Source organism: Podarcis raffonei, chromosome 8 (genome assembly GCF_027172205.1).
Source record: "Podarcis raffonei isolate rPodRaf1 chromosome 8, rPodRaf1.pri, whole genome shotgun sequence".
Lineage (NCBI taxonomy): Eukaryota > Metazoa > Chordata > Lepidosauria > Squamata > Lacertidae > Podarcis > Podarcis raffonei.
Window position 1 is genome coordinate 25,643,169 of NC_070609.1, and position 121,896 is coordinate 25,765,064.

General features: G+C 45.1%; 4 protein-coding genes and 1 long non-coding RNA gene across 10 annotated transcripts; all 5 read left to right on the plus strand.

Annotated features, from left to right (window-relative positions):
• Positions 1–10,199: 10,199 nt before the first annotated feature.
• LOC128418679 (digestive cysteine proteinase 2-like) lies at positions 10,200–27,212 on the plus strand. Its single transcript, XM_053398640.1, has 11 exons — positions 10,200–10,503; positions 12,215–12,286; positions 13,846–13,938; positions 15,903–16,075; positions 17,587–17,827; positions 18,579–18,780; positions 18,907–19,100; positions 20,045–20,136; positions 22,616–22,777; positions 24,519–24,708; positions 26,132–27,212. The coding sequence occupies exons 1-11, from the start codon at positions 10,461–10,463 to the stop codon at positions 26,317–26,319; spliced, it is 1,650 nt and encodes a 549-aa protein (XP_053254615.1). The 5' UTR covers positions 10,200–10,460; the 3' UTR covers positions 26,320–27,212.
• Positions 27,213–27,283: 71 nt separating this feature from the next.
• Positions 27,284–38,111, plus strand: LOC128418680 (veficolin-1-like). The gene is made up of 9 exons (XM_053398641.1): positions 27,284–27,474; positions 27,566–27,824; positions 29,696–29,836; positions 30,995–31,048; positions 32,889–32,933; positions 34,113–34,246; positions 36,142–36,271; positions 36,556–36,690; positions 37,325–38,111. Exons 2-9 carry the CDS (start codon positions 27,725–27,727, stop codon positions 37,570–37,572), a joined length of 987 nt encoding a protein of 328 aa, XP_053254616.1. The 5' UTR covers positions 27,284–27,474; positions 27,566–27,724; the 3' UTR covers positions 37,573–38,111.
• A 2,210-nt stretch (positions 38,112–40,321) lies between these two features.
• On the plus strand, positions 40,322–62,812 carry FAM76A (family with sequence similarity 76 member A). Of its 2 annotated transcripts, XM_053398642.1 has the most exons (10): positions 40,325–40,471; positions 42,553–42,617; positions 46,418–46,472; positions 47,187–47,339; positions 48,156–48,313; positions 49,803–49,889; positions 50,459–50,590; positions 58,058–58,193; positions 58,938–59,039; positions 60,766–62,812. In XM_053398642.1, the coding sequence occupies exons 1-10, from the start codon at positions 40,391–40,393 to the stop codon at positions 60,850–60,852; spliced, it is 1,056 nt and encodes a 351-aa protein (XP_053254617.1). In that variant the 5' UTR covers positions 40,325–40,390; the 3' UTR covers positions 60,853–62,812. The 2 variants fall into 2 exon arrangements, with proteins under 2 accessions (XP_053254618.1, XP_053254617.1); XM_053398643.1 differs by lacking the exon at positions 50,459–50,590 and having other exon boundaries at positions 40,322–40,471.
• A 3,758-nt stretch (positions 62,813–66,570) lies between these two features.
• On the plus strand, positions 66,571–121,465 carry SESN2 (sestrin 2). 5 transcript variants are annotated; one of them, XM_053398644.1, is made up of 10 exons: positions 66,571–67,238; positions 107,764–107,829; positions 112,498–112,695; positions 114,569–114,751; positions 115,282–115,494; positions 116,144–116,303; positions 116,965–117,080; positions 117,712–117,902; positions 119,291–119,435; positions 120,281–121,465. In XM_053398644.1, exons 1-10 carry the CDS (start codon positions 66,843–66,845, stop codon positions 120,365–120,367), a joined length of 1,755 nt encoding a protein of 584 aa, XP_053254619.1. In that variant the 5' UTR covers positions 66,571–66,842; the 3' UTR covers positions 120,368–121,465. The 5 variants fall into 5 exon arrangements, with proteins under 5 accessions (XP_053254619.1, XP_053254620.1, XP_053254621.1 ...); XM_053398645.1 differs by having other exon boundaries at positions 66,575–67,238; positions 116,144–116,294; XM_053398646.1 differs by lacking the exon at positions 66,571–67,238 and adding an exon at positions 84,824–85,323.
• LOC128418684 (uncharacterized) lies at positions 89,134–93,359 on the plus strand. The gene is made up of 2 exons (XR_008331743.1): positions 89,134–89,826; positions 93,041–93,359. It is a non-coding gene; the product is annotated as an uncharacterized LOC128418684 (long non-coding RNA).
• Positions 121,466–121,896: the final 431 nt, after the last annotated feature.

Genomic DNA, 121,896 nt, shown 5'->3' on the forward strand with positions numbered 1-121,896 from the left:
CCCCCTCTGGTCTGGCTCCCACTTCGGCCTGACATGCCGTCTTCAGTGCCTGCCACGCGACCCAGGGCTTGCTCCCTTGGCCCTCGGCTTCCTCCCGGCCCTTGGCTCCTGCTGAGCTTTCGCACAGACTCCTCAGCACCTGCCAGGCGGCCTGAGCCGATTTAACGCCCTCCAGGTGGGGCAACAGCAAAGCGTCCACACTTGCTTTCAAGAGGCAGAGCTCTCTCTGCTCTCTCTCACTCAGCAGAGCAGTAGCTTGCATGGGTGGGGCCGGCTCCTTCTGGACTGGACTCCAGAGCCCTGTGGCCACAAACCACCCCCTTGCTCCTCTTGACCAGGCCTCCCAGTTGGCCCCATTCAGTCTCTCACCGGGGTAGCTCTCTTGGCTCTGCTGTGCCTGTGCAGCAGCCATTCTTCCTCCCCCCGGGGCTTCAGCGTACTCACAAGTTTGCCAGCAAGCCGGACTCTCGAAGCAGCCGTCCCTCTTGGCTCTTGGCTCCGCTCTCCGGCATCCTCCCACTGCCCTTCCTGGCAGGAGATCACAGCAACTCACCGCTGGCAGCCTTCTCCCTTCTCACACTTGTTAGGAAACACGTAGCTCCATAACCTTTGCGTGTAAATAAAACCCCTGCGTCCAGTCACGCTTCCCTGCGTCGCTCTGCTCGGAAGCTGACCTGGCAGGAGAGCAGAGTAGCAGCGGTCCTGTGTCCGTGTGAGATTAGGGATAAATCAAGTCCAGAGACAGTCCGGTTCTTATCTCTAGAAGCGTTTATTTACAAGCCATAAATCAGTCACACTCCATCGGAACTTGGTGACATTCTCAGCCGTGCTCCAAAAGCACACTCGCAGCCTCTGTGCCAAGCTGCTGCTCAGTCGGAAGTGAGAGCAAGTCTGAAAGCAGAGAGACGCTGTGACTCACTACTCTGCGACAAGCTCCTCCTCCTCCTCCTCCTCCCAGATACAGGACACCACGGAGTTTTGACCCTGTCAGTTCCAAACTCCACAGTATATACTTGCCTGCTCAGACAAAAAAAAATGCCATGATGGCACATTGCCCCTAGGCCTCATGCACACAATTATGTCATAGAGCATGGTTATTAAAAGGGATTCTGTGCTGGTGGAGTTTATTAAGCGTTAAGCTGGCCACTCGACACACCAGTTATTAGTGCTGGGAATAACTGCGTGGAAAGTGTTGCCATGATCAAAGGCGCGCATAATTTTGGTGGCAAATGCTTACTCCAGCCACAGGCCTTCATTAGCCGTCCCTGCCTGGAGCCATTTCGGTGGTTTCGGCAGGGCAGCAAAGGCCTAATCTGGCTTTAAGAGCTACTCTCGCCCTATAGCTAGCCCTGAGAAAGATTAGTTCTGTGAGGGTGTCAGGTTTTAGGGATCTCTCAACACCCTCAGAGGACTGTAATTCATGAGGTGGGGGCTATGAAATCCTATGTAACACTTTTCATAGACCACTTTTCCTCAAAGGAGGTCAAGGTGGCATGTGTGGTTCTTCCCTGCTCTCCATTTTGATCCTCGCAACAACCTTGTGAGGTAGGTTAGGTTGAGTGGCAATGACTGGCCCAAGATCATACAGTGAGTTTTATGACTGAGTGGGGATTGAACCCCTTTATGGCAGTATTCCGACCCCTCCCCCCAACCACAAACCCATTGTAAAGGAAAGGCCCTGTATTCGACACCGTTTTAAAGATAAAGGACCATTAAGAAGGGAGAACAAGAGCATTTTTTGGAAATTCCCCATCAGCTGTTTTTATTTATTTGGTTGATTGCACTTTACGCAAAATACCTCGAAGCGATTTCACAGATCAAACAAACAATTAAAAGCAATCTCATATATAAAAACAACTTCAAATGCAGTGCAGATATCTGCTGACAGCAAACAGTGTTAGAAACTCAGATATATAAGCTAGGTGCCAAATGGCTCCTTAAACCAGGGTTACAGCTGCCAAAGTGGAATGGCTAGTTGCCATTTTGGGGCCAAATGTATTTTTCAATATAACTTCTTGGTTCCTGAAATTCATTCTGATTGTGAAGATAAAATATAATGGGGAGAATTCTACATGATGCGTTGCTAGTGTTTCAAAACAGTCAAGATCCAGGGATCCCCAGGCATGCGCCTCCAGATGGTGGAGACATCAGGTGCCATCCTGGCAGCCGGGCATCTTCACTTGGTCACAAGTGGCCGATAGCCAGGTGCAAAATGCAAATTTTGAATGCTGCTGAGGAGGCACACAGGGCACCTGGTCACTGCGTTGCTCTGATAAAATGTTATTTCTATTACAAATTTAATAAGATTTCATATAAATTTCATATAAACCAGCATTTGAAAAAAATTATGTTAAGTCTGTGCCCCCTTTTTTGTCGTCTTTTTGATGATGCACTTCTCTTTTCACCCTAACCAGGCAAACTGGTGAATTCTGGGCTCACCTAGTGTGGTGGTTGTGGGAACACAGCCAGCAGTTGCTAAGCAACTACAGTATAAGGAAAGCATCTGAAACAACCAACACTTCTCTGGACAAAAATGAAAAGAGTGCTCCGGCACAGAGCTTTAAACTGTAAGGTGTGCCTGGAAAGCGTGAAGGAAAGGTAGGTATAGCTAAACCCCGGATCTTTACTGCTGAATCAGAGCAAACGTCACAGACTGACATCTGTTTTCCACAGACTGACATCTGCTCTGATTCAGCCTTACTCCAGAACAACAAAAAATGGATTAGCTGCATTTTAAAGCCCTACCCCTCTTCCCATGTGAATCGAGAGAGGAATAGGCCATGGATAGTCGTTGATGCTCTCTGGACATGTTCAGAGGCACTATCGTTATTACTTCACATGGGCTGGTTGATGCATTCCATTCCCTGGCATTCCTGGGACCTGGCAATGCTCCATGGCAGGGGTAAGCAACCTCCTCCTCCCCACCCCTGGAAGGGTTGCATTCCATCTGTAATAATCTTGCACATGCCACTCCACACACCCCTATTGCCCATTTCTGTCTCTCTGGAGAGGGCGGGTGCGTGTTATGGTGATGAGTGACCTTAACTTTTTTTCTCTCTCCCTGCCACCCGCATGAAATTAGATCTAGGGCTCCTCAGAATCCTGGAGCACAGATTGCCCACCTGGTTCTATGCCATGGTGGGGCCAAAAGAGAGAGAGCTCAGCCAGAATCGATCCCCCATTTTGCCCTCTTGTATGTTTTGTAAGCAACAGAAATTCCCTGGGGCATCTCTGCCAGCCAGTACAGGCCTCATATCATCCTTTAGCTACCTAATCCAATGCCAGGCACCTGGAAATACAGTACTCTCTCTGTCCCTGCATGGAAGGAACAATCTTCTCCTTCTGAGTCTTCATGGGAACTTGCCCCTGAGACAAGGGAGGAAGAGAGATTGCCTAAAGCCTTGGCAAAAGCTGGCTGTGAAATCGCTTCTGCGCTCAGCACTTTTTTAATGTTGCCAGGCAGGCAGGAACCCAGGGACACAGAGCAAGGGGTGGATTGGGGCTCCTGGCACACAGCAGACAGTGGCAAGGCTGTCCAACATGGAGACTGTGCAAGAGTGCAGCCTTTCCTCATCCCAGAGGATCAGGGCAGGGGTGGGTCTGCTATGAAACTAATGAAGCTTAAGCTTCAGGGCCTCTAATCCTGGAGGGGCCTCAGAACTTGACTTTGGTCCACATTGTTTCAAATTTTTGGGTCACATGACTCAATTATAATTTTAAAAAATAACTGCAGCATTCCTAAAAGCGTATGGTCTGCCTTGCAGAATGAATCTCTGGCAACATGCCTTCCCATTGGCCACATTGGGCGGATCCCTCACCAAGAGCTCTTGAAGCTGTCCAGTTGTGTAGCTGAAGAAACAGCAGCCAAGGGAATGGTTATTCACAAAAGCTTAGAAAAACAACTTTTTGGACATCAGAACAGCCTTCAGACAGGCTTCAGAGGTGCATATATTAAACAGTCTACATTTGTCAGGAAGGGTCAAGGAGCACTGGATTTCACTGAAATTCAGAGGCAAACCACACACCCTCTGGGTGGGAAAACAATTATTTTGAAGACGAGAATGGTATGCTGTTGCCACCTAGTGATCAAATCTGTGTATAGCACCTCTGTAGCTCAGCAGAAGGAATGGAAAATGTGTGTAGTTTGTCGCATTGAACTTCTCCGCTGGCAAAAGACATGTAGGGCAGTGGGGGAATCGGTATTGCCAGATGCATTTGCTGTGCATGGGATTTGAACAAGAACTATACCAGCTCCAGAGTAGAAAGCTGGAATGTATAGCACAAAGTGAGGAAAGCACCATTTCCCCATCTGGATGACTAGGTCTCTGCCAGATCCATTCTGTTTTGTTTTCAAAGGAAGGGCTCATCCACACTTCTGCTTGTCCTGTGCCTTGAAAGCATGGGTCCAAACAGTTTTGCCTTTGCCCCACTGCTTTCCCCCGGAAAACCTGCTCTTTAGCACTAAATCGGAACAAATGGCAATCCACGGAAAACCAGATTGCTGTTTGTTCCAGTTTAGCGCTAAAGAGTGGGAAGAAGTGGAGGGGGAAACAGAGGTGTGGATAAGTCCTAAGTTTCTTTTTGCAAAGCATATTTGTATGTAATTTTTCACTCTTACATGCGTTTTTATGCACCCTTTACCCTAGCATATGCATTTCTCTGAAAACTGCAGTACATGAATTCCAACTGCAGTGTGAATTCCAAAGGGGCGGGTGGGTTTCGGCTCTTGTAGTCTTTCAAAAAAAGACTACAATTCACAATTCACTATGCATGGCTTGAAATGCAAACTGAATTGAATTTTTCCCCTTCTCTGACAGAACTCCAAATACTGAGTGGGCAGCCCACCTGTCAAATTTGGCCTGCAAGGCGTAGGGAAGACTGGCCCTATGAGTTTCCCCACTGCTGCACTACAGAACGGCCCCCCTATCACTGCTCCTTTAAGGTCTGTGGTGTCAAGGGGGAGCAGGGGGGCAGTGTCTCTTCCCCACCCAAGTAAAACAATAGAAATACTTAACTAACTGACCAATCACGTCAGTTCTTCCCCCTAACAAAAGTCTTACCCCCTCTTACAAAACTCCTGGCAACACCCATGATAAGAACATAAGAAGAGCCTGCTGGATCAGTCCCATGGCTTATCCAGACCAGCATCTTGTTCTCACATTGGCCAACCAGATGTCTGTGGGGAAACACGCAAGCAGGATTGGAGCACAAACGCACTCTCCCCTGCTGTGGTTCCCAGGAACTGGAATTGGAATAACCATCATGGCTGGTAGCCTCTGATAGCCCTCTCCTCCATAATGCTGATTCCAAGCTCACTTCAGGTCCCTGAATGACGTCTCCCTGCAGTTTCAAATAAAAGTTTAAAAGCATGAGAGACAAGATTGAAACCTGTGGGATCCCCTAGGTGAGAGGGTTGGACATGGAATACAATTGCAGTACAGTGTTACCTTGGTTTGCGAACTTAATCCATTCCGGAAGTCCGTTCTTAAACCAAAGCGTTCTTAAACCAAGGCACACTTTCCCATAGCAGCGGGGGACTAAGTTTACAAATGGAACACACTCAACAGGAAGCGAAACATGTTCTGCTTCCAAGGCAAAGTTCACAAACCAAAACACCTACTTCCAGGTTTGCAGCATTGTTTATCCAAGTTGTTCATAAACTAAGCTGTTCTTAAACCAAGATACCACTGTAAATACATGAAGCTTATTCACTGGGTAGCTCTGAGTGAGAGGATTAACTTAGTTTACAAGCACTGTTCAATCAAACCAGTGCTGTGCTGCTCTGCTTTTTACACTGTGGGGGGGGGTTACGAATAGCAATTTTACCACCTTTTTTCGAGCACCCACCCTACACCCAAGAGGCACACAGGGAGAGTTTTCCTGTTCAAAACCTGCTTTGTCTCCTCCCCAGGGCCAGCCTGACCAAGACATTTTGCCACTGGAGATGAACAGAAAATGGCACCCACAAGAATCATAGTTTATTAAGGGTGTGTGTGTGTGTGTGTGTGTGTGTGCGTGTGTGTAAAACACAAGGAAAAGTCACACCCCTCCTTTGCCTTCTGCCTCCTATGCAGCCCCACCTGCAACAAGTGGTGTTAGGAGCTGTGGTAGCAGCAGGCAAACCCATTGTCCAGCTCTGGGTAGAGACAATGCTAAGGGCTAGCACAGGCAAGCCAGTGGCTGAGGATGGCAGGAGGGGTGGCGGCTGGGGCCTGTGTACCCCATCTGTGCCTCCTCCACCCTGTGGTAGCCTCTGTGGCGAAGCCATGGCCGCAGCAACTGGGGGTGCCGTCAGACCTAAGGCCTGCCCATGCGGGTGGCAGCAAGATCCTTGCTGTGCTACCCCCAAAGTTCCTTCAGAAATGGGTGACAATGTGCTGCAAAGCAAATTCAGCAAGGGAGACCGGAATTCAAGAAAATATTTATCCCTCCACTCCATATGGGGCATATCTCAGAATGAGAGGAACTGAAAAATGTTTACATAGCTTGCAGATAATATCTGTTCTCCAGCCCACGTACAGCTCATCCCCCAGACAATGCAATGCTGGAATGATGTTATTATGGCTATGAGATAAGGCCTTGTCGGTGCCTACAGTTTTAGGGTGACGTAAGCTTCGCTTTTGGCCCAGTGTGACTTCATTCCATTATTTGACCTTCACGGACACTTCTGAACGTTCTCTTCTTTTCCAATGACAGCTGTGCTTGATGCATCTGAGCAAAATAAAGGTAAAATGCAAAGTTTGCAGCAGTATTTGTCCCTTCCAGAGACTATCACTTGTGGCATGGTGCCAGGAAAGAAAGCTTAGCGCTCTAGTAATTTGTTTTATTTGTTCTAATTCACTATTACATTTGTGAGTTGCTCTACATACACAAAATGTGTCAAAACCATTTAACAAGATAAACAAGAGAACTTAAAGACCACCTTCATCTCTACACACCCTCTTGGATGTGGAGACCAGCAGAGGGGGCCCTCTTGGTAGTTCTTATGCCCTCAGAGGTTGTAGGGTTGGTGGCTTGGGAGAGGGTCTTCCTGGTAGAGACCCCTAAGTTGTGGAACTTCCTCCCCACTGAGGCACATCAGGCTCCTTCATCATACAGCTGCTGGTGAATGCTGAAAATGCATCTCTTTAGTCTGGCTTGAGACGCTTGAGGTGTTTATTCTTCCCAAACTTTTCATCCCAAATCCACCATTGTGTTTTAATATGTTACGGTTTTAATTTTTTTGATTTTTTAATAATAAGGCTAATCATGATACAGGATTTGCTTCTTTCATTTTTTTATATTTATGAGCTGGGTAAAATTTAATCTGTTTTAATTTTGAAATTATGATATATATTTTTAAAGTATTCAAAATGGCTTGTTTTTTTTTTAAAAGAAAGCATCAAGTAACTCTTGACCAAACAAGGCAAACTGTCCTGAGTGCATAACAAAACATTACGCGCTAATACAGAATCTGGTTCAAAGGACTGGCTTTGCTGTTTGTGTTATGACTTCCAAAAGAACATGCCGACACAAGGAAGGAGGAGGACAGATTACTTTCTGACCTTGGGTAAGAAACCAGCTGGATTTTGAGCAAGATGAATGAGACGTGTCGACATAGGAATGAAAGCTCAATATATTATATTTTCTTGTGTTGCTACTTAAGAATGCAGAAGATCCCTGCTGGATCAGGTGAAGGTTCTATCTGGGGTTGGGAAGCTATGGCCCTCCAGATACTGTTGGACCCCAACTCCCATCAGCCTGCGCTAGCATGGCCAAGGGCTGGGCCTGATAGGAACTGGAGTCCAACAATATCTAGAGAGTCACATAGTTCCCCCAACCCTGACTTTATGATAGTGGGGATGTAAGTTAAGCCATTTTTGGCTTACAACAGGGAGACAGAGGCTCCTGGTAAGCCCATGAGCAGGTATTCATTTGTCCAATTCCTGTTTAAGGCCATCTAAGAAAAAGGCCATCACTACATCTTGTGGCAACGAGTTCCACAAGTTAGCAATGTGCTGTGTGAAGTTCTTACTTCTCTCTGCCCTGAATCTACTGCCCATTGGCTGTTATGTTCTGCTATGTTCTGTTCTGCTATGGGAGCAGAATAATTTCTCTCTCCCCATATCATTTTAGAAACCTCTATTTTAGATTGCCATATTTCAAAAAGTGAAAATCTGGACACAACCCTAATATACACACACAGGTCATCTTCTTCTTTTTTCTAGGTTAAAAAGCCCTCAACTCTTGAGCATTCCAGTTGCTTTTCTTCCCAGCACTTTCCTAACTTGTCCTTTTTGAGATAGGGTGACCAGATCTTCACATTGCATCCCAAATGTGGCCCAACCAATGACTGGATGACTTACAGTCATCAGGAATCATGGACTCACCTTTTTAATTTCTGTCCATTTCCTGATGACCCCTAGGATAGAAGTTGGCGTTTTCATGCAGCTGCACACTAGATTTTTTATAATGAACATAGTCCACCATGTTCTGCAGCTATCAAATGTTGAGCATCAGTTGAGAAGAGTGGAAGGTGAGAATGGAACACCCTGATTCAGCCTCTTATGGTCTATGCCACAGGCCAGGGGTGAGGAACCTCAAGCCTGGGAGCCAAATGCAGCCCTCCAGTTCTCTCTATCTGGTCCTTGAGACTCTCCCTAGGCCACACCCCCTTTCTCTAGGCCACACCCATCACCAGCCCTACTTCACACCCACCATGAATGATTTTGTCTGGCTGAAATTGATTGATTGCATTTATATCCCACCTTTTCTCCAATGACTTCAAGGCGGTGTCCATAGTTGCCCTCCTCATTTATTCCCCACAACCACCCCGTGATGTGGGCTAGGCTGAGAGGCAGTGACTGGCCCAAGGTCATCCAGGGAGCTTCATGGCTGAGTGGGGAGCTGAATCCTGGTCTCCCAGGTCCTAGTCCAACACTCTAACCATGATGTATCCATGGTGTATCATGCCTCTCAGTTGCCCGGATGGAGGACAGAGGTGGAATCTACACACATATAAAAACGTGAAAATGCTTTTTAAAAAAATGTTCTGAATGTGTATTGAATCTCCCATAGCTCACCATCGCCATCTAGTGTCACATTTGTATAATGCACTTTACATCACACTTAAAGCATTTTATTTGCAGCTGTGTAGCTGAGTCCAGACAGAAGCATGTGGGTGTAGAAATTAGCCTATTGTACAAAGCTTAGATACACGGCTGTTCCTTTACCTCCTTTTCCTTCTGGCCCTGCCAACCAGATATGCAGCCCTCAGAACCCAGACAGGAGTGCAGACCTTGGTCTGAAAAAGCGCCCCCCCCAGTCCCCTATGATAGGGGGTCACAATCCACCATTGAAATGAATGGGGCTTCTGCATGACGCAGCTCAGATTTATTTCCAGGTGGCTTGACTGGTGATGCTCTTTGTGTGACAGACCTGTGAGTGCACATCACAGCCCTCAAGCTACTCTGGGAAGCAGCTGTCTTACTCAGGAGAGTCAACGAATGAGCCGGACTACGGCATGCAATAATAAAAAATAGGCACATGTATCTTGGGATCCAGTTTTGAGTCGCCCCTGTAACAAAAAAGCTTCTTTACTCTTGATGCCAAGTTAACATGGAGGCTCCATACCAAAGCTTTCACATTTGGGCCCGTTTTAATGTTGCAATCTTATGAGTCAGAGTATTTCTGATTACGGCCTGTGAACAAAACTTAAGATAGATAAAGGTCCAGTCGTGGCAGACTCCGGGGTTGCGCCGCTCATCTCGCTTTATTGGCCGAGGGAGCCGGTGTACAGCTTCCAGGTCATGTGGCCAGCATGACTAAGCCGCTTCTGGCAAACCAGAGCAGCACACGGAAACACCATTTACCTTCCCGTCGGAGTGGTACCTATTTATCTACTTGCACTTTGACGTGCTTTCGAACTGCTAGGTTGGCAGGAGCAGGGACCAAGCAACGGGAGCTCACCCCGTCGAGGGGTTTTGAACCACCGACCTTCTGATTGGCAAGTCCTAGGCTCTGTGGTTTAACCCACAGCACCACAGGGCCTAAATGGAGTGATGCTTTCCATACCGAATTCATCTGCCTGGTATAGATTGCTGATGCCCGCCTACCAGACTGAGCTATGGAGACCACCTCTCCTTCTCCATGCTGTTGAAAGAAGTTCAAGGGCTTTGGACTCATATACTACCGCATGTCATCCTAGCTCCGGCCTCCAGATAAATTGCTTTGGCCACCATCCACCATCACGTCAAACAAGCCACAGCCTAGCAGCCTGATTTGCCATTTCCTTATTGGGAGCTGTATAAATAGCCAATAGGAACTGGTGCTTTCTGCAGTGCCATTCAGAAATTCTCCAGGGTTTCTCACCTCACCCTTTGGGAGGGCCAGGCTTCAACTATTGGCTAATTGGCCGCTGCTTAATAAGGCAGCTCCTTGTTAAAGTGGCTCTGAGAAAGAGCATGTGTGGCTGAGCAGCAATGGGGATGCTGCTGATCTTCCTAGTATGGGCTGCTTTTCTTGGTAAGTTTGACTGTCTTGTTTTCTAGGCAGCTACTTTATTTTATTCTACCCTTCTGGGATATTAGGGCTAGAGGACTCTGCATAAGAACCTAGCAGATATAAGATTAATAATAACATTGATGAATCTAGTTGGAGGAGATGGAAAGATGTGCCAATTTCAGTGCTCTCTCTTTCTCTCATTTTTTAAATCTTATATTCAATATTCCACATTTCTGCCATGTTTGTTGGGTGTTCGTTTATTGAAATCCTCATGAAAATTTATCAGTGTTCTAGTGCTAATTTTTCCTAATAAATACATTTTATTAGGCAGCAGCTGCACTTTGGAACTCCCTGCCTGTTGAGATCAAGCAGGCACCTTCTCCGTACTCTTTTTCAGCATCTGCTAAAAATATTCTTGTTTAGACAGTCTGCCCAGATGCTTAGGAAGTTAAGGTTATTTTAATCGGTTTTAGTATTTTAACTTTTGTATGTTTTAAAATACTGTTGTAGACAAAGGATCTCTCCTGTGTTAATTATACCCAGGTGGTTTCTTTAAAGTTAAGTGTTCTTTTACATTGAATTCATTGCATAATGATTATTAGCAAAAACCTTGGAGAGGGTATGGAGCAACTTCCCAAGGAGGAAAGGGCTTAATGTTTGGGGTGGAGAGAGGAGAGTTGGTGATGGACGTATAAAATTATGCATGGTGTGGCAAAAGCAAACAGCAAGAGGTAGTAGCAGTAGTTTTGGACTAGGGCCTTTCAGAGTAAGATTCAGATCCCTGCTCAACTCACTGTGTTCCTGGGAGGATAAAATGGGAAGGGGCTGAACTACATATACCACTTTGCATTTGTTGGAGGAAAGGTGGGATATAGCCATTATAATAAACAAATAAATTGAGAGGCATCTCTGTCTCTCGTTATATTAAATTCCAGAGTCATCCAAGGAATTTTTTTTTTGTCTTCTAAGTTTTTTATTTATATTTTTCAAATTTATACATTTCATTAGTTTCACAATCAATGTAACATTTCAAAATTTGACTTCCTTCCCCTCTTTCTGCAGTTCCTTAAATTTATTTTTTAATAACTTTGGCATATCCAAATTCATTTAATAGGGGGAGATTCAGGACAGCCAAAAAGGAACACAAATCAAAATTGAACTATGGAATTAGCTATCTTAAGGTGCGGTGATGGCCAAGAAATGGGATGGCTTTAAAAGGTGATGAGACAAGTGCATGGAGCCTAAGACTATTAGCAGCTGCTAGCCATGATGGCTGTGGGCTACCTCCAAATGTCTGAGGTGAAATGTCTCTGAATACCAGTTTCTGGGGGACATGAGTCTGATACTGATCCTGCACTCATTTGCTGCTTGTGGGCTTCCCATAAGCATTTGGTTGGCTTACAGGCCGAAGCAACGTTTTGTGTGTTGTTTTTTGAGGAGGCTGGATCCCCTCAATGTTCAGAGGGCAGCACTCTGACTCCTCGCAAGTCACATGCACAATGTCAGGATGTCAAGTTGGGGTCCCTCAGTCCTCCTGAGAAACTGGTGCCTCTGCTGGTTGGCCACACTGAAAACAGGATACTGCTCCTGGTTGGGGCTTTGGTCTGATCCAGCCAGCCTCTTCTTATATTCTTATGATGCACTGAACACAATTTCCTTTGTGGGCAAGTGCCATTCTCTACATTAACCAAATCTGACCTAATCCTTTTGTCGTCTTTGTTTTGCATTTCAGTGGTTGACTGCACACCTCCACACAAACGTCTGCAGGTGCTTCCCAGGTTTGGGGGTGCCTATCATATAACAGGTAATGAACATCTTCACTGCCCTTGGATGCTTCAGGGGGAAATCATTTGTAGAGGCTAGGCAGAGATGAGAGACTGTGTTGGGGGGCAGAGTATGCAACACTTCAGGTGATAATGGAAAGGGATAATTTATTGGTCTTTTCTACACCTCTCCCCTCCCAAATTCTAAAGCAGAGATGGGAAGCCAACGGCATTCCAGATATTGTTGGACTCCTAACTCCCATCACCCTTGGCCATGCTGGCTTGGAGCTGAAGGGAGCTGGAGTCCAGCAACATCTGGAGGGCCACAGGTTCCCCATCCCTGTTTTAAAGAACTGCATATTCCCTTTTAAGAGGTATGCTCACTAGAAGCAGGGCAGAAGATGATCCGCTCCTTAATTTCTGTATTAAAAATGGTTTGTGGCGACAGGAAGCACAGAGCTGGTTTCTGATTAAAGCTTATGCTGACCGATCGCATTCATTAATTGAAGCTTGCAGCCCCAAATGTGGAGAGCGGTGTCCTCAGAATAGGACCATCTGGCAGCATAGAGGCACACCTGGAGAATTTGCAGGCTTAGTGCAAACACAGAAACAAATAAATCTCAAAGCAAGTTGGAACAAAAAAGGCTCTCTTGGGCATCTCTGAAATTACCTTTCGAAAAAATAAGCAGCCATCTATCAGTCACTGCCTTTGTGCGTTAATTCATTACTTTAACTTTTTATCAGCCTTCTGTTCTTTCTAGGTATGATTTGCCAACTGACAGATGTCCACTGGAATAATGTTTATCTCTTTGTATTGCACTCATTTTTCTCAATCTTATGTAAATGCAGCACTCTTGGAGCTAGATTATTTGTGATAAGTACAGTGCCCATATCTCAGAGATGCCTCATTATGGAGGTGGCTCTGTGTGCAGAGGGCGTTTCCTTCCATTTTTATTGCAAGGCTGGGGAACCTCTGGCCCTCCAAATGTTACTACACTACAACTCCCATCACCCCTGACTATTGCTCATGTAATATCCAACCATCTCTGGAGAGTCACTGGTTCCCTACCCTTGGTGTCAGGAGCCGGAGTCAAGGGCGGGTTAGCAATGAAACACCCAGTGTCTGTGAAGTTAACTCTTTATTCAAAGGGCAGGCCTAGTGATCACAGCAACTCTTCCCAGTAGGTCTTGCCCCCAATGAGGCAGTTGCAAGGACTAAAGGTCCCTGCCTTCCCACTGCTCCTTAAGGCTCTTCCCCAGGGTCCTTCCCCAGCAATTTGAGGCTTCTTCATCTTGTCTCTCTTTGCTCTGCCCTCTTCATTCCTTTCCATGTTCTGGGAGACCAGGGAGGAGGGGAGCTGGTCATAGCAAGAGGGGGAGATTCCTTGGCTTCTTCAGCAGCCTGCCCCCACTCCTCTCCAGCCTCCAATTCTGAACTGCTCTCTGCCACAGACTCTTCCTGCTCACTAAACACTGTTACCTCTTCAGCTTCAGACCACCTCCTCCTCCCAGTCTGCTCCCTCTCCACCCTCTGACCACACATCATCATCATCCCTTCTTTACTCTGGCTAAGCAGCTGTTGCCATTTGGCTTCCTTCAGGGATCCTGAAACTGCCTTATGCTGAAATAGAAGAGCCCTTCGAAGCCTGGTTCAATGAGACGGAAGGGAAAAGCCGTATCCAGTATTATCACGGTAAGAGACGTCTGGTATTCACTGGAAGCCCAGTGAAAACATCTGTTTCATTTCTCCCATGAACATAACCATCTGGATTGGGAACAGTTTTAGATGCCTTACACCAGGTCACATTATTTCTCTGTTAAGCCTCATAGTGTTTACTCCAGGGATGGCGGATGAGCCCTCCAGATGTCGCTGGACCACAACTCTGATCATCCTTCCCATCCAAGCTGGGGCTGATGGGGGTTGGAGTCCAATAACATCTGGAGGACCACAGGACCCCCACAATAGGCCTGCTTACTCTGACTGGCAGCAGCTCTCCAGCGTCTCAGGCGGTAGTATTTCCCATTGCCTGCTTTAATACGATGAAAATGGTGGCTTGTATCCAAAGAAGCACTTAAGTCTATGTACACATTATACCTTTAAAAAATAGTCAAAGTACATTCCTTCTCTCAAAGATACCAATAGAGTCCCAACGACAACTGGAGGGCTGCTGGTTCTCCACCCCTCAGTTATATAAACACAAGATAGGAATAATAATAATAGCAGAGACCTGGAATGTGCTTCTTAAGCCACTCCAGAGACTGTCCCAAGGGGAAGATAGTGCTGTGAAGAGGCTATCCCTTCCTTCGAAGCCAAAGAGGTGGTCAATGAGACCTGTTCTATGTCGCTGGAGGTCAGGGTTGGATCCAGTTTTCAGGTGGGCCAAGAGCAACATGCTCTTTCATACATTTGTAGGAGAGGTTACTTGGGTTGGTGGCAGGTGGCAAACAGCACCACAGCCAGCGCAGAGCCGCTTGGGCCCCTCGTTTAAATTTCTCACAATGCCCTGGAGCATTCTGGGAAGTTTAAAATGGTGGCTACAAGTTATCCAGCATATGGGGCACAGGGCAGGCAGCAGGGCAATATCACCTCAGATGTTTGTTTGTTTGTTTGTTTGTCATATTTATTTATATGGCAATTATACCCTACTTTTTCTCCCACAGGAGCCCAGGGCTGGTGTATGGTACATTTGCCCCACATAAAAAGATAATCAAATCCCTGCAAGTAAAATAAAAACAAAGGCTTGGGACATTTGGGAGGAAAAGAAATCTAGGCCCAGCCCACACCTTGTGTGCAAATTTTCAACTTGTATGGGGTTTTATTTTGTGGAATGGATATGGGAAGATTCCCCCCCACAGACACACATGCAGCCTGGAATGGCATAATCCATTTTGCTACCTTGCTCTGCTGCATCTGTAGACCAGGATAGAGTTTTAAAGACTGTGGTTTTGTGTGCGCGTCAAAATGTTTATAACAGTTGCCATTGGTTCCTTCTCTGGAATAAGAGTGGCCCACTGCATCCTTTTTATTTCTGGATCAAGAATAAAGCTGCAGGCTTTCCCCCAGACCTGATCCCTGTCATCTCTGAAATAAATAATCCACCCAGCTGAGGTTGAAGAGCAGACCTCAGATTTATGCAGCATTTGTTGTAAAGGAATACTGTTTCCCAACATGGTGGGCTGGAAATTCTAATGGGGTTGGGAAGCCTGTGGGCTTCAATTTGCTGTTGGACTTGAGCTCCCATTAGCCCCAGCCAGAGTGGTCAATGGACAGGGATGGTGGAAGTTGTAGTCCAACAACATCTGGAGGGCCACAGTTCTTTGATCTAATGCATGGGTAGGCAAACTAAGGCCTGGGGGGCCAGATCCAGCCCAATCCCTTCTAAATCTGGCCCACAGATGGTCTGGGAATCGGCGTATTTTTACATGAGTAGAATGTGTCCTTTTATTTAAAATGCATCTCTGGGTTATTTGTGGGGCATAGGAATTTGTTCATATTTTTTTTCAAAATAAAGTCCAGCCCCCCACAAGGTCTGAGGGACAGTGGACCGGCCCCCTGCTGAAAAAGTTTGCTGACCCCTGATCTAATGAAATAAGAATTAGATGTAGTTTCTGAGGAAGATATTGGTGTAATGAATGCTTCTTTCCTTGCTTCTCCAGGCCAGGTGATCACTTACCAGTTTAGCTTTGTAAAACCTTTTGGGGCCAGCTTCAAGGTAACTCCAGAAACCACAGAAACCGAGGCCAACATTAAGGAGTGCTTCCAGATCAACGGAACATTGGAGAATCCCATTAGGCCTCAAAGTGTCTTTCCTAACCTATCTGAATTCCAGGTGAGTCCCTCAAGCTCCTGCTTCCAATCATCTCAGTTCAGACATCACACCAAACTGTGCATTATGTTAACCGTAGTTATAAGCTCATGCCATGGTTTGAGTTTCCAGACACACGGCAAGTGGACTATGCTTTAGAGTTCCTGATCTGCTTTTCTGTCCCATGCACTCAGTTTTGTCTGTTCACCCCTGTCTCCACGGTGCAACAACTCTTTGCAGAGCAAAATGGTTTGCCAGTGGACTGTGAATTCAGACATAATGGTAAACAACGGTCAGCCCAAAAGTTGGCTTGGCTTGCAAACCTAAGGTTTGATATCCTGATTTGGAAACCCCTCATAAACTACACTTTGAGAACTGGTATGGTTTTAGACATACCGTAACACTATACCATGGTTTGATGTTGTGCCCGAATGCAGCCAATATGCCGTGAAGTGCATTTTGAGGATTTCGAAAGCTGGATTTCAGAGTTGGGGTTGGAAGCTTTATGCACTGTAACTAACTAAGAAACCTAATTTCTTTTAGAGATGAAGAGCTTTAGCCAGCAGTAGCCTTGCTCCTGAACAGAGTCTGGTTGCTGGTGTGCTTTACTCTGTCTTAACTTAAGCTGAGGTATTTTATGCCAGCTTCCCATATATAGACTTGCTCCTTACACCCTTAGAGCAGGGGTGGGCATTTGTTTTTCCTGTTAAGCCTTCATTTCTTCAGGAACAATCTATTGGGAGCTGCATGCTGGTGGAGGGTTGGGCCATAGCAAAAGTGGGCAGGTCACCTCTGCTTTCTCACTTTCTGGCTCCCTCTGCACCATACATTTAAACAGTATCATATAACTTTGAACAGCCCCCTCCAAAATCCTGGAAACATTGGTTTAGGGTGCTGAGAGTTGTTGGGAGATTCCTATTCCCCTCACAGTTCTACAATTCCCCAAGTGGTTTAACATCTTATCCTTTTTCCCAGGAAGCTCTAGTTAAGAGTGCTGTGGGGGGGGGGGCGGAGAGAGAATTGTGGTGAAAAACTAGGAAATGCTACTGAACTACAACTTCCACGGTCCTCTGTGACTGACTATGCTTGCTGGGGCTGGTGAGCAGGACCAGCTTACCCATGAGGTGAGGTGACGTAGTCAGGTTAGGTGGCAGATCTGGCCTCATCTGCTTCCATTTGCTTTCTCCTCCTCCTCCTCCTCCTCCTGCTCCTAGGTGTCCTGCTACCTCCTTTGCCACTACCATGGCCTCTGTGCCTGGCTGTAGTGGAGGGGGAGGAGGAGGAGGCTGGGCGCAGAGGAAGTGTTGATGGTGACAAGGGGGCACAATTTCTGTTTTGCCTGAAGTGCCAAAACGTCCTGGGCTGACATTGCTGATGGAAGTTACAGTTCAGCAACATCTGGAGGGCCAAGGGTTCTCCATGCCTGTTTCAAAAGCTCTTGTTTGCTGCACATCAGTGGTATTTTCGAACCTGCCCTTCCCAGCCTCTCACTGAGAATCTTACTCTTTCCTGCTCTCTCCCACTCCAAACTCCAGACTGTTCTGCAGGAAAACTACAATGGACAGCCCTGCACAGTCCTGGAGAGTACGTCATACTGGGGCAAGAAGAAGAACATCTACAGGTTCTGGGTTGCAGATGCTTCCCCTGAGCCTGTCCCAGTGCACTATGAGATGAGGGGCTTCAACACTCTCCTGGGCTCCCACTACGACAAGTATGAGATAGACTACATCAGCTTTTCCCGCAGATTCCCCTCTGACGTCTTTGATCTCCCTGGTGGTATGTTCAGTGCAGAGCTGTCCTCTTGCATAGAGAGCCTCCTGTTTCTCCTTCTCCTCAACTACAAGGGTGCATGTTGCAGCTGTGGTAGTGTCTAGCGCAGGGATAACCAATGTTGTGCCTTTCAGATACTGGGGACTCCAACTCCTATCATCCCTGACCACTGGCCATGCTGGCTGGGCCTGATGGGAGTTGGAGTCCAATGATGTCCTGAGAGCACCATTTTGTCTAATGCCACTATATATAAATATATATATTTGTTATATTTATTCCCTGCCCTTCATCAGCAGGTTCCAGGGTGGCATACAACAATTTAAAATTCTGATTAAATATGTCAAAACGAATTACAACCACAGGGTGGGTCCTTTAAATGCACATCTCGGGTGTCATCTCAACTTGCCAGCTAACCATGGAGAAGCTATGCCTGTTGAATCTCTGCCTGCTCTGGATTCTATTAAAGGCACTGAGATTCTGTCAGGAAAAACAGCGATATTAGTTTCAGCCCCAAGTACCAAGTACGGTTAACAACTTCCAGATAGCAGTGATGTGGTAGCATTAAAGAAACATCACAGGGCAAACTAAATCAGAATAAATCTGCTGGTATTGTGCTGTTGTTGTGTAAAGAAAATCTTGCAGACTACAGCCACAATAAAATACCAGTCTGGACTGCAGCCCAAAGCAAGCAAATAAGAACTGAAGGGGAATAAACTGTATCTTATTTTGACTTTTGGTCATGCTTTCTGTCTCATAGGTATAAAATGCACACATTGGCCAGGTGTAGGACCGGAGCATAGGATCTTGGCCAATCCCATGCAAGAATTTGTTGGGGGAGCCGGGGAAGTAGGCCGAGACCACGAGCACCTATTCCATCACTACAAGGGGAAATTCAGAAAGACCTACAAGAGTGAGGAGGAGATGGAGCACAGGAAGCACAACTTCATCCACAACATGAGGTACACAAAATGTGGAAGAAAAAATTGTGCAGTTGGAAACTGATAATTTGCAGCTGGAAAATGGGAAAGAGGGAAATCAGATATGCCAGGCATATATATGTGCTTTTCATTATTATTGTTTTCCAGATACGTCCACTCCAAGAACAGGGCCAACCTCTCCTACAAACTGGCTGTGAACCACTTGGCCGATCATACACCAGAGGAGATGGCGGTGATGAGGGGGAGGCTAAAGACCGGTGAACCCAACCAGGGCTGGCCCTTCCCTGCCCAAGGCTATGACAACCTCACCCTGCCAGAGAGTCTGGATTGGCGGCTTTATGGTGATAAAGCCCTCGTTTTGGAATTTAAATTTGGAAAGAATGCTTATAGTAACAGTTCAAGGGGGGGAGGAGTCCAAACTGAAATAGGACATCTGCAAAATTTAATTGCAAAGAATTATCCAATGCAACACTAAGGAAGTAACATTCCCTGTGAAAACCCACTCTTTAAAGCTGAATCAGAGCAAACGTCAATTTGGGTTTTCCGTGGATTGGCGTTTGCTCCGATTGAACTTTAAAGGGTGAGTTTTCACAGGGAAGGTTGTGGAAGAAAATAAAGGGCGCTCAGACATGGAGCTTTAAATGGCGGGTGTGCCTGGAAAAAGCAGGGGAAAGGTTATTATGGATAAGCCCTGAGTGCAATTTTATCCTCTCTATTTGTCCCGTTTATTCCCACACTGTCCCCCTAAATCTGTCCTTTGGGGGTTCCCCCCCAATCCTTTAAAGCAGATGGGGGGGACAAAGCACTTATGAGTGCTGCATTGTATACAAGCCAAAATGTATACAAGATTAAATAGAACACAAGTGTATATTTCAAAAGGATTTCACTAAAGTGAACAAGAAAAGGGAGGGGAAGATAGGACTCTAAAATATATTGAAAGCTTTTGAAAGTAAATTAAATAATAATTTAACTAACATAAACAAACCTGACTTCAAAACAGCATAAAACTGAAATATATTTCAATTAGCCCTACTTTTTTCTCTTCCCCCTTCCCCCTATATTAAATAATGGGAAATAGCAAGTGAGGGGCAAGGCGGTGGGAAGTTTGGCATGGTGGAAATATGCCAGTGGAGCCAATCCTGTGCTCCTGTGTGTGGATTTGCACCATGCCAACTTCATGCAGCAGCGACTTGGGCTTTTTTTAAAAAAAAATTAATATGACATTGTGGTTGAGATCTGTTTCTCTGTAATTTTTGTCCCCATTTCTCTCTGCCTACCAATGAAGGTGCTGTGACCCCAGTCAAAGACCAGGCCGTGTGTGGGTCCTGCTGGAGTTTTGCTACGACAGGAACACTGGAAGGCGCCCTCTTTCTCAAGGTGAGAACCTGGGCGCTTGACTGTGTCTTGAGGCTTCCTTGATTCCTCAGAGCTCTGCACAGCATCTACTTAAAGAACATGGTCTCGCTTCCCCCAAAGAATCCTAGAACTGTAGTTGGCTAAGGGTTCTAGGAATTGTAGCCCTGTGCGAGATAAACTAGAGTTAAACACATCATTATTATTGATTGATTGATTGATTGATTGGTTGAATTTATATACTGCCCTATATCCAGGGGTCTCAGGGCGGTTCACAGAAGAAAATCAAGATATAAAACCGTGTTCAGAAAGTGGTGGTGGGGGATGAGTGTTCAGACCCCTGGGCTCTCACCTGTGGGGTGCCTCAGGGTTCTGTCCTCTCCCCCATGCTTTTCAACATTTACATGCAGCCTCTGGGAGAGATCATCAGGAGGTTTGGGCTGGGTGGTCATCAGTATGCGGATGATACCCAGCTCTACCTCTCTTTTAAATCAATACCAGTGATGGCGGTGAAGGTCCTGTGTGAGTGTCTGGAGGCGGTTGGAGGATGGATGGCGGCTAACAGATTGAGGTTGAATCCTGACAAGACAGAAGTACTGTTTTTGGGGGACAGGAGGCGGGCAGGTGTGGAGGATTCCCTGGTCCTGAATGGGGTAACTGTGCCCCTGAAGGACCAGGTGCGCAGCCTGGGAGTCATTTTGGACTCACAGCTGTCCATGGAGGCACAGGTCAAATCTGTGTCCAGGGCAGCTGTTTACCAGCTCCATCTGGTACGTAGGCTGAGACCCTATCTGCCTGCGGACTGTCTCGCCAGAGTGGTGCATGCTCTGGTTATCTCCCGCTTGGATTACTGCAATGCGCTCTACGTGGGGCTACCTTTGAAGGTGACTCGGAAACTACAACTAATCCAGAATGCAGCAGCTAGACTGGTGACTGGGAGCGGCCGCTGAGACCATATAACACCGGTCTTGAAAGACCTACATTGGCTCCCAGTACGTTTCCGAGCACAATTCAAAGTGTTGGTGCTGACCTTTAAAGCCCTAAACGGCCTCGGTCCAGTATACCTGAAGGAGCGTCTCCACCCCCATCATTCTGCCCGGACGCTGAGGTCTAGCGCCGAGGGCCTTCTGGCGGTTCCCTCATTGCGAGAAGCAAAGCTACAGGGAACCAGGCAGAGGGCCTTCTCGGTAGTGGCGCCCGCCCTGTGGAATGCCCTTCCAGCAGATGTCAAAGAGATAAACAACTACCTGACATTCAGAAGACATCTTAAGGCAGCCCTGTTCAGGGAAGTTTTTAACGTGTGATATTTTACTGTATTTTTGGTTTTTATGGAAGCCGCCCAGAGTGGCTGGGGAGGCCCAGCCAGATGGGCGGGGTATAAATAATAAATTATTATTATTATTATTATTATTATTATTAAAAATAAAAACAACAACCCAATAGCCACACACACCCAGCACATTTTAAAAGGGCATAGGATGTAAATCAGATCAACCAAAGGCCTGGTTAAAGAGGAACGTTTTTGCCCGGCACCTAAAGGTGTATAATGAAGGTACCAGGCGAACTTCCCTGGGGAGAGCATTCCACAGATGTGGAGCCACTGCAGAGAAGGCCTGTTCTCGTGTTGCCACCCTCTGGATCTCCACTTGGTATAGATGTCACTGAAATTGTGAACCTGTTCTGGGACCATACCTCTTCATCCTGGGAAGTATAGTTTAAGGGTGCTGAGGGTTGTTAGAATTTTCCTATTCCTCTCACAGAGTGGCAATTCCCAGAGCTCTCTTGGAAGAGTGGTTGATTTTTAAACTACTCTGGGAACTGTAGCTCTCTGAGGGCAATAGGTGGCACCTAACAACTCCCAGCTCCCTTAACAAGCCAAAGTTCCCAGGATTCTTTGGGAGAAGCCATGACTGCTTAAAGTTGTATGATACCGCTTTACATGTATAATGCAGAATGAGACCTTAGACGTTTTGGTCCCTGGCTTTTCATGCCGTCAGGCTGCAGAGTGGGAGACCAGAAGGGCTATTCCTCAGCCGAGAGACCCGCTGCCTTGGGCATTCCACAGCTGGCCATTGTAACTTTAAAAGCTGCCACCTACGCATGTTTGGTTTCCCCCCCTTCTGCGCCATTCCCTTTTTCTTTGCATGTCATCTCTTTTAAATTTCAGTCCTGAGGGCATGATCTGTCATATTATTGACTTGTAAGCTGCTCTGGAAACCTTTTTGGTGAAAAAGTAGAGTAAAAGAAAAATGGCTTAATGGAGGGCTCCCCCAAACTTCCACTGGTACCATGCCTAGGGTCCAAGCAGTTTTCTGTTTGCCCCACTGGTTTCCCGGGGAATATCTGATCTTTAGGGGCAAACATGAACCTGTGGGGAAACCCGGTGGACACTTGCTCTCTTTCGGTGTGTGGTAAAGATCTGGTTTCCCCGGGGGAAAGTGGTGGGACAAGGGGAATTCTGGATGAGTCCTAACTAAATAAATATCCCATCTTTTCCATACAGACTGGAGTCCTCACTCCACTGTCACAGCAAGTCTTAATCGATTGTTCCTGGGGCTTTGGAAACCATGCCTGTGATGGGGGCGAGGAACGGCATGCCTACGAGTGGATTATGAAGCATGGTGGGATTGCCAGCACAGAGTCCTATGGGCCGTACCAGGGTCAAGTGAGTGCAGACCTGGAGCAACCAGAGGGTGGCATTTCTCTTGGACAAACTTCCAGGAGCCACGTGCCTTACCTTTACATAGCCATGCAAAGGCCAGAGGTTTCTATGCATCCTCCATCTAGGCAAGCAGAAGGCACCATCAGTTTGATGACACATTCCAGCAGGGCAAAAGCACCTGAGCTTGGAGCAAGGGAGAGTCCCAGGGGCCAGACAGAAGGGAACGAGGGCCACATTTGCCCCCCGCCCAGGCCTGAAATTCCCTACCCTTACAATAGTGACGCCCACTGCTTCCTTCTTAAACACTATTGCACCTGAGATAATTTGAAGAGGGGACAGTGGGCTGCTGTCATCAACATCTTTGATCCTTTGAGAAAAAGGAATGTCTCAATAAGACAAATATGTGAATCATCCAGGTATACGCATCAGAGGCAGGGCTGGTTGTGGTTCTCGGCTGGGTGGGCTTGCCAGTGCGTAGGGTGAAAAATTGCCCTCAGGAGTATGGGAATGTTCAGGGAGGCAGGAGAGGATATATTGTTTAATTATATCCTTCCCAACTTGTGTTAACAGGTTCTATAATTTAGCAGAGTAACATTCCCCTTTTTAAACTTGTACAGCAGATACGTCTCTTCCAGGCTTGCATAAGCCTCTAAAATACGTTTCTTGGTAAATTCCCCTTTATTCCCTCATAAAAAGATTAGACACAACAGTCTTGTATAAAAGTATAAAAGAGTTTACTCACACACATTCTGTTCACAGATGGATCCCAGAAGGCAGACTTAGGTTACAAAATATATACACCTGGAATCTATCCCATAAGGAGATAGTTCCTTTGTCCTCTCTTGGCTAGAGCATCTCAGGCTGATAAGATGTTGCTTCTTTGACGAATGGAGTCGGAGAGAGATGTTGCTGCCTCCCCTGTGCTGTTTTGTTACCTGCATAAGTAAGGCCATGCCCACCTCTGTTCACATGTAGAGGAAGTCTGTCCCAGCCCAGGAGGAAACAGGAAGTTCCGACTGGCTGGTCCAGACATCCCCTTTTATGTCCACTCTAGGAATGTTGTATTTGACTCTGTGTTTCACATCCCATGAGGAGTTACTAGGAATCAGCAGTCTTTAAGTTACCCAAAACAGCTCACCAAGGCTTTATTGAAGGATACAAAGCAACAATGCAGCTTCAGAGGGCAGGGCAATTTTTCACCAGGACCACAGCAGGAGAGGAAAGGGTTAAATTCCCTGCTCTGCATTTGTTGCAATACAGGCCTGTCGCCTCCCCTACCAATCAGCTGTTACTTGCATGTTAAGAATACAAGAGGAGCCCTGTGGAATCAGACCAAAAGCAAATCTAGTCCAGCATCCTCTTTCCTAGAGTTTCCAACCAGGCTCCTGTAGGAAGCCCACAAAACAGGGCAGGAGAACAATAGCTCCCTGCAAGATATAAATGATGAATGCAGATGTGCACCAAGTTTGGCTCTTAGATTCCAATGCCCCATATACTTCCAAGCATATTTTTGTGTTCATAAGGGCTAGAACATGGAAGATATGGTTTTCAGGAAGCTGAATGCTGCAACCTGTGGCTTTCCTGCCCTTTTGTGGTGGCGTTCTGCACAAACAGCTCGTCGTGTACCTTGCACAAATTGCAGTCCAAAAGCAGGGAGTGCGCACAGAGTCGCAGGCTTGTATCTGAGGCTGTAATAGCTTTCTTACAGTGAAACTGGGGTGTGTGTCTGCTTTCCCTTTACCAGAATGGCTACTGTCATTACAACCAATCCAAGCTGATTGCAACTCTCTCTGGCTATGTCCGTGTGGCCTCTGAAAACACCACTGCCCTGAAGGCTGCTCTTTACAAGCATGGCCCTGTGGCCGTGAACATTGACGCCTCCCACAAGTCCTTTGCCTTCTACTCCAGTGGCATCTACTATGAGACAAACTGCGGTGAGTCTAATGTCACTCCTTAGTTCAAAGCCTCTATGGTGGGGTGGGAATTTTATGGATGTGTCAACTTTATAGGCAGGTGTCACAATGGAAATTCTCTTGCACCACCAGTCACCATTTAAGGCACAGATGGGGAGCCTGTGGCCCTCCAGGTGTCATTAGACTCCAGCTCCCGCCAGCATGGTCAGTGGTTGGGATGTAGAGGGTTGTGGTCCAACAACATCTGCAGAGCCATAGGGTCATATCTGCTATGGTGCTTAGAGCTGTCAAGTTGGGAGCATCCCAGACCCTGAGACTTCCGAACCCAATTCTGAGATCAGGAGTGGCTCCTGGGGATGTCATGGGGATGGGACTTGGTGATGTCACAGGGCGGGCCCTGGTGATTCTTCCTCTGCACTCCTTCTTACCACTAAGCCCTGGAGATGGAGGTTAATTGGAACAGGGGAGGAGGGAGCTGTGGATGGCAGACTCCTAGAGAGTCCATGCAGTCATTTGCGGCTGACTTCTGCCAGGCTGAAGCTTACAAGCTGCACACATAGTCTTCTTAATGAAAAAATATTTTTTTAAAGGCACTCTTGCCCACCTAAAGAGTCAAGCCCTCTCCCCAGCACCTGGAGTGGGGCAGGCAAACATGGAGACTTCAGGTCAGCTCTGGAGGTCTATCGGCATAAAACCAACAATAAAATGATCTCCTTAAAAACAAGTACAAAATGCATCACAAATCAATCATTAGATCAGTTTAGTGCATTGACATAGCTGGATCACCCATCAGGGAAAGTCTGGGTGAACAGATGAGTTTTAAGCAGGTGCTTAAATGCCAATAATGTAGATAGTTGCTTGCCTGATGTTCACTAGAAGTGCATTCCAGAGGACAGATTTTACCACACTAAAGGCCCTGGAAGAGGGAGGAAAGGATCTGTCAATCTTGGTTCTCTCAGTTCTGCATTTTTTTCCAATCTTAAATTTAGTTGACCACTTTTTGCAGCAACATGAGATTTTATTTTCTTAATTCTTATGAAAATTCATTGTTATTAATATTATTCTTATTATATATTTATACTCAACATTTTATCCTGGCTCAGTTGGCATTTTTGTGCACATTTATCCTAATACAAACAGTTTTATATGCAGTTTTGACTAATGCACACATTTCTGCAAGCAACCTTCCATAATGAATGCATTTTTTAAAAAAACCTTGGTTGGTTGGAGAACTGCATTTCAGAATTCCAGTAAGTGCAAATTTTGAAGGATATCTGCATTTCAAATCACATAATGTTTCAGAAAGCTCAAATTTGATAGATTAGGTTTTAAATGCATACTTCTCTGATTTCTCCTCCACCCCTGGTCTTAGTGTACACAAGGAAAGCTTGGGGAGCTGTGGCACTAGGTAGTGAATTGATTCCTGGTCCCTCTTTTCTTCTAGGAAACCAGAGCATGGAGTTAGACCATGCGGTCCTAGCTGTGGGATATGGGGACCTCGAAGGGGAGAGCTACTGGCTCATCAAGAACTCTTGGTCCACATATTGGGGCAATGATGGCTACATCCTCATGTCGATGAAGGACAACAACTGTGGGGTGGCAACAGCTCCCACCTACCCAGTCCTGGCCTAAGGGGGGAGCACTGGCAAGAAGGATCACGCCAGTCAACGTACAACAGCCCTTATCTGGAGCGACCTCTTCTGAACCACATGTTGTCGAAACACCTAATCTAGAAATTGGGAACCTGGGTTTGGGTGGTGATCATGCCACAACACATTCCTCCAAGTCAAAGTCCTGAACTGGAAGACATTTGTTCACCGACACAGTTCCGCATCTCTATGGCTGCGTACACACCATACATTTAAAACTCATTTAAAGCACATTCCACCTCTACTAAATCCTGGGAACTGTGATTTCCCCTCACAGAGCTATAGTTCCCTTCAGTCTTAACGAGCTACAACTTCAAGGGTTCTTGAGCAGGGAGGTGGAGAGAATTGTGCTTCAAATGTGTATGCAGCCATAATTTAAGACTTCAGTCTGATTCCTGTATTTTTAAAAACATATGTCTCCATATTTACTGATTAGTGTAACCCACACTGTTCAATACTACACCAAACCATATTGCTGTAACAGTCTTTTGACATACTTCCTTTCCCCCCAATCACTGAGCGGCAAGGATATTGGGGGGGGGTATATTTGACCATATATAATTCGGCATGTGAATAAATTATGCGCAGCAGACAAGCATTCATGGCTGGGCTGGAATTATTTACTCTCCTGATGCCTCCTAAGCTATTAACAGAGTGCATATAAAAATACACAACTTATTTAGTGAAATTGAAACATCACAGATGTTTCCTATTGTTGTTCAAACATACACATTTCTCTGCAAGACTATACTCAGGAGAAGCTGCTCCTGTCTGCCTATAACAAAAGCCAGCTCTGCATAGTACGTATTGGCTAGAAGCAGAGAAGTCAAGAATTCATCTCTTTCCCACACACCCCAGCTGCCTTCCTGATGGTTGTGATACTTCATTTCAAAAACTTGGTTTTTTAAATATATGTTTCTTCCTAAGATCTAACTTAATTTATACATGGCATTTTGAAATGAAAAATAGCCTTTTGAGACAGCCCATATAGCAGCTCCAGAGGCAGTTCTTGGGAAATTCCCTAGAGGAAATTCTGAAATACTCGTTTGGTTTATCAAAAAAGCATGACTTTGGCAGAGAGAAAGCAGAAAACAGACATTTCCTGTGGGAATTTTGCTGATAAGAGAGTATTTCACAAGTAAGTGTTTTTAAAGCTATAAGGGTTTCCTTGGAGGGTCCTCAAGTGGTGCAAATTTGCCAACTTACACTTAGTTTTTCCATTGTGATAGGCAGACCCAGGAACACTGATTGATTACGCAACTGGGAGGACTTTGGTATTCTCCGCCTCGTTCCGCCTGCTTGCGCAATGGAAAGCATTTAAGGGACAAAGTAGTCCTAGCTTTAAAAAGTGGCTGGATGAGCACCGGAGGCGGCTGCCAAAGGACAAGATGGCACCCTGGATGAGCCTTTTCTTAACTCAGTTGACCTTCATTGCTGCATCTATAAAGGGAGGCTTGGCAGAGGACCCAGAACCTAGCTGCTGTGCACGTGAGTGTGACTTGGAAGGGGGCAAGAGGTGTTTGTGGAAATGGCAAATGCTCAGCAGCAGCCTTCATTGGGCTCTTCTGTGATGACAGAAGCTGCCTTAAACCAAGACAGACCATTGGTCCATCTAACTCAGTCTTGTTTTCAAAGATGTTCTATGGGGGTTCAGGCAGGGAGTCTCTCCTAGCCACACCTGGAGATGCTGGAGACTGAACCTGGGACCTTTGCATGCAAAGCAGGTGCTGCCCCACTGAGCTACATTCTTTCCTTAGCTGACTTATCTGAGGACTGGTAATGGGGTGATTTCCATCCCCATCAGTCTCTCTGTATAGATAGTACTGTGTTTTGTGTGTAGGTGCACGTGTGTGTGCATGCACACAGCACTGCAAAATGAGTGAGAGTGCAAAGAAACTTTGCTTGGTGGTGGATGGATCAGATTCTTGAGCTGGGGGTTGGCTACCCCTTTACTTCTCCAGAGTGAATAGCCAGCAACCAGTTTTGCTAACATGGTTAAGAATCCTTGTCTCCAGAGCATCTTTAATTCCATTGTTTTGCATGGGCACAGCCCTGATGCTAGAATGCTGCAGGCTGAGGTCTGGCACATCCTTAATTGCCCTGGGTGGGGCTAGCTACAATGCGCTGGCTGTGCCCAGTGAATCACCAGGATCCACCCACTGGGCATATCTAGAAGTGTCCCTAATTTCATCTGTCACACACTGAAGGGTATGATCTTGACAAGGCTTGTTTGACATGTCAGAGTCCATTTGCAGTGGCTTCGCCGAAATTAAAAACAAGAGTGTCTGTCAATTGCTCTGTAGCTTAGGCAGTAGTGTTGTGGTCAGCTGACAAGCTTTTAGGATGGAATTGATGAGCCCTTATAAATAAAAATTATATTATTACCTGTCCTTCACCCTGAGATCCTAGGTTGGGTTGCTACAATTTAAAACACAGCATAGAATCTGAGAATTGTAGGGGTGGAATTCCAAAACCCAGGATGCACAAACAGATAATTCCAGGATATTGTGTCTGAAAGATACCAACACAGTAAACACAAGTGTTTTTCAAGAAAGGAAGTTACCAAAAAAATACAATCATTAAAAGAGGTTGGATCCTGAAAATATGCTTCTCCCATGTGAAAGTTGCCTCTCTAGCATTCCCCCAAAGCTGTGTAGTGAATACAGCTCTGCGGGGAGAGAGTTCTACAACTTGGGGGCTACGACATAGTGCCTTCTCCTGGGCAGCCACCCCTCAGCTTTTGAGGGCGGTGGAACAAGCAAGAGGGGACTCTCTGCTGATCTTAAACACCCGGAGAGGTCTGTAGTGAAGAAGGCGGTCTTTCAGGTATTTGTGGCCTGATTCGTTTAGGGCTTTAAACGCTAGCACCTTGCATTGGTCCTGTAAAACAAAAGCATCTAGCCTGAAAATGAATTTCAGTGCATAGGTACAGCCAGGGAGACCTGCACCTGAATAACAAAGAGATGCTGTATTAGGCAACACCCCTTCACCAGTCCTGCCTTGCACCTTCCTTGAGAGCTTTGGCCTGGCTGAAAAGTGTACTTCAAGATAAGTACCCATTGGCCTGGATCAAGAGGGATCTGTGAACATGTGTACAAAGTAGCTACACTACAAAGGTACAAGTCGCATTCATTGCTCTGCCCACCCCTGAAATGTGGCCCCTAGCAGGTTAACTTGAAGAGAAAGTAGCTCTCAAATTGTGCTGGAGTGTAGGGGCAGTTCTGACCTTGAATGGCTCCTGATCTTGAATGCACAGCATCCTGCCAGGAAACAGAAAACTTGCCTTGTGACCGTCAAGTTCTCAGAAAGCTGTGGCCCTAGAACCCTGTTTGAATCACTGCATCATTTTTGTTTTCCAGAGCTAAAAGGGCTGTCTGAGTGTGGGCCAGACAAGAAATTCTTTTTCCAAGGCCAGCCTGGGACTCCCGGGATCCCTGGCATACCAGGAACAATTGGATCACCTGGAGCTAAGGGAGAGCCTGGCCCTCCGGGGCCCCCTGGTAAGATGACCCCATCAATATCCAGGTGGAGAAGGCCACTCCCCCTTGCATGTCCCAATTCAGTGTTGCTGTTGTTGTCTGCATTTCTATCCCACCTCTTTCTCCAAGGTGCTAAAGGTGACATCCCTATTTCTCCCCCACCTCATTTAATCCCCATATTAACCTTGTGAAATAAATTAGGCTGAGAGGCACTGACTGCCCCCAAGGTCACCCAGTGGGCATGGTGAAATGGGGATTTGAACTCTGGTCGCCCGGGTTCTAGATTGGCACTCCAACCACTAAACCTCACAGATGTAGAACCAGCTGGACTCTTCTGTTGTTTATGCTTAGCACAGTCACCATCAAAAGTAGCACCCCTCAAAAGATGGGGCACACCAGTTAGACTAAACCCTTCTGTAGCGATAATTTCCCCTTTCCAGAATTTCTTGCTTCAAAATGAACTCAGAAGGGCTCATTTACCCTCCTCTGTACGATCTCAGTGTGGGGTTGTTGGGTGGCCAATGCTGTGCCCTCCTGATCTTGTTTGACTCCCAACTCCGATATGCGGGGAGATAATGCATCTCTGCTGGGAGGGGATTCCAACAGTTAGGGAGCCGTGACTGAGAAGGCCCTGCTATGAGTCACTGTGACACGAGCCACAGTTAAAGGTGGAACCAGTGCTTTTTTTCTGGGGGTACACAGGGGTACGCATACCCCTAAACATTTTGTGAATCTAAGTTTGGCCTCATTGAGGGGCAGCATTTCAATAGGAGTAGGAAAATGAGAGTACCCCTAAACATTTTTTTAGAAAACAGCACTGGGTGGAACTATTAGCAGGGCAGATCTCAAAACTAGGACTGGTATATTCCTAGGAGAGGCGCTACTTCAAGTATGCTGGCCCCCAATTAATCTAGGGCTTTTTCATTCCTGCTGATCTTTATATGAGCTACTATTTAAGAACTGATGCCTGAGTTTGCTTTCCACACCCCTCTTCCTCCCTCCCTCCTGTTTTCCTTTTGTGTCGCCTCTTTTAGGGTGTGAGCTGAGCCTGTGAGCAGAGACTGTGTTGTTTTAGCTGATTGTGTGAAAGCTGCTCTGGGAGACTTTTCAACTGAAGAGCAGGTTTAAAATGCTCCACTTAAATACCGTACAGAAATAAAACCCTTCTCTTTCATTCAGGTGAGAAGGGCTCCCCTGGAGAGCATGGAAAAGCTGGACCCAAAGGAGACACAGGTACAAGAGGCATTTCTTCAAATTCTGTGGATAGGATGTTAAGTGTAGGATAGGCCCTGGTTTGTTTTTTTTCTTTACAAAATTGATGGTGGTTGTGTGTGTGCACGCGCCCTTGATTAGGACTGCAGCACAAGGTGGAGAGGGATTTAACCCTTCACCATAACCATGGTTCTAGTCTGCATTGGACTTGCTGTTTTTTTCTTTGGTATAAATGGGAATTTCACTCCCCATGCAGACAGCAAGAACAGGGAGAAAGATCCAGATCAGGACTGTCAAGGGGTTCAAGAACCTTGACAGAACCTGAGAAGAGCCTGTCAGGTCAGGCCAATGGCCCATCTAGTCCAGCGCCCTGTTCTCTCAGTGGCCACCAAGGTGCTTGTGGGAAACCCAGTGGCTTCTGGGAACTGCCATTCAAAAGCATCACTGCTTGGACTGGCCAAGTTATCATCAGCTCAATGCTAGGTTTAAGATAGATTTTTAAAAAGAGAGTTTTGCAGACCAGAGATCACAATTCGAAAGGGATTTATTAGGTTCCAAGGTTAAAATTATTTCTAAAATATACAAATTATTACTTGAGTGGGAGACAAAGGAGGAGTTGGTCAAGTCATCTATGATTAGTTGGGCTAGGGATGTGGGACACAATATTGATTTAAAGTTATGGGAACATCTATGGCCAAACAACTTGAAATTTCCTTCATGCTATACTTTAAAGGAAAACAATCTAAAGATGGTTCACAGGTGGTACCTGGAACCAAATAGGTTGGCAAAGATGTTTAAATCACAGAGTGATAAATGCTGGAAGTGTAAAAAAACACAAAAAAACAGTAGGAACAAGTTACCACATGTGGTGGTCTTACAGTGTGATTAAAGAATATTGGGAAACAATTTATAACGAGCTCAAAAAAAGGTTTACAAGATCCTTCCCTTCCTCCTGGGCATAACAACATCTGAAGCCCCAAAGAATCAAATGAGTCTGTTGCCATATGCTACCACCACTGCTCAGATTTTACTGGCACAAAAGTGGAAAACGGACGCAGCGCCAACAAAAGATGAGTGGCATCACAAATTGTTGGAGTTGGCGGCTATTCTACAAATAGAATAAGAAATAGAGTTGACAAAAAACTTAAGGAAGAATGGAAGTTATATATAGAATATATGAAAAATCATTATAACAAGATAGTTAACCTAGCAGGGTGTGAGTAGTTATAGCAGCGTAAGTTATAACAAGAGGTAAAGAGAAGAAGAGTGAAATATTTAGATAAACAAGAAGACAAGGTGGGGAAAGGATTAGAATTTCTTTTAAAGCCTTCCAGCCCTGTGGTGGTCCCAATCTAAACTGTTCACAGCCCTGCAGTTATTTACTAAAGAAAGTGGGTGCAGCAGGATCCACTAGCACACAAGGACCAATCACGTGCTGAACGTCACATCTTGATTTTAAGATTCTTTTCACATGTGAACTTGTTTTTATATCTGGAACCGTTCTTAATTGTTGTTATTGTTTGTGCTTTTGCTGTGAAATTGCTTTGAGATACCTTATGGGAAGCGATTCATAAATGGCAGTAAATAAATAAATGGGCTCGCATTTGCAGGTGACACTAAGCCAAACCATGGTTTAGCCAAACACATGAATGTGTTGTTTCTCAGGAGAAGATTGTGCCTCCCTGCTCCTTTAAACTCAGCACAGCACAACCGCTAAGGCAAGGTCTGGCTTAGCATGTGGTCTGAAGCCAGGGTTGTGGTTAAACTCTTTCCTTTACTGCATTTGAAGTGAGTGCTAGCTACATGGGACCCTCACGCTGACCTCACTAACCAAAGGCTGTTTGTTTTCCACTCCCTATAGGAGAAGCTTGTGCTTCGGACTGCGGAGGCAGCTCCCAGCAACAAGGTAGAGCCTTTCCTCATCCAAGCCACAGTTATGCCCTATCTGCACAATGCATTTAAAGCAGGATCACACCACCATAAACAGAATCCTGAAACTGTAGTTTGCTCAAGGTGCTGAAAGTTGTTAGGAGACCCCTATTCCCCTCAGAGAGCTACAGTTCCCAGAGTTCCCTGGGAAGATGGGTTTATTGCTATACCACTCTGAGAATTGCAGCTCTGTGAGGGGAACAGGGGCCTCCTAACAACAATAGTCATTGCTGATTGACTTGTCCATACATCTTTCTGGTTGTTTGTTTTGCTATGCTTTCCCAGTGCCACATTGTGGGGGCACTCATGAGCTGAAGCTCAAGAAAACCAGTACAGAAAATAAACCAATACATTCACAGAATTGGTACTGAAAGCAGGATCCTGTTTTACTGCCCTGATCCCATCATGAATGTAAATCACCATTAACTGACAATGCAAAGTATGTAAGGAAGGGCTTTGTGCCCAAGGCTCTGGGAAGCTTAATAGAAAATACTGGGCTGTAGGAACAAATTGTCAGACCTGGGATAAGGCAGCTTCCTACATTCCTAATTTGTGCACAGGCTTTGCATGTGAAAAGTCCCAGGTTCAGTCCCTGACATCTCCAGGTAAGCCTGGAAAAGACTTTTTCCAGAAAAGAGCATATGCTAGTCACTGTACATAGATCAGCCTCCAACAACCTGGTGCCTTTCAAATGTTTTGACTACTGCTCCTGTCATCTCTGATCATACATATGCCATGGTGGCAGAGGCTGATGGGAGTTGGTCCATCTGGTGGGCACCAGGTTGGAGATGGGTGATGTAGAAAATACTAAACTACATGGACCAATGGTTTGATTTGCTTCAAAGAATTCTGGGCACTGTAGTTGACCCCTTGCAGAGTAACAATTGCCAGCAGCCCTTAACAGAAGACAGTGCCCAGAATTATTTGAAGGAAATCATGTGCTTTGAATGTGCTGCAAGGTAGAGTGTGTACGCAGCCTAGGTGTGCATACATGCATGCCTACCCACACAATCCATATAGTGGCAATTAGCCTTTGAGATTACAAGATAGCAGCTATTCACATTTCTTCAGTGGGAGTTAAGCACAAGTCAGTGAGAGGCATCTGCTCATCAGATGGCTTGTCGGCCTGACATAAATCTCCTTGTTTTTTGAGAAGGCCCAAGAGCCAAGAACTGCAAAGAGCTTCTAGACCAGGGCGAGACCCTAAGTGGGTGGTACACCATCTTCCCCACAGCTAAGAAAACACTGGCTGTCTTCTGCGACATGGAGACTGATGGAGGAGGCTGGCTGGTGAGTCTTGCTGCCCCTGTGCAACCTGCCTGATAGCTCTAAAACAGGCATCCCCAAACTCGGCTCTCCAGCTGTTTTGGGACAACTCCCATCATCCCTAGCTAACAGTGGGAGTCAGTGTGGTGTAGTGGTTAAGAGAGGTGGACTCGTAATCTGGTGAACCGGGTTCGCGTCCCCGCTCCTCCACATGCAGCTTCTGGGTGACCTTGGGCTAGTCACACTTCTCTGAAGTCTCTCAGCCTCACTCACCTCACAGGGTGTTTGTTGTGGGGGAGGAAGGGAAAGGAGAATGTTAGCCGCTTTGAGACTCCTTCGGGTAGTGATAAAGCGGGATATCAAATCCAAACTCCTCTTCTTCTTCTAATAGGACCCGTGGTCAAGGATGATGGGAATTGTAGTCCCAAAACAGCTGGTGGGCCGAGTTTGGGGGTGCCTGCTCTAAAACAAGCCCTCCAAATGTTGCTGGACTACAAATATAACGAATATAACGAAATATAGTCATCAACGAATATAACGAAAGTAGTCATCAACAATAAATAGAGCATCTTGATGTACACAAATTGAAACAATCTCCACATAAACCATAAGATCTAAAAAACAAAGATACAAAATATATCAAAAACAGCAACAAACCCCCCACAACAACCCCCCTAAACAATATCTCAGCCCAAGAATCTGTTCTTAGCTTTTTGAAGCTGGAGTCAGTCAGGGCCCCCCTCTCCCAGGCCAAGTGGAAAAGGTCTTCTAGGACTCACAACCAAGGTGGGTCCTGACTGTTGGCTACGCTGGCTGGGGCTGATGGGAATTGGAGTCCAACAACACCTGGAAGGCCACAGAAGGCCCATCCCTGCTCTAGAAAGAAGACTATGGCCATGGTGTTCACACTGTGCCTGAGGAATCTGTCATTTCCATTAGGCACCTAGAACAATTCTGGCAATAGATGCTTGTTAAACATGAACAGCATTAAAACTGTATGGCATCTCACTATACTGAATACAATAAGATGGGTCACTGAGGATTAAACTGGTCTTCTTTCATCACTGGCCAAAAAGATGTTACAGTAAAAGCTGGGTTTTTTGTTGGTACAGTGGTACCTCGGGTTAAGTACTTAATTTGTTCCGGAGGTCCATTCTTAACCTGAAACTGTTCTTAACCTGAAGCACCACTTTAGCTAATGGGGCCTCCCACTGCCGCCGGAGCACAATTTCTGTTCTCATCCTGAAGCAAAGTTCTTAACCCGAGGTACTATTTCTGGGTTAGCGGAGTCTGTAACCTGAAGCGTATGTAACCCGAGATACCACTGTATTGTTATTGTAGTTAAGGGTTGAGTGATTCTGGAGATTAAGCCCATTCCTGTCACGAATGAAGGTCACCAATAGCTGCCCTCCTCCATGTGCATCTACCTTACACTACATAGGAGGTCTACAGAGATATTCATGGATGGAACTCAAATTCCAAACTGTGAGAAGCTCTAGGGTGGGAACAGAAAATCTCCAGCCCAGGGACCGTCGCACATCCCATTCACTGCCTAAGGTGAAATATGAATGTGCCACCATGTCCCTCCCCCTTACCTGAAAAGCTGAAGAGACAAGATCTCTCCTGAAAGCAGCACTACGGCTTCCACCACCAAGGCGGCTGCTTCACCTTGCCTCTTTGCCAGGCTGCCTCTACTCTAGCCTGAAGGCCAAATGTGGCCTTCCGTGCCTCTGCATTTGGCACTCAGAACTGTCCCCGAGCCACACCTACCCACCAGCACTAATAACAATACAAAATGAACACCTGAGGCAGAGACCTTTTCATCCATCTAAAAAGGCTTGTAAAAGAAGGGAAAAAAGGCTTCGTTTGTTTCTGAAAAGTACGGTTTCAAGAGAAAGCTTGGCCTGTCATCTTCCCAGGTGTTCCAGAGAAGACAGGATGGATCAGTAGATTTCTACCGTGGCTGGGAGTCCTACAAGAGGGGGTTTGGGAACCGAGCATCTGAGTTCTGGCTGGGCAACGACAACATCCATGTTCTCACTAGTTCGGGTAAGGCAGTTTTTGTGTTTCCAGTTGATGACTGGCGTATAGAACTTATGTGCCTTAGCATCTCCTGAGAGAAGAACCCATATTTACCAAAAGGTTCCCTTTTGCTACAGGTATTCCTGTCCTCTCTCGACTCTGACAACCCTATCCGGGTGCTTCCAGACTGACTATGGGGTGGGATTCAATCACATCCTAGCAAATTCGGGTTGCATAATAATAGATGATTGGGAGGGCTTGTGCAACAAACCCACTTCATGCTTCCAGTGACTTTTTGTGTTTCTGATTAGGGACACACCAACTGAGGGTTGATGCCGAGGACTTTGCCAAAGTCAAAACTTTTGCCCTGTATACAAGCTTCAAAGTCCTGAGTGAAAATGACAACTACACATTGACCCTGGGCTCTTACTCCAGTGGTGACATGGGTGAGTTACTGGGAGAACCACACTGGGTCTACTCAGCTAGTAAAATGGGCAAGTTCTTTCATCAATGGTCAAACATCTATCACGTTTATGCAAATTATTTTGACCTAGATACCATATTCCACAACAGTTTATCCTCCAGTGCTATGTAAGACTGCATCTAAGCTATTGGTTCTACCTCCGACCCATGTCTCAGTAGTTTTGTGTATATAATCAGAGTCTCTGTCACTCCCTCTTAATAATGAGCTCAGCAAAGGTGGATCGAGGGAAACATGACCGGTTCAGTTGCACGGGGCACAGAGCTTTTGGGGCACTGCAGCAGGCACCATAACTATGAAGTCCAATGGAAGGCAAGAGGTGTAGGGGGCGGATTTTGGTGATCACCAGATGCCTTGAAATGTTAAAAAATAGAAAACTGAGGAGAGGTTGCATTGGCCTGTTACAATTTATTTTACAGTCTCCCAGAGGGAGGCGTGGCTGGCTACCTGGGACCCCGAAATAGAAGCACTCCTGTTACAGAATGAGGATGTACTACAACAATTTGTTGCAGATCCCACCTGTGCCTTGTATAAAAAAGAAGTCTTCCTTATGTATGCCAAGTAAATTCATGACCTGCCTTTACATTCCACCTCCCCAGGAGATTCTTTATCTGTGCACGACAACATGCCATTTTCAACGCGGGACAAAGATAATGACAACAGTGTCTCCAGCTGCGCAGAAGTCTACACGGGTGCATGGTGGTATGGGGACTGTCATCATTCTAACCTCAATGGGCTCTATCTCAAAGGCGAACACAGCTCTTATGCCAATGGCATCAACTGGGCTGCTGGGAAGGGTTATCATTACTCTTATAAATATGTGGACATGAAAATAAGACCAGAGTAGGTAGCGAAGAAAAGATCTAGTGTAGGCTGGGTGCTTTACAGCAGAGGGCCTGGGCACTACTTTAGCTTCAATCTCTCGTGCATTCTCCAATTTTAACCTGTGAGGCAGCCTGAATTAGGAGACATCTCCACAAAGGTGACACCTGACTTATCCTCCTTGCCCCAGTCTTGATCCAATAAGGTTATCCATAAGGACTAGGGGAGCAGGCACCTTCTGTAGCCTTAAGTCAGGGATAGGGAAGGTGTGACTCTCCAGATGTGGTTGGGATTCCAAACTCCCTCCTATCAGCCTCAGCCAGCAGTCAAGGATGGTGGTTGTAGTCTAGTGACAGCTGGAGGGCCATAGTTTCCTCATTCCAGTCCAAACAATCTTTAACTGTAAACAAGCACACATAGTCCTACTTTATATTAGCTCCTGAATCTACCCCTTCGGCAGAACAGCCGTTCCCCATGCATCCAATAGCTGATGTAGGTAGAAGATTTGGATACAAGAACTTGATTTAAAGTAGGCCACGTTACTGAGGATCTTGGTACAAGAAACTACAGTGGTACCTCTGGATACGAACAGGATCCGTTCCGGAGCCCCGTTCGCATCCAGAAGCAAGCGTAACTAGTGATGGCACATCTGCGCACATGCGTGTCGCTTTTCGCCGCTTCTGTGCATGCGCACATCATTTTGAGTGCACATGCGCAAGTGGCGAAACCCGGAAGTAACGCGCTCCGTTACTTCCAGGTTGCCGCGGAGCGCAACTCGAGCGCGCTCAACCCGAAGCGCATTCAACCCGAGGTATGACTGTATACAGATTGTGGTCAATGCACTGACGGCTATTTCTGATAACTCATAGCAGGCCAGCCTGAGGTAGAACTGGTATAGTTGTGTGCTCACACACATATTAACACAGTCTTAATAAGGGCCTATCTCCTATGTTCCTTCACCACTTAACAAATCCAAACTTAAAAGTCATGACTTCATATGGAAAATGAGACATAGAGTCATACCTCTGTATTGCAACCAGCCTGTATCTAGATATCCCCTCCATCCCTAGGCAGGATAGAAGCTGCCTTCAAGAGCTCTTACAGGCTCAACCCTGTCAGTGCAAGGTCCACAAACAATAAATGCTGACTATTTGGCAATTCAGAATGTATATCGCTTCTCAGGTTTGACTTTTGGCTGGAGAATGCCTTAGAATTTTTGCAGCCAGCTTGACAGAAGCAGTTATGGGGAGAGCTGTTGCTTTCGGGGACTGTTGTAGCTCTTAATTATTATTATTATTTGTATTTGTATGAGTATGTTAGCCTGCTGAACCTGTATATGAAAAACAAATTAACAGATTTTAAGCAGACATGGTAAAGTCTCTAGAACTCTCTTTTCAAAGATGATGATTCTTTAGGCTGCCCTTGGTTCTTTAGACTGGCCTTACATAATTTTGTGAGAAAATATTGGTAACAAATCTTGGTGGGCGGGGGGAGCACGGCATTTGATGCAAAATTAGCCGTTGGTAGTTTGGATTTCCATTAACATCCACATACACAACATACCCCGTAGGAAACACCAGAGGGAAAATACACAGATAAATATAATACCCTTATCCATTCCATATCGAAAATGAAAATAAAATTGCCAATAGCATAATGCCATTACACAAATCTATGGAGTAACCACATCTGAAATAATGTGTAGTTCTGGTCACCTCACCTGAAGGAAGGGTATTATGAGAGAGTTGGAAAAGATTCAATAAAGGGGAAAAGATCAAGGAGTGGAGCAACTCTCCCATGAAGAAAGGCTGTGGCGTTTGGGACTTTTTAATTTAGAAAAAAGATGAGCTGTAGGTGACAGAACAGACGCTCAGAAACTGATGCACGGCATGGAGAACTTGCAAGGTGTCCTATGAACCTGAATGTGGAAGGATAAGTACTTTTTTCACGAAGTTAAAACTCTGGAAAACTCGCTCGCCAGAGGAAGCAGTGATGGCCACCAACTTGGGGGTGGCCTTAAAAGAGGATTGAACAAATTCGTGGCAGCCGGGGCTCCTTGCCAGAACGACTATGCTCTGCCGGTCAGAGGCAATGGGGCTTCTGAATGCCTGTTGCTCCTCGAGGCATCTGCGTGGCCACTGCGAGAACAGGACGCAACCCTCTGCAAAGGGGACCATAACAATTAAAAGCCACTTCGTAATCGAAACAACATGTGAAACAAGCATAACAACCTCCACCCCCTCCAAAGCACACACAGATCTCGCGAGAGAACAGAAGACGTGCGGGAACGTAGAAGCAATTGACGGAGATGCAACTATAGAGTCACACGTTGTCTCAATACTTTCTATGCTTCTGATCTAGTTTTGCCACTCAAACTTCCAGTTCGAGTTATATCAGTCCTGTTTTCCTCACAGAGATTCCACGCCGTACTTATGGGCAACACTAGCAAAAGGGAGGGCCCCCAGTTTTTACCACAGCATAACCACGGGAGAACATATTTCATATTGCACGTTACTCTACTGTTTTCTCTGGATATCTCTATGGTTAAGGGTGACCCGAGTTGGCACCGTGACGCCGCTCCCCTTGCGCAACCCCGGACGGAGGCACACCCAGTGACGCAGCTCCGCCCTTCCCTTCCCCGGCTTCTTCCCGCAACAACTCGAGCCCGCCCCGCCCTAAACCTCTGAGTGACGTCTCCGGAGAATCAATGAGCCTCCAGGTACGAACGGAGGCCCCGCCTCCGAAGCGGTGAGTGGCGCCGCCCTCGACCAATGGTGCTGTAGGCAGGCGGGAGCGTCACGTCGGGTTGGGTTAGAGCTGCGCCTGTCAGTGCGGGCGGCGGGATGGCGGCGCTTTATGCTTGCACCAAGTGCCACCAGCGCTTCCCGTTCGAGGCGCTCAGCCAGGGACAGCAGCTCTGCAAGGTCAGGGCCAGGAACGGGCGGGGGCTGAGGGGGCGCGGGCGCCGTGGCGGTTAGGAGCGCGAGCTGTGAGCCGGAATCCCACCCGCCGACCCTTCTCTTCCTCTCCCGTCGGAGCTCAGCTTAGCCGCCTCCTTGGGTGACCTTAGCCAGAACAGCTTCGCTCGGCCTCTAACCTTCTGTCTCTCTCTCTCTGCCTCCCCCCCCCCCGACCCTCCAGTTCATGCTGGAATCAAAACAACACCGGCCTACCTCACAGGGTGGTTGTTGTTGTGGCCGAGGCGTGCTGTAATCGAAGGGCAGCATTACTCGGCATCCCCCCCTTTCCCTCCCTCCCACTGGCCACCACTCCATATTGTAATCAAATGGCCTGCCTCACAGGGTTGCTGTCATCATCCCTGGCAAGCACGGCTGAGTCATGACGTATTCAAAGATCTTTGAACGCTGGGTGAAGGGAATAAGAGAAATCCTGATATAAATCAGGATGCCTTTATATCCCTTGCAACTTTCTGCACAGGAGGTGTAGGTGCCTCTGGATATCCATGCAGTAGCTGTGTGAGGTAGGCTAGGTTTTTGAGTATGGCCCAAGACTGTTCAGGGATCTTTGGGGTGAGTGGTGGGAATTCAAAGTCACGTCTCTGCGGTCCAGTTTCATATAGCTATTATACCACCACTCCGACTCTCTGGGACTGGTTTCTTCTTCTTCTTCAAGAAGTGCTTTGATGAAGACAATAGAAGGGGAAAGGAATAGAGCAAGAAGCCAAGACTTCAGTTATGTGCTCTTACCTGAGAGAAAGCCCCACTAAATGTAGTGGACCTTATTTCTGAGTAAACATGGGTAGGATTGGCCTATAGATTGTAGTAGGTGTTGTTGCTTAGGGAGGTGGTTTGGAAACTGGGTAGGCAGGCGCTTCTTTGTGAGTGTACCCACAAATCCCACTTAACATAGCTTTAGTTATTTCCTGCATACGTCCTTTGTGAAGTCAGAGTGTATTTGTTTATTCCTATTATTTGTATGCTTGTGCCTTGTGTGTTAGCTTCTAATTGGGGTTCATTAAGAAAGATGTGGCCTGTGGCAGTATGTAGTTAGCATGTTTCGTAAGTTATTCTTCAGCCAAACAGCTCCCAGGCAATTGCACAATAAAATCAATATAATCATAAAAGAAATACATTAAAGACCATATAACAGGACAAATGAGTCATATAATAAGATCAGGAATAAAGATGTTGGTGTCTCATCCTAGGTAATATTATTATTAGTTATTAGTTACCCAATTTGTATAACACCCTTCATTCGAAGATCTCAGGGTGGTTCACAACATAAAAAGAAAGAAAACCACAATATGTTATTGTTTTTATTAAATTGTTGTTGTTTTATTAACTTGTTAAGTCATCTAAAAAGGGCATTTCTCAGGCAACTTACAATCAAGTTTAAAAATAATTGGGTTTAAATGTACTGAAAGTAATTACTGACATTTTGCTCTTGTTTGTGTTTTGCACTCTTGCTTATAGTTAAACGCTGCTACTTATCTAATGTGGTATCTAACTACTGTTCCTTTGCTCCAGTATGACTCTCTTCAGTGACTGATTACAATCAAGAGCAACAGTGAAGGACCCCTGATTTTCTTTATGAATACCTATTAACATACTCATTGCTAAAGAGACACTATGTTGTTTTTCTTAGAAGAATTGCAGTTTTCTGTGCCACTAACAAAATACGCAGATGAACTATAAAGAGAGGAGTTTTGACTCTGGAGACGATAACATTGTAAGATGACCCTGCCTGTTGCACTGGCCGTCTTCTCTAGTTGGATGCTGTGTAAAGCAGTAGCCCTATCTAATTGCTTCCTGGGCCAGAATACAAAAATCTGTTGTTTGATAGTTTGCCACTTTGAGTCACCACTCTAGTACCTGCCTTCATTTTCATCATGATGGGATTTCTCTCTTCACCATTCCTTGTCAGTATCTCACTCCTTAAGTTTACGGGATGATACATTAGTGACAACCCGAATGCCTTTTGTATGTTTTTGCCTTTCAATTCAATTACCTAGATGTTAGAACTTTCAAAAATCTTTCTCTTTCAGGAATGTCGGATTGCACACCCCATTGTTAAATGTACTTATTGCAGAACTGAATTCCAGCAAGAGAGGTAAATACTTGTTCAGCCTTTTTACACTGGGTTGTCTGGGTGGGTGGGGGAAAATGGAACTGCTTTCTTTGCGATATCTTAAATTGTGGATTTTCATTGTTTGATTCCAAAACAAAGACTGCCTGTTCTGGTGCTTTCAGCATTTGTTGACTCTCCAACACACTTGAGCTATTGTTTTAAGCATAAGAGTGGTGCTTTGCCAGGTTGAATCAGTCAGGGAGTCTGACTTTCTATCCAATAGTGAAAAATACTCAGCATTATTTTGCTAACTAATTCACACATCAGTTCAGAAATGAACTCTATCAGAGTCTGTTTCCAAGGATTGGAAGGCTTGGGATTGCAAGCTTGGACCATAGAAACATAGGAAGATGCCTTGTGCTGAGTCAGACCATTGGTCCACATAGCCCAGTATTGTCTGCTCTGACTGGCAGCTGCCGCCCAGGATTTTATTTTTTTTTTTTTATTTTTTTTTTTTTATAAATTTTTTTATTGCTTTTTTCCAGAATCTAAATCCATCATCAATAACACAACAAAAGCGGTTTTACAGAAAGAAAAAAAAATTAAACAAGAAAAAATTCATTTTTCGAAGTCTTTTTTTTTTTTTCATCATCCACTGGACTTCCCCATCTCCTCCATCCCTGCATTCTTTATAATAAATATAAACAGCAAATTAATACCTTGTTTCCTGTGTTTTTGTATTTTCATCTAATTATTCACTCTGAAATTAAAACTTTTCTCAATCATTAACTTTGTTTCTATCAACTCCGAATTTCAATACTGAAGCATATTTACCTCAAACCTTAGCAAATTTTTAACATTCATATATCTTATAATGTTTTTGTAAATAGTCCTTAAATTTTTTCCAATCCTCTTCCGCAGCCTCTTCTCCCAGGTCTCGGATTCTGCCAGTCATTTCGGCTAGTTGCATATAGTCCATCAGTTGTGTGTGCCATTCTTCCAGTGTGGGTAGCTCCTGTGCCTTCCAATATTTAGCTATGAGAATTCTTGCTGCAGTCGTTGCATATAGAAAGAAGGTTCTGTCTTTCTTAGGTATCCTCTGGCCCACAATGCCCAAGAGGAAGGCCTCTGGTTTCTTCTGAAAGGTATACTTAAATACCTTTTTCAACTCGTTATAAATCATTTCCCAGAAGGCCTTCACCCTCGGGCATGTCCACCAGAGGTGGTAAAAAGTTCCTTCAGCCTCCTTACATTTCCAACATTTATTATCAGACAAATGGTATATCTTTGCAAGTTTGACTGGGGTCATGTACCACCTGTACATCATTTTCATAATATTTTCCTTTAAGGCACTACATGCCGTAAATTTCATACCGGTGGTCCATAACCTTTCCCAGTCCTCAAACATAATGTTGTATCCAATATCTTGTGCCCATTTTATCATGGCTGATTTAACTGTCTCATCTTGAGTATTCCATTTAAGCAGCAAGTTGTACATTCTTGAAAGCACTTTCGTCTTAGGTTCAAGTAATTCTAGTTCTAATTTTGATTTTTCCACCTGGAAACCAATTTTTTTATCTTTTTTAAAGATCTCTAAAATTTGGGCATAGTGAAACCAGTCTCGCACCTTCCCTTTCAATTTTTCAAAGCTCTGCAACCTCCAAGTGTCACCCACTCTTTCTATTATTTCACAGTATTTTGCCCAGCCACCCCCCATATTAAGTATTTTTGTGGCTTTAGCCTCCATCGGTGATAACCACCTCGGAGTCTTGTTTTCAAATAAGTCCTTGTATTTAGTCCAGACAGAAAACAGAGATTTCCTTACAATATGGTTTTTAAACAACTTATGAGACTTTACCTTGTCGTACCACAAATATGCATGCCACCCAAAAGCATTGTTGAACCCTTCCAGATCTAGGACATCAGTGTTTTCTAGCAAAAACCAATCTTTCAGCCAGCAGAGGGATGCAGCTTCATAATACAACCTTAAGTCCGGCAGGGCAAAACCCCCTCTTTCCTTTGCATCTGTTAATATTTTAAATTTTATTCGGGGCTTTTTGCCCTGCCAGACAAACTTCATAATGTCCCTCTGCCACTTTCCAAAACATTCCACTCTGTCCACGATCTGTAGGGTCTGGAACAGAAACAGCATTTTTGGCAATACATTCATCTTTACTGCTACAATTCTTCCCAACAAGGAAAGTTTCAATCTTGACCAGATTTCTAGATCCTTTTTAATTTCAGACCAACATTTTTCATAATTATCTTTAAACAGATTCAAATTTTTCCCAGTCAAGTTGACCCCCAGGTATTTCACTTTATTAACAACGTTTAGTTCTGTTTCCTTCTGAAACCCATCTATTTCTAAAGGTGTCAAGTTTTTTGCCAAAACCTTAGTTTTTTGTTTGTTTAACTTGAATCCCGCCACCCGACCAAACTCAGAAATTAATTCCAATACTCTTTTTGTGCTGGACACCGGCTCCTGTAATGTCAAAACCAAGTCATCTGCAAAGGCCTTCAGTTTATATTGTTTTCCTCCGACCTGTATTCCTTCCACCTGCTGATCCTTCCTGATCAAATTTAGCAAAACCTCAAGGACAGAAATAAATAGCAAGGGTGATAGGGGGCACCCCTGTCGTGTTCCTTTTTCAATTTTAAACTCTTCTGTCACCACATTGTTTACTATCAATTTAGCCTTTTGTTCTGAATATATTGCATCTATGCCATTTTGGAACGCCCTTCCCACTCCCATCCCTTCCAAATTCTTCTTCATAAATTTCCAAGATATATTGTCAAAGGCCTTCTCCGCGTCTATAAATATCAAAACTGCTTTTGTATTCAAATTTGTCTGTAGAAGTTCCAGAACGTCAACAATGTTCCTAGTATTATCTGACAAATGCCTGCCAGGGAGAAAGCCTGCTTGGTCTTTATGAATAACTCCATTTAAGACTTTTTTCAATCTATTTGCCAAAATGTCAGCAAAAATCTTGTAATCCACGTTTAGGAGTGAGATGGGACGGTAGTTCTTAAGTTGAGTCTTTTCAGATTCCAATTTTGGTATCAAAGTGATGAATGCCTCTTTCCACGATTCTGGTGCCCCCTTCCCTTCCATAATTTGATTACATACCTCCATCAATGGCTGAGTCAGGTATTCCTTCAATATCTTATAGTATTTGGAGGTAAGTCCATCTGGGCCCGGGGATTTGCCTAGTTGCATGTTCTGAATGGCATTTTCGATTTCCTGTTGGGTTATTTTATAATTCAGGTCAGTTTGTTTGTCTTGTGTTAGTTTTTGTAGGCCATAGCTTTTTAAAAATTTATTTATTTCAGTCTCCACTTGGGGTCCTTGGGAAAACAATTTTTTAAAATATCTCTGGAAACACTTTCTAATTTCCTCTGGTTTCTGAATACATTCTCCTTCAACTGCCGCCCAGGATTTTAGACATGGTTCTCTCCCATGGCCTTTTTGGAGATGCCAGGGATTTAATTTAGGACCTTTTTAATGCAAAGTAGAATTGCTATGTAGAATACAATTTGAAATAGCTTTGCACAACTCCAATTGAGTTGAACACTCATGAGCAACCCCTACTATTTTAAACAGGAGACAGCAAATCATTCTGTCCTTCTGCATTTTTATATATTATGCATTTTTTAATTTCTTAAATTAAAATATTCTAGAATTGGATCCAGAACTTAATAGTTACAAATTAACCGTATCATGTAAGGCATAAATGGTATATAATTCAAAAAGCGACAAAGTTACTTCTTTTATAATCTGTAAATGCAGATCATGTTACATCATGTTTTCCTATCTTAATTTAATCTTTTTGTTGTTTTGCTAGCAAAACCAACACAATATGCAAGAAGTGTGCACAGAACGTGAAACTTTATGGGACGGTATGTTTCAGTCTTCTTTCCTTACGCACTGGAAGTTTATCTTAATTCCTATAGTATAGTGAAAAGGTGGGAAATCTATTCCTGCCAGTGGGCCAGATCCTTATCTTCCCACCCCGAGGGCCAAATTTGACAGGCAGGTGGAGCCATCTACCTGTGTGTCAATCACCTGACATCATAGTCACATTGGGTAGCATTGCGCTTTGCAGCCCTGAATGTCAGCTAAACTGAGCAGGATCTAACTCCTGCTTGTCAGCTGATGAGGGGATTGCATCCTGCTGCTATGGCCAGGGGAACTGGTGTGGCAGCCAATGCAAAATCAAGCTCTATCCATCAGGTGACATCATCCTGCACTGCAATGACATCAACTAACTGGGTTTGGTTTGTTGGTTTTTTTAAAAAAAGAACTCAGGAGAATTTGACTCCCTAGTGTGACAAGATTGACATGCAGGCTGGAAATTCCCCATTCCTGCTACGGTGGTTTAAAAGCAGAGGTGGGTGGAACTCTGGCCAGTTTCCAGTGGACCAGCAAGTGGAAGAAAAGGTCACAGCAAGCTTAGGGTAGTTAAATGTATGTAGTGTGTTTTTGGAAACTCATTATGCTTAGTTGAGAGAAAGCAGGGAGGCAACGTTGAGAACACTGGAGCAGGTCTTGGCGATTGCATATATAATTAAAGTGCATCATTAATCTCTTTACAATTTTCTGGTTTTTTACAGCCCAAACCATGCCAGTATTGCAATATAATTGCTGCATTTATTGGTAACAAGTGCCAGCGTTGTACAAACTCCGAGAAGAAGTACGGACCACCACATTCGTGTGAGCAGTGTAAGCAGCAGTGTGCCTTTGACAGGAAAGATGACAGGAAAAAAGTGAGTGCCTATATACATTCAGCATGGAAAGTGAAGAAGCTGTCTGCTATGTGTAGATTCTGAGCACCAAAAGGCCATTTAACACATGATACAGTTAAAAGTATGTCCTACGGATGTTCCAGCTTTGCAGGGGGTTGGACTAGATAACCCTTGCGCCTCTTCCAACTCTAAGATTCTGTGTGCTCATCAGATTGCTCCCTACTGAGTCATCGTTATGACTTTGGTATTGTCATTATTTTGACCATTCCAGGAGGTGGGGTAAGCTTCGAAGCCAACTACTGAACATTAAGTCCCTCGCAATAGGGACTGAGGAACCTCCTCCTCATTGGCTCACTGCATTTCCTTGAAGTTTTTCTGCCTGTTGCAGGTGCCCACTGCCCTGGTGTCTCCTTTGCTCAGTGAGACATGGATTCCACATGGGTTCCTGGCCAACATCTTGAGATCTGGCCGGGCATCCAGCATGAGGAGGAATGAAACTTAAATTCACTGGTTTTAGGGAAAAGATTGCTGTGTGAATTGGCTCGTGTCTTTCCCACCAGTAATACATGGTGCCTTCCAGATGTCAGATACCAACTTCTGTCAGTCCCAGCCAACATGGCCAGTTCCCAGAAAAACCGGGAGTTGTAGTCCAGCAATATCTAGAAGGCACCACATTGGCTACCCTTAAGTTTAAACGGTCATGACTATTTTGTTTCTAAATATGGTCTGTTTCAGAAGAGCTGCTTCTCAGTTCCAATTTGGCTGTTGTGCTTTTCCTTTTGTCTAGGAGAGTGTGATAACATCCTGCCTGTTTTGTCCCTTTTCTCATCTTCCTAGGTGGATGGGAAGCTACTCTGCTGGCTTTGCACACTCTCCTATAAAAGAGTCTTGCAGAAGACCAAAGAGCAACGTAAGCACTTGAGTACCTCTTCCCGGACAAGCCTGCCGGAAAACGAACAGTATGGCCGACTCAGCAGTGGCACCCACTACAACAGGTAATGCACTATCAGTGTAGCTCCCTCGGCAGCTTCACTCTCTGTGTGCACTCCTGTGGCATATGGAGGCATATGCAGCAGAAAAGCAGGCTTGCTTTTTCTGGCCAAAGGATTGTGGCCATCCTACAGAACTTCAGTGGCCTTTTGAACTCTGAGATAGGATGTATACAAACATGCATGGAAACATGCAGGGGTTCTATGAGAAGGCATGGAACGTTGGAAGCTGCCATTGGTCTATCTAGCTCCATATGGTCCACACTGATTGGCAGCAGCTCTCCAGGGTTTCAGGCAGCAGTTTCTCTCAGCCCTAACTGGAGATGGCAAAACTGCCTTCTGCTGCAAAGTGAAGAAAAAAACTGTTTTCCCTGAACTCTGTCTGGGGGGAGAGGATGACACAGAATGTGTCTAATGCACTTCTGTGGTGGGCTGCCTGCTAAAACTGTATGTTTGAATGCTTCCGTAGGGTAAACCAATATGTTCTTGAATATTAGGATATGTTCCTCAAATCATTTATTAAGGGAGCTCTCAATAGCAGGCTGTTACTTTATGGTAAATAAGAAGTATTTGTCTTTTGGTGTGGTTTGCTTTTTCAGAGGACCAAAGTATGCACTAACACATATTGCAGTCCTCTTGCTTTAAAAACAATAATAAACCCAAGCCACCTTTCGGTTTATTTGGGATTTAGAGCAGGGAGGTGATTAGGAGAGAAAGAGCACTTGCCTGTCTATTTGAAAACTATTTTGACATTTAAGCAGGCATGGCCGACGTTTCTTCCCAGCTGTGAGGACTGGAAAATTGCTGCTTTGCTCTGTATTTCTGTACAAGTTGAGGAGCCTGTGCAGCAACTGGGAAGGTGGAAATCTGTAGTGGCTTTGTAATGCACTGCTGCTGTTTAAAGTTTATTTTTTGATGAATTCTGCACCCAGTGCCACATGGGATCACAACATACACATTGCCCTGCTTAAATGTGTCTTGGAAACTGCTTGGCAAGGAAGTGTGTGAGTCAGGGTAGTGTATTGGATACGATCAGGGTGATCTAGGTTTGAATCATTACTCTGCCTTGAGGTTCATTTGGTGATACTGGCCTTCTTTCTCTTTCTCTTACACACACACACACACACACACATCCCATATGTTACCTCACTGGGTTGTTGGGAGGATAAAGTGGGAGGAGGGTGTAATGTACCACTCCCAATAACAAGTGTTGCAGTTTTTTCTACTTTAGTCAGCAAATCCACAGCTTTGGCACATAACTAGTATTAAAATGTGTAGCCACTGAGTATGGTCAGGGTGCCCCCCCCTCTTTTTTTTAACAGGTGCATTAAAGGTCATCTCATGTTTACTTCTGTTTAAGAAACCCTGCTGCTTTATCCACAAAGAGTTCTTTTTTTCAAGGAGCATACTGCAATTATAGAAAACAACCAGAAAACTGACTTGGAATTGCCAAACTTCTTAACAGTGTGTTTTGTTGCTTTGTTTCCTTTTGCAGCCAGAAAACATTATCTACATCTTCTATTCAGAATGAAATCCCAAAGAAAAAGCCCAAGTTTGATGCCATATCAGCCAATGGAGACAGGTGAGCATCTTAAAATTTGGAAGTGCGGGTGGGTGGTCTGATCTGTTTTTAGTTTTAAAAGAAAAAGAATTAGAAAACTTTTCAGCGCTTAGAGACTTAAATGGTGAAGCTTCTCTTCTGGAGCTGCAGGGCTCTTGTGGACCAACTTTATCATTATGGGGAAAACGTTTGGCGATAGGTTGCATTTCTTTTGCATAGTTATATGTGTAGTTTTGGGATTCCAGACTATGCTGTTAAAGTAGGCAGTGCAGAATAGAAATATATTAGAGAAAAGAAAGCTACTGTCAAGCAAGATCATACTTTTAAAAAGAGACCCACTTTATCCCCTTCCTTTGTTTTGGGAGAAGGAAAGCCTCTGCCAATCTCTGAAATCTGTAGCTTCTGTTCTGTGACTGCTGTGTGCAAAAAAATGTGTTGGTTTTCCCCCTGTCCCCAGCAAGTGACGTAGGGTAGGTTAGGGTTTCCCTGACACTTAAAATCTGGAAAGAATGAGGAGGGGGCGGGTGTAGTTAGCATTGACGCTCTTGATGTGCATATTTTCATTCCTCCCTTTCCTCTCTAATTCTCAGCGTTCCTTCCTCTCCCGAGATGCTTTGCCCCCCTATCCAGAGTGCCCCGTCCGTGTTGGTGCAGTGGGCTGCTTCCCAACAGAGTCTCGGTGCCCATGATTGTCCTGTTTCTCAAGGCACTGACATCCTGAAGTGAGATCACCTATCATTTTCTCCCCCACCCGTTTCCTCCCCAACCCTGGGAATTGTCTCATTTTATGGAAGCAATCCATGCTCTTGGATTTCCTCCTAAAGCATATCATTCCAGGAACATGGGCCAGACTGTAGGCCAGGACTTCTAAGTGTGTAGGTAATTCGTTGGCAATTGCTTTATTAACCATCGCTTGAAGGTCTGGTCAAGTTCCATGTTACAACTCTCCTGTCACTCCCTCATTGTCTGTGATGCCTGCATTTAGAAATATCAAGGCATGAAATCCATGTGCGGAGACAATATTGTTCTATACACTAATATCGAACTCCTTATTCTAGTGTGTGTTCTCATAGAGCCAAGGGGACATTATCCACACACAAGAGGGAGATACTGGCAGGATTTGTTTTTTATGTATTTATAGAATTTATATCCTGCCCTCTTCCTCCCAAAGTTGCCCAGGGTGGCAAACAGGTGGTAAAACAATAAAAACATCTCCAGTGTGGATGCAGACAGGGAAAGGTCTCCACTTAAAACGCTTGTTGAAAACAGAAGTTCTTCAGTAGGCCCTGAACAGACAAACCGAGTGGGTGCCTGCCTAATATTTAAGGGGAAGGTATTCCAAAAAGGAGGTGCCATAACGCTAAAGGACCAATTCCTGTATTGTGAGGAAATAGACCTCCTGAGAAGATTATATCCGCAGGAGGCCCTCGCCAAGAGAACTCAGTAATCAATTGGATTTATAAAGAGAATCCTGAACCCAAGCTATGTAGGGCTTTATTCATCAAAACAAGCACCTTGAACTTAGCCCAGTAGCTAATTGGCAGCAAGTGCAAGTCTTTCAAGAGTGAGGTCATGTGTTGGCCATGTCCTGCCCCAGTGAACAGTTGAGCTGCCACATTTTGCACCAGGTGGAGCTTCCGGATCAGCCTCAAGGGCGGCCCCACATAGAGAACATTGCAGTAATTCAGCCTGGAGGTTACTTGAGAGAACCCCAACGCTTGCAAAAGTACAAAAAGCTACCAACAGCCTTTAGTGGAATCTGACAAAAGGGGGGAAGTGTAAAATTTATCAGAACTGCCTGGGAATTCAGTTTAAATAGTTAAAATATATAAGGAGCAGATGTCCTTATAATATGAGTAATATAGTAATACATGCTCAATGGTTTCAATGCTTGATTGACAAAAGCAAGACACATTGGTTATAAGGAATGTATGAGGATCTCCTTTCCAATAGAGTAGATGGTAAGGTGTTAAAGCCAGCTATGGTATTTAGAAATTTCAAAAGTACCGTAATCACTTGTCTAATGTGCCATCATTTTTTTTTTTTAATATTTATTGGCATTTTCAAGAAACACACAACAGACACAAACAAGAAATAAACAAAACAAAAAAAAGAAACACAAAAATACATAATATTCATAACTAAACAAAAAATAGAAAAAACACATAAAGTTTCTGATACTTATTATTCTTAACCTTATTTCTCAGACCTCCTCACACCTCCCCTTCTTGTATTCCAATTTAAATTGTCAGTTCAGCAAATCCTTAACTTATTTCTTTACCTTAACTTAGACATTTGTTCTAACATACTATTGTTTTACTTTACTTCTTTTTTCCATTTCCTCAATTTATTTTTAACAGCCTTATTTTCAATTAATTTAAAAAGAAAAAAACCAATTTTACCCTATTAAAATCACACATCAATACTTATACCCCATTAATTATTCTTAAACCTTTTTCCTAAAGTCGACCAAAATTTCCCTTCCACGATTTACCCAATTTCCTTACCACTAACAAAATATAAAAAGCAAATTATCCTTATGTACCCTTTGGATTCCCAACCTCCACCCACCCTTTTCCCGGTTCCAGTCCCCAACCAATATCCATCAGTCTTTATGTTATTTATTTAGCCTGGAGATCTCACGTCCGAGGCCCTTATATCTCTCTCAGTTCCTTTCTGCCGGTCTCTTTGATAGTCCTTGATGTTAAGCCCCAAGTCTCGGAGGGGCTCCGGCCCAACAGAATCCATGTTGCTTCCAGCCAGTCCTCCATACTTAAAAGCAAAGCCTATGGGGTGCTCCAACTCTTGTTTCAAATTTCTTTCAGATCCAGATGTCCCCAAAGCTCCGGCTTTCACCTTCAACAAATTTGTAATCCTCAGGTCTTCAGATCTCCTCCAAAGGAGATCTCTCCATTTTCCAGACTCCCATTCAGACCAGGCTTTCCACATCCAATTTTTATTGTCCTTTTTTATCATCATGTCAGGCCTCATATTGTAACTCTCCTTTAGCTCCTGCAAATCTCCTGCTCCTCCTTCATTTTCTTCAAAAACAACATATTGCTCCATCATATCTACACTTTCAGTTTCATTTATTTGTTCAGTTGAATAGGCTTCCTGTTTCAAGTCCTTATCAGGCTCAAAACTGTTGTTTACTGTCCAGTGTAGTAGTGATACCTTTGTAGACAAAGCATTGTATTCATCTTGCAAGTTTCCCAAGAGAACGAGTGCTCTGTCCAATTCTGCTTGGATTTTACATACTCCAGCCATTTTTGTGATGTAGTGTCTCTATTACCCCTCTAGGGGGATTTTAGTTCCTTAATGTTCCTTTCAGCTCAAAACCAAAAGTCCAGTTATTTTGTATCAGCCCTCCTTATTTTCAACAAGTTATACCAAGTAAACCAGCAAAAACAGCAGAAACAATGTTCTCTTTTTCCAGCTGACAACTAGCTGACTAACAGCTCACTTGACAGCTGTCAAAATCTTCAATGCAACAGGCTTTCTCATAGGACGTTCCCGGGTCTCAGGGGGGGTGAAATTTCAGCTCCCAAAATTCTTTTTATCCTCCAGTAAATCTTCTTATAGTGTCAAAACCGTGAAGTCAGGATCTTTCATTAAAAAACAAGAAACAGATTCTCTCGACCTTAGCTGCCCAGTCCTTTGCTTTAAATTGTTTACAAAGGGGGGGGGTGGACTTCCTTTTTAGCCCCTTCCCGCTCGTTCCAAATCCAAAATTAGAAATTTTTAAAGTTCCAATCTCCGTATTACTCACGGGTTTATGTTTTAGAGTCCAATCGGTCTTGGAAGAAGTTGGCGCTCTCTGTCAATGGCTTGCGGCTTCACTCCGTAGGCGAGGGAGTACTCTCAGCACCACGCCTCACCCTGCCTCCGTTCCAAAGCCTTTAAAAAGGCTCCGTCGCGGATTGGGGGGGCGCAAATGGTGCCCGCCGAGTCTCTGTGTTCACAGGCATCCGCGCCTGTGATTTTAAGGGTCTCCGCTTCGCCGCAGCGGCCAGACCCAGACGCTACGGAGCCGATTCCCTCCGGAGCTTGGAGGGAATCCGCCATTAAACAATGGCACCAACCCGGAAGTGTCTAATGTGCCATCAAATCTAACACACACCTTAATTTTCACAACGTAATTTGGCCAAAAAAGATGAGCATTGGATTATAATACAATATAAAGATAATCAGCTGGAATGAAGTTTTTGCTACAGTTTCCTGCTGCTGAGTAGCATGGATTTTGAACTTTATCCTTTTGGAGAGCTACATCCCAGATTTGTTGTTTAATCATATCTGTAGCTCCCAAGGTCAGAGCTGAGGGGCTGACACACACAGCTATTGCACTCTCACCTCATTGCGTGTCCTCTCCTCTCCATCCATAAGACAAGATACTGTATTACTGAATCTATATCAAGTTTCAGTGATTAGAGCAGTAAGAATCAAGGCTTGTATATGTATGCTTGATTTAATTCTTATTGCTCTAATAATCACTCTATATTCTGTACACCTAAACCTACTAGACCATGGCATACATGTTATGATTTCTAAACGACTATCTAAGGAAGAGAGTGCAGTTTTTTAGCACAGACCTGCAATTTCTCCTCATTGCCATGGGAGGGCAGGCAGAAACCAGCATAAAGAAATCACAGGTTTATTGTGATCCATAAGAATTGGGATTTGTGAGCAACCTGGCTGGAATTAGTCTTTCAGCCGGGTCTGTTAGGCTCTTGTCACCTGCTATATTCTGGATGGTGTAGCAGTAACCTTTGCAAAAACTGCACAGCAGCACCCAGAGCAGGCATGGGGAACCTCTGGCCCTCTTGAAATTGCTGGACCAGGGGCCAAGGCTGATTCGGTTCAGCAACATCTGAAGGGCCAAAGGTTCCCCACACTTTATCTAGAGGCTCCCAGGTTCCACAGCTCCCATTTCTCATTTCACAGCAAACTTGCACTGTTTGCAACCCGCCAAGCTTATGGCAGCCTGTTACTATACCTCCTGTTTTTGCTGCCTGCCTGGGACTGACAAAGGGTGGGTCGGTGAGTTGTGAAGCTGATGGACTGCATTTTGCATGGTGTGTCTCAAGCTGAAGAGTAATTAGGAAGGTTGACATTTTTGGCAGCGTTGTACAGTTATGCCTGCCTCAATCAAGGCTGTTCAGTATGGAGAGGGGGAAAAAACCTGAAGTTCCAAGGGAGTCCTTGTCTGCCCTGTGATTGCTTTGCCTGACCTCCCTTCGAGGACTCTGGGTCTCAAGTTATTTGGAAATGAGCAATATTACATAAGTGCAGTCTTGTACTGAGTTGCTTGCCTGGTAACCATAGGCAAGCCAAGCATTCCATGTAGGTCAGGAATGAGGAACCTCGGGCATATGGGGTGAACGTGGCCCTGCGGGTATCTCTGTCTGGCCCTCAGGACTCTCCCCAGGCCTTCACCTGCCCAGCTTTCTACTCTTAAGGAGTGGTTTGATTCCTGGCCGAGTTGTGTACGTTGAAGACGGCAAGCAGACACTTCCGCAGTCGTGGGAGTGGCTGTGGTTGTACCTTTCTACAGGCTGGTTCACAATAATGCTTCCCCATGTTAATGTAGGTGTGGCTCCTAGTTCAGATGGAGCGTGCTTGCTTGTGTGTAGGACTTGACTGTGAATGGACCCTTCGAGAAGTTGTTGTTGTTTAGTTGTTTAGTCGTGTCCGACTCTTTGTGACCCCATGGACCAGAGCACGCCAGGCACCTCTGTCCTCCACTACCTCCCGCAGTTTGGTCAAACCTTCGAGAAGAAGTTGTAGATAAAACAATGGTTTCTGAAAATGGGGTATTTCTGGAAAACCTCACCCTCCCACTCTCATTTTAGCTACTTCTTTTTCTGTTCTTTGGCTTCTGTAATGAAAGTGCTGTCAACAGAGTTGAAATACTGTCTCTCTCTTTACTGCCTCCCCCAAGAACTTTCACTGTTTCATAGGGTTCCTCTTTCCATTTGTGTGGTTCTTTCTGTCTCTAGTATTAATATTTAGGTTGCATTAAATGGGTTGTTAAATCTGGACCAAGGCAGTAGTTACACCTGCTGAAATCCATGCAACTTGATAAGTAAGTTTTGATCTTAAGTGGAAATAATGAGTGTGCCTGACTTGGTCTGGATCCACCTTCTGCAGATTTAAGATAATAATAATAATAATAATAATAATAATAATAATAATATATTACTTATACCCCACCCATCTGACTGGGTTGCCCCAGCCACTTTGGGCAGCTTCCAACACAATATTAAAAAATATAAATTTACATCAGGGGTGGCAGTGACTCTTTGCATATCCAAAATTTGCATGGGATAGTAATGCAGTAGCATTTATGGTGTGTTGTGTTCATGTTGGGTTTCAAACCTAACCTGAAAAAGCAGTGATTGTGTTCCTCATGGGGAACATGTTCATGCTGCTGCTGGGAATCTTGGTCTCCTTTATCTCCAAGGGCAAAGAGTGCATCTCCAAATGCACTTGGGGATATATTACTACTCTGACTAAAGTTTGATGAGGACATATCAAGGTACGTTGTTGCCTGCAAGCCATCAGTTGGCCATTCGTGTCTTCACTGCAGATTTAAAGCAGCTTGGTAGTCTGGGAACTGTAGTGCTGCAAGGGTAGATTCCCAGGATTCTTTGGGAGAAGCCAGGAGAACAGAGGTGGGGAACCTGGTGCCCTCCTGAGGTTGTTGGACTCCCAGCTCCCATCAGCTCCAAACAGCAGAGCCAGTAGTGAGAGACAAGTACAGTTGCAGTCTCACAGCAACTAGAGGGCTACAGGATTCCCATCGCTGCCACATAGGTTTGTGGTATAGATATGTCCTTGTTGAGGGTATTTAGAAAACCTCATGCCATAGCCACCTCTTGGCTTTTGATTTTGCCTCCCTCTCTCTGCATGTGAAACAGCATTCTTTAACATCTCACATTTTTGCCCACTGAACGTTACAACATGAAGAATACCAAAGCACATGAACTCATTTTGCACAGTGTAGAAGATCCATAGCTCAGAAATTTTCTAAGCTGCTCTTTGGTGGTGTGTTCACGGTAGTGTTTCTCATCCTGCCTTAAAGCTGCTATATTGAATATGGGAAGTCGATTGGGATGTTGAGCTTTAGGACTAGGCTGACAGCAATGCACTGAAATTCAACAAAGACAGGTCTGTACAGTGTTATGCACAGGTGCGCTAAATAATGCAGAGAAACTCCAAACAGAGAAAATTGATGCTGCACTGAAAAATTAATATGAATCCACACGGAAAAGGATAATATCATACAGCTGCAAACAAGGGGGAAGACAGAAGTTTTGGAGAACTGCTTATTAGTTCATTTTGTGCAAAGAGAGTGATATGCTCAAGAAGGTGCATAGCGTTCTTCCCTCTTCGCAGGATATACAGTGATAATTGTTTAGATGCAATTCAGATCAACCTATGCATATTTACTTGGAAGTAAGTCGCTTGGAAGTAAGTTGAATTCAATAGTGCTTGTGCTCAAGGAAGCATGCATAGGATTGGAGCCATAGCCGTTGTCCCCTTTGTCGTGAAGAGTGTGGAAACACGTCAAATATTAGCTAAACCTTTGCAGTGGTAATTGACCAAAGAAGAAGGTGGGATTGTCTATGTTGTCATTTTAAAAGGGGGGGGGGACACAAAATGTCCCTGGCACAAATTAAATATGTAGTTGGAGCAGCATGCATTTGACAAATAGGTCAAGCATGCCACACAGACCCTCCAGATGTGTCTGAACTACAACTCCCATCATCCCTGGCCATTGGTCTGACTTGCTGGGCTGATGGAAGTAGGAGTTCAGCCACTTTTGGAGGGTCAGAGATATCCTGCATCCGATGTTGCACATATGTGTTATTTTAATTATTGTAGATCACCCTACATACATATCCTCTAAATCAGTGTTTCCAGCCTTGGGTCCCCATATGTTGTTGGTCTACAGTTCCTTTCATCCTTTACCATTGGCTGTGGTCAGCAACATCCGGTGACTCAAGGTTGGGAAGGGTTTCTCCAAATACATTTCACTGAAAGATGATAACTAGATGACCGTGAGGGACTTTGCAGGCTTTCCTGTTAGCCTGTGGGACTGACCTCTCTTGTTCACGGCTTACCATCCCATCTGAACTGGAGCCCAGGGGTGAGTAATTAATGATCTCCCCCTTACTGTCTCTTTATAGCTTTTCTCCAGACCTTGCCTTGGACTCTCCAGGCACTGACCACTTTGTCATCATAGCCCAGCTGAAAGAGGAAGTGGCTACTCTCAAGAAAATGCTGCACCAAAAAGATCAGATGATCCTGGAGAAAGAGAAGAAGGTAACGTCCCCTTTGAGCCACAATGGGGCACTTTATTGTAATCTGTTCTTAATTTTCTTCCTAAGGAAGGTGAGGAAAGCTAGAGCTGGATCTTTCATAGTATCGCTACAGATAAATAAGATTCTATAAGTCTTGAGCTAGTGTTGAAATGATTGTCACATTGCCACCTGTCGTGTTTGGAGGAGGGCATTCTGTAGTTGGGGTGCCACCACATAGAAGACTCTCTCCCTGTCTGCTGCATATTGAAATTATCCTGGCAGCAGAACATGGAGAAGAGCCTCCTCTGAAGATCTCAAGACATGGCCAGGATGGTGTAAGGAGAGGTGCTCTTGTGGGTGTTTGGATCCCAAGCTGAAAGATGGTTGGGCGCTGGTTGTGTTTCATGATTTTGGAAGTTAAGCCATAAGGCAGTCTTCAGGAACCTGGTGCCCTCCAGATATTCTGGACTATAACTCCCATAAACCTCAGCCAGCACAGCAACAGCTGATAGGAGTTGTAGTCCAAAACATTTGGACAAAGGCTTCTGTAAGAATTTTGTTGGATCTCAGCTATGTTCCTGCTTCATTTTTCAAACTAAATATATATGGAATTTAATAAAACTCTTATCACCTTGTTCCCAGGTGGCAGCCCTGCAGCTTATTTAGCATACTGGATTTCTACAAGGATATCTCCCATTGTATGGCAAATATTAATTGCAAATGAATTTTAACTGCTTTGATTTCTTTTGCTTGTGTTTTTCCTCAGATAACTGAACTGAAGGCTGATCTGCAGTACCAAGAATCCCAGATGAGGGTGAAAATGAACCAGATGGAAAAGACTCACAAGGAAGTCACAGAACAATTGCAGGTAACTTTGTTTAACTTGGACCATTAATTAGCATTTACAGGACTGATTGGATGCTGAGAACACTGTGACCAGCTCTGCAAACCTTTGCATTGTTAGGTCGACTAATATTCTACTCTGGATTTCTAACAATTCAATACCTTTGGCCCATTTAGTTCATTGTTGCCTGTGCTGATTGGCAGCAGCATTCCACATTTTCAGACAGGTATCTTTCTGAGTCCTACATAAAGATACAGAGGGCTGCATCATAAGAACATACGAAGAGTCTGCTGGATCAAGCCAGTAGCCCATCTAGTCCAGCATCCTGTTCTCATAGTGGCCAAGCAGATGCCTGTGTCAGAACCCTGCAAGCAGGATCTGAGTTCACAAGAGCACTCTCCCCTTTTGTGGTTTCTAGCTGTGTTCAGAAGCATTCCTGCCTCCAACTGTGGAGGCAGAACATAGCCAATATGGCTAGGAGAAATCAATAACCTTATCCTCCATGAATTCATCTAGTCCTCTTTTAAAGCTATCTAAGTTGGTGCGCCTCCTTGCCTCCTAGCTTGGCATCATTTACTGAGAAGCGGTATCCTTTACCGGGACATGGGGTGCTGTGGTCTAAACCACGGAGCCCCTTGGGCTTGCCGATTACTGTGATGGGCTGAGCTCCCGTTGCTCTGTCCCAGGTTCTGCCAACCAGCAGTTCAAAAGCACACAGTTCAAAAGTGCAAGTAGATAAATAGGTACCGCTGCAGCGGGAAGGTAAACGGTGCTGCCGTGTGCTGTGGCACTCGTCACAGTGTCCCCTTGCACCAGAAGTGGTTTAGTCATGCTGGCCACATGACCCAGAAAGCTGTCTGCAGACAAACACTGGGTCCCTCGGCCTCCTTTGACTGGACTTAACCATACAGGCATCCTTTATCTTTACCTTTACCTTTAAAGGTAAAGGTAAGGGACCCCTGACCATTAGGTCCAGTCGTGGCCGACTCTGGGGTTGCGGCGCTCATCTCGCTTTACTGGCCAAGGGAGCCGGCGTACAGCTTCCGGGTCATGTGGCCAGCATGACTAAGCCGCTTCTGGCAAACCAGAGCAGTGCACGGAAACGCCGTTTACCTTCCCGCTGGAGCGGTACCTATTTATCTACTTGCACTTTGACATGCTTTCGAACTGCTAGGTTGGCAGGAGCAGGGACCGAGCAATGGGAGCTCACCCCGTCGTGGGGATTCAAACCGCCGACCTTCTGATCGGCAAGTCCTAGGCTCAATGGTTTAACCCACAGCGCCACCCGTGTCCCTTTACCTTTACCTATCATTTATTTTGACTGGCAGCAGCTCTCCAAGGTTTCAGAAAGGGGGCGTTCCCAGCACTACCTGGAGGCAATAGGGATTGAACTTGGGACCTCCTGCATATAAAACGTAGTTCACAACTGAGCTCCAACCCTTTCCCAAGGGTCGCACTCTCAGGGGTGTGCATGTTGGATCATATTGCTTATATCCATGGTTGTGTGAGTGCATCAGTGCCTTCCCCATGATGACTGGGAGAATTGCAGGATAGATTGCTTTGCATAATTTATTCAGGTTGCAGAATTGAGCTTTTCTCAGTGCAGAACTCCTCTCCCCTCTCCCCTCCCCCCAAGTTCTTTTATTCTTTTCCAGTCCAGGATTCTGTGTAAATCGGCAGCAGTTACTCAGCCTGGGGCTACTTCCCAACCCATTCAAGTAACACATGGATCTTCTCCTTCCTCCAACAGGCCAAGAACCGAGAGCTCCTGAAACAAGCCGCAGCTTTATCCAAGGGGAAGAAAACGGAGAAGTCAGGAGCAATAACCTCCCCTTAAACACTGCCTGGGAGCTCCTCCTGCAGTAAGGCTGCAAACCCAGCTGGTTGGGTTGGAATCCTTCCAAAACCTCATTTTGATTGTTGTTGCGAAGGACGTGGTGGAAGCCTCTGCGTCTGACCATTCAATAGCATGCTTGAGGTGTTGGGTTTTCCACATCTTGTTCTCCTGTCCTAGTACAGCGATGAGGGTGGCTGGGGGCACCATCCCTCCAAGCCCGCCAACAAATACTTTCAATGTCAGGGTTTTCCCATTCAGTTTTACTACCCCTCCCTCGAGTCGGTAAGGGAAACAGGGCTTGGGATAGGATCCCTCCACGGACTTCTCCTGCTTTCTCTCCCCCCCCCCAGGCATTTAACGTCCTGCCTGAGTATAGCCTTTTAAAGAGCAGTACCTAACTTTGCTTACTCGTAAGAATGCTTGTGTTTTGCTCTAGTATGCAGAGCTCCTCTCAAATGTTTCTATTACGTCTGTATAATTGGGGGACGTTAAACCAGATGGAGGTTTAATTCAGCAACTGTCTATCAGAAATTCTGGAGGCTGAAGGGCCTCTTGGAAAAAATACTGGGGACATTAATTTGGAAGAAAGTGGGTTGATGAATTGCAGTTTTGCTTATTCAGTTGTTGTCGTCATCACTTATATGGCATTGGTTCTTTGAGAATTAGGGTTCAGTCCCTGATCAAGATTTGCCTGCTTTTTCTCCTATTCCCCCAACCCCTTTTGCTGGAATTGGGAGGGGATGAAGGGAGCCTTTTCCTAAGATCAGTGGTTGGGTGAGGCCAGTCCCCAATAATGTGGTGGTAACTGGGCCGTAACAAGGCCCAATTCTGCAGAGTTTTGAGGAAGTTGGGTGGAGATCAGGCACCATGTTTCCAGCTAACTTGGCAGCAGAACAAAGAGGTGTGAGGGAAGAAGGTTGTGTTCGTTTTCTTTTTCAAGATGATGGCTTTTGCAGGAGAAAGAAGCAGCTGGGAGTGCCAGCAAGGCCAAGAGACCCCTACCCCAATTAGAGGAGAGATGGGATGAACTGCAGCTGTTTGAGCCCTGCCCCTCAAGGCATCTCTTCGCAAATAGCAAGCCGTTCAAATACAGTTGAGATCCAGGCAAGGTATTTGGCCAGGTTGCTCCTTTGTACAGAGCCCAGTCCGAAATAATGGGGGACACCTCCCCCTTTTTGGACATGCACCTAACACAGCAATCTGAAGTGGTGTGAGATTAACTTTCTATAAGATAAATAGAGGGATATTTGCTGCAGATGGGCTTTTATGGATATTTTAAAATATATAAATATATGGGATGATTTTTTTTCCAGTAGCACTTTGAAAGACCTACAAGCCTTGGAACGTGGAAGAAAGAATATTGAAACGTGCACTCTGCTGTGGGTTATTTATTTTTTTGTCTTGTTTTTGCTTTGTTTAAAAGACATTGTACATTAAGAATTCATTGCGTCAGAAGGAGTTGTAGCAGCAGAAGCCTAATTTTTATATTCAAGAACATTTTTAAGAAAAAGAAATATAAGCGGGAGTGGTTTTTAGCTTCCTCGGCCTACAGAAAATGAAGACAAGGAGAAGGATTTTTTCCTGTAAATTGTGTCTTTTTTCTTAACTGTGACACCTTGATCATGCATTTAAGTGGGTGATTTATAGTGATGCCGTTTTTCTTTCTTTCTATGTTTGTAACATTGGCAATCTTTTTTAAAAAATGTTGCATTGATTTGTACAAAATAAATGTAAAAAAAAATGGTTTGTGGGAGAGGGGGATCTTTTGGTGGTTTCATGTTTCGATATTTTGCCTATGCCTTTCTTGGTTGAGTCGGCAAAGATAAACCATTCCTCCCCTCCCCCCCACTGGCATGGGCCTGATCCAGGCGCAGGTGATCAGCATGAAGCACAAAGACCTTTTGGTGCTACTGTGGGATTTGATGTATGTAGAGGATTAAACAGTTATTTCTGTATTGAAGGTTTCTTGCTTGATATGTCTCCTTCAGTCTTGTCACATTACTGTAGCTATCGTCACTTGCTTTAAAAAAGTAGGGGGGGGGTGTGACAGCTAGTCTCTCCAATTTTTTAAAATCCTATGAACATCGAGTCCTTGATCATTTTTCTTTTCCATGCAGGGAAGTTTCATGATTTAAACTGGAATAACCCAAGTGAGGAAAGGTGTGAAGTTTTCTACAAAGCGACACAAAAAATCTCAGACTCCCACTGAATTTAAGTATATAACATGAGAAATGCAGATTCCCCCCCCCCCCGCTTTAAAATGTTTCATTGAAGAAGGCATATAGCATAACATAATTGTTCTCAGAGTTCCCCTACTCTGTTTGATTGACTGCCACTTGGAGACAGAGCTCAAGTCGCATTGAGTGGTGCCCAATGCAGTTATAATGTTAGTGTAAGGATTTATGCTTGCACAGTGGAACACTGTCCTCCCACCCCCATGTGCACCCTGTGCCCTCCCCACATCTGAGGTGTGGACCCCCAGATCAGATTTAGGTGATGGGAGAGGGAGGAAATTCCATTGCACAAGCACTAATCCTTGCACTAACTGAACAGGTTCCTTAGCACAACATTGGATACAACCCATCACACCTTACCAGAATATATATGTTCTTGCTTGTTTTATTTAGAAAGATTTATAAACCGCTTAAACAGCTTTCTAAGCAGTGCACATAATAAAATTGTAGATGGAACACAACTGAAACCAACAAAACTATTTACTTGTTAAATTTATACCTCACCCTTCCTCCCAAAGGGTGTCAGATTAGGACTTGGGGGACAAGAATTCAAATCTCCAATTGGCCATGAAGCTCACTGGGTCGCCCTGAGCCCATCGCTACCTCTCAGCCTAACCCACCTGAGCTCTTTGGAGAAAAAGGTAGGATGTAAACACAATGAATAGTATTTGCTTTTATTGAATATATATCCAGCTGTTCTTTCCAAAGGGCCCCAGGGTGTCAAACACAAAACTGATATTACAATAAAACAAAACAATAGCATTTATGTTGTGCATTTTAGTTCTGAGATTACGCCGCCTATATTCTCCAAATAATACTTACAACAGCCTTTTAGCGTGGGCTGCTGTGATGCTCGTGTCAGCATCAAATGTTAAAATGTGAGACAAACTTTTTTCATTGTTTGAAAATGCTGAGATAAGTGAATAAACGTCAACAGTCACCTAATTCAACTTTCAGCCATTCACAAAATTCATCTGGGTTTTCCAGCCAACCAGTTGCACAGGAGATGTAGACATTCATCGTAACAGCTGTTCCTGGCAATCATGCAAAGGTGTAGGAGCTGTTTCCTAGACTACAGCAACTTGACATGTCGGTGTGACCTTGGCGTGTACTATAGTTAGTTGGATTACAGGTAAAAGCATCTACTCTCCCAATTTGCAGATGCTGGGTGGGGGGAGAAATTGGGTAGTGCAAATGTGTGAACGATAAGCAGGCCTGCTTCAATTTCCTTACTGCTCCAGATCCTAATCCAGCAAAACACAGGCGTGAGTGACGGCCAAACTAGACATGACACCAACTTAGCAATTTTGTGAATGGCTTTAAAATAGGTGCAGGCAGCTTAATTAAGATTGGGACTGCAGTGAAGATCCCACTGCCCTTTCAGCTTAGACTAGTCAGTTTCATTTGGATATCCACTTGGATATATGGACTTAATATTAGGTCAATCATTCTCTTTTATTACACTCAGTGACCAGTATTGCCGGGGGGGGGGTACATCTATATAAAATAAGACCAAACCGAACACAGAACCATTACAATAAAATTACTAGTTCCTGCATCGTACGATAAACCGCCAGTCATAAAGAACGAAATGATAAGTTTGCTCAAAGTTGTCCCTGATGCATTTTACATGCAGCAAGCAGCACAATATTTAGCCCCCCTGGAAGAGATGGATGTGTTCTGACCATTTTAATGTTTAAGTCAGGATCAGTTGAATGCTTTTATTGTTCCTATTAGGTGATTAAATCTTATCTGCCCTGGGCGGGGAGGACGAGGGGTAGTGCCGCTTGCCAGAATGCCCCCCTCTCACCAAACTTAGGGGTGTTCCACAAGGCCTTGCTGCTCATTTTTCCTTCTCCAAGGGTGGAGAAGACCAGCAGCAATGCCTCACACCAGAAGCAATGGGTGGGTCGGGCGCCACCCCTTGCGCTTCCACCACCTGAGGCAGCTGCTTCACCTGCCTTCTGAGTGGGCTGCCTCTGGTCTTCCTTGCCCCCTTCCCTGTGGTTCCATGCAATTTATATTCATGCAGGTTCATTTTTTGGCTAGTCTGCCAGTGCTTTCTAAGCAGCAGGTGTTCTGTCCTGATCTCACCGCTTGAGGATGCATTAGCTTCATGTGACTTTACTATACCCTTGCCCCCATCCGTCCCTTTCAGGAGTGCTGTGACAAAGGCATGTAGCATTTCATAGCCTCTGCGGTCCCTACATCCTTACTGAGGTTGGGTATCACTTTCTCACAGCTAGTGATGACAGTATGTACCATGTTCTCCCATAGTACTGATTTCACTGTGAACCAGAGGCTCTATTAGGGGAGAGTAAAGGGGTGGAAGTCAGTAACACCATTAAGGGGTGGGTGGGTGTCAAAACATGGCAGCTCCTGTCATGCAAAAGCAAAGGTAGCCATGTTGCTTTTTGTGTGACCTGAAAATACCAGATTTAGTTATTCAACAGCAGGATCCCAAACTGCAGGAAGACGATCTTAGTACAACCTAAAAGCAACAACAGGTCTAAAAGTACCCAGTCTTTACTGATAATGAACAGTTATCCTGATTTGCTTCTAGGGTGTTTACATGTCTTCCTGTTAGTCATTTGTTCATCCCACACTTCTCCTACCTGGAAAAAGTCCATAGTTTTGTTGCATGAGGACAACAGAGGGCTTTTAATCGACTTTGTGCAAATCTATGTGGTTGAATCCCTCTTGCAAAATGCTGACAGCATGGACACAGGCACTCTAACTCTTCTTAACATGACTGGTCCTTTCCTCCCACTCAAATTCTTATTTTAATATTTGCAAAAAGATACATGAATATTTTAATGAATTAGCACATAAATGCTTCTCCCGAGTGTGCATTTCAAAAACAATAAAATTCACAAATCCTCGAATAAATGCCACCTTGTTTTGTTTGCAGTTTTTGTAGCTGTTATCTTACTGTATTGTGGAAGAAAAAACAAACAAGCCAACTGGGCACACAATTTGCCCCCCCCCCCCACCAATACACAATCCATCCTTTCCCCATTCATAAATTTTCATCAGATGAGGTGTCCGTTTTAGAAATATTGTCTTTCCCTTTCCCATAATCCCATACACAAGTACAGCCTGTGTGTCCAAATATAAGGCCTAAGCACATTTTGACGCAAGGCAGGACTGAGAGACGGAATATATTTTTAATGTATTTTTTTTAAAGGTCTTGTTAGGAACCTTCAGCTGTAACAGATGTATTGTAACGTAAGCTCTTGTACCAAAATGTTAGTCTTTAAGGACCCACAAGTCTTCATATGTATATGTGTGTTTGCTTTCACACAGCTTTGCCTCTGGAAAATAACGCATCTTGTAAATACCGCTTGATCACGGCTTAAGTCGCAGCTTCCAGCACATTCATAACAAAGAAAACTACATCTCCCAGAATGCACCAGGGCTCGTTGCTCTAAGCCACGGTCCCCTTTACCTGTCACGGCTTGCAGTTCTGTGCTTTCTCCAGTAGCAGAGACAAGACAGATTGCATCAGCCTGAGATGTTTTCTGCAGCCTCTTCCCACCCGAACAAAAGCAACGTTAGGGGACCGAGGCTCACCAAGGCTGGATTGCAGGCAGACATGGTCCTCTCAGCCTGGTGGGTGTGCCACTGCTCCTAGTGATGTCTGTCTGCCTATGTGGCCTTGCCTTGCTGCAAGTGGATCTGAGAAACTTCCAGATGTAAAAGCATAAAGGGAGAGAGAAACAGGACTGCAGAACAGGTACGCTTGATCCCAGAAAAATGACAAGCCAATCCATGCCTGGGGTCTGCGTTAATGCGCCAATCAGGGCTGAAGATCCACAGATGGCTCAACAAAGTGCCATCCCACAGGACCAGAGGAAACTTCAGGCAGGGCCACAGGGCCACCTGGACTCTGGAAAGTGGGTTGGGCTCCATAGCCGAGGAGAAAAGGACCGGGGAGAAGCAATGGACACCTTGGCTCAGGCTCTGCTGAGTTCCATCGGCCATCAGCCTTGCCCTTCCCAAAATGACCTGGAAAATGGACGGTCCTCCGCGTCGTCAGAAGCAGCCGGGTTGGAGCTTCACCAGATGCTGGTGTTATTGCTCAGGCTCTCCAGAAGCTGCCCTTTCAGAGAGGTCAGAGAGCGATGCTCACAAATGCTAAAGGCTGCCCAGGTAAGATGCCAAATCTAGGCAGGCTGGTTACAGATTAAAGGCAGAATGACAGAACATGGTCTAAACCACCTATATTAAACGAGCTCACGGAAGGCAATTTGTGTAAATCATAGAATCATAGAGTGGGAAGGGACTATGAGGGTCATCATCTTCATCCACTTTATTGCACTAGCCAAAGGCCATGGCATCATTCACAAAGGAAACAAAAAAGAAAAACAACAATAACCATAAAAACATCAGGCACTGCAAATACAATAAACCATGGTCATGTCTCCTAGAAATTGTTTGCTGCATACGATAGAATAGCAGGGGGTTCTCAGATAGAATGTGCCAGCTTAAATATCCGAATCACCTTTGCAAGTGACCGCTATTTTATCTAGTTCTTTTCTCCTGATCTTCTTAGCTGCCAACGCATATAGTGCTACTTTATAAGTTAGGAACTAATGAGGGTCATCTAGTCCAACCCCCTGCAGTGGAGGAAGCTTTTGCTCAACATTGGGCTCAAACACACGACCCTGAGATTAAGAGTCTCATGCTCTACCAAAATCCCTAGTGGAACAAGAGAAATGGCTCCAGTGCAGGAGCTCTATCTCCTCCTTTGGGATGTTGTGTTGGGAATGTTCAGTGCCAACAGGTACTCTGCACATGATCAGGGGCACTCCCTTATTTTTTATTACTTCTAATGCGACAGGGTCACTAGGGTGGAACGGAAAATAGGTTTTCAGTCCTAGTTCAGAATTAAGGCCTAGCAAAATCTTCCATACCATCCTACTGGCCTCAGCTGAGCTATGTCACCATAGATGATAACATTCTATATTTTCTAACAGCTTATATTTGCAGGCAGCCATAAGGGCTAGAATTCTTTTCAAGATGTTGAACTGTACCAGTACCATTCTGTGCACTTGTACAATATGCATGCAATCAAGAAATCATATAACAATAAATGTAATAAAATTTAAGGGCTAGGACAATGGAGAAACAACAGTCCCTGAATTTCAGATAAGGCTGTCTGTGACCAGACCTGGAATAGTTTCTTCACTGTCCCCAAAATGAGAAGGAAGTAGCAACTTCTTCATAGATATTTCCTGAGTAAGAGAGGCCCCATCTGCACTATGTATTTTAAAAAGTATCGTATGACTTCAAACAGTCATGAGTTCCTCCAAACAATTTTGGGAACTGTTGACCCCTATTCCCCTCACAGAGCTACAATTCCCAGCGTTCCCCGGGAAGAGGGATTGTTAAACAACTCTGACAGTTGCAGCTCGAAGGGAGGGGGGAGTCTCCTAACCAGACCCTCCAAGTGTCCCTATTTTCCAGGGAGAGTCCCAGGTTTACAGAAGCTGTCCTGGTTTCTGATTTGATCCCGAAATGACCTGCTTTTCCTTAGGACATCCCTATTTTCATCAGAGAAATGGTTGGAGGGTACAGAATAGGACGTCCCTATTTTCATCAGAGAAATGTTGGAGGGTACAGAATAGGACGTCCTTATTTTCGTCAGAGAAACGTTGGCGGGTATGCAACTCTCAGCACCCTTAGCAAACTACAATTCCCAGGATTCATTGGGGGGAGCCAAGCCTGTTTAAAGTTGCATGATCATGGGCGTAGCCAGGGGGTGGGGTGGGCAGCTACCCCCCCCATTCAAGCAAATCAATAAAAATCATGAATGTAGCCAAGGAGTGGCATGGAGGGGCAGCTTCCCCCCCAAAATTAATAAAAATCAATAAAAATGCATACCGTAACTAACTGAGGTTCTGCATCTCCAAAGAAAAGATCTGCTCCCCTAACAAAAATCCTGGCTACACCTATGATAAAAATGCTTAACTAACTGAGGTTCTGCCTCTCTCGCTAACATGAAGCCTGCCCCCCTAACATAAATTTGCAGGCACAGAAGGAATCAAAATGCAAAATGCTCCAAGAAGGGCTTGCTGTTAGTGTCCATCAGCTCATTGACGCTGCCAGTGAGTGCCTTTAATGGGACAAGATGGTTGTCCCTGCCCACCTGTCAAAGTGGCTTCTGGGTGGTGGGGGAAAGTGAAGACCTGTGTTGCAGAGCTGAAACTGGGCTCCCCAGCCCTGGCATAAGGCAATCAGGCAAGGGGACAGGACTGGCTTGGTTAAAAACCAAGCATCAAAACATTGACTGCCGCATACAGAGTGAAAGCCTGCAGGAGCAAAACAGTCTTTAATAACGCAGCACAGGAAGGGGCCAGCTGTACTTCACAGTGCCAGGTGTTCCATTATCTAGGTGCATTGGCACGATGAAGGCCCTCTGTGTAACATGGAGATGTGTTTGCTGCAAGCCTGTCCTTATTTTCCTTTGTGAAATGTTGGAAGGTGTGACGAACACAAAAGGCCCCTCGCAGAGCAAATCCTGTCACTTCACACGCAGCTTGCAACTGCAGGGGTGTGTTTTGAACTGGAGTGCAACTACCTTTTTCAAGCGTATCTTTTTTAAAAATATATATATTTTTATTAAAGATTTTCTTGGTTTACAAAAGTATGTGCAATGTCTCTCTCTTTTTTTCCCCTCCAAGTAACATTTTTTACAGATCAGTTTCATTTGTTGAGACATTAGGAAGAAAAGCGGGAAAGAGGTGGAGGGGGGGAAGGTGAGTGGGGGTGGGGTCAGGTGGTGATGTTTCTATTTTACTTAATATATGTGGGGTTTTGTGTCAGAGTCACTTGTGCAGGTTCTCTGCTATTCACTTGTGTTCCTTTGGTGGTGAGAGAGGTTGGGGTTGGCCTATGGTGTGGTTGTTTATTTGTGGTTGGCTGTGGTGATCTTTGTTTTCATGTGTGAGTGGGGTGGGTGGGTTACCCATATTGATTTGTATACTGTTGCTGGATTTTTGTCATTGTCTTGTTGGGCTGTGTATGTGATAAAGGGGAGCCATACCGGGGTGAAGGCGTCTTCTTCTGTATGTCCCCGTGTCAGTTTCAGTTTATTGGTTAAATTTTCTAGTAAGGCTGTTTCCCATACTATTTGGTACCATTGGTCCATGCTTACTCCTGACAGGTCTCTCCAGTGTCTGGTTATGGTGTTTCTGGCTGCTGAAAGTAGGTGGGTTATGAGTTCTTTGTGGTGCAAATGGGCATTATTGTCTTGGAAGATGTTTAGTAGGGCCAATTCTGGGGTGATTTCTAATACTTGCTTAGTTATTTTACATATTTCTCATATGGCTGTTGTCCAGAACAGTTGGATTTTGGGGCACTCCCACCACATGTGGAGGTATGTGCCTGTGGAGGTGCACCCTCTCCAGCATTTTGGTGAGGTTCCTGGGTGTATTAGCGAAGAAGCAAACACTTTCTTGGCTTTTAAATTAGCGGAAGACAGGCTGTTGCAGGAGAAACCAAGGCAGCAGGGCACATGTATTAACTTTCTGCTACATACAATTGTGTATCTGACCATGATCCTTGGTTTCTTATAATAGGATGTTACAAGCATGGCCCTATTTTACCTTTGGCAATTGATTTAATGTATTTATATATACCATCACCCCGTCTGCATTTCAACGTCAAAACAACCCTGTGAGGTAGGTTAGGTTGTGAGGCAAAACTGCATTTTTTATAATAAAAAACGATGTGTTTATGTGGAAAAATCTACTATTTAATGCTGGTGAATTTCCACAAGAACTTTAAAAATAAAATTAACTGATGTAGAAATGTGGAGGACAGAACATAAGAGTGGAAAAATGAGGAACTGAGAGCAACCGAAATTAACAGATTTCTCCCTCTCTATCCAGATCTAACTCCCCCATGGCCTGTAGAGAGAGGCTTTGAAGGAATCTTCCGACAGAATCGGCACAGGGGAGTCCAGCAGGTGTGAGAGGTGTGGAAAAACCCACATGTTCCTTTTAGAAATCCCCCACTTGATTCCATTTTCCTTTCTGTTTGTGTTAGGAAGATGAAAGGCTGAGAGGTTCCAGCAAGTCTAGTTGTTTGGGATGCCTCATGACTCCCGTTGCTCAGTCCCATCTCCTGCCCACCTAGCAGTTCAAAAGCATGTCAAAAGTGCAAGTAGATAAATAGGTACCACTCTGGCGGGAAGGTAAATGGCGTTTCCGTGCACTGCTCTGGTTCGCCAGAAGCGGCTTAGTCATGCTGGCCACATGACCCAGAAGCTGTCTGTGGACAAAAGCTGGTGAGATGAGCATGCAACCCCAGAATCGTCCGCGACTGGCCCTAACAGTCAGGGGTACCTTTACCTTTACCTACCAACTCTCAGCACTCTGAATAAACTACAGTTCCCAGGAAAACCAGGACTGTTTAAGGGGGTTCGATACTGCTTTCAGAGTGGGCTGCAGATGGGGCCTAAGAAACTTGCTCATTCCAGCATGAAGAGGTAGGGTGGGGAGCAACAGAAAGAAATGTACTGTGAGAATTGAGGCTGCAGTCCTAACCCATTATTACCTGGGAGTAAGCCCTGTTGAATTCAATAGGATTTACTTCTGAGTAGACATGCTTAGGATTGCATTGCAAATTGATTGTGCAGTTGGGGGTATGAGGTTTAATAAGAAAGCTAGGCTATTAGAAAGAAATAGACAGTAAATATGAATACCGTTCCATTTTAAATCTTCAAAAACCTATATTGATAGTATGCTAGAAGCTTCCATTACTCTCCAAAGCCCCATTTATTGTAATCCAGTTTCCCCTCCCGCCCGCACTCTTCCTTTCTGGATGAGAGTCTGTCAAGAGAAAGAAAATTAACACTGGGTAAAATTGGAAAAGAAGTTGTTCCATTAAATTATCTCTCTCTCTCTTCTCATCAAGCTTTTGAATATATATATTGATTTCCCCAGTGCCTTTGGGCAATCATGAATTTCTTTTCTATTTGCGCACTAATGGCAGGCCAGGTGTCTTAGATATTACTTCTGATTACAAAGGATATAATAATTTGATCTAGTCAAGCAAATACTGCAGATTGGAAGCCTCCCCTGTTAGCATTTCTGGATTTCTCCTCACCCCAACCCTTCTCCCCAAGTGCTATCAGGATTTCTGGAAAGTTCACCCATATGCTGGCATTTGGTTCCTGAAGGTGTCACCCACCGCTGCATGGTCAAGGTCTTTCCCGTTTTGTCCAGATTGGACTCCAAACCTCAAAAGTGGTCCAGAAAATAGGAGAGAGGAAGAAAAGTCTAGCAGCACACTGCAGCGGCTGGGCAGATGTGAGGCCCTTTCACAGAACTCCCTAAAGTGTAAAGTATTGTTAATTTTTCAAATTTGGATTGTGTCCTAATGAACTCTTCTTATATGGCAGTGGTTTTCAACCAGCATGCTGGGACACCCTGGGGTGCCTTGAATGATGGTCAGGGGTGCCAAAGGCAACACTGGCCTCTGTCCCTTTTTCCTTCCCTCCCTCCTCTAATGCCCTCTTGCGCCTCTGCCTGCCAAAGGCTTGCACAGCTGTTTGTTGCAGCAGCCCTGGCTACAAGCTCCCCAGGCGAACGGTGCCTCCGGGGCCGGCCATTGGGTGTTTCCCAGGTCCCTGTGGGGCAGGGTGAGGAGGCACTTCTCTTTGGGGCAGGTGGGGCAGCTCAGAGACCAGGGGCGGCAGCAATGGCTGCCCTGAGGACTCCAAGGAGAGGGGAGAAGAGAGGAAGCTGAGGGAACACTCCACAAGGGAGGGTGTTCGAAAAGGGGTGAGGGGCTGCCAGCTCTGCAGGCAAGGGGTGACATAACTGGGCTCTTGAGCCTCACAGGGATGCCGCAGAAAGGATGTAGTTGGTCAAGGGAGCCGTGGACGCAAAAGGGTTGAAAACCTCTGTTATATGGGATCAGACCATTGTTGGCACATCAAGTTTTAGTAGGGTGTTCTCCAGGAATGGAGAACCTGTGGCCCTGCGATATCAAATGATATAAAATTAATATCAAAAGACAGGATTTCTGGAGAAAAGGACAAAATTTCAGGTGCAGTTTAACAATCAAGCCCTCTTCAGAGGAAACACTGGGAATCGTAGTTCTGTGAGGGGGACAGGTGGTGCATAGCAGCTCACAGAACCATAACAAACTAGACTTCCCAGGATCCCTTAGGAAAAGCCATTGACTGTTTCAAGAGGTATGATACTGCTTTAAATGTATAGTGCAGATGGGGGCCGAAGCCCCACTCTGAGCAAACCCATTAAAATTAACAGACATAAGATATGTTGTTGTTGTTGTTTAGTCGTTTAGTCGTGTCCGACTCTTCGTGACCCCATGGACCAGAGCACGCCAGGCACTCCTGTCTTCCACTGCCTCCCGCAGTTTGGTCAGACTCATGCTGGTAGCTTCGACAACACTATAGACATGTTCATTAACTTCAATTGGTCTAGTCAGAGTAGGACTTGGGCCTACACCTTTGAAACACTATACCTTTAAAGCAGTATCATACCACTTTAGTCATGAAAACTGCCCTCTCCAAAGTAGGACACATGGCTACTCTACAACGAAGCCTAGCCTTTAGTTATAATTTATTTCATTTCTGAATCTCTTCCTGTGAAGTGTCCCAAAGTGATGAATAACATCACTTAGGAGCACGAGTATATGTAGACCCTGCTAATAAGGGATCCTGACTCTTTTGGGAGAAGGGTGTTCTTCCACTCCTGACCATGCTGCACCGCAACCTTTGTATGGAAGCATTTCCCCCTTAGGAGACTCTCTGAATCGCCTTGGCAAACAATGGCCTAATTCCCCCAAGATGTTTGATGCCACGCCACTCCTTGGTTGCAAAACAGGAGTGGAGGATCCCTCCCAGTCGCAACAATGTCCAGATGAGGCCAATTTAAATCGGAGCAAACAACAAGAGATTAAAGGCTCATTGGCGATCTGGAGTGCGGTGGAGTAGGAAAAGTTGGGTTCTTTGAAAGGGAGCAGATGGGGAGACAGGGAACTTGCTTTGCTTGGATCTGCCTTAGAAGTGAGAGACGGGGGATATTCCTGGAGGCCACTGATGCTTGAGAGAAAGAGGGGTACAGCGGTTGAGAAGGCCCTTAGGAAGTCCCCTCCTATACTGGTACCCCCACCACCCAACTACAGCTTGGTTTACACCATAGTAGGTAGTTACGTGTCACCATCTTAAATTTCCCACAGTGGGGTTTCAGATTATAATGCCAGTGCATCATAGTGTGGAACCAGAACCTGAGAGACCAGGGTTCACAATCCCCACTCTTTGCCATGAAACTCATTAGATGACCTTGGACCAGTCACTGTCTCTCAGCCTAGCCTTCCTTACGGGGCTGTTTTTAGGATGAAATAAGGAGGGGGAGAACCATGTATACTGCTTTGAGCTCCTTGGAGGAAAAATGGGATAGAAATGCAATAAATAAGTACCCACACAACACACACACATACAGATATTTTGAGGACCCACTGTATTTGCATGACTGTAAGTTGTTTTAAACTGTTTTTAGTATTGCGTATTAATGTTGCAACCTGCCCTGGGAACTTAAGGTGAACAGCGCATTAATAATAATATTAATTGGAGCAATTAAAAGGCACGTCAGGCAGGAACATATCATACTAGTGGTAAACATGTTGACCATGGCATGCATTTAATTATCACGAGTGTGGAGATTGGATCCTTTACCAGTTATTGGTCAATAAAAGTGGAAGGTGTGGAATGTCATTTGTATGAATAAGGAAAGACTCCATGGTGATTTCTCGGAGGTGGGGGGAGGTTTCCATTTGTGCTATTTTGCAACAGATATAGTTGGCTAGAATGATCACCTCTGGGCCTCTCCAGACTTCCTTTTTATTGTGCATTTGTGATGATATGTGCTCATGATGGTATTAGGGCAGTTATACACAATCCTGCTTTCATAATACCATTTGAACCTGCAAAGGTTTTGGGGTGGCCATATTGCTTCGTTTTGAATCAGTGCACGTTCCATAGCTTCCTGCTGAAATTCCTGCTGAAACTTTTCGTACCACCAGTGTTCCAGGGTGTTGTTATTGTTTGACCTGCTTTAGCCGTGCTAGAATGCAAGAGTGCTGCTCCAGGTAGCAATAATGCAGTAACTTTGGGGAGGCATCGCAGAACAACTAAGAAAATGGAACGATGTGTGTGGATGGCCCGGCATGAATCCGCTCTGAATGACACGTTGGTGAATAAACCTGCACATAGACAAATGACACCAGTCTAGAGGTTTTCAAAGGCTTTCCATGCAGAGATTAGGGACTGAATCTCTGTCTCTCACACACCCTGTATTGTGGGTTCTGAAGCAATCTCTGAGGATTCTGAGGTTCAGAGACGATCCAAATGGGTAAATCTGGTGACAGATTTGTGGCATGTGCTCTCACACCTTTGTGTAAAGAAAAGCAGCCCCGGTGCTAATTTCTCCTGCTTCTCCATCCCCAAAAGGCACAGCTGTCACTCAAGCTGTCACTCCAAGGCTTGACACAGTCACATTTCCCCCTGCCTGGAAGTTAATGAACCTGGGAGGAGATGCTCTCCTTCCACCATTGGCCTTTCCCTGAACTTATGGCCTTTTTGTAAGATGTGAATAGGCTGATAGGTTCCCTAGAGAGTGGCTGGGTCTGTCAGAAGAAGGACGCAGGCTGGCAGCTGATGGCGGTCTCTTTTTTGGGCTCCTCTGTCTGGGACGGGCGTGGGGGAAGGAGCATTAATTTGTCTCCCATTAGGGTCAAACTGATCACCATATTTGGAGGAAGGAGCTACGGTAGCTGATTTGGCCCCCTCCATATGCCATTGGACTCCAACTCCCATCATGCCCAGCCAGCATGTGCAATGGTCAGTCAGGGATGATGGGAACTGTGGGTGGGCAAAATGGGGAGGGCAGCTCATTGGCCTTCCCTGGCAATAACATTTTCTTCCACATCAGTCCGCTCGTTCTCTAACATCAGCAGCCGAGCACCTCCTGGTAGTCCCTACACAGGATGAAGTATGTGATGTCCTTGTCCAGGAAAGGGCCTTTTCGGTGGTGGCTCCTTCGGTGGTGGCTCCTCCCTTCCTACTGAGATGTGCCTCACCCTATCTCATGACCCATCTAGTCCAGCATCTTGAAAGTGGCTGACCAGATAACTCTGGGAATCCTGCAAGTTGGACAGGAGCACAACAACACTCTTCCCCCTTGCCACCCCCAGCAAATGACATTCAGAGGCGCAATGCCTCTGACAGTGGAAGCAGAACATAGCCTTGTCCTCTGTGAATTTGCCTAATCCTTTTAAAAAGCCATTAAAGTTGGAGGCCCTTGCTGCCTCTTGTGGCAGCGAGTTCCACAGTTTAACTATGTGCCGCAGCATGAAGAATTACTTTCTTTTGTCCTTTAGTGTTATGAGAGATTGGGGGGGGGGGACTTGTCTGCATCCACTCTCTCCATGCCACGCACCATCTTATAATCTCCTCTCCTTCCGCCTCTTACTTGCCTTTCCCCTAAACCTAAAAGCCCCGAATGCTGTGACTTTTCCCCATAGGTGGAATTGCTTCATCTCCTCGATCACGCGACCCCTCCACACATCTGGTGGCATGGGTCAGGCCCGTGAAAAGCTGGACGTGCCACCGCAAACGTCTTCTGTCTTTGAAACGTGGTTGCGGCCAACATTTTTGATGCAACAGCAGAACGCGGCAGGAAGATTAGAACCAGGACCATTGTCAGGCAGCAGGGGCTGGTGATAACACAATCTTCCTTGAGGAAACCCTTTGTTGAGCCACAGAGTTGTGCAATGGCGAATGCCAAAAAAAAGAAGACCCCGGCTCTTGCTTAGTTGCCTGCAGGCTGGTGGGCCTTTCCCCACTCCTACAGCAAATAAAGTCAATATGGGGTGCGAGGAGCCTCTAGAGCTACAGCAGAAGCTTCGTCCTCCACGGCCCCCCTTTATTTGTAGTGTTATTTGCCCAGATTGGCTGAGGAACTGCCTCTCCTCTGCACCAGAACGACCCATTCAATGGCTGCTCTGAGAAGCACTCTCACTCTTAGGCCAGGTGCAAAGGCACGGTCCTCTAATTGGTAGGCTTCCCCGATTCAAGCTGTTGCCGGGCAGAAGAAGGCTGGGGGAGGGGACCAAAGAAAGACCGGGATGTTTTGTTGCAGAGCATTTCTGTTTTCTGGACTTCGCCACATGGAAGTCTTCAGATCAGACAGCAGAGATTGCTGTCTGGGGCCTGGTTTTAAAATAGCTTCTGGTTGGAATGAAGTAGAGCTGAAAATGACTGGGGTGGGAGACAGTCCACGTTTCTTCCAACTAGGTTCAAATGTTTGTTTGTTTTTCATCCATTAGTAAGTGGCAAAGCAGCACTGTGAGACCCTTGGAGAGATGTGCGGCCCGATCTTCCGCATGCTTATAGGGAAGTCACTCCCACTTTAGTCACTGTTGCTTGCTTCTGTATTTGTTTGATTTCCCTACATGCCCTTCACCCTTCTCCGCCTGAGTTGCGAACCATATAAAAATATAACATCGGTTACATTCCTTTTTCGATCCTATGAAAATTAATTTCAAATTATACACCAAAACTATAGGGTAGTAGCCAATGCTAGTACTACTCAGAGTAGATCCACTGAAATGAGTGAGCCTGAATAAATTATATCTATTAATTTCAATGTCAATAAAACTTACTTCAAATATTGCCCTCTATAACTATACTACACCTACTCTAACTATTTTTATATGTAATTATATATTTATTATAAGTGTGTATTGTCTGATAATATCCATTGTCAAATCGCTACTAATTATGTTGCTGGATTATTTACCATTCTGTTGCTTGTTTGTCAATACAGGCGACTCTCAATTTATGCTGGTTTATGTTCCTGAAATACTGTGTAGTCAAAAGTGCGTATAGTCAAAACACATTGGCTCAATGGCAGGTGGGATTGTCAAAGTATTTTTTTCAAGATGTTCACCCTATTTCTGCCCCTTTTTATTTTTTTAAAAAATGCCAAGTGCCTAAAAAGAATGCACACAATTTAAACATGTGTAAGTTGTGAGTTATCTGTACAGTGTTTTATTTATTATTGTTTATTTCTATTTAAATTTTGTATAACTATAAATTAATTTTTTTAAAAAAATGCAGGAATAAAAGTGGATAAGATTTTTATTTTCTTTATTTTTTAACAGAATGCATATGTTTCCCAATTACAAAGTTTTATGGGTGACTTATAACAAGAATAAAAACAGTATGTGAGATGGTGTTGCAGTAGCTGTGCTTTGGAACCCCCTACCTATAAACAAGAGGCAGGTACCTTCATGATGCAGTTTTAGGCCCCTGCTAAAAACTTTTTTTTATTTCAGCAGATCCACCCAGACACATAATTTGTTGTGAATACTTGTTTTGAAATTCAGCTTATTTTTTTAAAAAATCTGTATTGGATTCATCATCATTGTTTTATACATGCCACTTGGATTTTTTTTTTAATTAAGTGGTTTACAAAATTTGTTAAGCAGTGTAAAATGCAGTGATAAACCGCCAAAACAAAACAAACATATAATACAGTGTCAAAACTGTGCCAGCAGGAAATAAAGCCAGTCTGTATTACAGTCACAAAAAATCTGATCTTTGGGGAAAGCGGGTGTTTTTGACAAGACCTCCCTCTCAATTATAATTGCCAGTAATATCAAATCAAATAGCACCGCTGAATTTGCCAGTATGTAATTGAATCCCACCTGGAAGCAGCAACCGTCCAGAAGCAAAGCCAGTGAAAAGGTATCAAGGTCTTCCTAGATGTTGCAGGGGAGATCTATGATTGAAGTAAGCCATTATAACAAGTCAGCTCTGAGTATAAATAAGACTGGATATAATACCTTCTATATTTGCCTTCTTTGGAACCACATCATATTTGACCCATTTGGCACAGAACACAAAGCCAAGCCACAAGCAAACAGGCAGGTTCCTGGAGAGAAGATCATGGTAACTTTTTCATTTTCCGGTCCTGCCGCCTCCACTCTTCTGTGTGCTACATTCAATCCTGGGCTTATTTCCTCCAAACAAACCATAAGCAGTAAGCCATAGAACATGGAACCTTGGCTGCAGCTCATGATTTGTCCTGAGCAAGATAAACCACCTATTCAGGTCTGGACATAAGGCAAAGCCAAACCCAGCAGTGCAGCAGCAGGACATGAGGAGCAAAGTGGCTGCAATCTTCTCTCCAGGACCCCACACAGTTTGATCATTTGCCATGGTTTGGCTTAGCGTTATGTGCAAACTGGGCCACTGACAGCTCATAACACATTGTCAACAACCAATATATATAGCCCAACATCTCTTTCCTCTTTTGTGGTTTCCAGCTTGTTGAGTCATTTGCTGAAAAAAATATATATGATCTCATTTTGTTTAATCCCTTAAAAAAAAGAACTCAGGTATCTTAAAAACAACCTTTTACTGATGTCTATGTGTGTCCAGTGGAGGTTTTAGGGCAGACCAGGAAAGGATCAGTTTTCATGACTTACTAAGGCAGCAGTCCTGAACTCACTCGATAGGAAGGAAGCCCCACTGAACTTAGCAGGACTAACTTCAGAATAAACATGTGTTGGATTTCACTGTGAATTGATAGGATGAGATGTCATAAAAGTTGGGAAACCTGTACCTTTAATAATAATGGCTGTGGCTGTGGCTTTTCTTCCTCCCGTAGTGCTAAGAACAGGGCAAACAGCATCTGCCAGAGTTATCTTTACTAGTACAGTGGAACCTCAGGTTACGTATCATCCTCCTTATGAATGCTTCAGGTAACGAGCTCCGCTAACCCAGAAGTAGATGCTCCTGCTTGCAAACTTTGCCCCGGGATGCAAGTGGAAGTTGTGCACCGGCAGTGTGGCAGCAGTAGGAGGCCCCATTAGCAAAAGCGTGCTCATTTTAAGAACGGTTTTGGGTTAAGAACGGACCTCCAGAACAAATTAAGTTCGTAACCGGAGGTACTACTGTAAAGGTACAGTAGCACTGCCTCCTAATATATCAGGAATAAAGTGTAAGTACTTGTTCCAAATTCTTGACTAGGGCCTTGGAAATCTTAGAACTGCCAGTTCCTGCTAAATTACTATGTAAAAGGATACTTTAACGGGAGGCTGCAGACTTTGAAATCTAAGAACAAACTAATTTTGGCTTTGAGAGATTAAACGAGGGTCAGGGGTTATTTTTGCAGCAAAGAAACTTCTTCCATTTGATACAATATTCCTTCTCCAAAGTTTCAAGTGCTCAGATAAGTACAATATGCTTTCAAAAGCTACATTCCCAAAGCTACATTTCAAAAGCTATATCACACCACAGGTGTCTTTGTTGTTAGAATTAAGCAGACTGATCATCAACAAAGAATGGCCAGGCAATAGTGATGTGAACCTTTGGACAATCAGTGCTTCTATTGTCTGGAATGGATTGAGTTTCTCAGGAATGGAGCAACAGACTTGAATCTGTTATCTATTGAATATTTTTTACACTTAAGCCCCACCTTTTCTCCAAGGGGCTTAAGGCGGTGTGCCTGATTCTCTCCCTTCCACATCTTATCCTCGCAGCAACCCTGTAAATTAGGTTAGTCTGAGAGACAGTGGCTGGCCCAAGGTCCCCCAGTAAGAATCATGGCCCAGTGGGGATTTGAACCCTGGTCTCCCAGGTCCTAGTCCAGCACTCTAACCACTACCCCACACTAGCTCTCTGGGAAGAGATGAGTATGGGAAACTAAGGATTCTAAGAATAGAAGATGAGCCTGCTGGATCAGGCCAATGGCCCCTCTAGTCCAGCACCGCGTTCTTACAGTGGCTGATCAGATGCCTGTGGGAAACCCATAAGCAGGATCTGAGCACAAGAGTGCTCTCCTCTCCTGTGGTTTCAGAAGCATTTTGCCTCCAAAAAGTGGAGACAGAGCATAGCTGTGGCTAGTGGCCATTGATAGCTAATCCTCTTTTAAAGACCTCCAGGTTGACAGCCATGACCGCCTCCTGCAGGAGTGAGTTCCATAGTTTAACTAAGTGCTACATAAAAGTACTTTTTTCTATCAGTCCTCAATCTTCTGACGTTCAGCATCATCTGATGCGCACGAGTCCTGGTGTCATGACACACAGAGAGAAACTTCTCTCTCTCTGCTCTCTCTGTCCCATGCATTATTTTATAAACTTCTATCATCTCACTTCTTCCTTGTCTTTTCTCTAAACTAAAAAGTCCCAAATGCTGCAGCCTTTCTTCCTTGGGGAGTGGCTCCATCCCCTTGATGATATTATGAGTATTGTTGAAGAACGAGAACCGTGTTGTTTATAAGCAGATTACTTCTTTCCTGTAACTTCAGAAGTGCTTCTTCAGTGCTGCTTACCTCGAGGGCAAATTTATGGCTCTGGATCAACTGCTCTGGGCGTTCAAGGAACAAATGTTATTTGAACAGTGTGCTAATCTCCTCTGCCTCCCCCCCCCCTTCATACTCCCCTCTCTTTATCACTTTGTTGTTCTCTCACTGCAGTTGTTTTGCACATTCCAGAGAAAAGAGGGCCCTCTCCACACTTGATCACTGTGTACTCATCCTTTTTTTCCCCTTAACTCATCTCAGAAACTGAAGGAAAGAAAAGACACCTATCTTGCCGGTTACTCACCGAAAATGTCTCTTAGTCATACCTGTGAAAATAAAGGAAGACAATCAACTCTCTAGACGTTTAAAGCAGTGAATCCACAGCCTTAAACTGAGAATTCTTCCGAACTAGAATAGTTACAGCTCAAAACTTGTGCATGTTCTTTCGAAAGTCAGTCCCATGTGGGGCTTGTTCCTAGGTAAAGTGTGCATAGGATTGCTGCCTCGGCTGAGTCATTTATTTATTAAACTTACATCCCGCTCTTCCTCCCAAAGGAGCCCAGGGTGATAAAACACTGCAGCCAGTGATAAAACAATGCAGTTAAAAAGTACATATACAATTAAAACATAAGATAATCACACGCTCTCACAGCAAGTAATTTCAAGGTTGCCAGGAGCTGCATCTTTCAGGCATCAAATGCCTGGGTAAACAGGAGTGTTTTTCAGCTAATAACAAGAGGCACACCTCACGAGAAGGCATTCCACAAATAGGGAACTGGCACTGAGGATATGTTCACATTTTGGCTTACTCTGCACCTAGTGCGGTCCTATTGCTAGTTTCTGAAGCTGCGTTCACACGTTAGCCACAATCCCTAGCAGTTCTGTAGTTTATTACTGCTGTTTGGTGTGCTTTCCCTAAAACCAGCACCAGTTTCAGTCTGGTTAGAAGAATGGATGAGGAAGAAAGCGGTAAAGTGAACATACTCTAACAGCCTTTGTGCAGGGGCAGATCTGTGTGCAAGTTCTGGCGGCAGCTTAATGAACAGGAGTTCCGCGGAGGGGGCTGCAGGGAAAACAAAAAATGTATGTCAGGTGTAGACATTCCTAGCTCCCCTTCCTGAAAAATGAAGAAATACTTGTAAATGTGGCTTGATGTGCAGTGGGGAGGGGCAGGATGACTTTGCTACGCTTCAAGCCCCTAATGTGAACATACCCAAACCCTAAGGCTACTTCCAGACTGTTGCTATTTTGCAAGTGGGATTCAAATTCAGGATAAATTCTTGATAAACAGGTTGCCTGGAAGCAATGCAAATGGCACTCTTGCGCAACAAATCTGTTCCCATTCACTTGATGTTGTGCAGTACGAAAAGTGGTGGAAAACTACAGTGGAAAGTGCAGGATAACCACCACTTGACAGCAACCTGCAAACATTTGCAGAAAAATCCTGATGATTACTCAATATATATGATTCCCTCACTTCCAGAAGCTCAAGCTTCCAGAGCTGTTTATTGAGGGTTGTGGTTGTTGTTTTTTAAGCTTTTCTCCCGAAATTTATTTTTCAGTTTCAAAAAATACATATGACATACAGTCCCCATGTACCTCCACTGCCTGAAAAACATTCCATGCATAAGATTGCATCAAAGTCAATCAGCAGTCAGTAAATGATAGGCAAAGATTAAGCAGCTTTGTCCAAGATTATATCAGTTAGCAGGGGCGGCCCATCATATTTCGCCACATCCGGAACCCAGAACCCAACACTGCAGCTGCTTCTTGCTTCTCTGGCAGCGGCAGGAAGAGGCAAGTGGTGCCCATGGAACTCCAAGACCACAGCAGGCCTCCTGCCGCCCCCCCCGTCGCCAGAGAAGCAAGAAGTGGCGGCAGCAGTAAGAGCTCGCACAGAACTCCACGAAAGCTTGCCAGAACCCACCACCATAGCAGCAATGGCAGCAGATGGAGATGTGCAGTGTGACACAGCAGGACCTGCTGCCTCTGGGTCCCAGTGGGATCCTGGCACCTGAGGCAATTGCCTCAGTTGGTCTATTTGTAAGGTCTATTTGTGTCAGTTGCATGCCTTCTACTCTCTGTCTTTACAGATTGCCCCAGACTGAAACATGGGTACCTGGTGGCAAGTCCTTTCTGAATAAACATGTGTCACACGGTTCTAAATCAACTTGTGGTCTTTGTGCTCATTAGCGCTCTCAGATACTTCCTTAGTTTCTCCGTAACAGCTGTGTTCCATAAGGTATCCCACCACGAGCGTTTATTGAGCAGAGGTGATACAAAGATGCTCCAAGCAACCATTATCCCACAGCTTCCAGTGCATTTTTCCATTACAGAAGTCTCATTACCTCACAGGTATGTTGTGAGGTGAAATAAAAAACGGGGAGAACTATGTACACTACCTTGAGCTCCTTGGAGGAAAAGATGGGATAGAAATCTAATTAATAAGTAAATAAACCCCAATTTTTCATGATTGAATCCTACCCGAAAATAGTGTCAGTCTGGAAGCACCCATTGTCTAACCTCCTCACAAACTTGGCGTAAACAGATTAGGGTGTTTGCTCAGTAAACTGGTTATCTGGAAGTGAGCTTTAGCTGCACAACCTAAAATTGCCAGCAGATGCCTGAATCCCACCAGCAAGAGACAGTCTGCAAGCAGCCCTTCTTTCTTTGAAGGTTGGGGTGGGGGGGCGTTATGAACTTTGCCCTCTTGTATCACTTCCAAACTGATGCTATCGTCAGCTGGTTGTCAGTCACATTCCAACAGATTCAGGATGCGCAATTACAGCTGATTTAGTAAACTTGCGCAACAAACCCACTTTCCCCAATCGATCGGACTTTTTGGGGAGGGAAGTATTGGTCCGTAGGGTTTTTGTTCTTTTTTAGCATGTATTTTGTGCTTCCATATTGTATTTTTATGTTGTGAAGAGCCCTAAAATCTGCGGTTGAGAAGCGCCCTTACTGCGCATATGCGGCCATCAACCCCACCAGAATGTGTCCAGAGAGCCGCGCGAAAGCGCGACAAAGTCTTCAGGCGCCCGCATATCGCGACAGACCGGCCCTAACAGACCCCGGCGGATCGCTGCGCTTCCAAGGCTGCTTTCCAATCGGCCGGCCCCGCCCCGCCCCGCAGCAGCACAACCGCCGCCAAATTTTCCACCCCTTTCCCGGGGCATGTATGTTAGGAGAAAAACAACCTCGGCGGGAACTACGCCTCCCATGATCCCAAAGCGGGCTGTTGTTCTCCTTCCGATTGGTGCAAAAGAGGTCGGCAGTTTGAAGCCCCAGTCTAGGGAAAGCCCCGCCTGCATCCCAACGATTGGCTTTTCGGGGCGGGCGTCGACGCCTCTTTTCCCTCCCCTTCAGTAAAGCAGCTGTTCGGGGGCGGGGCTTCCCTCCCTCCCCCAGTGCTCTTGAGAGCGATTACTTGGAGGAGAGTTTTCAGTCGGGCGCTTCGCGAGCCTCTTGAGCGTTCTGGAACCCCGGTGCACCGGGACGTTCTAGAACTCCGCCAGTTTTGGACGTTCTGTCGCAGAAGCCTCGCGGAGAAGGAGGGGCGCTCAGCCTCCCTGTGACACTTGACGCGCCCGGGAGGAGAGGGGGAGAGCCTGCCCGCTCTTGCCTCTTTGCACTTTATTCCTCCCTCTCTCTTTCTTAAGAATTTGCACCACCTCCCTCCCCCTCTCTCAAGAATTGCTTTTTCAAACTCTTCCCAACTTTGGAGGAAAGGCTAGCGGACAGCGATCGCGCTTTATTCTGGTGTGCGTGCCCCGCGCGGCTCCCCAGCGCTACACGGCACCATGATGGTCGCAGACTCCGAGAGTTGCGACGCCCCCGGAGTCCAGGGCTATTTACCCTGCAAGAGCCTCGGAACTTTGAGGAGTAAAGAGGTAAGGAAACGAGGGAGACGCGTGCCTTTCTCCCTCTCCCTCTCCCTCTCCCTCTTGGGGTATTTTGGGGGGAGGGTTACCATTTGCCTTTCAACTGTAACCCTGGCTAACTTTATGCGGCGTCGGTGTTCGTTTATTTCCCCTCCCCGCGCACCGGTTCTTTGCCATTTTAGGGGGATTGGGAGGGGGGGAGCGAGGAGGAGGGGGCGCTCCAGTTGCTGCTGCAGAGTTGCGTAAAAGGTGGTTGTTATGATGATCCTCCGAACAGGATACATTAGAACCTAGTTGCATCAGCCGTAGAGACACAAACAAGCACACGGAGGCTTGGGGTCTTGAAAAACACACTCTCTCAAATCTGGGGTGAGAGCGTGGCTGCTGTACTGTACCGGAGGCCACTTAAGTGAGATTAATGATCAAACGGGCTGGGAGAGTGAGCCGTCGGCGCAAGCGGGGATGTGCCTTCCCCCCTTCTGAAAACTGCAAAATGGTAAGCGGTTGCGAACCTTTTACTTTGGTGTGTTGGTCCGTTAGGATGGCCTCCTCGCCCCCCAATCATTCGGCCCCCTAAATGGTTAAATAGACCTTACCCCGCAGTCCTGGCTACCCGGGCCTGACTCCCAGGTAACTTACCGGTGTGCACTAGAGCGCCCACTCTTCTCCTAACTGGGGGACTTTTGGAGCAAATAAATGACGCTGTTTTTATTTAAGTTCCATGTGTAAACAGGGGTTAGGATTGCCGCAGCCTTGCTCTGGGTTATCGGCTTGTGTGGGTCAAGGGCTCCCTCTTGCATGATGTTCATTAGAGGGAGGCAATAAGTTCCCGTTTTGACTTGTTTCTTCTGGTGGTCAAGCACACATGTACGGGCATGCCCCACACTGTGTGCCCCACACTGCCGAGGGCGGAAGGGGGCCAGCTTAACTGCAGGATTTCTGCATAGATAACTTCTATCTCCAGGATTAGCTAAGCAAACACTGATAACTTTTTCAAGAAGAAAGGTTGTATCCTTGCCCCTTTCGCAACCCATAGATTGACCCACTCCAGAAAATGCGACTTATTGCACTTTAGCCGCCACCCCCCCAAAAAAAAATTTGGGTCCCCTGGACACCCTCCAATTATACCCAGCTCAGCACTGCAATGGGGTGGAAAATCACACTGCATCCTTTCTTCAGATTGTTTTAGCTGCCAGAGAGTTTTTAAATTGCTTTAAGGTTTTTAAATTGCTATAAGGTTTTTAAATTATGGATTTCCTGGCCCCGCTGCTTTAGTGTATAGTTATGGGTCAGTTTGGATCTCAAAATATTTGTCAGTGTGTATTGATACCACAGGGCAGTGGTGATGGTTTACAAAGGGTTAATCCGGTGTATAATTTTAATGGAGTGGTGAATATCTCCTGCTGGCTTTGCTGCATTTCTCCCTCCCCTCGCAACCCCACCCTTCCCATCAGGATTGTGAAGTTTCTTTGGACACCATAAAGCCCAAATTGACAGGCCATATTTTGAGTTTTGCAAGCGCTGAAGACAGAGCCAATATTGGCTTTGCCTGTTGGCCCACTGGGATGGAGCAAAGGGCTCTTTAAATCTCTCTTCCCTGCAGTGAAGAGCAACAGAGGCTTGCGCTGAAGCCCCTCCCTGGATCATGCAGCTCAAGACACAAGCCAAGGGTCTTCGCTTCCATGCACCCCTTGCATGGGCACTCCTTGGCTGGAAGAGCAGCAGCTCCTCAGTTGCTTCTCCTCAGGTGGACAACAGCCACTGTTAGATTTGGAGCAGGAAGTGTGAATAGCTTTAAAAATCCCTTGGTTTTAATTTGTTTGTTGATTTTATTTCTGTCTTACCAGTGTCTTTCCGTAGAGCAGGCATGGAGAACTACTGGCCCATGGACCAGAGGTGGTCCCTGCCCACCCCTTCTGGCCCACAGCACCCCTCCCTAGGCTCTGTATGGCATAGAACTTTTGAGGCTTACAACAAAGCAAACACTTCTTTTCTACACTAGTCAAAACAGCTAAAATTATACAAAGTAAACAAAGAAACTGAAAACAGTCTCTTAATTCATTTTTTCCATCACTTGATCAGTCACTTAGTTAAAAAAACAAACACTCAGATCAGGCTCTGAAATGCCTATTGAAATGTTTACCAAAAGGTTCACTATGATTTAATAAGTAAGAATTAAACTGACTTGACACAAATGCCTCTGAGAAAGGAATTTCATGACACTGGTGTCACCACTGGGAAGGCCCTGTTTTCATCCCAGCTTGGAGAAATGCCTATTCTAATTTTGTCTATAGTGAAGTAAATACAGAAATAGTCTTCCTACCGAGCCTTTTGAATTGGTTGTGTGCCTGTGCTGTCTATGTAATGCATGTAATATTTAATAGATGGATTTGTGATTTTTAATTGTGATCTTATTTTCTCTATGTATGTTAAGTTGTGTCATGCCCCAAGATCACTTTGGATGAGTTGTGGAATATCTTCCTAGATACATGAAAATGTAAGGCTGTTGTCATGCTGCATTTCACATGGCCACCAATAGGTGGCCACACCAATTCCAGCATGATTTCAGAATGGAAGACAGGTGAATTAGAAAGCAATGTGAGTGGCAGGTGGCCCAGGCAAGTTGCTTAATGGAGGTTTTCTGAAGTGCCTCCCCTTTCCTTTACAAGAGGGTGGGGCAGCTGCTGTGAGTTGGGGCTTGGGGAGCAATGAGGGGAGGAGAGATTTGAGTGAGCTGTGAAGGGATAGGAAAGGGGATGGATGAAGGGAGGAGGGGTTGGCCAGTTACAGGGGAAAGGGGAGGCGGCAAAGGGTTTGGCAAGCAGAATGAGTGAGGTTGACAGCCCCTAGTAAATCATATAAATAGAGTAGATGCTATGGAAGGTATAGTGGACCCAGACTTGCTAAGATTTTAAATGTGGAACTACACTGTGAATTGGGAGCATCTGCAATTATTTATGCACCGCTTTAGTGATGGTCCTCTTTAATTTCCCTGTATGCCTGGGCATGTATTGAACTGCACAAGGAAAGGGATTGTTGATGGTAGTTTAATATATTACCATCAGGGTGCATGCCACTTTTACATCGTGAAAAGAGGCCAGGTCACTGCCCCAAGGAGTTCGTAATCAAAAATCTGACATAGATTGAACATTAGAGGAAGCCGGGGCCGGGATAAACAGGGAAACGATATGTGGTTGTTTCTGTTGCACGTGGGAAAGGTCTGTAGCTTAGTGACAGAATATCTGCTTTGCATGCAGAAGATTCCAGGTTCAATCCCCAACAGCTCCAAGAAGTGCTGGGAGAGATTCCTGCCTGAAACTCTGGAGGGTTGCTGCCAGTTGGTGTAGGCAGTACTGAGCAAGATGGACTCAATATTCTGACTCGGCATAAGGCAGCTTGCTACTGTCCCAGCTTAGGTGTACTAGTGACAGACTGAGTTATAGTAGGGCATGGGAACTAGGACTTTAGGGAGGTGTTTGAAAGAAGAGTAGTGGCAGTGCAGAATTGTTCTATTCTATGCAGAAGGTGGTGGGTGGCGCTGTGGTCTAAACCACTGAGCCAAGGGCTTGCCGATCGGAAGGTTGGCAGTTCGAATCCCCACTATGGGGTGAGCTCCCGTTGTTCGGTCCCAGCTCCTGCCAACCTAGCAGTTTGAAAGCACTTAAAAGTGCAAGTAGATAAATAGGTACCGCTCCGGCAGGAAGGTAAATGGCGTTTCCGTGCGCTGCTCTGGTTTCGCCAGAAGCGAGTTACTCATGCTGGCCACATGACCCAGAAAAACTGTCTGCGGACAAACGTTGGCTCCCTCAGCCAGTAAAGCGAGATGAGCACACAACTCCAGAGTCGTCCGCAACTGGACCTAACAGTCAGGGGTCCCTTTACCTTATCTTTATGCAGAAGGGGCAGCATGGTAGCAAGGGTGGAGTCTTGAGGAAGCCGGAGACCTTCACACAATGGAGGGCAGTGGATCTGGAGGAGTACAAAAGTAACCTTTTGTTAATTACAGGAGTCTTTTTGATTCCGTTTGTTATGGCTGCATCATTTTCCTGTCTGTTTAAGTGGACTTTTATTTTTCAGGTTTGAGAATTAGCAATGGTGGGCACTTACTGAACAATATCCCACTTTTTAGCATTATTTTTAAACTGATGTGCCAATGTGGAGAGCTGAACTTAAGATTGGAAAACTTTAGAAACTGAGAGAAACCAAAACAGACAGATGTAACTCATTGTAACTAAGGAAGGCAGTTGGCAAAAAAACTTATTTGAGGAGAAAACAGTTCTCTCTTGGAAAAGAGAGAAAGGGAGAAATCCAACCCTCCAGATACCTTCCCCGACATAAAGGCAAACTGTTCTTCAGCTTCTTGAATCAGGAATTCCAGTCCAGATGTGGTGGACTCACAGTTCCCATCAGCCCCAGTCGGAGAGGGCGGAGGTCAGGGTGATGGGAATTGTAGTCTTAAGCGCCTCAGCTTCCACACCTCTAGTTTCGAACTCTTTGCATGAACAGAATTGGGTGAGGTACTTCACACTCTTAATTTAAAAATTGTACTCTGACTGTAGTGGCAGTATTCCTCCTGCAAGGCTTGGGGGGCGGATCTTAAAATGCTACTGACTTGTGGTTAAGGTCTCTCATTCGCCATGGCCTGTAAGCAGAAAACAAATTTTGGGCCTAGGTTTGGACAACACTTTGGTTTAGCTGCCACACTAACCTTTCATTGTTTTATTCCTTTTTGTATATAGCTTTGAGGGTTATTTAACAATAAAGCAGTTTATAAATTTTTGAAATAAAATAAATAAATATACTAGAAAAACACCAGGGAGCAGCAGAACAACTGCCATCTTCTCCTTGGAAATTAGCATGTTCATGCTAAACAAGGGTTTGGCTTAGCATTTCACCCAAACATGGACATCAATAGACTTGCCCTCTATGAATTTGCCTAATCCTCTTTTAAAACCATTCAAGTTGGCGGTCATTGCTACATCCATAGTTTAACTACTGTATGCACTTGGGTTCATACTGTTTTCTTGGAGCTGAGTTCCACTATGTTTGGTGGTGGTTACACCCAGGAACTCATGCATAGAACTGCATTGGTAGTCGGAAAGATTATCTGCTTGAGCCTGTTCAATCTCAGCCGGTGATTTTGCAATCCAAGAGCTGCTGCTTCTAAGGATCGTGTTGCCTGTTACAGATTTATTGCAGCCTTGCAAACGAGTTCACAAAAGTTAATCGCTCATAAATGTTTATTAGCCTGTTTTTGGCCTGCAAATACCTGTGTTAGTCATTTATGAAATATCATTGACCTTAAAAAGAGGAGGGGGCGGGCAGAGGCAGAATTCTTTCCACTTGCAAAAGCTGATTGGTTTGGTTGCCTAAAAGTTATTCTGAGGCTTCACGGCAGTTAATTCAATTTTCACAACTTTTCCCTAACTGTTCAGTTTAACATTATATTTGAGCTTTGACGTGACTTAAAAGCCACTTCTGGAACTGTAGTGAAATATAGTGCAAATTTCGTGCTGACTTCCGTGTTGTTTGCTTCCGGGGGAAAATCTGTTTGCAAATAATGAGTGCTATGTTCCACTACATTCCTCCATAGTTCTGGAAGTGGCTTTTGCATCGTGTGAAAGCTCAGATACAATGTAGAACTGAACAGTTGGGGAAATGTGAAAATGGAATACATGAGGTAATTGGGGAAGTATTTACAGACCTGATTTCCGCATTCAGATGTGGGGATTATTGCATTACTTTTCCTTACAATATTACCACTTCTATCCCAGATTCTAAATGTACCTTTTACAATCTATTACCTGTTGCATTATGGAACTGTGGCTTTTTGAACAATATACCATATTTTTCCATGTATAAGACGAGGCTTTCCCCCTAAAAAAATAATGTCAAAAATTAGGGGGCGTCTTATATATGGATACATCCCCCTTTTTCTTAAATCTGAGTCCCCCAAAATAGGGGGCGTCTTATACTTGGGGCCGTCTTATAGACAGAAAAATACAGTACTTCTGTGCTGCGCTAAATTTTAAATAATGGGAAAGAGCGATATCATTTTCTGGGTTAGTGGGGCTACAAACATATTTTTTTTCTGGAAGCAAATAGCACTGAAATGAGTGCATTGTTTCCACTGGATTCCACAAGTGGCTTGTGTGAAATCTCACATAACACATGGGAATTATCTGATAAAGTATCATAGAATTGTAGAGTTGGAAGGGACGCTAGGGGTAGTCAGTCCCATCCCCTGCAATGCAGGAATCTCAACTAGAGCATCCATGACAGATGGCCAGCCAACCACTGCTTAAAAACCTCCATTGAAGGAGAATCCACCACCTCCCAGGGGACTCTGTTCCACTATCTTAACAGCTCTTACTGTCAGAAAGTTCTTCTTGATATTTAGTCGGAATCTACTTACTTGTAACTTGAATCCATTGGTATGGGTCCCACCCTCCAGAGCAGGAGGAAACAAGCTTGCTCCATTATCCATGTGACAGCCCTTCAGATATTTGAAGATGGCTATCATATCTCCTCTCAGTCTCCTCTTAGCCAGGTTAAACATATCCAACTCCTCAACCGTTCCTCATAAGGCTTGGTTTCCAGAAGAACGTTGGGAGAACGAAATAAAAACCTGTCTGAATGCAGCCTTTGAATTATACGTAGGGATGGAGGAGAAATCTGATGGTTCAAATTTAGAGGTGAGCATACCTGATTCACACTTTCTGAAACAACAATCGAAGAAGACAGCCATCTTTTGACATTTGCACGTCTCTGAATTTTGCAGTGCAGTGTTCAGTAGCCAATTAATGTATCTAAAAATGTGTATGCTACAATAAATTGTGTGTTAGTGCAAAGAGTATACAAAAATGCATTGTATTTGCAGAAATTGCTATGCAAATGTGTATATTAGAAGTACACACTAAGATGCTGATGAATTTTCATGGGGACCCTCTTTAAAAATAATAATCACATACTGATTTGGAAATGTGGAGAACAGAGTTTAATCATGGAAAATGAGTAACTGAGAGAAACCTAAATTGACGTATTTGCTCACCCCTACTTATACATTGCAAGGTAAACACATTTTCACTGCTTGTATACTAATGTGCTGCAGAGAAAGAGAAGAGAGGACTTAAAATATGCACTTGAAAAAGTTCTTTAAGGCCCATCACATTTCAGGTTGGGAGATCTCTGAGCTGGTTTCTGCAAAGGAGGGATAAGGCAGTTTTGCGCTCTATCTATTAACGTAAAGAGAGAATTATCACATAGTCTGCAAGATTGCATTAACCCAGCACTTGCAGAAACTGATTGAGTGGTCCCCCAAAGAACAGTCCCCTAATTCAAAACAGACAGGCTTCAACAAACTGCTTCAAATGCACCTTCGAAATTTCCTATTTTGCTTCATTCCTGTATTAGTATCATCCCTTTGTATGCTGCAAAAAGCCACAATTGGTCCCTAGTCTCCGTATCCTAACAGGTGAAGGGGATGTTCTATGTCTTCGATGTACAAATCCAGAACCTACATAAAAACTATCAAGGTCAAAGTAGCTCTTTTGGTCCATAGCGGCAATACCTTTATTAAGCCAACCAAAATGCTTATTTTCTGAGGGAGCATTCCTTCCAGTCTGTAAGAAAAGCTACCCAGTTTGGCTTCTTTTGAATTCCTTTTTAACCTAGCATACCAGTTATGATTACGATGCAGCTTAAATGTATATGTCTTGGCCCTTAGATCTAACACTGATATGGAGTTGGAGGCTACAGGGGCACCAGATGGTCAAATTCAGGGCTCAGAACTGACTGCAGAAAATAGGGAGACGATTGTGCCTGAGGCTGTTGGACAGGAGCAGCCAGAGGAACTTCCCAGACCACCAGGGCCTATAGCAGTGATGGTGAACCTTTTAGAGACCGAGGGCCCAAACTGCAACCCAAAACCCACTTATTTATCGCAAAGTGCCAACATGGCAATTTAACCTGTATATCTCATTTTTTCTGTATGTTTCACGTTTCTTCTTTATGACTGCTGTTGTAATAAATAATCCTTCATAAAAGTTATTGCATTACATTCTTCATTAAATTATCTTTTCCATTGATACAGAATTTTATGGTATAACTCAGTGCTTTTTTTCCTTAAAAAATGTTTAGGGGTACTCTCATTTTGATTCAAGAAAATCGCCACCAGGGGAAAATAAATACAGTTCAAATCGGGGAAAATAAATCCAGTGAATTTCTTCTCCCGTTAAATTCACAAAATGTTTAGGAGTATGCGTCCCCACAGGAAAAAAAGCACTGGTATTACTCCAAAACAAAGTGGTGTTATGAGCCATCAAACCTTGGAAATACGTTTTTACCAGAAGGTTCCACGATTTTGGCCACTAGTATACACTGAAGGGCTGTACTAAGAGCCACCCTCTCCCAATTTTTAATATGAGATAATAATGATTGCGTGCGCACATACAAATAAATATAAATAAACCCAGCCAGATGGGATGGGTATAAATAATAATAATAATAATATTATTATTATTATTATTATTATTATTATTATTATTATTATTTGCTGTTTCTTCAGCTGCCATTTGATCGCAGCCTCCACGGAATGAATTTCTCTGTTGGCTGTTGCAGGAAAGCCCAGTGAACATGTAAACCCAGCAGCCCCTTCTTAGGTTGCCATCTTTATATGCTAAATGACCTGGGAGTTAAGCCCTGCTGAACTCAAGGTGTCTTACTCCTGAGTAGGAAAAACAGGCTGGCAGGAGGCCCTGGTGCATTAAAAGTCAATGCCTGCTCAGCCCCTCGATGCTTGCTAGGCCCTGGTGCCACAGGCTTGGGACGGCATGCGCAAACCCTCCTCTCCTCCGCAAACCCTCCTCTCCTCCTCCTCCCTCACCCCCAGCATGGAAGCTATGGCCCTGCTGGGGCGATGGCACGTGTGCCCACAGAGAGAGCACTGAGTGCCCTCTCTGGCATGCGTGCCATAGGTCTATAGGGCCAGAGCCTGGACACTCAAACACAAGATGCCCCCCACTGCACATTAATAGTCTGGCAGTGCAGAAATGCCTCAGGAGGGAAGCTGTGGAGGAGGAAGTGTGGAGACACAGAGGCTTACAAGGCCTCACTCTGCTCCCAACCTTTGTCAGAGCAAGTTGGTCGCTTGGAGTTACCCACTGTCTGGCAACCTTTTCTTTACCTCCAGTCTTGCTGCTTTCTCCTTGGGATCTGGCATTGGCCCGTCATATGTCAGTACAGTGGTACCTCAGGTTAAGAAATTGATTCTTTCTGGAGGTCCGTTCTTAACCTGAAACTGTTCTTAACCTGAGGTACCACTTTAGCTGCTGCTGCGCGATTTCTGTTTTCATCCTGAAGAAAAGTTCTTAACCCGAGGTACTATTTCTGGGTTAGCGGAGTCCGTAACCTGAAGCATCTGTAACCTGAAGCATCTGTAACCTGAGGTACCACTGTATACAAACTGCCTGGTTTCTCTTAATTCCTGTTTGACAACTCCCAAGAAACCTCCATCTGGTCTGATGGGGCGTTCTGGAGAGCTCTGATGTGTACATGCCATTCTGTAACACGTTGATTAGCTTAATAGGGGTATTGCCCAAATGTGGATTTTGGAATAGAGCCTCTCTTCTGGAAAGTAAACTCACGACGCTGTTGTCATGTGTACAGTCGTCTGAGGATTGAGCTCTGGGGGTGGGAAGTTGTGCTAGTTTCAGGCAGAACAGAGGTCTGATCGACCTGATGTCTGTGACATCACAAAGTAGCTTTTTGCTGGAACAGTTTTTCAGTTTGGAAACAACAGATTGGGCAAAAATGTCAGGGGTCATATGAGTATGTGCACGTAAGAATAATAGTTTAGAAGCCATGGGTAGGGAAGCTATCCACCGCCCCCCAATGTTGGACTTTAGCTCCCATCAGGATTTTAAACCTTATGGGTTTAAGATTCTGGTTACTGAAATCAACATTGAGCATTTCCCACCTTGGACATGATAGTGGGGATCTGTGGTTTAAAGAGAGACTGGAGGGTCACAGTGTGGAAGCTGGCACACCAGGGAGGAATGTGAAGGCCCAACACTGGTTCTCTGCTTACCAAGCCATTGTTTACCAAGCCAAGAATGTTATGTCTGTAATGGCCCACAGATTACTCGCTTGCCATGTTATATATCCTGTTTTTCTAGCCAAATGCAAAACTGGAAGCACCTAGCTGTGTCACCCTGTGTAATTCCCTTATCTGTCAACAAGGAGAGATTCATAGGCCAACGCTAACTTGAACCCGTGACCAGAGTGCTTCTGGACCCATTGTAAGTACTGGTGAAATTACTGACCAGCACCTGTTGCAATTTTTGTGCTATCTTCATGGGCAGCACCACATAAAGGCATAGGCGACAGCAGTCAAGTCCTTTATATGCCAGCAGAGGGTGCAGCTCTGAGCAAGAATGCCCCACTTCATGATGAATAGGCATAGAACAAATGGAACCTGGAACAAAACGTTGCAGTGTGAAGTGCTTCTGTTCATGGTGCCAGCCAACCAGCATTGCCTTCTTTCAAGACCTTCAATTTCTGGTTTTCTTTTTTCCCTTTCTCCAGAAGGCAGTCAGCATTCTTTAGCCATTGAACATCCTCAGCCCCTATTGAGCTTTTTGGGGAAGGATGCTCCCTTAGTTACTTAGGGTATTTTTTTGTGCTTCTGTAAACCTTGGCAAGTCTCCTGAGCCTTCTGAAAGCTTCCTTTAGTGAGTGAGTGGTGCCATTTTGGCTGCATAAGAGAAAGCAGCCGGCCTTGCACTTCGGAAACGGAACAATAGTGCAGGAGCTGAAATAATGTATTCAACTGCACGGATTTCAATTCTTATATTTCAGTCAATAAAATAACTGGGCTACATATATTTAAAGAGGTAGAAAGCTCTTTTGGAAAAAATACCCATCATTATCAGAAGAAAAGTTTGGATTTGATATCCCGCTTTATCACTACCCTAAGGAGTCTCAAAGCGGCTCACATTCTCCTTTCCCTTCCTCCCCCACAACAAACACTCTGTGAGGTGAGTGGGGCTGAGAGACTTCAAAGAAGCCTGATTAGCCCAAGGTCACCCAGCAGCTGCATGTGGAGGAGCGGAGACACGAACCTGGTTCCCCAGATTACGAGACTACCGCTCTTAACCACTACACCACACTGGCTTTCAAAGTGCAACTTACATGGTCCTTCATTTGGGATGGTCTCATGCAAAAGTTCCTGGGTTCAGATTCCAGCATCCCCAAATAAGGCTGGGAAAGACTCTCGTCTGGAAACCTGAAGATCCACTGCCAGTCCCCATAGACAAGCCTTTGCCAACTTGATGCCCTTCAGAATGTGTTGGCTACAACTTCCCATCAGCCACAGCTGGTGTAGACGATGTTGAGCTAGACTGACCCATGGCAAGGGTAGCTCTCCGGATCTGATTGAACTACAGCTCTCATCATCCCTGACTCTTGATCCATGCTGGCTAGGGTTGATGAACCCAGGCCCTCTGAGCCAGCCCTTCTCCATAGGCCCCACTGAATCTACCCCCTCACTGAAGCAGGTCTAGGGCTCTCTTGTCAGCAGTCCTTCCAAGGGAGCCCTGGGAATTAAAGTTCTGTGGCAGGAATAAAGGTCTCTAACAACTCTTAGCACCTTTTACAAACTGCCCTTAGACCAAAATGGTGCCTAAGACTGCTATTCCAGCTTACCTTGAGACCAGTAAGAGACCAGACATGGATCTATATTAGTTGCTGCTGGTCTGGTGGATAATTTTGCTGTTGTTTATGTGGCTAAGGTTTAATTTATTTAGTGCTTGGTATCGGATTTTAAGATAAAGCCACCTTGTGGATTGTCAGGCGAGACGGGTGGTTAATAGAAAGGTGGCAAAAGAATAAAATAAAACTGGGGATGTTGGGTCAACCTAAAGAGCCGTCTCAGCTGATTGGCTTTGGTTCTATAGGCTCCAACAGACTGAGCAGCCTCTTTGGCCTCCTGAGTTTATGACGCTATAATAACCTTGTTTTGTTGCACGGCTTGTAATTTGCTTAACCTTTCCTGACTTGCTTATCAAGTATGCTCTTGCCAATTCCTGACTAAGCGTTGCGTCTCATCTCCTGCGGAGTCACCCTACCTAGTCAGCACGCTGGCTCTCGTTGGGTGACTTGGGTATCCGATACCGTCTCTTTCAGAGCGATAATGGAGCCACTTCCCAGGCTGAAATCCGCCAAGTTTAGGTGTCTGGTCGCCTGATGGCACCGTTGCCTGTGGGATCAGACAAATTGAGACAATCACCCTCCACTTCAGTCGAGATATTGTAGCCAGAGGAGGATGTTGCTATAGTTAATTAGTTTTAATAAGCCTTAGTTATTATGGAGGACATGTTTTAATAAACCTAACCACCATTCCAAGATGCTTTATCATGCACTTTCTATGTTGGCATGTGCCGGGTATCTCAGCTGGGTTTTGGTGTGCCTGAGATTGAACAGCCTTGGACCAGTTGATGGTCAGGGCATTTGTGGAAAAGCATGGAAGTTTTGTCTGCCTTTATAGTAGTATCTCATGTGTACTTTGGTGATGGGGATCAGTTACAATCTTTGATTTGCTTTAAATTTTAGACGGGAGAGTCAGCATTGCCTTTTCTCCAGCTTCACCTGAAATATTTGTTTCAGACTCTGAGGTGCTTCCATCTATAAGGGACCTGTAACATCCGGTACCTGGGTCACCCCCTTCTTTGCCTTATACATTTATTAGAATACCACATAAAAGTTCACAACAGTTTGTATTAAAATTACAATCCCTATACAAACACGAAAAAGTATATGAACTGGATCATTAAACTTGCTGCCAAATTATCAAATAAGAATCTTGGAGAATAGGAATGGTTCTGCTGGATCCAAGGCCAGCATCCTGTTCTCACAGTGTCCAACAAGGTGCCTGTGAGAAACCGCAAGCAGGACCTGAGTACAAGAGCCCTTTCCCCTCCTGTGTTCCCAGCAGCTGGTATTCAGATGCATTACTGCCTCTGATCATGGAGACAGAGCAATAGCCATCATAGCCAGTAGCCATGAACTTGTACTCCTATGAATTTGTCTAATCCCCTTTTAAAACCATCCAAGTTGGTCGCCATTATTACCTCTTGTGGGACTGAGTTCCACAATTTGTCTATGCAGTGCCTGAAGAAGTTCTTTGTTTCAGCTGTCCTGAACCTTCCAACATTCAGCTTCATCTTGAGTATACTGTTCTGTGTGTTTTCTGTGGGGTTGAGTGGGGAGTCAAACATCTAGCAAAGGGCAAAGAGCAGGCTTTTCCGTTCCCTGTAGCTACAGTGGAGGAATCGGAGCACTGTAGCAGAACACATGTTCTGCGTGCAAAAGTTCCCTGGTTCGATTTCCAGGCAGGCTTGATAAAAGACTGTTGTCTGAAAACTTAAGAGAGTTGGTACCAACTGGTGTAGACCCCAGATAGACAACCTGTGGCCTGCTATGTTTCTCCCAATGAACACATCTATGCAAGCAATGTTGTTTCATATTTATTATTTATTTATTAATCAAATTAATCACCCGTAGATCTCAGGGTGGTTTGCAACCTAAAAATACAACATAAAAGGACACAAAATACATAATAAAAATAAGAATAAAAAGCAAACCAATAATCTCCCACGACATATTTAAAAGGTGATTGGATGTTAATCGGTCAAAGGCTTGATTGTCAAGGATCATTTTCACCTGACGCCTAAAGGTATATAGTGAAAGTGCCCTGGGGGGAGAGTATTCACAAAAGGGGAGCCACTGCAGAAAAGGCCTATTCTCATGTTGCCACCTTCCAGACTTCTCATTGAGGAGGCACACTGAGAAGGACCTCAGAGAATCATCTCAGGGTCGAGGTAGGTTAATGTGGAGACAAGTGGTTCTTGAGGTATTGCGATCCTGAGCTATTTACATTTACATTTTCAGGCAGATTTTCCAATAATATGCACATTTTTATTGTTGGAGAACTGCATTGCGAAATTTGGAGAAGTGTGGCTAGCTGCATTTTGGTTTGCTTATCATTTTGGGGAAGTCAAGATGAGGCAGCTTCTCGGTAAAATGTCAACTGAACATACTCTCGCCCCCATCATTCTATGAAACAAGGAAATTAGGAAGTGGAGGCATGGGGATGGGTAAAAAAAAGTGGTTGGTGGAGTTTTTAAATGGTTAACCAAAAATCATTTAATCAAGAAGGTAAGGGGAAGCCTTAAACTACTCCTTTAAAGACAAGAGATAAAAACAGTCTTTGCATTGAGGGAGAGATGGTTGGCAGAACAGACAAGGAAGTGGAGGCACTAAGAAGTGACTTGTTAAAATTGTATAAAGTGATTTACAGATTCTTTTCTTATTATTACCACCCTGCTAGGTAGATCATTGCTGTAATCATTTTCTGAACTGGGAGGCCCTCTTTGAGGTTGATTCTTCTCCTTTCACCTGCATTCATTCTAGATCATGGGCGTAGCCAGGATTTTTGTTGGAGGGACAGGCCTTTTGTTGGGGGCACAGAACCTCAGTTAATTATATATTTTTATTGATTTGGGGGGAGGGCAGCTGCCCCCAGCCCCCCTGGCTATGCCCATGTTCTAGAATTTTATAAAGTCAATGTTGCCAGGCTTGAGTGAACAGACTGTGTAGGATTTGTGCATGGGTTTTGTGTCTTAACAGAGAAGGTGGGGACATTTGGTTCAACTGCTGTGCCAGTGGGAGGCTGGAGGATGAGATTAATCAGATCAAGAGGAGGTGGGTGGCAGAGGCAAGAATCCATAATCTGAGTATTCCCCTTTAGGGAGAACAATCCGTTTTGGCTGACTTGCCTGTTCCCCAAAGTAGTCCTCTGTTTCAGCTCCCCACCCTCTTGGTGGAAACAAGTTGCATCATAGGGAATTGGTCTGTGACGTGATGCATCTGTGGGCAGACACAAGACTATTTAGGGATGCAATGTGTTAGAACAGGAAGCACAGAAGCCGCTGAGGATGGGAAGTGATCGGGCTTAAGTTCTGTTGTGAAGGCAGGCAAAAAGAAGCTACCCCTCTTTTTTAATAAAGAGAGAGAGAGAGAGAGACACCAAAATCAAGGTAGGTCAGTCTGACTTTTTGGTTGTAAGGAAATGAGAGTAAATAAATGTTGTTTGGCTGCTTGACATCAGAGATCCATGTTGAAAGGGGAGAGACCTTTTTTTGTTTGGGTTGACAATTCACTTGCTTTGAGCTGGTCCACTGACTTACTGGGAACACTTGAGAGTAAATAGATTATATATAAGTTATCAACAGGAAATTCCCATCTGGAAGAATGGAGAGGCAGCAAAAGTTCAGCTCTTCAGTCTTTTCAGATCTGAGACTCTCCTATTAATCCTTACATGGGATACTCTTATAACTTCTGGTTTTATGTATCTGCCAAACTTGGCACCACTGGTCTTCAAGTGACTGAGAGCATGTGGGTTAGTCCCTTGAAGTAGGTACCTGGTAGCAATTTTCGAGCTTTTCAAATGCGAAAAATACCGTCTGTTGGCTTGCTGCGGGGATGGGGGTGGATGAGGCATGGTTGGGCTTGCTTTCACAGGTTTGTTTTTTTCCATGCAAAGGGATTCAGTACAAACAGCTCCTTGCTGATTGATTTATGTTTCAAGGCATCTGTCCTATTGTTGAGAGAAAGTTAAATTTATCCAACCCAAGCTTTGAAGTGAGTGCTTACATTATAAACTTCACAATCCAGTTCAGTGCTTTAATGCATTCGTTTCTTTTGTTTTGCATGGCTAAGACCTTTTCCCCTGTTTTTGCAATGGCCAAGGTTTGCTAGCAAATCATGCCACAGACTGACCTGCCAATCTTGGTTGGGTAATTGCCTTGTTTTTCTCTTCAGTGATGGGGAACCTGTAGCCCTCCAGATGTTGAACCACAACTCCCATAATTCCTGGCCATTGATCATGCTGGCTGAGACTGATGGGAGTTTTGGTTCAACTGCATCCCAAAGCCATAGGCACCCCATGCCAGCTCTGGCTAATAATATCCATGCTAGAAAACAATGGCTAATAATAGTCACCTGTGTGCCAAAGCAATGAAACTTTGCCATACTGGAAGAACATGCTGTTTAAGAGACACAGATTAATTTAACACAACTTGGCAAGATTTAATTTTTCCATTGACAAAATGATGGTGCACATATACAGGTGCCAGACCAATATGCCTGTTTCTGGAACTGACAGGAACCAGTGGATGAACCAGCCATTCTCAGACCAACCATATGCTAACCTGTAGCAAAACAAAAAATTTCCATGGTTTATTACCTAATCCAACTTGCCTCTTTGCACTCTCCAACATATACCCTCCTGCTTGCTAGATTTATTGCTATTATGTGCAGACAGCTGTAGTGATCCTATGTTATTTAAGTTCTCTGTTGTTTTTGCCATGTTTTCACTTTTTTGAGATATATATTAAAATAACACATATCCCTTCGCAAAATAAAAGTATTGAATTAGGATGGATGGAGAAAAGAGAGCTGAAATCACACTTAAAACAATGGAAAGGAGGGCATTTTATTATTTGTGTTTTATTAGCTGTAGCTTTACACAAGTGTTTCAGAGTTACTTAGAACTAATATTAAAATAAGCAACATATGAAAAACAAAATCATTAAAATGAAGCACAACATGTGGAAATCATATCATAAAAAACAAATTATCCCACTAACATGGGTCTAACCACCACACACAGCCCCCCCCACAGTGTGGAGGAGATGCCCCAACTGCTGCAAGGAAAAACAATAACCCACCAATACCTGAGAAAAAGAGGAATGGCTTTGCCTGGCACTGACAATATGTCAGTTTTGGGAGCAAAGTCTTCCTTCCTGGTGAGGGCATCCCATATATGCAGGGGCAGGCATTGTTGGTATGGCATGTTCCCTAGTCACCACCTGCCAGACAGTTTTAAAAATGGAAGAAGGGCCACCTTTTAATCACAAGTGATTGCCTTTGAAGAGGGATGAGGAACCTGTAGCCCTTCAGATGTTGCATGGAAACCCAGCCAGAGGGGTGGGATATAAATAATATAATAATTATTATTCTCTCCTCCTTGACAATTGCATACCCCCAAAGACATGTGTCTTTTGCTTCCACACTCCTTTGGTCCCCATTGGCTGAAATCCTGGAAGTGCAGCACCAGCTTCCATAAGTACACCGGCTGTTCCATTTTTTGGTTCCGCACTCTGGTGTGAGCCAACTGTCTTGCGCCGCAGCATGGGACCAAGAATGTGTGGCACATTCAGAGCACAGGAGCCAAAATGGGACATCCAGGATTTGGATCGCGGTGGCTTCTGTCAATCCAAGGTGTCCCGCTCAAAACGGAACATTTGCGCTGTATGCAATTGACCATGCTGGCTAGAGATGTGGAATTGACCATGCTGGCTTGGTTCATTGTTCCTCTGTCAGTCAATTAATTATAAAGTTTACTCTGTCTTGGGGGGGGGGAATGATGGTTAAGATGATCAGGGAAAGAAATGTGAGTGGGATATAAATATAGCCTGTATTACTAATGACCACCTGTGATGATTTATATTGCACTTTCGAAGCTTTGAAGCTTATTTTATGGCAGCTCAAAGGATTACAAAATCTTGTGTTTGTTCCATGCTGTGATTGGCTGGCTCTAGTATCTGGCAACAAAAAAGGAGTCCAGTTTAGTTGCTGTTTGGCAATCTGAAGCGCCTCCAGCCGAGGCCTGACCTTCCTATTCTCCCTCCCCTTTCTCAGCTTTCTAACCCTCCCTTTATCAAAGCTCTCTCTTGTCTCTCTCTCTCTCTCTCTCTCTCTCTCTCTCTCTCTCTCTCTCTGTGTGTGTGTGTCTTTCTGTGTGTGTGTCTGTCTCAGAGGCTGGAAAAAAAAGTCTGTCGAGTCAGCAGCTTTGGAGAGCTTTATATTTGAGCTGAGTTAGACTTGCTTGGTTAGGGTGTGTGCATGGTGGCGGGTGGGGGGGAGAAGGAAGAGTGGCAAAGGTTAGTTCACCAGTGTCTTGTGTGTGCCTCTGGATATAGGCTTCTGGCTCTTTCCATTTAAAAAAAAAAAGTGTCATTCCAGGGAGTCAGCATTTTTGGAGACTGTGAAATAAGGAAGCTTTTCTTTAACCCTTTATTTAGCCAGCTGCGCAAGTGTAAATACTGGTTTGTGGGCTTCTTTTTTCTACTTGTTTGTATGTGTTGCTCGCTCGCTCGTTTTTTCAATGTTTAATGAAAGTCTAAAAAAAGGGGGGTGGAATAAATAGCCCCGCTCACCCTCCAACCCACAGGTGACTTGTGTTCTCACGCTAGCAGAGAGCAGCGCTAGAACGGCCGTGACTTGATGGGAGGGAACATCTAGGACAGTTTTGCTCACTGTTTGCTAACAAAATCACGTTTTGCCCGTGATGATCATGCGCTCAAAACAGCAGAAACCCATCCCTACATTCTGGTCAGTAGGGATATAAGAAGGCAATCTACTTCTGTTCTACCTTGGATGCATTGCATTCTGCGCTGTTTCTGTTCCGCTGCAATTTGGCTTCCAACAAGAACTGCATTATTCATCTTCTTTTCCGCTATGGTGAATTAATTACATAATCAGTTACATTAATCCGCACACAATGCAAATCGTGGGGGGTGGCGACGGCAATTTATCAAACACATTTCATTTGTGGACTGAAGAATGACAACACTGACCACAGATAATATTTGTTGGATTGTTTAGCCTTCCAGACATGGGATGAATAAGGGAACACCTGCAATTTCTGCTCCCGTTTCCATTTTTGTTGAAGTTCTCTGGTATCCCTACAGATGTCCATACCTACATTTTCAAACAGTAGTGTTCTGTTGCGTTTGAATATCTTATTTTTTATGTGCACTTTTAAAATAGAAAGGGATATGAAAAGGCCCAAATGGAAACTCTGAAGGTTTTGACCAAAATAGTATTTTAATTAGGGCTCATCCAGACTTATGTTTGTCCTGAGCAAGATAGTTGCATTTGTTGCAGTTGGGAAAATTCACTTTTTGAGAAGAGTATGTGTGTATTCCTACAGTCCTAAGGATTCTAGGGCTGCAAGTTTGGTGGCAGAGAATCTGCCTTGCATGCAGAATGTCCCAAATTCAATCCCCACTGAAAGAGACTGGTGCCTGAAATCCTGGGGAGCTGCTGCCCGTCAGTGTAGACAGCACTGAGGTAGACCGACCAAGTGGTCTGGCTTGGCATAAGGTAGCTTCTTGTGTTCCTAAATCTGAGTTGCTTTTTTATTACTGAAACTCGTGTTGAGATTCCTGCATTGCAGGGCGTTGGACTAGATGACCCTTGGTCCCTTCCAACTCTACAACTCAATGACTATAACTCTACAAATGCAATACAGTACTTACGTAAAGAAATTAGAATACTAGCGCAAGAACAAACAACAAGGTAAAATACCAAACGTAAAGGACATAAAGTGGTGATATCTTAGCAACCTTCACTAGGGATCTTGCTACCTTTGAGTTTGTGACCCACACCATAATAAAGTGGAGGTTGTTTCTCCTTTTAAATTCATAGCATCAGCTCCTCAGAAGGCTCCTTTATGCCATTCTTTGATCAGTTTTATCCATTTGCAAATCTGGCCTGCAGTGATGTTTGAAAGTACTTAACCCTCCAAAATGCAGGCTAATTCCTTATTACTTTCCTTCCTTGTGACAACACTGATTTTTTTTTATTTTATTTCTAGAGTAAATAAGTAAAAGTGGCATTTAAAAAATACAATGAACTTCTGTGAGATGATAGGAAAGAATGGACACCTGACGATGGTGTTAAATCACTACATTCTGCTGAAAGGGGCATCTTTTGCAGGCTTCCCTAACCTGGTGCCCACAAGATGTTGTTTGCCTACAACTTCTATTATCCCTAATCACAGGCCGTTCTGACTGGGGTTGATGGGAGTTGGGGACCCACGACATCTGCAGGTCACCAGGAGAAGGCTGTTTTAAATCTCATGACTGGCTTTTGAAGACATGTTGGCCAATGTGTTACTGTTTGTCCTTTCCCCCCTCCCTTTCTCTCTGCCTCCACACTCCCACCTTTGGTAACTTACATGTTTTTTATAAAAAAAACACATGAGTTTCTGCTGCCTCTAATTGTATCTCTTAATTTTGTGGTGAACAGCTTGTTTGGTGCTGACAGCCACATCAAAAGTAGATGATAAGCCCTCAGGGTTACTAACTTTGCATGTTATTGTTGGATGTAATTAACTTTTTTGAAAGCTCCAGCACAGTCAAGAAATGGGAAGATGTGGTTGCTATAGAGCAGTGTTCATCCTGAAATTGCCATGCATGGGGAAACATTTTAATAGGAGAGCCCTGGTGTGGTGCAGCAGCTAAGAGCCAGCCGAGGTTTCTAGTTCAACTCCTGACTCCATCAAGAGCTCACTTAAGTAGCCTTTACTGGATTCCCTGCTCCATGTTCCTTCTGCATAATGGGTTGGATACAGGACCTGTGCTGCAGGGTTGTTTGAAAGATCACTGAGATACTGGAGCTGAAACGTTTTGACCTCTGGGTGTGGTGCTGAAAAGTCCTGTATAATAATAATAATAATAATAATAATAATAATAATAATAATAATAATTTATTTATTTATTATTTGTACCCCGCCCATCTGGCTGGGTTTCCCCAGCCACCCTGGGCGAAACAAAAATACACTAAAATATCACACATTAAAAACTTCGCTGAACAGGGCTGCCTTAAGATGTCTTCTGAATGTCAGGTAGTTGTTTATTGCTTTGACATCTGGTGGGAGAGCGTTCCACAGGGTGGGTGCCACTACCGAGAAGGCCCTCTGCCTGGTTCCCTGTAGCTTTGCTCCTCGCAGTGAGGGAACCGCCAGAAGGCCCTCGGCGCTGGACCTCAGCGTCCGGGCAGAACAATGGGGGTGGAGACGCTCCTTCAGGTATACTGGGCTGAAGCCGTTTAGGGATTTAAAAGTCAACACCAGCACTTTGAATTGTGCTTGGAAACGTACTGGGAGCCAATGTAGGTCTTTCAAGACCGGTGTTATGTGGTCTCGGCGGCCGCCCCCAGTCACCAGTCTAGCTGCCGCATTCTGGATTAGTTGTAGTTTCCGGGTCACCTTCAAAGGTAGCCCCACGTAGAGTGCATTGCAGTAGTCCAAGCGGGAGATAACTGTATAACTTCTGGGGGCCCATTTGCACTGTGCATTTAAAGCAGTATCAAAACCCCTATACCCCTCACAGCGGTATGGTTTCCAGAGTGGGAATACGAGTTTCCTAGAATCCACACGCTGTTGGAGGACACTCCTTGTTCTTCTCCAGATTCCAGTGCTGCAGTCGCCAGGTTAGAAAGATGCACTCACCGGCGGCGAGCTGGCAGTTGCGTCTGTCAACCTTAGCCTTGGTCAGTGCATAGAGATAACTCCACTGGTAGCCAATCTCTCTTGCAAAATTTAGGGCACAATACTATTTTCCTATGTGTCGTAGCACATAAGCACTGCTTGCTCAGCTTTCCCTCTTCAGTACTGAGCCAGCGGGGAGTGTAGGCCTGGCTCTCTGATATACACAGACCTCCCAGTCCTGTCTAGGAGTGCCAGAAAACTCTCCGCTCAGGTGGGGGGGGGGGAGAGAGTGCTTAGAGGCCCTGCAGCACTAAGCTGTCTTCAGTTGACGCCTTCAACAAAACCCCTTTAGGCCAGTGGCCTAAAGCACAGCAGAGAAGTGGCAGGTGGTGATCTGGGTTTGTCTGCCTTCTGTTTGTCTAGTCTTGGAATTCAGCAGGTGGCTTTTAGGATCAGCTGTCTAGATAAAAGTCTTCCAGCCTGCAGCTCTTCTTGCCCTGGCACCGCTGGTCTGTGGAGTGTGAGAGAGAAACTAGGTTACCAAATGCCTCCTGTCCTGGGGAGATTGTCTTGCTGATGCAAGGCTAGGCCCTCTGTTGCAGGGAGATGGGTGATCTCCCTGTAACGCTTTGGACCGTTTTCATCAGGTAGCAGAATTCCTGAGTCAAAAGCAAAGGGTGACCAGCTCCTCCTCCTTTAAGAGATATTGTTGCTTTCTTTTCTCACCGTGGGGGCGGTTGATGGAAATCCCCAAACTTCACACTGAGCTAACCAGTTCTGGGCAGGTCTTTTATCTGATGCAATTCCTCCGGGGCTATTGCTCCAAGCTGCTTTTGCAAGGAGCAGAGGTTGAGAAAAAGACACCTCATCCGCAGAGCCTAACTTGAAGTTTACAGCAGCCTTTGCTCTCTAGTGTCTGGTGCACTCCCCCCCCCACTCCTTTGTGCTTTCTTTCACTCTTGCCTTACTCTCCCCACCCCATCCTTCCTCCACCCCCAACATTGCCTCTGGCAATGGCTGTCCTCCCAGGGAAGAGGTAACTGGGTGGGGCAGAATCCCCTTTGATGTGAGTGTTGGTTCTTTTAAAAACAGCTGTTCCTTTCATTTTCCAGGACAGAGGAGTCAAAATCCCCCGGCAGTTGGGAAGAGGCCCCAGTTCCTTCATCCCGGTGGAAGAGGTAAGATGCACAGCTTGGAACTTCTTTTTCTCTCTCTGCCAGGCCAAGGAATCATCCTTACTAGAGAGCACCTTGCAGTGATGGTGCTAGTTATTTTTGCATTTATGGGGATGGATCTGGGGGGCGGAGAGGAGTCTGGGTGCTGGGAAGGTTAGCTCTAGCTGCTTACACATTGTGCATTTAAAACACATTCGTCCTCCCTACCTTGGGGCAGGAGTCCTGGGGACCATAGTTTGTTCCTTGCAGTGCTACAGTTCCCAGCACCCTTAGCAAACAGGCTATGTACTTGAGATCTCTCATATGCACAAGAAAATAGCCAGCAAGCATTCAGCACCTAGTAGTCTTCAGGTGCTGTAATATTAAAGAACTGAGTATCGATAAATAATAAATATTAGCAAAGGTGCAGTGTGCTTGCTTGGCTACAAGCAGGAGTGCTGTTATTCAGGGTTCCTGCTGTTCAGGGTTCCCACACTCAACATTCCATGGCGGAGCATTCTCTATCTTCCTTGTGCCATATGTAGGACTTCCCTTTGCTCTTTAGTTGTTGTCCTCATCATTTTTTTTTTAATTCTGTAAACTTCAGTGTGGTCCTGAGCATGGGAATAGCTCTCTCTTGTTAGTCAGTGTCCCTGTTATTTGGTTTCGTTTTTGAGGAAGCAATACTTTGGAACGAGAGAATGTTTCAGCTAGGGGAACAGGAGCTGTGTTTTGGGGGGGGGGGTTGTTGGGTTGGCTGGGGGCAGAAACTTTAGTATTCCTTTCCATCCCCACCTCCCATCCATGTTAGGAAGGAACATGTGTATTCAGTGCTCCCACCTGAGAGGTGCCAGAACTGAGGTCTGGCGAGTTCTGGCTGAAAAAAAGCCCTGGGTATATTTCTGTGCACACAGTGAAGGAATATATGTGTAAATTGCATGAACAGATCTAGAGAGACCTGGCTGGGCCTCAACACAGCTTTTTAAAAAACCTCAGGGTGGGTGGGACGAATTTCCTTTGGGGGGGCAGGAACAACCCCCCCGGTCTTGTGACCTCTAGCTCCCACTATTCTGAGCACTACACACCACTGTCTCCAGCTTCTGTTTTATCTATTTATTGAGATAATTATAGATCATACTTCAATGACAATTAATCAAGGCAGCATTATGGTTAGAGTGTTGGACTAGATCCTGGGAGACCAGGGCTCAAGTTCCCACTCAACCATGATGCTCACTGGGTGACCTCAGTCACTTGTCTCTGAGCCTGACTGCCCTCTGCTGAAGTCTAGGGATCATGTTCCTTAAAGGAGGCTAGAAAAAGCCAGTCAAACTGCTTCATAAATTCCGATTCCCAGAGGGAAACTGCAGTAGCTAAAAACAGGTTTGTTTTTCCCCTGGTACTGATAACATAAATAGTTTGTTGTTCTGCTGATAAGAAGCAAATACCAGAATATCAATTATTTTATGAGTAGGACCTGCAAGAAAATGTTGCAGTGCGGAGTGCTCTTCTTCAGAAGGCCTACCAGCCAGCCATGCCCTTTTTGAGAAAACTACATTCTCCCCTGCCCCTAGAAGGCCAGCCACCCATGCACTTTGTGAGAACACTATGTTCCGGGTGCCCCCCTACCAACCTTGTTCCTGTGGCTGTTAAGCATGCTTGGCTGTCAGTGAGCTTTTTTGGAGGGTAAAGGGATCCACTTAACTTTTTATTCTTACAAATTAAAAAATTGTATTCCTGCAAATCTTGGCGCTCCCCTGGGTCTGCTAACGTCTCTCCCCTCTTCATGCATGGATGGTACTATTTTGCCTAGATAAGGATTTGCATTAAGAACAAGTTTGCTATTTGTATATATAGGATATATTTTTGTGTGTGTTTCAAAATACAGTGTTACCTTGGAAGTCGAATGGAATCAGTTCCAGAAGTCCATTCAACTTCCAAAGCGTTCAGAAACCAAGACACGACTTCCGATTGGCTGCAGTAAGCTCCTCCAGCCAATCAGAAGCCGCGGAGGACGTTTGGGTTCCAAAGAATGTTTTACAAACTGGAACACTCCCTTCTGGGTTTGCGGTGTTTGGGAGCCAAAATGTTCAACTCGCAAGGCTTTCGGGATTCAAGGTACAACTGTGTTGCTTCTGGGGTGCTGCCTATTTAACTGGGATGAAGGAAGGGAGGCTGCAAATGAAAATCAACCCCCCTCACCACCAGCACTGAAATAAAAATAAATATCCTGTATTTCCCCCATGTTTTCCTCGCACCTTCAAGAAGGGTTGCCCCCTTCTATGGTGGTTTTCTTCCCTAAAGCAACAGAGATGGATTATTGTTTACTTGTTTCTTTCCCTGACCTCTGGCAATCTTGCAAAACTGCTGGCCATGGGTTCAGAGGCATCTGAGGTGTTAATCCCTCCCCATCACCACCCCCACCCCTTCCTGGTTTTGGGGGGGCAGCCAGCCCTGTTGGCTTTCCAGCAGGGCAACACATAACACGGAGTGCTATTTGCTTATTGCCACAGCAAAGTCCTTGGCTTCCCCCACCCTTGTGCTTTTTTTCTTTTCTTCCTGTGATGGGAGTGACACATGTGTGAGCGTTGCCCTGTGATGTCGTCATCTCCTTATTTATCGAGTGACCTTCCCTCCCTGTGTATGCACAAACAACTTATCAAAAGACTGAGCGCCAGCTACCTCTCCCTGGCCACTGTTGCACCCATCAGATGCCATCCGCACCCCTCCTTTCAAGCCCTGGGGTGGGGTGGGGTGGGGGGGACCCTTTGGGCAGCATAAATCTGTTCAAATCCTTTATATCTCTGCTCCTGTTACAGACTTCAGCTGCAGGCACACACCACATTCAAAGCACACACCCCCGAGTCCTGGGAACTGTAGTTTACCCCAGCACAGCTGCAACTCCCACTACCCCTGAAAACTATAGTTCCCGGGATTGTTGGAGGGGGTGCTTTAAATATATGGTGTGTGTGCAGCCTTTGGGGAGGTGGGGGGGTCCTTCTGGGCTGACAGCTGTCCCTTTCTCCTCTTCTCTGGCCTAGTGCCAGTTCCTCTCCCCACCTTCACAAGGGGGTGCCGCTTGGAGCCATTGAGCCATTGGCTGGTCTGGCTGGGGAAATGATATGGGTTCTGTTCCTGGACAGCTCTGTGGTGCTGGCCACAAGGACAGTATCTGCTTCCAGATACGTCACCGGGCAGGATTTTGATTCCAGCAACCGAGAGAGCCCTGTTTTTTGAAATTTCCCTGCCAAGCAGGAGGGGCAAGGAGGTGTGTGATGGGCTGGGCTGTTGGTGGTGGCTGTTTTTTTGGCCTGGAATTTGAACAAACAACCCGATTGCATCAGATGGCTGAGCCCTTCAGCTGCTGTGGGAAACAGCTAAATTTCTCTCTCTTTCTCTCTCTCTCTTTCAAAGTTGTTTGCTCAATAAACTTTGAAAAGTGCAATGTCGAGTTGGCTAAAAAGTCTGCCAGGCTTTGCTCTCTCTGTAAAGGATTCCTTCAGGTGAAGCTGTGACAATTGAATGGATTTATTGCAGACTTTCTGTGACTTTAGTAGGGGCAGATCTGCCTCATACGTTTGAAGCACATCCAGTGCGTGTTTAAAGCACGTTGATTTATTTCTTTAATAGTTTTATATCATATCTTTCCCCCAAGTTGGGATTCAAGGCGGCTTACAACATTAAAAAAGCATAAAATACAGAGCAATAAACAAGTGACTTCCCCTAAATAATTCTGGGATCTGTAATTTGTTAAGGATGCTGTGAAAGTGGTGCTGCCGTTCCCAGAGTTCTAGTCAGGGGCAGGGAGTCATGTCCTTTAAAGGTATGGTTTGGATCTGCCCATAGAGATGGTAATCTACTTGGACAGGGTTGTTTTGGTAACATTGTGTATTTGACATTGTGTATTTGAAGTGCTTTTAGCAGCTCCAAAAACTATATAGGCACTCAGGGTTAACTCCAGACTTTAAGTATTTTGCAGGAGGGTTTCAAGTGCATACTGGGAAATCTAGGTTTGCGCGGTTAAAGTGAATTAAAGCGCTTTGTCACTCTAGCACACGGGTGTCAAACACAAGGCCCGCGGGCCGAATCCGGCCCGCCAGACCTCGTCATGTGGCCCGTGTAGCCGCCGCCAGCCGCCAGCCTTCAGCTTTTATTCTCACTTTTTTTTTTTGACACAAGAAAGCCGCCTCTTCAGCGCATGCGTGGCAGCCTACAAGCCAGAGAACATCTGCCCTCTAGCGGCGCCGACCGTTCTACACAGGAAACCTCCACTTTACATGCATTCAGGAAACCTCCACTTGTTTTTATATTGAGCGCATGCCATCCTGTGATGTGACAGATCCAATGGCTGCCTGAACAACCGGCCCTTTGAGGGTGACCAAACTGCTGATGCGGCCCCCCGATGAATTTGAGTTTGACACCCCTGCTCTAGCACAAAAAATTCACTTTTCATAAAGAATTGTACTTTTTGTGATTAGGGAAGTAATGGGGAAACGCACTGTGAAAACTAGTGGAGCTCTTCACCATATAACCTGCCTGCAAATAAATGTGAACAAATGCCCCGTTAAAGACTGGATGCAATCTAACTTCTGCGTATGCTTTTTGCAAGCTAACAGGCACGAATGCTCAATAAAAGAGGCTCCCCTGGACAACCCATTACATTCCTGCCTTCTTCTTTTTTTTAACCTGTTGTAGATCCTACAAGAAGGAGTAGAGAGTGCCCAGCGGCGCCTCTTCATTGAGGCCTTTGTTTCCACAGGCAGGGTGGATAACATTACCATGGTGATGGGGCTGCATCCTGAGTACCTGACAAGCTTCTGGAAAACTCAGTACCTCCTGCTGCGGATGGATGGGCCTTTGCCATATCACAAGCGCCATTACATTGCCATCATGGTGAGTGACTGAGGAGAAATGGGAACCTGGGTCAGTAGGTGTAGATTTTAAAGAACACCTCATTTTAAAATGTTGTTCTTCTTCTTCTTCTTCTTCTTCTTCTTCTTCTTCTTCTTCTTCTTCTTCTTCTTATTCTTATTCTTATTCTTATTATTATTTAATTCCCTAGCTATCCCTGCACCTGTTTAGATTCTGTGTTTTGAATTACGACAGAGTTACTTCAGAGTTGTTTCTAATCCTTCCAGTGGTCATAGCATTGCCCCAGGCAGCCACTCCCCAACAACACCCACAAAATGGCAGGTTTTTGTTTGTTTGTTTTTTAAATGGAGTGGGTGTTTCTATCACTGTTTCACTTCGTATTTTTATTTATTTGGACAACCTACATGCTGCTGAGCAGTTTACGGCATAGATTAAAATGTCTTAAATATACAGCAAATACAAAAAGTGCCCAGATCATTTCTACATTCCCTAAAACACGGCTAAGCATTGAAATAAATCCTGTTTAGTATCAAAATAATAAGTCCTCTGAATCCTCTTTAGTATCAAAATAAACATTACACCATAGAATCAGCTACAAAAATGTGTGGAAGGTAGAAAACAGCTATACAAAATAACCTCTGAACATCAGAAAGTAAGGTATTATAAATGAGAATCAAATAACAGTTATAAATGTAACATTTTTAAAAGTAATGTGATTGGCAGTTAGGCAAAAGAAAATCAATTTGCCACCATATGTGAATCATTCATGACCATTAAACAAATCATCCTGATTAAATTCCCATCTTATTTCCCTCTGGCTGCTGGTCACTTTTGTGTGTTTGTGTTGCCTAACTGCACACTCCTTACTGACTTCCCTCGCAAGACCTAGAATTTTAGAGGCCCCTTCTGCACTGCACATTTAAAGCAGTATCATCTCTCTCTAAACAGTCATAGTCCCTGTCCGCCTGCCCAAGAATCCTGGGAACTGTAGTTAGCAAAGGGTGCTGAGAGTTCTTAGGCCACATCTGTTCCCCACCTAGACCTACAATTCCCAGAATTCTCTGAGAAGAAGAATGATTGTTAAGCCACTTGGGGAATAATATTACTGTGAGAGGGACAGAGCTTGCCTAACAGCACTCTAGTTCTCGAGATTCTTTGGGGGAAGCCGTAACAAAGTGGTAATAATTGTCCTTCAGTTGGTGCGGATGTGGCCCTATAGCCGTAGCTATAGCGTGCAGCTTTCAATCTTGGTCTTACTCAGAGAGGATCCATTGAAATTGAGGTACATGACTAACTTGGGTCCACCTCAGTAGCACCTCTGCTCAGTGGCAGAACATGTACTTGTCATGCAGAAGGCCAGGTCCCCAGTTTACTTCCTGGCACCTCCACATTTGGCCAGGAAAGACGCCTGTCTGAACCTGTGTGGAGCCACTGTCCATGGGTGTAGACCAGCTTCCCCCAGGCTATTGTCCTCCAGATGCTGCTGGACTACAACTCCCACCATCCCTGACCATTGGCCACTCTGGCTGGAGCTGGCTAGGAACCCAGCAATCTAGAAGGCACCAAGCTGGAGAAAGCATAGTGGGCCGATGGTCTTGGCAGTAGAAAACTGCTTCCTGTGTATCCCTTGTTTTTAGAAATTAATAATAATAATAATAATAATAATAATAATAATAATAATAATTAATAATAATAAATTTTATTTATACCCCACCCTCCCTAGCCAAGACCGGGCTCAGGGTGGCTAATTAAGCACTGCCCAATGGGAAGCTTTCCCCCAAATCTGGGTCCCGTGTTGTTAATGTGGCCATGTACTCTGATTCCTGGCAGAGACTGTTCTCCTGCATTTCTTTATGAGTTACCCCTCTTATTAATTTACCCCATTTTTTCTCAGGCTGCTGCAAGACATCAGTGTTCCTATCTGGTTGGCTTCCACATGGGGGAGTTCCTGCAGGTGGGTGGGGACCCAGAGTGGCTGCGAGGCTTGCAGTATGCCCCACAGAAACTGAGGAACCTCAACGAAATCAACAAGATCCTGGCCCACCGGCCCTGGCTGATTACCAAGGAACACATTGAGGTGAGTAACTAAGGGTGGAAGGAAGGAATTGGGAGTTGCGCAAACATCCATTGAGAACTCCACAGAGGACAGTGTATTGATTCATAAGACCATTGCTCTTTTAAAAAACGAAAACAAAAAACTCACCCATTTTCTTGTTAATGGCAGGCCACAGAAAGTGATTCACTTACAAATATATGAAGTTGACTCATACCCGGTCAGACCATTCTTGTCTGTTGCAGGGATAGAGTACATTTTTGGCCCGTGAGCCAGATCATTATCTGGCACCACCCTATGGACCATCTTTGTTGGGCAAGACAACCTGCCTGTCAATCAGATGACATCAGATGGGGGGCAGGTAGGTTGCCCTGCCCACCTGTTGAAACCCATTGCCCTGCTGTTTGGGAAGCGCAGCGCAGCCTTACCAGCCTTATGTACAGCAGAGTTCTGAGCAAGATATTATTCATTTCCTATTTAAAGATGAGCAGTTCTTCTTTTGATGCATGGAGCTAAATGGGGGCCCCTTTGGTGGTGGTGCTTGTTTTAAACAGGCGCTCCTGAAGACGAGCGACAACAGTTGGTCTCTGGCAGAACTCATCCAGGCTCTGGTGCTCCTCACACATTACCACTCGCTTGCATCCTTCGTCTTTGGCTGCGGCATCAATCTGGAGATCGACCAGGAAGGAGGCCACGTCTTTCGGCCGCCCTCGCCACGCAGTTGTGATAGCAGTCCGGCCTCGGAGGATGGAGTAAACAGTTCCAGTGTGAGTGGCAGTAAGGGGAGGGGGTTCCATTTTTCTCAATGCATTAAGGACCCTTAAAGCCCACTAGAAAACAGCACCAAAAACTGGCAGGGTCCATTCTTGGAGAGTGTTGGGAGTGCTGTGATTTCCACATTATATACCTGCTTACCTGAAAGCATTCATTGTCCTGCTTTTCAGCCTGAAAGGCTTCCAGAGTGGCTTATGAAACTTTAGAGGTTTATTTCAGGAAGCTTATACTCTTAAGCAGTGCTTTTTTCTTTAAAAAAAAAGTTTAGAGATACTCTCATTTTCCTACTCATATTTAAATACTACCCCTCAACGAGGCCAAACTTAGATTCACAAAATATTTAGGGGTATGTGTACCCCCGCATCCCCCCAGAAAAAAGCACTGCTTTTAAGTAACGACCATTGGTCCATATAGCTCAGTGTTGTCTACACTGACTGGCAACAGCTCTCTAAGGCTCTTCAAGGTTTCAGGAGGCGGACATTCCCACCCCCAAGTAGGGATTGAACCGGAGGCCCCTTTGCATGCAAAGCAGATGCTGTACCACTGAGCTACAGCCGTTCCCCAATTAAGCACTTCATAAATGTGTGCCCCTCTCCAGCCGTCATTCTGAGGACTGACTGGTTTCTGTCCCCATGTTCTCAGGGCTCAGATGCTATGGAGGAGGTGGAAGTGCTGATGGAGAGGATGAAGCTTCTGCAAGAGTGCCAGCTGGAAGAGGAGGCAGTCACCCAGGAGGAGATGGAGACCCGCTTTGAGATGGAAAAGAGAGAGAGTCTGCTCGTTACTCCCTCGGGTAAGACAGGCAAGTTCTCAGATGGGATCCAAGCCATTTCAGTGGGGAGTTTCCTAGTGCTACAGCCTGCTAGACTTGGAAAAGATTTGAGGGGGGATCTCCCAGTGACTGTGCTGTCAACAACCAAAAACCGACTGTGGAAAGGGAAGTAGAGACTCTTGCGCTGGAACTTAGTGCAGCAAGGTAATCCCCCTCACACAGCCACAGTTCCCAGAGTGGTTTAACAATCAATCCCTCTTCCTAGGGAAATCTGGGAATTGTAGCTCTCTGCAGGGAATAGGGATCTCCTAACAACTCATAGCACCCCTAAACAAACTACAGTTTGGTATGGTATGATACTGCTTTACGTGTATAGTACAGATGTGTTCTGCATTTAGCCACTGAAGCTGGAAAAAGGAGAGCAAGTTCCTCTTGTGAGAGAAGGATTATACACATGCAAGATGGAAACTATAGTGCCATTCCTGTCCTGTCTTGGCAAAATGAATAAAGAATAATTCTAGGCTCCAAACTCCCTTTATTTTTCTAGGGTGTATTTTAGGACACAGTTGTATTCTAGTTGAACAGCTTAGTTGCACATAGCACCTGCCCTGGTATAAGAGAAAGCACTGTCCAGAGGGAGGTGTTTTTGATGCTCTCACATTAATCTTTCTTGGGGCTTTATTCCCACCAGACATTGCTGAACACTCCTTGCCTCCCAATGTGATGTGCTTTGTGGAGGACCCAGAATTTGGATACAAGGATTTCACCAGGAGAGGAGAACAGACGCCCCCGACTTTCCGAGCTCAGGTACTTTGTCTGCATGCATTCACGGTCCCTGCTGTGTGTGAAGGTTCCTAGTCTCTCCCAGCCCCCCTCCCTCCGTCTCCAAAACGCAATGCCAGTTCTGTCCATTGATAGCAATCCAGAAGATTGGTAATATGCAATATTTGCCAGTGTGGTGTAGCAGTAAAAGTGTTGGGCTGTGACCTTGGAGACCAGAGTTCAAATCTTACAGATAGATGAACTTAGTACCTGTGCATCCTACAATACTATATTGTTCTACTTTAAGTAGATGAGTGCAGGGCAAGATCCGTCAAAATGGCAAACCACTTAAGAGTATCAGTAGGCTTTGTGGCACAGAGGCTGTTTGGTGGTGGCCACCGACTTGAATGGCTTTAAAAGAGCATAAGTCACATTCATGGCGGCCAAGGCTATTAGCAGCTACTAACCACATTGGCTATGCTTTACCTCCATTGCCAGAGGCATCATGCCTGATTACTAATTGCTGGGAATCGCAGGTGGGCGGGGTGCTGTTGTGCTCATGTCCAGCCTGCAGACATCTGCTTGGCCAGCGTGAGAACCGGATGTTGGACTGGATGGGCCATGGGCTTGATCCAACAGGCTCACTTTATGTCCTTATGTTTCATTCTCTACACAGGATTACACCTGGGAGGACCATGGCTACTCACTCATCAATCGCCTATATCCTGATGTGGGGCAATTGCTGGATGAGAAATTCCAGGTGGTCTACAACCTGACGTATAACACTATAGCCATGCACAGTGGGGTGGACACATCCATGCTCCGGAGGGCCATCTGGAATTATGTGCACTGTGTCTTCGGCATTCGGTAAGACTTTGGTTTCTCCCTTCTCCTCCTCTCCCCTCCCCGCTGCTTTGTGTCTCATCAAGGCTAACCTGAGACCTTTCCAGACCTTTCCTTTACTGAATGGTTACTTCTAAGAAAGGAAAGCATTGGATCAAGTTGCTTGTAGCACCAAACCATAGCATGGCACTTTGTGGATGAGCCGTGTACTCATGTGCACCACCTATCCTTCATGGATTTTGCTTAATTAGTTGCTTACCCATATGGAAAACTACAAATGTCTGAAAAGTGGGATTAGAAATTGTAAGAAACTTTGCAGATAAACCCTAGTTTGCTGGTTCATGTCAACTATGGTTTGCCTCAGATCAGGAAGTAGGACACATAGGCGAGAGGAGGAAGCACACAAGCCCAAAGCTTAGTCATGTGATGCTAAACCATAGCCTGGTTCACAAGAAATCTACTGAGATCCATCGTCCTTCTCAGACCGGTTGCTTTGTTTAGTATAGGACTGAAGGAGGAGATTGACTGTTTTGTGTGTTTTGGCTGGATTGATTTCTGTGACTAGCCTTGCACGGATCTCGCCAAACAGGTGTGACTCAAGGGAGCTGAGTCACCTAATTCATAGAGAGGTCGGATGTTAGGCACGTTTGTGGGATGTGGGAGGACTTGTCCTGTCATATCCTCGGCTGGATCTGCCATGTGAATGGAACAGCTTCCCTAGAGCAGGGATAGCTAACCTTTTCCTACCACTGGTTTCTCTTTCTGCCCACCCTCTTTCCTTTCTTTGCCACCCCCCAATGAAATTAGGCCAGGGGCTCACCCCCTGACTTAAACGAAGAGGGAAGGGACAGTTGTGCTGTTGGTTGGCGTGTGGCTAAAGAAGTGATTTCTCTGGGAAGCGCCATAGCTTAGGGGTACAGGGCATGTGCTTGCATGCAGAATTTCACTGGCTCAGTCCCTGGCGCGTCCAGTTTAAAGTACCTTGATGAGCAGAGCCAGGAAAGGGCTCCTCTGCAGAAGACGCCAGAGAGTTGCTGCCCATCAAAATGGACTCTACTGTTGGAAGATGGATAAAGAAAGAGGATCTCTACACAGAGTGCATGCTTAGATTATGGAATTCAATCCCCCAGGAAGTAGTGATGGCCACCAACTTGGATGGTTTTCAAAGAGGATTAGATGTACTTTGTGGCTGTGTTCTGCTACCAACGCCAGAGGCCTTAGAACGCCAGTTGCTGGAAATGGAGGGGGGGTTGCTTTTGCACTCGGGTCTGGCATGGAGGCTTCTCCTAGGCATCTGCTTGCCCTCTGTGAGAACAGGATGCTGCACTACTTGGGCCACTTGCGTTCTTAATGTTCTGACTCGATAGAAGGCAGGCCCCATAACATTCACATCTTTGCACTTTCCCCCCCAGGTACGATGACTATGATTACAGGGAGGTGAACCAGCTCTTGGAGCGCAGCTTGAAAATCTACATCAAGACCGTGGCCTGCTATCCAGAGAAAGCCACCAAGCGCATGTACACTCACTTCTGGAGGCATTTCAAACATTCTGAAAAGGTAAAGCCACATGATGTTTCCTGGGGGGGTGAGGGAGAGAAGAAGGAGGTCTGTTTCTCTCTCACTCTTTCTGGGGTCTCAAGAGACCGGTCTGAGTTTCTCATGGCTGAGAGAGTGATAGCAGGGACGGGGGAGCCGAGGACACAACACACACACTGTGAGGATGTGTGACAACAATTTCCATCATCTCTGGCCATTGGATGCACTGGCTGGGCTGATGAGGTTTGGGTCCAACAACCCAGGGAGGGTCCCAATATAGGGTATGGCTGCACACTTGTACACTGTGGGTTGTATCCAGGGCTTTTCCTAGTCAGAGGAGACCCATTGAAATGAATGGACACAACTAAGTTAGCAGCATTAATTTCAGCAGCTCTACTCAGAGTACAACAACCCTGTCCCACGAACTTTCAAACTAGCTGATTTATTTTCATTTCCTGTTTGAATTTCACCTCTCCTTCCATTAAATGAATGTGCCTAAGTTAGTAATACATACATTCAGTGGGTCAGGACTGGTATTGGATATATCCTATACTTTTCTCATAAGAGCTTTTGTCTCTAAAATTGCTTGGATTTATATATATATATATATATATATAATGCTGCTCTCCTAATCAATGCTGAGCTCTGAGCGAAGGCTCCATTGGGTGTCACCATTTAAATTTCCCACAATGCCCCAGGGAAACACCAGGGGATTATAACTGGGGGAAAGGAGCACCGGTTGCCAAGGAGACAAAATTAAAAAGGAGGGCTCAGGGCACAGGCAGGCATCAGCTGTAGTCCCTGCTGGGCCTTGGCATGTTTGCTCTGCCCATTTCTATTCTGACCTATCCCTTTTCACCTTCCAGGTGCATATCAACCTGCTTCTGCTGGAGGCCCGCATGCAGGCTGCCCTGCTGTACGCCTTGCGTGCCATCACCCGCTACATGACCTGACGGGACTCTGCTCCCCCTTGCCGTCCCTAAGGGGGGCAGGCCAGCTGTTTTGGACAGGGGAGCCTTCCCCTCCCCACACAAAGGCGTGTTTCTGGACTACGTTGCGAAAGACACTTTTGTCACCTTGCTCCCCCTGTGACTTTTTGGAGGGCTGTGTGTGGCGTTTCTGACACTGTTCTGAGCATCTCCTGCCAAGCGACCAGCCAAGGAGGGCGGTGCAGGAGACCAAACTGTACACGTGTGGTGAAAACCAACTTTGCCTAACCCCGGCTTTCTCGGCTGAGACTTGGGAGCCATCCCCCTCCTGCTGTGTGGCTTGTTGGCTCTGCCACCAGCTGGGAAGAGGGGTGGTCATGTTTGGATGGCCAGGCTTCTGGCCTCCATCTTGGAAGGCTCGTTTTGCCAATGCCCTTTTGCTGGCCTGTCATGTGTTGAAATTGGTGGTGGCTTCCTGTTGTGGCTACTCTCAGATACCTCCCCCTACACACCCACCCCTACCCAGTAGGTGATTAGTGCAATGAATGTCGGATCTCGTGGCCATGTCCTTTGCAACGACAACGCTGCTGGACCAGCTGAGGCAAAGACTTGATTAACCAAAGAGATCTCTCTGCCGCAATGTCGGGCTTTCCTTTCTCTACCTGCTGCAGGACTTTGAATGTAGGACTGTGAATGTTCGAGGAGGTCACACTTTGGAAGGTGGGGGGAGGCCTGAGAATCATATGAAACAAGCAGTTTCCCCACTGCAATTTTGGTGACTACACTACATTTCTTAGCTTCCTGCCTGAGATCACTGCACTCCATATATGGCGACTGGCTTAAAAGAGGTCACACGGGGCAAAAGTATACCAGGTTGTGGTTAAGTTTGGCCAGATTTTCCTTTTTCTTTTCACCTTGTCAAAGTGGGCAAAATGCAAGGGTCTCTCCTGGCCAGGGATGGAGAGATCTCTCAGCTGAGGAAACCAGTTTTGGAGTACACAGATTCTCAAGGACCAGATCCAGAACAGAAAGCTGCTGCATCTGTGAAAATTGGGGTATAGATAGAGATGTCCAACTGTGCTTGCCTCCCTTAAAAAAGCATCACCTCGCAACGTGTGTGTGTGCGCGCACACATATGTATTTAGGCTGTCTCACAGATCCCAGAACTTGAGTGTTTAGCATTTATGGAGCTGTTATTTTCTCTGCCTCCTGGCCCTGCCCACAAGTTCCTCTATGTTTTGATTAGGCAACAATGGGCCCACCTAGATGACCCAGAGTTGGGGGCTGAACAGACATTTTCAGAAGAGGTTGGCCTGATCTGTTTGTGCGATAGAATAAAGTGGTAACACTTGCCATGCAATGCTCTGCCCTAGTTTAGATTGCAGGTGAGAGGTGCCATTTTTAAATGGTCTCCTGCAGTAAATAAGTAGACGTCCCTGTAGGTAAAGAGCTAGCATGAAGGAAGCAGGCTCAACTAAACCCCCTCTCTCTGATGTACTAGTCCTTTACTTGCAGGGAATAAAAAGATATACATATATATATATAACATGAGA

Excerpts from the sequence above, each read along its gene's own strand:
- LOC128418680 (XM_053398641.1), top strand. The coding sequence starts at position 27,725 with ATGGCACCCTGGATGAGCCTTTTCTTAACTCAGTTGACCTTCATTGCT. Across the intron at positions 32,934-34,112 it reads AGGCAGCTCCCAGCAACAAG|GCCCAAGAGCCAAGAACTGC; the intron begins GTAGAGCCTTTC and ends TTTTTTGAGAAG. Across the intron at positions 34,247-36,141 it reads CTGATGGAGGAGGCTGGCTG|GTGTTCCAGAGAAGACAGGA; the intron begins GTGAGTCTTGCT and ends TCATCTTCCCAG.
- LOC128418679 (XM_053398640.1), top strand. The coding sequence starts at position 10,461 with ATGGGGATGCTGCTGATCTTCCTAGTATGGGCTGCTTTTCTTG. Across the intron at positions 13,939-15,902 it reads CCGTATCCAGTATTATCACG|GCCAGGTGATCACTTACCAG; the intron begins GTAAGAGACGTC and ends TTGCTTCTCCAG. Across the intron at positions 16,076-17,586 it reads CTAACCTATCTGAATTCCAG|ACTGTTCTGCAGGAAAACTA; the intron begins GTGAGTCCCTCA and ends TCCAAACTCCAG.
- FAM76A (XM_053398642.1), top strand. The coding sequence starts at position 40,391 with ATGGCGGCGCTTTATGCTTGCACCAAGTGCCACCAGCGCTTCCCGTTC. Across the intron at positions 42,618-46,417 it reads ACTGAATTCCAGCAAGAGAG|CAAAACCAACACAATATGCA; the intron begins GTAAATACTTGT and ends TTGTTTTGCTAG. Across the intron at positions 47,340-48,155 it reads GGAAAGATGACAGGAAAAAA|GTGGATGGGAAGCTACTCTG; the intron begins GTGAGTGCCTAT and ends TCATCTTCCTAG.
- SESN2 (XM_053398644.1), top strand. The coding sequence starts at position 66,843 with ATGACAAGCCAATCCATGCCTGGGGTCTGCGTTAATGCGCCAATCAGG. Across the intron at positions 115,495-116,143 it reads ATGGAGTAAACAGTTCCAGT|GGCTCAGATGCTATGGAGGA; the intron begins GTGAGTGGCAGT and ends CCATGTTCTCAG. Across the intron at positions 119,436-120,280 it reads ATTTCAAACATTCTGAAAAG|GTGCATATCAACCTGCTTCT; the intron begins GTAAAGCCACAT and ends TTCACCTTCCAG.